This window comes from Castanea sativa, chromosome 1, assembly GCF_040712315.1.
Source record: "Castanea sativa cultivar Marrone di Chiusa Pesio chromosome 1, ASM4071231v1".
Classification (NCBI taxonomy): domain Eukaryota; kingdom Viridiplantae; phylum Streptophyta; class Magnoliopsida; order Fagales; family Fagaceae; genus Castanea; species Castanea sativa.
This window is the reverse complement of record NC_134013.1, coordinates 63,774,846-63,887,967: the sequence shown is the minus strand read 5'-3', so window position 1 is coordinate 63,887,967 and position 113,122 is coordinate 63,774,846. Positions and strand designations below refer to the sequence as shown.

The window sequence follows — 113,122 nt, the reverse complement described above, 5'->3', positions numbered from 1 at the left end:
TTGGTATACTAAAAGACATGAAGAAGAGAGAGAGGTGGTGTGTAAACTCAGGCAATTAATGGAAGAGTTGGATGATTGTAGATAAATTTCATAAGAGGTGCCACTTAGCAAAAGTTTAGACCCTCACACAATGAGGTCTCTGCTTTTATATATATATATATATATAGATTGATTGATTAATCATTATAGCAAAGTATTGATAATGTACATTAAGTAAAAACAAAAAGGCAAAAATCAAAACGTCATTTTGGAGGCTAACTGTGATTAATGCATCTACACAATCATAAAGGCGGAAACTTTTTATATAACTAACATAAAAACTTGAGGTACAAAAAAAAAAATACTAACAGAGGAGGGAGACTTTGTTTATGAGATGTTTGTATGTAAATTAATCACCATAAAATAATATGGATTCCCACAGAATAAAATAAAATAATAATGATTATAGTAAATAAAATATATGAATTTGTGTAATTTAGGCAACAAAAATGCTAGAAGATTATCTATCTCGAACTCATTAGTTATTAGTATCCCTTTTTTTAAAAAAAAAAAAAAAAAAAAAAGCTGAAACATTTGGTATACTAAAAGACATGAAGAAGAGAGAGAGGTGTAGTGTAAACTCAGACAATTAATGGGAGAGTTGGATGATTGTAGAGAAACTTCATAGGAGATGCCACTTGGCAAAAGCTTAGACCCTCACATATTGAGATCTCTGCTTTTATATATATATTGATGTGACATAGTTGACATCAGTATCTGTAGTCCTAATTTTTTTAATTGCCTTTCAAATATTTTTAGGCACTTGTAATTTGATTTGGTTCTAAATTTTTTAATTTAAATTTTGTCCCTCTAAAAAAAAAAAAAAAAAAGGGTTGTTTTCTTTAGTTTTTATGTATTCAATTGAGTAGCAAACTCAATAGCGAATACTTGGTATCTTTTTGATGCCTTACTTGTAGTTTCCAGAAATAACTATTCCTTATTCAGTTTTTTTTTTTTTTTTTTTTTAAATCTTTGTGGACTAAAATGCCTTAGAATGGCCTCAAAAAAGGTGTTTCTGTCATAATTCCTACTTATTAACAACAATAAAAAAATAGTGAATGTTGATTATTTAATTCACATCAAAAAAAAAATTATCAAAAAAAAATATTGCATGCTATAGTCATAATTATTTAATTTAACAAATTAATCATGGACCAATATTGCAAGTCCATTTTTAAATAGGGATAAATTTGTATATTTAAAAATATTTAATCATTTCCTCTCCTCTCCATCCTAATTTTTAAAACATCCAAATAAGGGGAATGACTAATTACTCCATTCCCCCTTACTAATTATAAAAACATCCAAACAAGGTGGAGGGTAATCATTCTTCTCTACTCTCCTCCCCACTACTCCCCTCTACTCTCCTCCCTCTCTAAACTCCCAAACAGGCCATAAATTTCTCCCCCTCCTTCCTTAAAAAACTTCCAAATAAAGGATTTAAATTACTCTCCCTCCCTCTACTCTACTCTCCCTCCTTTTTTTTACATCCAAACAGGTCATAAAAGCCTATACCTTTCCTCGTATTATCCACTTTAGAAGTTTTTTTATTATATATTATTATCTTATTTCTATACTGTTACTTAAGGAGCTTTCTCTATTTGAATTCCTCATTTTTTTTGTTTAAAAATGCCCCTATACCCCTATATTTAAGTAGAGATAAAATTAAAGGACAATTTGGTAAAAATGCAACTCTAACTCCCACTAAAATATTGCCTAAAAAATAGGACCACTTTCTTGTAAATTTTCAAATTACTTTAGTCACTAATAAATTAGATTTTCAAAATAGAGATTATATATATAAAATAATAAAACATAGTTTTTTTTTCTACAAAATAGGACCACTAAAAAAAACCTCATTGCACACACACGTGTGATGAAGCTAGTAATTTTTTAAGTTCTTGAGATCCTATTTTGACAATGTAAAATAATTTTATGATAAAATTGTGTGATATGTAGAGGAGATGATGATGATTTGATAGTTAAGTAAAGGGAACTGTATCCTAAATGTATTTATTATTGGAAACATCAAAAAGGGCACATTGAACTATAAGGTTTTTGGTAAAAAAAAAAAAAATCCTATGTAATGGCTCATATAAGTTTAATTTTATTATTTAAGGGTTTTTTTGGGGGGGGGGGGGGTGTGGAAGTAATAAATTATACTAGTACATTCTAAAAATATTACAAAAAAGGCAAGTCACATCACAATGAATTGAATTATCTTTTTAGTATGACATGGTTTTAAAATTTAAATACAACTTAGTAGATACTCACTTCTATAATTTCTCCACCAAAAAAAAAAAAAAAAAAAAAAAACCTCATATATGTTGATGCAATTAATCATATGGTGAGGCAATCCATTAAACACATACAAACAAAGGGAAAAGTTGGAGTGGTACTAGTGTGATGCTAACCTTTTTTTTTTTTTTTTTAGAAAGAAGTGTGATGCTAACCTAAATCACTATGTTGCTTTACTTAGAAAAGGATTATGAGGATCGCGGGGACCTGAGGACCAGAGATTGGAAGCACCACTGTAGCCTTCAATTGTTTCTCACGAAGAAGTATCTATAGCTCGAGGAGTGAGGTTGCCCGAGGAGAGAATGAGAAGTGACAGAGCATCTTTGGGGAGTATAAGAGGTGAAAGTGGGCGTCTTAGGCCCCGTTTGGGAGTTCATAAGAGAATGGAATGGAATGATCATAAGGGAATGGAATGGAATGATCATAAGGAAACGGAATGGAATGGAATGATATGGAATGTATTTAAGTAAGAGAAATGAATGGAATGGAATTAAGTAACCTTTATTGGATGTTTTAAAATAAAGGAATGAAAAGAAATAAAATATAAGTAATCTTGTTTGGGAGTAACATTGAGGGAATGGAATTGAATCATTTTATGATAATATTACTACTAGACCTTTATTTTAAAATAAAGGGTTAAATATATAAGGGTATTTTTAGTAAAAAATTCATTAAATCTAATTTCATTCCCTCCCGTTCCTCCCAATTTCCGGAAGAACGAAAATTTGAGGTTTTAGGGGAATAGAGAGGAATGAGTGTTTCCTCCTACCCATTCCATTCCCTCCCACTTAAACTCTCAAACAATGGAAGAATATTCTAAAATTATTCTTTTCATTCCATTTCATTCCCTTTTCCCAAACGAGGTCTTAGGGGTTAAACAAGTATTTGTGGGAGGTTTCTTGTAAAGTGTCACATGTTCCTCCACATTAAATGACTAGTAACGGTTTTATCAACTACATTAATGAGGAAGTGACCTAAATAGTAGATCCCTAACTTAGCAGCTTCTTCCACCACTTTCACAAGAAGTCTAAAAGGATAAGTGTCCTAAGGAGATTTAGGAGGATTGAAAATTGAGGGGTAGGATGCAAGAAGCCATGGAGTATATAAAGGAAAGTGACTCTTAGATAAAGGAGATCCAGAAGGAATCAAGGAAGAAAGATCAGAGCTAGAACAATATCTAAAAGAAAAAGAGTGAACAATATATCTATCAACCAAGAACATTGTCCTCAGGCAAGCTTGTAAAAATTTATCTATACATTTAAATCTTAAACCTTTGATTCCTCCTTCTCTATCTGTGTCCTCGAGTAAAGCCCAAACTTATTCGTCCCACTCTCTTTACAAATATCTATTATTTAGTCCGGATTTGGGTCTCACTATTCTAAGTGGGCTTAGGCAACTAAGATTTCGTGCTCTTACAAGGATCATAACCAATAACCGATTATGATTCTCGCTATACTTATGCTTGGTGGAAGTGGAACTTCCCTTGTACAGAATGATTATTATTATTTTTTGACAAAAAAAAAAAAGCGTTATTTGGGGTCTATTAATGCTGGACGTTCCCTTGTTTTCTGTCATTTTCATCATTGCAATAATGCTACTTGAATGGCAAGGTCCATCATGAATACCGCAGATTATTCTCAACTTAGAGTGCTAATTGCAAAGTTTTGAAGTTTAGGGTGTACATTGCAAGTACCTAGGGTGGATAAATGCGATTAGCCTCATTGGTTTTTATTGTTTTTTAACTTCAAAAATTCAACCAAAGACTTTTTTTTTTTTTTTTTGTGGGCTATTGATTTTGAGAATTGAGTGATGAAAACTGAGTTTTGAGTTAGAAAAGGATTACGAGGATCATAACCAATAACTGATTATGATTCTCGCTATACTTATGCTTGGTGGAAGTGGAACTTCCCTTGTATAGAATGATTATTATTATTTTTTGACAAAAAAAGGGCATTATTTGGGGTCTATTAATGCTAGGCGTTCTCTTATTTTCTACCATTTTCATCATTGCAATAATGCTGCTTGAATGGCAAGGACCATCATGAATACCGTAGATTGTTCCCAACTTTGAGTTCTAATTACAAAGTTTTGAAGTTTAGGGTGTACATTGTAAGTACCTAGGGTGGATAAATGCGATTAACCTCACTGGTTTTTGTTGTTTTTTAACTTCAAAAATTCAGCCAAACACACTTTTTTGTGGGCCACTGATTTTGAGAATTAAGTAATGAAAACTGAGTTTTGAGTTAGAAAATTATTATGATGATCATAACCAATAACTGATTATGATTTTTGCTATTCTTATGCTCGGTGGAAGTGAAAATTCCCTTGTACAGAATGATTATTATTATTTTTTGACAAAAAAAAAGGCGTTATTTGAGGTCTATTAATGCTAAGTGTTCCCTTAGTTTTCTGCCATTTTCGTTATTGCAATAATGCTACTTGAATGGCAAGGACCATCATGAATATCGCAGATTATTCTCAACTTAGAGTGCTAATTGCAAAGTTTTGAAGTTTAGAGTGTACATTACAAGTACCTAAGGTGGTAAATGTGATTAACCTTACTGGTTTTTATTGTTTTTTAACTTCAACAATTCAGCCAAACACACTTTTTTTTTGTGGGCCACTGATTTTGAGAATTGAGTGATGAAAACTGAGTTTTGAGTTAGAATTATGCTTAAACCAAACACCCTCTAATTAAGTTTTCGTTCTTTTTGTTGCTATTGGATTAAGCTAATTATTGACTCTCATTTGCCGAAACGTCGATCACAAATGAAGGATGGCTTGGCCCAGTTCCCAAGGTTAGAGTATTCTCTATTATAAGCCTTATTCTAATCAAAATTGAACTAGTGGATTCTCTTTCGCCTATTGGTCGGCTTTAAGCAATTTAAAAATAAAAAAAAATTAGAACCATCAAATTGTAATCTTGGAAGAACTATTTATCCCACAAAATGGAAAAAAAAAGGGGGGGGGGGGGGTGGAATCTTGGGACTTATCAATAAACAAAAATGTCACAATAAGGTAACTCTATAATGCACAAAGAGATAATGTTCATTGCTTACCCTTCAAAAGAGGGGAATGGTATACATTCTGCAAGAGATAACCCATCCTTATATTCTTCAAAGAAGAAAGGTTAGAAAACATTTTAAGCACCAAGGATACACTTCCTATTTATATAATGTTGGTCCTTCCTTGAGCAATTTGTCATCAGAAGAAGACTCCAAATAGGAGATCACAAGATCAGCTGCTTTGCACCCAGAGGCTATTGCTTTGCCAACAGACAGTCCTCCCTTATGGTTACCTAGTCCATACCAGAAAAGAAAAATTAAAATTATCGATGGCATTAGCTGAGCAGAACATAATACGGTGGACAGAAGCCATTCTTGTTGGTCTCTGTCCATATAAGTTGTACACAAATAAATGTCAAGAATTCAAGATAAAAATCCACTTGGAGGATTCCTTAGCACTTAGCAGCAGCATAACATTTCTCAGTCAAAATCATTATTTTCCATAATTTTATCATTTTCACAAATGTAGGATAAGAAGCTTCATTATATTCAGAGGCATTTACCCAAAATCTACAAGGTGAATGTTGCAATTGAAAATAGTATTTCTGTGCCCAACACCATCTAATTCAGTTGGATAAGGCCACGAGGAGATAAGTTCAGTTCTACTTCAGGGCTGTATGTAATCCTATCATTTCATGGACAAAACTTAGGACAAGGAATTCAAGGAAAAGAGTAAGAAGAATGGTAACAATACAGATCCCCCAGTTTTCGCTGCAATGCCATTAACTAGCATGCTAAGACAGCATAAATGGTGATGTTCACAACTTATAGTGATATAATGGTAGGATGTGTTGTTATTTTCTTACATGAATGTCTTAAAAAGCCTAATAGAAACCTGATCATGTTTAACAACTCTTGAAGTTAAGCCATATTAAGATCTTACAAGTTTATTAAATTTGAAAAGTTGGCCATCATATTAAGATCTTACAAGTTTATTAAATTTGAGAGTTAGTCTATCATATCTTTTTCTCTTCTTAAAAGTTGAAGCTCTGAGAGAAAAGTTGGCTAAAGTTCTCTTTCTCAGCACTGTTTGGTTGCTGAGAAAGAAAGAAGAGAAAAAGATATGATAGACTAACTCTCAAATTTGAAAATGAGGGGTTTCAACTACCTCTAACCCCTCATTTTTAATTCTCCTAAATTGGAGAGATTTGGAAAGAGAGTAGAGTAGATAAATTATTGACCAAATGAATTCTTTAATTTACCTTTTTTTAAATTAACAAAATTACAAACCAATTAAATATCCTTTGCTTGTTTCCTGAGAAAATTAAAAATAAAATGTTGACTGAAATTTTTCACCGCCTCAAATAAGCTCAATGCAACAATGGCGCTCACTTGAACTGAGAGTTCACATTTATCGCAGTGAATAACGAAAGCAAATACAACAGTTTATTCTATGAATTATCTAAAAGAGAGTCTCTCATTTTCGAAGCAACCAAATAGAGACAAAAATAGAAAGAAAAGAGAATGAAAACCCTAGCTCTAGAGCTCTGAGTACAGAGAAAAACAGAGATCTCCGTGAAACGCACCTATCGCGAGAAAGAACAACAGGACGCTCTGATAACCGCACGATCCATGATTGGAGATCGATGGAAGATACGGTGGAGATCAGCTGGAGAGGCGCGAACTGAGGCGGTGAACTGCGTCGTCGCGACGGCGGCGGCTCGGATAATGTAGATCCGCTAACTCCGCTGACGCCGACGTTATCATCGTCGGTGCTGCGTCGCCGGCTCCGCTCTCTATCATATCTTTTTCTCTTCTTTCTTTCTCGGCAACCAAACAGTGCTGAGAAAGAGAACTTTAGCATTTCGTTTTCTTTCTTTTTTTCTTTTTTTGAATTTCAAAAAATCTGCTAAATTTTATGGATTTGCTTCAACTTTGGCTTGCTATGTTCGTTTTGTTCCGGGAATTAACATGTTAATTATTGAGTTTCAGTACAGTAGGCTAATTTGGTTGATGATTTTTGGTAATATGTTAGTAATTAAAAAAAATCATAATTTACAAAATTGATAAATTAATCGTAGACCAATATTGCAATTCATTTTCAAATAAAGGTAAATTTGTCTATTTAATCATTTTCTCTCATCTCCATTCCAATTTTAAAAACATCCAAACAATGGGAAGAGTTAATTACTCCCTTCCCCTTTACTAATTTTAAAAACATCCAAATAAAGTGGAGGATAATCATTTCAATCTACTCTCTTCCCCTCTACTCTTCTCCCTCTCTAACGGTTCGTTTGTTTTGATGGAAAATTTTGTGTAAAGATAATTTTCCATGTTTTCTAGTGTTTGGTAGCATAAAAAAAGATGAGTCAAAAGAAAACTATCTCTAGTCAACATTAAAAGTATGACTTATTTTTAAAAATTGTTTTTCATTAAATTTTTTTGAAAAACAAGTATATCTCACAGCAAACTAAACAAGAGAAGTTATGAGGTTATTTTTTAACTCATTTAAAGTTGTTACCAATTATTAAAAAATAAGATAGTTTTATAGAAAATATCATAGTTTTAAAAGCCGGACCAAACCGGCCGATCCGACCGATTCAACCGAAAATTGGTCATAATCTGGTCCGGTTATGACAAATAACCGAAAAAAACTTAAAAACCGAAAATATTCAAAACCGTCCGGTTCAACCGGAAAACTGGAAACCGGTGTGATTGAACCGGTTTTGCAAAATTGCTGAAACAGATCCGCAATGGAGCTTTTTTTTGCAGTAAAAATCTTCTTTTTTCTCATATCTGCTAATGGTGATGACAGATTTTCGCAATAAAGTATTTTTTTCTTAAGATTGGCTATGCTTGAAAGATAGAAAATGACTGAATATTCATGCTTGGCGTTGAAATTAGCATCTTGGAATAGTATCTACAGTCTACAGATCTTCAGTGAGAAAGAGAGGAATGAGAGGAATTGATGAGGTATTGCAGAGATAAACAATAGATCTAACTTCCTTTTTTTTTTTAGAATCAAAAAGAGTAATATATACTCACTTTCCTTGTAACTGTGAAGAAATATTTGAAACAAATGCAAAGTGGAATAGATCTAACTTCCTAACAGATAGGGAGATGTGGATTCTACGGAGGACATAATCACTGAAGACTGGAAAAATAAGGTCTCTTGATGGTAAGCAAAGTGGGGAGCGGAGACTTGCATTAGGGAAAAAAGAAAAAGAAAAAGTAAACGTGTGGCTAGGAGTTGGAGTGGGAAAGTGGATTGGTAAGAGTAATAAGTCAGTGACTTGTCTAGTCACCTGACTTTGTGTTTTTTTTTTTAATTTAAATTTTCTTCAATAAATTAATAGTTAAAGTATACTATTATTTATATAAACTAAAAGATGAAACTTAAATAGTTAAATTGTTTATTCTTTGTCAACTATTACTCACAAGAAAAGAAAATTCCAATCAGTCCAGTGATTTCAATTTTCTTAGAGACAAATGAGGCTTGTGTCTTAAAACTTAGTAGTTATTTTTTTGAAATTTTAAAATTTATTTGCTATTTAGATGTAATGAACTTATTTGTTATTTGTCATTTGGATGTAAATGTAATAACTAATGAACTTATTTATTTGGTTTTGTTGAAAATTTATTATGTCAAGGATGATTGTTTTATAATGTTATTATGTTACATTCTTTAAAAAAAAATGTTATATATATTTGTATTTTTTTTAAAGGAAATATATTTATTACTATTGGTTGGTTAGTTTTAGTATATTAAAAAAATTATTAATTATTTATATAATTTAAATAAATAATAATTAAATTATTTATGACGTTATCGATTCAACCATCGGTTGGACCTCAGTCCGACCTAAAAATTGATAATTAGCCCCTCGACCGGTTCTTTCACCGTACCGGTTTTTAGAACCATGAAAAATATTTCTCAAAAAATAAGGACTCGATTTTTAGAAAACGTCAAACAAACATAGCGTAACTTCCAAACAGGCAGTTAAGGATTTGATTTTCCAATGACTAAAAAACTTACGAAGACAACAAAATTTGCCCTTCTTAACCATCAGTCCATCACTCCTCTCTGTCATAGCTCGCTCAGTGTCAGTGAGTGAGCCAACAAATAGTTTTCCTCTCTCTAGGGTTTTTCTCTCAGAGCTTCAATCAACACCAATTCAGTCTCTCAAACCACAGGTAGGTTTCTTTTACTACAATTTACAAATCCGCCATCTTTTCTCAGAAAGAACAAAAAAATGTTTCATTTCATATGCAAAACGCTGATACAAAATAGAATTGTAAAATCAAAAACCAGTTATGCTTGTTATATCCATACAATGCCATTTCTCAATTCTGTTTCAAACCCAACAGAGAAACAACCTTTGACAGTCTCTTACCTCATCAACTCATGTGGGTTGTCCTTAGAACAAGCTATTTCGGCTTCTAAAGTTATCAACATTAAATGCACAGACCGGCCAGACTTACTTCTTAAGCTTTTGAGCACTCATGGCTTTACAAAAGCTCACATTGCAAGCTTGATTTCTAAACACCCACCTCTGATTTTAGCTCATCCAGAGAAAACTATAAGACCCAAGATTGAGTATTTTGAGTCCTTGGGTATTACAGGAACTGACCTACCTATGATTCTCTCTTCAAACAAATACATTTTATTGTGTAGTCTAAAGGAACATATAATACCCTCCGTTAATTTTCTTAGGGGGGTTGTTCATACCAATGAGAACCTTATTTTTGCATTGAAGCAATATTATGCGTTTCAAGTCAATATTAAGAATGTTATGGAGCCAAATGTATCCACTCTGAGGGCTCATGGAGTGCCAGAAAAACATGTTGCAAATCTCTTGATGATGCATCCTAGGTCACTTAAGTTGAGGGCTGATTTGTTCAAAGAGGTTGTTTGTGCAATTAAAGAAATGGGTTTTGACCCAATGAGAAGCTCGTTTGTTTTGGCTGTCCGTTCAATGTCAGTAATAAGCAAAGTTACTTGGGAAAAGAAAAAGGAGGTTCTTAGGAGCTTTGGTTGGTCTGAAAATGACTTTCTTTTGGCATTTAGATTACAGCCAAGGCTAATGATTTGTTCAGAGAAGAAAATTCGGAATGTGCTGGTTTTCTTGACAACTAAGGCAGGTCTGATGCCATCGGATGTTTCTAGAGGCCCATATTTATTTCTGATGAGTGTGGAGAAGAGAATGAGTCCCAGATGTGCAGTTCTGCAAGTTTTGATGTCTAAAGGTCTGGTCAGCAAAGATATAGATTTAGTTCGGAATTTGAATTATGGGAAGAATTACTTTGAGAAGAAGTTTCTGACTCCATTTATGGAAGAAGTCCCTGCAGTGATTGAGGCATACCAGGGTAAGATGGGATTTCAGGGATTCAGTGATTGATTGAGAGGCTTGAATCTGAGGGAAGAAGCCCTGAGCTATGTAAACATGCTGGCAACAGGTGTGGGCTCACAAATTCACAATATAGCGGTTAAGCAGGTTGGAGTGGAACCACAGTCTCCTTGTGTTTTCTATTTTGGATTTCAACAATATGGTGAGACCAGATTGGTTTAGCTTGCCATGAAATAAGGCTTGTCACATGGTGACAGTGATGATGGTGATAAATTTTGAAGAAAGCTAATGTTGGTGTATGGTTAGTGGCTGAGAACGACAATACATGTTAGGCCTTCCATAGGTGAAGACTATAACTTTCTTGATTGCTTTTGAATGAGCTGATGATTTACCAGTTATATGGTATATTATAGTTTCCTTTGTACTATTTTTCTTTCATGCATTAGCGTTTTTTTTTATCAAGCTTCAGGATAGTGTTTAGAGTCTTTAGATGATAGTGTGGCTTTTTTATTCATCATTTGTTTAGGAATTGGGGACCGTGCTACAGTATAATATGTATATAGTTTTTTCTTGAGAACAATCACTCCATTGGTTAAATATTTCTTCCTCATATATCTTAATTTCAGCTTGTCTCAGTTAACTGAGATTGCAAGGAACTTAATCTGCAAAGATTATATGCTGTCTCTGTCATCTTTGTGGGAAACCTTGCCCTGTTGTGTTTCTACTCTTGTACTTATAAACTAATACATTTACAAACATATATATATATATATATATATATATATATATATATATATATAAATTATTAAAACTAAAGCTTGCAGCATCTGATGGTCCAAAGAACACCACCCCCCCACCCACAACCCAAAAAAAGGACAGAAAAATAATTGGTTAATTACTTAATTTGATATAAGAGCTTACTTATCATAAAAAAAATGATATAAGAGCTTACAGATACATTGTAGTGTTTAGATAATATCATAATTACTAGTTACAATGGTGTTCCCATTACTGACTTTGACTAGGAGAACAAAAATTTGTGTTCTTTACTGACATGATGCACAATCTATTGATCTTTATGCTTGATTTTGGAACTTACATGTGTTCAGCATATGATTTTTGGTTTAACTGGTACTATTGATAATTAGTTGCCTCATTTCTTGGATGGATTTCTTTTAACTCACTCTCTGTTCATGTAGCCTCTCATTTCTGATAATATTTTTTCCTTTTATTATGTAAAGAGCAAGTAAATACTAATAAAGTTTGAGATCTTTTTGTGCTTCCTTTAAATCTTGGTTTTTCATTTGTTTTCTTGGGAGTGAAACACACAATTGTGTAGTACATAGACATTAATGAGCTCTAGCTCAATTGGCACCTTCTAGGCTTCTCCTTTTATAGGGGATAGACAGAGAGCGAGGTCATGGATTCAAACCCATCAGCAATCGGGTGTGTGTGGAACTTACCAGTAAAAAAAATGTGTCCTACATAGATGTGTATGCACAAAAAAAGGGGTAATTTTTAAGTTGCAACAACGTTATACTTTTATTATATATAGTTTCTGCTTGCCATCTTATCCAAAAAGAAAGCGGGTATTAAGCGTGCATTTGGTATTACTGATTTCTCCAACATATTCTGCGTTTAGCTTATTTTTTAGCATTAAGTGGGTCCCTTTTCACTGTTCATGGTGCCCATTCATTGTGTAAATAAAGCCAGCTTATTTTGCCCAATATGAACCGTTTAGCAACGGTAATATTTTAAATTTTCCCCTTTCTTTTCAGCCCAACAATGCGTATCTTGCAAGATCTCAGCTCTTCAATTTCCACAGCCCGACTCTCTCCTCATCAATGCCACAACTTCTTCATCTTCAATGCTCTTCAACTTTACATCTACCCACCAACAATCCAAATATCTGCTTCACATTTGTCTACCACTCTTTTCGTCCTTTATTTGGATAAATCCCTACTAGTGATATTAGAGGCTTTGAGAGATCGAGAAAGACAATGAAATTGATGCTGCCACTGTGAGGGAGATCAGCTGATGTGTCAGTGAGTTGTATTTAACTTTTTTATATTTATTAATGTGTTTTCCCTTTTGTTGGTTGTGGCTGAATTTTATGGGTTTGTTTGATGATAATGATGGGTATACTTTGATGTTTAAAGATTAGAGATAAATTTTTTGGGTATTCTTTGATGATTATGATGGGTATACTTTAACAATTATGAGTGTCAAATATTGTGATTTATTAGTTTGTTAAAGATTACAAATCTCAAATATTGACTTTATTTTCCTTTAGAATCTTTTGTTTTAAATAGATTCTTGCTTATTCTTGACAGGGAAGACCAACAATATTCTTTGATTTGTTAGTTGTTACACCTACAAATGAAAAATTCAATGAAAATTTGTTCATTCTTTTTTCATTAATTTATGTCCTCTAGATGCCTTCAGTTTTATACATGGTTTCTTGCTTCTATATAATTTGGCTCATTAATTTGAGAAGCCAAAGGCAGATATTGGCTTTGATGGGTGGTTGTGGGGTGCTAACATGATAGATGCTAGAAGTATATCAAGCTCTGTTATTATTTGGTTAGTTGATTCGCTTGAACTTGAGGTGGTTAGAGATGTTTCCCAATCTGTCAATCAAATTCTTTTGCTGAAATGCTGGACTCAATTGCATTTAGTTGGGTATGAGTACCATCTCTTTATGAAAGATCATATTATAAGCACATCTGCAACACAACTATTTTTAGATGATTTGAGTTTTTGGTTGTTGGTTAAAATGAAATCTATTCATGGCCTTGTTTGGCTTGAAGAATTTGAGTTTGGTATCTACATTTACTTAGGGTCTGCAAAAATTGCATTTGGATTGACTGATATTGATAATTTGGGATTTGAAGATTCATTTTGCAGCATGCAGCTAAAGGCTTAATCATCAGTCATCACAGGAAGGAAAGATTCTCCAATAGATAATAGCTAGGAAGGGGCTTTTTGCAAATAGAGAATTGTAGTTGGATTTAGAGAAATATGGAGGAACAAATTATGAGGTGTAGTATGTGATTTTGATACTTTGGAGAAAATTATGAGGTGCAGTTTGTGTGTGTGTGTGTGCGCGCGCGCGCGTGTGCAGTCTGTGTTTTCTTCTTTAATACGTTTACTTCCACAAGAAAAAAAGAAAAGAAAAAAAAGTTGATGTGCCATGTTCTTTCCTTGCAGTTTTGCTGGTCTTGTGAAGGTCCCATAGATTTTTCATCCTTTAAACTCAGTTTACAAGGAAGCCCACAGTACACGCAAAACCAGTAACAGCTCCACAGTTTAGCTCTACAGGTCATACTGCAACATTAACATCTCCACAGTAGCAGAAGCAGCTCCACAGTCCTCACAACAGCAGTAACAGGTTCACTCATTAGCAGGAACAGCTCCATAGTAAGTAACTCTTTGATGATGATCTTAAGAATTACACAATTATAACTTTGTTAAATTGTTACTTTTGTTTGTTTCATGTCTTTATGTACACAATGTTTATTTTTTCTTGAGAGACTTATGTAAACAATGTTACTTGGGCTGTTATTTAAATGAATGTGCAATAATGAAAATTTACACACAACGATAAAATTCTAATTAGGAAGGTTTAATGAAACATGGCTTGGAAGGTGTTTGTGTTTTATACTAGTAATTTTTTTAGCATATGAACTATATGAAATGATGCTTATGAGTATCGAATTTATTTGTAGCCAAAATGGTTGAGGGGAAATCGAAGGATGCTGAACGGAAAGATGATCAAACAGAGTGGAAAGATCGAATTAAAAGTCTTTTGTGATTTGTGTGCTGCTCAAGTCCTAGCAAGCAAATAGGAGTGGAGGAGTTTTGAAAAATGAAGGGTATGACAGAGTGATAAAGCAGTTGAAACTGATTAACAAAGTAGTGAGTCAGCAGCAAGTTAAAAACAAATGGTATCATCTATGAGGTGTATGGAAGGTATGGAAACAGCTTTTTGAGACTGGGTTGGGTTATGATCCTGACATTGGAAAAATTGATGCAACTGATGAATGGTGGGAAAGAAAGCTCAAGGTTAGTTTACTTTAGAGAATGTTGACAACCTTAATTTTCTACAACTAAGAAATAGTACCATAACTATTGTTTGTAAACATGTAGGAATGTCCAAAAGCAAAAACGTTTCGTACAAAAGGATTGCCAAATGCAAGGGCTATGGAAATCATGTTTGAAAGCACTGTTGCATTAGGAAAACATGCATGGACCCCAAATAGTCAAATACCAAAGGAAAGCATTGAAGGTTCCAGAGACTCTTCTGATAGCAAAGAATTTGTAGACCTCCAATGTCAGTCCCCTGTGGTCGTTGACCCAATGGATGTTGAATGCCCATTAGTGTCAAGAGCAAGATCGAAAATCAATAAGGGAAAGGCTTGGCAAAAAATGTCCAACTCTTCAAAAGAATTCGCAAGAGGTGTGGTAAAAAGCATTCAGTTGTGAAAGAAATGTCCGACTCTTTGAAGAGCATGACAGATGTCATCATTGAAAGTAAAAGTGTAAGTTGTCCTGCATCATATACTTCCGCAGCAGCTATGGAGGTTCAAGTAGTTATGGAAATGGTGTTGAGTCTTCCTGGGGTGCAATCGTGCCATCGCCTCCATATGTTCAGCTCCTTATTTTTCATGGAAAATCAAAGTGCGATGTGCATGTTTGCAGCAAATAAGCATGATAAAATGTTCCAATTGCTTTGGCTAGAGAAAAAGTACGAAAAAAGGCCTGATCTTTGGTGAATTGTGCTTGTATTGAAGGGGTTGATTGGAATGGTCACGTGTGTTATGTAATTGGGATGTTTGTCTTTTATTAGTATTGCTTAAAAACATGTTGTGGGGTTAAGAACTTATGTTTTATTTAATTCTGGAATGGATTAAGAACATATGTTTTAGTATTACTTATGTTTTATGTTTTATGTGAACAACCCGACTGTTAGATATTTGGATTTTTATTGTGTTTTAGGTGATTGTTACTTGATGATTATAGGAATTCAAAATTGGAATCACATATATGCTTAAATTGGAATCACATATATGCTTATTGGAATTAGATATTCAAAATTGCTTCTTGTTACCTGATGATTGTTACTTGATGCTTATGGGATTAGATATTTGGAATCACATGCATGATTATAGGAATTCAAAACTGGAATCACATATATGCATGTGTATTGAAATTTATTCAGGTCTCTAATTAACATATATGCTTATGCTACGGCAGAACAAATAGGATGGTAGCTAGATACTGTTTTGGGACAGATTTGAATAAACAGTGTAGAAAATATTGATAATAATATGTAGATAATATGAACTGATTTGTATTGAATAAACAATATAGTTTGGTGTAGAAAATATGAACTGACAGTGTAGAAAATATTTTGAGCCAATTCTGTGTTACTGACTTTTAACAATAATATAAACTTTTGTTGCTTGAGTAATTTTTATATGTACAGTTTGGTTTATATTACCACATATATGCAAGGAAATGAGTTTTGAAATAAGTGATGAGCTTGTACACACAGCATATTTGGCTGGGTATGCAAGTTTCATAGCTTACATGCAGACATATATGAACAAAGTACTAATGCATACAAATGTACAAATAGGGTATGAATGGATGCAATATATTTTACATGGGAATGAGCGGAAATGTCACAATATATTTAGAGTATCACACCATGTTTTTGGAGAATTTTGTAATATATTGAGCATTCAATATGGATATGGGGGTAGCAAAGGAGTTCGCTTGGGAGAGTTTGTGGCAATTACGTTGGTGGTATTTGGTCATGGCATGTGTAATAGAATGCTTCAGGATAAATTTCAGCGTTCGGGGTGAGACAATAAGTCGACACATGAAAATGGTAGTTACATTGTTAGGCAATGTAATGTCACAAAACATTATCAAGCATGCTGATCTTGCATTTCTTAATGTGCCACAACATATTCTCAATTCTAATAGATATTGGCTACATTTCAAGGTACTTTGTTATTTTGGTATTTTGATTTAATTTTATTCAATTTATCTTTATGATGAAAACATGTTGCAAATTTCACATGGTATTTTTATGGCAATGGTTAGGATTGCATTGGTTTGATTAATGGGGTTTATGTCTCCATGGTTTTACCAGTTCATAAGCAACATACATACAAAGAAAGGAAATGGGAGCCAACAATCAATTGCATTTATGCTTGTGATTTTGACATGAAATTCACATTTGCATGTGTTGGATGGGAAGAGTAAGCACATGACACCAGAATATTTTTAAGTTGCCTCAATAATGAGAGTGACAACTTCCCAAAACCTCCACTTGGTTTGTATTGTTGAATTTTAATTAATGTATTAAAATATGTGTTATGTACTGAAAATGCTAATGTAATAAACATTCTCATTTGTAGGAAAATATTATCTTGTTAATTCAAGGTACCTTATGAAGAAAGGGTTCCTTGCACCATTTAAGGGGAAGAGGTACCACCTTCTCTATTTTGAACAAGGTCAAGCATCACAAAATCTAAAGAAGAAATTTAATTATCTCCATTCATCACTTCGTTTTGTCATAGAGCAAACTTTTGGTGTTTGGAAGAATAGATGGAGAATTTTGAGAGATATGCCCAGCTATGATTTGCGCATCGCATTATTATTGCTACAATGGTTCTTTGTAATTTTATTAGAGCACATGAAGACAATGATATTGGACAAGAGTTTTCTAGATGAGACACATGTGAAAGTAGTGAGGGAGGTTATTATAATGAAATGGCACATGTGATCTCTTATTTAGATGAACCTGAGATGAAAGTGGTTCGGAACAATATCACAGCATCGATACATGAGATTCTTCCATCGTAAGACTTCCTTTGTTACTAATGTTATAATTACCATTCATATTATGGTATTTTTTTTTTTTTTTTGGTCCAAATCTAAAAACTTCTTGTTATAATTACCATTAACATTATGGTATTTTTTTGGTAACTCTAATTGATGGCTTTCATGAAATATGTATTTTAATTATGATATAACAGACTTGATAGTATAATTCCCTCTGCACACTGAGTTTATTGACATTATAAACGCTGCCATTAAAAAATTGCAATCCCCTGAGTTTGAGATCTTATGTGTGGCATTTTGGATGATCTGGAATTGCCGTAACAAAGTTGTTTTTGAAAATTCTAATCCTAAACCAGATGGCCTGTGGTCTAGAGCTTCTATTTATACGCTGGATTTTATGGAGGCAAACAAGAAACATTTGGTCTCTTCAGCAGCACCGGTTTGTAGGTGGTCTCCTCCTTCCATTGATTCAGTGTTCAAGCTGAATATTGCTATTTCTCAGTCTAAGTCCTCTTCTTCTGTTGGTGTGGGGCTGCTTATTCGGAATTCAAAGGGGGAGGTGATGGCAGCAGCATGTGAACAAGCAAGGAAAGAGCTGAATGCTCTCTGGACAGCAGCTTCTGTGGTACGGATTGCACTTCTTTTTTGCCAAAATATCAGCTTCACCAAGATCACTGCTGAAAGCAACTTTGCTGAATTGGTGGATCTTCTTAACTCAGATAGGACTTGCTCCCTTGAAGTAGCTTGGATTTTGGAGGATATTAAGCTAATTTGTGAACATTTTGTTGATATATCCTTTGTTTCTGTTCCTTTAAAATGTAATCGTGCTGCTCTAGCTCTTGCTAGTGTTGCAAAAGAAAATGAGAAGACCATTGTTTGGATAGAAGAATGCCTCTCATTTCTCTTTCCCATTATACAACATGATATTGAATAAAATCTACTATCGTCTATTCTCAAAAAAAAAAAGAAAAAAACATAGTATAATTAAAAAAAAAAAAAAAAAGACTTGATAGTAAATTTCAACTAAGACAAAAAAAATTAGTTACTATTATTGTTGTTGTTAAATATTTGTCTTTCATACTTGGAAGTCACTTTGCATATTCAAACATTAAAATAGAATTAAAATTACACATTTTTTTCTACAATACTTTCAGCACTTTTAGTTTTTTTATTTTTTTCTACAGTACTTTCAGCAAAAAAAAACAATTATCTAGCTTTTAGGTTATTTTGTTACAATATTTTTAGCAAAAAGTTTTCAGTTTCAGTAAAATAAGCGAATCACGTTAGACCCTAAGACTATATTAAACTGTTAACAAGTTATTTCAATTCTTTGTACTGTGACAGCCTTTTGTACTGTCTTTAAAATGTACAGTACAGTTTTTAATTTCCTCCGAAACCTTATGGTTGAAAAAAAAAAAAAAAAACTTATAATAAAAAATTTTGCCCTTATTTTTTGGGGACATGATCTCCAACACATATCACACAATTCTACTGTAAAATTGGCGCACGGACACGTCTTTAGTGCCTCAGAAGATTAATAATAAGAAAAAACAAATCTGCTAAAATGAATAATATAAGGCAAAATGTGGTTTTTTAAGGTATATCATGACTCTTGTTTATAGAAGCTTTTTGTAATGTAGTAAGTATGGTTACCAAAGGTTTTGTTAATTCAATAATTTGACATCACAAGTTAGGCGTCTAAACAAAATGTCTTCATAACACATTGTGAAGAGGATTTACCTAGAATTTGTCAAGGCCAATGGTATTGTTTTAAACGAAAAAGGAACCTTCAGTCGAGAGGTAGATTTAGCAAATTGTTTTCACAATAGGTATGAAATTCTCATTATATTTTTTCAGTACTTGTTAAAGCGATATATTTATTGTCTATTTGGTATTCAGAACTTTTTGATAGTTTTTTTTTTTATTTATTTTTTTGCTAAACGTGAACCAAAAAAAGAGTCGAGAAAAGTTAATAGATAACCTAAAAGTATTGATTTAAAAAATATTTTATGAAAAAAAAAAAATGATTTTTTGACAATTTTTTATACTTTCCTTAAAATTGATATTAAAAATTTCTTAAAATGATCCATTAATAAATAAATACCTTTAGGCATCCATCAATTGAACCTAAAAAATAATATTATATTTTTAAATAATAAACCAAATAAATAGACCGAAAACTCATCCAATCAAATGTGCTTACTTCCATGAGATGGGACTGATTAAATGAGTTGGACCAGATATTGTTCCAGATCCAACTCAGCTGGGCCAGTGGTCAGCACTCCTCCATCTTAGCTCGCTCACAACATTGACTCAGTGAACCAACAAATCTCTAGGGTTTTTCTCTCAGAGCTTCAACTCCAATTCAGCCTCTCAAACCACAGGTAAGTAGTTTCTTTCTATTACCATTTATAAACCCACCAATCTTTCCTTAGAAAAATGTTTCATTTCACATGCAAAACACTGATGCAAAATAGAATCTTTAGTTCAAAAACCAGTTATGTTCGTTATATCCAGACAATGCCATTTCTCAGTTCTGTCTCAAACTCCACAGAGAAACAATCTTTGACAGTCTCTTACCTCATGAACTCATGTGGGTTGTCCTTAGAAAAAGCTACTTCAGCTTCTAAGGCTGTCAATATTAAGTGCACTGATAAACCAGACTTACTTCTAAACCTTTTGAACACTTATGGTTTTACAAAATCTGACATTGCAAGCTTGATCTCTAAACACCCACCTCTGATTTTAGCTCATCCAGAGAAAACTATAAGACCCAAGATTGACTATTTTGCGTCCTTGGGTCTTAGAGGACCTGACTTACCTAGGATTATCTGTTCAAACAAATTCATTTTATTGTCTAGTTTGAAGAAACAGATAATACCCACCATTAATTTTCTTAGGGGGGTTATTCATACCAATGAGAATCTTATCTATGCATTGAAGCAATCGTCCAATGTGATTCGATGCAACATTAAAAAGGTTTTGGTGCCAAATATATCCACTCTGAGGGCTCATGGAGTACCAGAAAAACATGTTGCAGGGCTCTTGATGATGCAACCTAAGTCGCTTATGTTGAGGATTGATTTGTTCAAAGAGGTTGTATTTGCAATTAAAGAAATGAGTTTTGACCCGATGAGGCGCTCATTTATTTTGGCTGTCCGTTCAATGTCACTAATAAGCAAAGTGAATTGGGAAAGGAAAAAGGAGGTTCTTAGGAGCTTTGGTTGGTCTGAAAATGACTTTCTTACGGCATTTAGAGTACAGCCAATGCTAATGATTTGTTCAGAGAAGAAGATTCGGGATGTACTTGATTTCTTGACGACTAAGGGGGGTCTCATGTCATTGGATGTTGCTAGATGCCCAAATTTATATCTGGTAAGTGTGGAGAAGAGAATGATTCCCAGATGTGCTGTTCTTCAAGTTTTGATGTCTAAAGGTCTGGTTAGCAAAGATATAGATTTAGTTTGGCAATTGAATCACAGGAAGGAGGACTTTGAGAAGAAGTTCCTGACTCCATTTATGGAAGAAGTCCCTGCAGTGATTGAGGCATACCAGGGTAAGATAGGATTTCAGGGATTCAGTGATTGATTGTGAGGCTTGAATCTGAGGGAAGAAGACTTGAACTTTGTAAATATGCTGGCAACTGGTTTGAGCTCACAATATAGTGGTTAAGCAAGTTGGAGTGGAACCACAGTCTCCTTGTGTTTTCTATTTTGGATCTGAACAATATGGGGAGACCAGAGTGGTTTAGCTTGCCATGAAATGAGATTTGTCACTTGGTGACTGAAGTGATGGTGTTACATTTTTGAAGAAAGCCAATATTAGTGTGTATGGTTATAGGAGGAGAATGACAATACATGTTAGGCTTTTCATAGTTGAGGAGTATAACTTTCTTGATTGCTTTTGAATGAGCTGATGATTTAGCCGTTATTTTGTATATATAGTTTCCTTTGTACTATTTTTTCTTTCAGGCTTCTGCTTTTTTCCCCCCAGCTCAAGGATAGTGTTTAGATGATTGTGTGGCTTATTTATGTATCGTTTGTTTATAAATGGTGGACTGTGCTGCAGTATAATATGTATATAGTTAATTCTAGAGAACAAGTACTTCATGCAAAAATTGTTTGATGGGGAACCAACACTGAGTAATAGCCTAAAAATGTATATATGGTGTATTCTCAATCACTTTGCTTATTTGCTCTATGAGGAATCTGTAGTGAAGGTTTTTATTTGGTGCACATTACCCTGTTTTCTTTCTCCATCAGTTAAACATCTCATTCTTGTATTTCTTAATTTCAGCTTGTCTCAGTTAACTGAGATTGCTAGGGAACTTAAACTGCAAAGATTATATGCTGTCTCTGTCGTCTTCGTTGGAAACCTTGTCCTCTTGTACTTGTAAACTAGTACATTGACAAACACACACATATATAGAACTAAAGCTTGCAGCATTTAATGGTCCAAAGAAACCCCCACCCCCAAATTTGTGATTATGCAAACTAAAGCTTGAGGCATCTGACGGTCCAAAGAAAAAAGAAAGCTTGAATTCCATTCAAGCGGAGGGAATTAATATAATATAGAAAAAGAGATTGCCCTCTACTCTACTCCCAAACCGGACATAAGTGGTAAGTCCCAACGTAAAATGAGCAAATAGTAAAATGGTAGAAGTAGAAATTGCATGAAATTTGGTATGCAAGGTAAACGATTTAGAAAGTAAAACGCATCACCTCCGTTTGACTGTGCCAATTTTCATCCAAATTTCTTTGTTTAGGTCTATGTTTAAAGTGATTTTGTCATTTATGTAATATTTTCTTTTTGGGATACGACTTGTGTCCAGTGCTTTTTTGCACTGGACAAATTGCAATGCAAATAGGTATCTAAAACTAGACACTTGTCCAAATCGTATCGTGTTTAGTGCAAAATGGCACTAGACACAAGCTTTGCTCTTTTTTTGTGGTATTTTCTATTTTCAGAATTGAGAAGGATGTTTCCTAGGGTTAATAGTGTATCAATTTCTGTAATTTTTAAAAGTTTTTATATTTTGGAAATTTCTCCTTTCCTAGTATAATTCTGTCCTTAGGGCCTGTGTAGATTTTTCTTATAAGTTGGAGGTTGTAACAATGTCGAGTATCAAGTTTATTATTATCAATAAAATTTTTAAAGAGTTTTTCTCTTTCTTTGCCTTTGGATTGAGGGCTTTCTTAGGGCATGCTTATGCTATTTTTGAGATAGATGTATTTTACTTATAGTTATTCCACTGCATTATATGTCGTTTATCAAATTAATGTGTCAAAATTACTTTAAACTTTATAGGTTTTTCATTTAAATGAATGCTAATCACAAATTGGTACCATTCTAATTGATGACCCTAGCACCAAGCAAAATTTTATTTTTATAACAATTTCATTAATAAGTAAAAAGTAGTACGACAATCGCACTTGCAAGCTTCTAGAACCACAGGAGATAAATTGCAATTATTACAAGAGAAACTAGCTTTAAAAAAAAAAAAAAAATTTATCAGCAGAATAAGTTGCTGAAGAGATCTTCCAACTTAGCAAAACTCACAACTAGCAAAATACAAATTTAAATAAAAAACATTACTAATGACAATAGAAATAGATCAGTCAAATGGTTCATTCCCTTCTATTATGAAATTTCACTAATTTTTAGACCTAGCCAAGTTTAAAGCCCACAGAATTGCAATTGCTTCGGCTTGAGCAGAGTGCATAAGACACAGTGGAAGGGGATGCACTCACTGGCCCAATTCACTTGTGCATGTATTCTTTAATTGAAGGAATGATCAATGAACTATTGGCTATAACCTGGATCCCTCCAGTGAATTCACTTGGTGCCCATCAAAGTTCATAACCTCAGGAAGAATAACATAGCAGTTTAATATGGTAACAATTGGGATTTAGATGATTTTACAGACTAATTTGTCATATAAAGTTGATGTAAATGGGTCTCCAGTTGATGCTTGGGTTTGATAAATGCAAGTATATTGGCCAATAGTGATTGTTCATTAATGGCACTCAAACCGTGGTCCATGCTGCTCAAAACAACATCCTTGTCTTTTGTACTTTTAGCTATTCTTCATCTCCTCATTAGTTTTCGTTTTTGCTTTTCCCTATAAAGCTAATGTTTTCTTATATACGCATTAGGTGTTCAATTTTCAGTGAAAGCAGCAATATCTTGCCTGAAAATAAGAGTTTACTACTTTACTTTCATCATTATGTTTGTCCTTGTTTGTGCTGTGCACGTGATAGGACAGGATCTCGGTTACTTGACTAGCATATGATTAGCCATTCAGATTAATGTTGATCATTTGTCAAAAGAGGTGTTAATCAATATGGCAATTATGCTCATAAACAAACAAATAAAAAGGAATATAAATCATGTCAAATATTTATGAATTCATATTCTATTTTCTAGGAGGAGCCGTTACTGGGTTATATTGGTTTGCCCTTAAGACTTACAGAGGCCATCGAAGAGAAATAATGTTACATACACGATTTTTTTTTACCATATATTTATAATAAAAATAAATAAACTGGTTTACTCACAGTAAATCATTGCAATTTACAACAAATGAAAAAATATTATAAAAAATTTTGCGTATGTAGTTATCATTTTAGAACTTGATTTTAATGAACTTTTTATGAGAAATTGAAAAAACTGTTAAAAAAGTTAGCTACTCTTTTATTTTCCTATAAAAAGTTTACTCTAATGGTTTATTAACATATGCATTACATTAATAAAACCCTCTTATTATAAGAGAAATGCTTATAGTAATATATTGGATGATTCAAATATAATAAGGTGCGTATGTGGGAGCGAAACCAAATATTTGTGTGTGTTTGTTTCTCAAATATATATATACATCGCATTTCTTTGTAAGTTGTGTTGAGTGGAGTTAGAATATTATATAAAGAAATTAAAGGGAAAAAAATCTGCACTCACGAAACGAAAGAGAACTAAACCATTTTTTCCCTTCATAATTCTTACCCAATCTTGATTTACTGAAACAAAAGGATCACCCAAAAAGACAATAGATAGGCACATTAGAAACATTGTGGACCCTGGCAAATCAGATAAAATCAAAAGGTAGATTGAAGATATTTGGCAATGTTTCATTATAAAGATTGGATTGACTGAGTCAGATATGCTAAATCAAAAACGAGAAAGAAAAGGAAAATTCGAAGGTCACCCAGGCCCCAGCAATAGTAGGGTAGCCCACCCCCCAAACCAACATGCCCCTTTGTCTGGGAAACAGCCTCATGAGTCATCATCTTCCCCACTTCTATTATATATATGTGCCTTCTAATAAGGAGCGTGAAGTAAAAAACCCACCACACAATAATGCGCACACAACTTGAACTTGGAGGCAAGAAACAAAGGGCTATTCTAATCTGATGCATATATATATTGCTGGCTTTGTGGATGGTGCGCGTGGTTATGGTTTTTCTCTAATTTCACCGTGGTAATGGGATGCTTTTTATTTTTTAATCCTTTGGTTTTAAACTTTTTATAATTTATAGTAGTTTTTCAGACTTTCATGGGATTCTAAAGTTAGGCTCTAGGTGCTTTCGTACAACGTGGTTTCACATTCAAACACAGGCTGGCTAACGGTAACGAGCAGCGGGCCCCTCCATTAATTAGAGTTTTGGACTTTAAAGCCCTCATTCAGTAAATCCCCTAGTTCCAATGACATATATGCTTCCCATTTTCCAATTCAACATTCTTTTTTCCTTATATTAATCAAATGGAAAAGACACAATTATTTTATATATATATATTATAGAGTTTTAATCTATATTGTTTGCTTTTAGTGATTGTTTTATTTATCATCAGATCAAGAAATCATCAATTTTTAGTATAAAATGTGATTGAACTTCGAATCTTTTATTCAACCAGTTAAGTTAACTGGAACCCACCAATTATTATTATATAAGTCTAGTTAATTAATGCCTATAGAATTTTTGTTAATCAATCATTTTAGAAAAGTCTTTATATCATTTTTACGTGAAATATAAAAAGTTGTCAAAAAATTAATTTTTTTTTGGGTAACAATTTTCTTAAAATACTTGAAATTGATTAGTCAAGATGCTTATAACTTAATTGGTTGGTTCTTCTTGGTGTCTAATATAGAAAATTTTAGGGTTCAAATCCCCTCTCCCTTAACTATCAAATTTAAATAAAAAAAAATAGCGATTCAATAAAAAATCAAAATACCAAGGATATAAAAGTATATTGAATAAATGAATAGTTTTAAAATCACCTCAAAGATATGATATTTTTTGTCCACTTTTAATTTTAAAAAATAACCCTACTGCCTAATTTAAAGGAATTTAATAAATATTTAATCCATAAAATAGTCAAGATCTGAGAATGAGAGTGTCTGATTCATAGTAGTTATGAAGAGACTAATTTTATTTTATATTAAAGTTGCAATTTTATATATAATTCGATGAGTGGGCTACAATTATTATTATTTTTTAGAAGAACAATTAGTTTAATTAGTAAAATATTTTGTTATTGAATAAAAAATTCTAGAATTCAAGTCCATCTATATCGAAAATCAATTAGTTTCTTGACCTTATATCCAACAATACACTGTCATATCTATAAATAAATAAATAAACTAAACGATGAGAGCGCTATTGTTGGATTGCCTACTAATAGGGATGGCAAAATTGGACACGACCCATGAACCCAACACTACACGACACAAAATTAACAGGTTATGAGTTGAGATTTAATAGATTTGTGTCATATTCAATTTGACACGACTAATCTGTTTAATAAACGAGTTGGGTTGGTGTTCAGCCTATGGAACCCATTTGACCTGTTTAATCAAATGACATTTTATTGATATAATATTCAAACCCTAGGTATATAAACTTATCAATTGTTGTGGTTTACTTTTTTTGACATATTGTGATTGATTATTTGTGATATTAAGATATGTTTTAGCTTTGAATGATTATTTATGATGTAGTAACTCGCTAGTTCTTAATTTTATATTAAAAATATTTATTTGTTTGTTTTTCATAATTTTTTTTCATTTTGATAAAATTTGATAAACAGATCGACATGACTGATCTGTTTAGTAAATAGGTCGTGTTAGGGTTGAAAAATCTTGACCCATTTAATAAACATATCGAGTTAATGTTAACCCATATAGTTAGATACTCATGAATTGACATGACACGAACCCGACCTACAAACATAAATTGCAAACCCTACCTACTACAGTGAATTAAATACTCCTCATTCTCTCTTTAAAATTTTGCAAAATACAATGTTGAAACGAAAATGATGCTACTTCCACATTCCTGTACTCAAGCTCCGTTAATTGCGAAAGCTACTACTTGTCTTTACTGCTTCTGAGAAACATCAAGCATCTTTGCATGCTTATCTACATTCTTCATTTATTTATTTATTGAGAAACTTCTTCATTAATTTAGGCAGCTTGCAATTACATTCATAAACATACTATATGGTTTCATTAAAAAAAAAATACCACATGGACGTAAAATTACTCTTACCATTATTATTTTTGAATTTTTAATTTTTTTTTATACAATATAGAATTTCTACTTTAGCATAATCTAAGTGTATATGTGTGTGAAACTCCCTCCTGGAGACTTGAACCCCAGCCCTTGCCCCCCACACTCCATAAGCATTTATACATGTTGAGTGACCATCGCATCAAGGGTGTGCGGTGGTTACTCTTACCATTATTGACCTAAAGAATGTTGTTCTCTTTTTTCTTAAACTATAAATTATGTATTTTTAATTATACTAGTAATATTTATTTTGCAATAAGTTATGTTTACAATGGTTAGATGACTAAATTTGTCATTTTTTAATTACTTAAAATTTTTTAAACAATTGATAATTTCTTATCATATATGAGTAATTTGAGCCCACACATAGGGATGGCAATGGGGCGGGGCAGGGCCGAAGGATGAGATTTTCGCCCACGTCCCGTATAGATTTTTCTTGCCCCATTCCCGCCCCACCCCCGCATGACGGGGAAAATTTCTTGCCCCATTTCCGCCCCTTAAGGCCCCGCGAAGCCCCGCCCTACACCATAAAACTTTATTTCTTGTTAATTTTCCCTATAACTATTATCATTTTTTCAAATAAAATGACATGTTTCAATATTAAAAATATACTTGAAATTATAAATAAATTTATACTATCAAATCAAACTAATTTTTAGCAAAAATTAAAAAATATTATCTAAATGTTTAACAAGACAATGTCATAACAAAAATCTCATAGTATGACACAAAAATCTCATATGAATCATGAATGAAAAGACAAAAAAAAGAGTTAAAATTGGTACCTTATTTCCAACTTTGCTTGAGAGAAAAGAGAGGTAGAACCACGTTAAGTAAAATAAAATAAGCTGATGATATTTTTGTTTAAATTGTAGGATTTTAGAGTATGAAAAAATTACAACTTAATCCTTATTAACGTGGGGGTGGGGCAGGGATGGGGGGGGTGGGTCTAAAAAGTGTAAACCCATCCCCGCCCCATCACCTTTGCGGGGCGGAGAAAACCCGCATGGAGCGAAGCGGAGAGGGGCGGGTCAAGCGGGGCGGGGAAAAATTACCATCCCTACCCACACATAATTTGATAATTTCAAGTTTTGTAACTAGTTTTATTCTCCAAAACCTCTAGATTTTTTAAGAACCTAATTTTGAATCCCCCAAACCTGTTAAACAAAAAAGTAGTAGCTCTTGGACAGCATGAAGTCAAGTTTTTCTATATCTTTTTTTATTTTTTATTTATCTTGGGTTTAGTGCCATGAGGTTTAAATAGAGATTGTGTCCTAATTCTTTATTTTGGTTCTTGATTTTTTTTTTTCAACTCTCACATGGCTTATAAAATATATAAGTGATATAGAGACAGTGTTCTCAAGTGAGATTGGAAAAGAAAAGGAAAAACCTAAAATTTAAGAACTTTTAAAAAAATAGTAAATTATTCTTTTAATAGTTTGTGTTTTTAAATTTAAAAATATTTAACTAAAAGATAGGAGTATTTTAAAGAGTTTTAAAATTGGACAAAACTTAGGTACAATACCTTATGTGCTGTTACTTAGGTTTTTCTTTTAAGATTGAGCCATATAGCTACTTAACTAAAAAATACACTTTAATCCTATGAAAAAAAATTCACATGATAGAATTTTAAAAAGAAAACCTAAGGAATAACACTTAAGTAGTATATTTAAGTCTTGCCCTTGCAAATTTGCGTGAAGATATTTCAGTGGTATAGATTTATAGATTAAAAAAATAATGAAAAATGGTATTAACGGTAAGATAATAGATGCAGGGTCATTTTAGTCATATCAAATTAATAAAATAATCTAACAGAGAGGAAAAAAAAAAAAAAAAAAACTGAAAAGGTCCAAACATGTGATGGCACCCCTGCAAATAGAGAAGAATCCTAGGGTTATTCACGAGAATAAGTCAATATTAAACAAACAAACAAACAATGCCAAAAAGAAACAAGAACAAAAAAAAAAAAAAGAAACAAGAACAAAAAAAAAATTGCCAGTATTTTAGTTACACACGGTCCACTCACACACGCACAGAGACAAAGTGCCTTCCCTTCCATTCTTGTATCATTCCTCACTCTTCCACTTGAGTCTTGAATTCTGAATAGTCATCTCCAAGGCAAAAACAGACCCCATTAATTGTCACGCACAGGGAGAGACCTCTCTGAGAGGCACTGAAATAATAAATGCTTTGACACTGTCTTGTACGGCTTTACTCCATCTACGGTCTACCTCTCCATTTATAGCCTCAATTTTCTTTCATTGCAGCAAACATTCATTGGTGAACAAGAAAACCCATTATTGCTATTGCGTTCATCTTCCCAATGTTTGTCTTTCAAGTTTTTTTTCCTATTAACTACCTGGAACTTATTGTACTTACATAAAAGAGACGTTCTTTCATGAACTTTGCTTTGTTCTCCATGCTTCCTTGTTTTGCTGCTACATGGGTTTTTGACCAGCTAGTTTGAGCATTACTATTTTCCGTGAAAGCAAACTTGCCCTTTTGATTTTTCCTCAGGAAGATATTTTCTTTCTCTGTTTTTCTGTCAGTGTCTTGGATTTCAGCTCCTTCTGCTTCAATGGTTTTCTCGAATTTGGTTAACCAGAGTCTTTGGAGAGCGTCTGAGGCCTAATTTGGGGTTTTAGTTTCTTGAATTTCCAGCTACCAAGTCACTGTAAAGTACGTTCCTTTTCAGGTGAATTCTCTAATGGAGCTCTCTTTTTTATGATTCTTCTTAACAATCTTTGGTGGGTCTGATTCTGTTTGCCTTAAAAACTGTGATTTCAGTGTCTACAGCTTCAAACACTTGTGGAATGGGATATTTGAATTTGTTGATTCTAGTGGTTCTTTTATGGGTTTTCTTCATTCCAAGCTCTTATGAGTTACATCCCTCCCAGACCCAAGTTTTATTGCAGATAAGGAAGCTTTTGGAGTACCCTTCCTCATTGCAAACTTGGGAAAATTACTATGGAGACCTCTGCAACTTGCCTAAATCAGCACATGTGAGTATCACATGCCAGGACAGTTTTATCACTGAGCTCAAAATTATGGGGGATAAGCTTGTCAAGGTCAGTGAGTTCCATGGATTTGCAATTCCCAATATGACACTATCTGAAAAGTTCTCTATTGATTCCTTTGTTACTACATTGACGAGGTTAACCAGTTTAAAAGTTCTTAGTTTAGTGTCTTTGGGGATTTGGGGACCACTTCCTGATAAGATTCATAGGCTATATTCGCTTGAACTTTTGGATTTGAGCTCAAATTTTATGTATGGTTCAATTCCACCTAAGATATCTAGACTAGTTAAGCTTCATACTTTGACACTGGATTCCAATTATTTCAATGACACTGTCCCTGATTGGTTGGACTCATTTTCAAACCTCACCATTTTGAGTTTGAAGAGTAATGGATTCAAGGGTCAGATTCCTTTTTCTGTAAGCAAAATCAAGACACTCACTGATCTTGTCCTGTCCCACAATGAGCTTTCTGGCAAATTACCTGATTTGAGTACTTTAACCAATCTACATTTATTGGATATAATAGAAAATCATTTGGATTCTGAACTACCAGTCATGCCCAAAGATTTAGTTACAGTGCTACTGAGCAATAATTCGCTCTCAGGAGAGATTCCTGAGCAATTTGGTGAGTTGCATAAACTTCAACACCTTGATCTATCTTTCAACCATCTGAGTGGAACACCTCCCTCTGCCTTGTTCTCTTTGCCAAACATCAGTTATTTAAATTTAGGGTCTAATATGCTCAGCGGGTCACTTCCAGATGAGTTAAGTTGTGGTGACAAACTTGGGTATGTTGATTTATCTAGTAACAAGTTGATAGGTCAACTTCCTTCTTGCTTGAACAGTACTTCAGATAAGAGATATGTTAAAATTGGTGGAAATTGTTTGTCCCATGATTCCCAAGATCAGCATGAAGGATCGCATTGTCTTATAAGCAGTAAACAATCCAGAGGAAGAGATATAGCAGTATTAGTTGCTGTCATTAGTGGAGCTGTTCTTGTTATGGTGCTTTTGGGATTGGGAGTTCTACTCTTGTGTAAAAGATGCCGTTCAAGAAGGACAAAGAAGCAGCCTGTATTGTCAAAGAACGTGCAAGATAATACACCAACTGGGATTTCCTCTGAGCTCCTTGCAAATGCCAGTAAGTTCCGCATTGATCAGTTTATTTTCTTATCATTTGTTCAAAATCCAAGACATGCTTGTCCAATTTACTCTGTCAATTTTGTAGTTTAGAATATACGAATAGAGACTAAATCATAATTGTGTAAACCATAGTCTGTGGTGCATATGAGAGCCTAAAGTGATAACCTTGCCTCTTTTTTTTTTTAGGGTTCATTTCTCAAGCAGCAAAGCTAGGGACACAAGGAGCACCTGTCTGTCGATTGTTTTCTTTTGAGGAGTTGAAGGAAGCCACAAACGACTTTGATTCATCAAGGTTTCTTGGTGAAGGCTCTATGGGGAAGGTAACTGTCAAAAGTTGAATATGCAACGAAAATATAGATGATTCACAGATTCTTCAAAAAAGGGGGAATTCATTTGGATCAACCTACTAATTTTGAGCATCACATACATATTTGTTAGGGGCATATTATACAAAATAGGAATTTTATTTCTAAGATGAAGGGGGAGCTAGAAATTTTTCAAAGCACCTAAGCTCTTCTAACTTCTACCTAGTATTTTGGTTATTATTATTATTATCATCAAAATCTTGAAATTGTGTTTCTCAAACAAAAAAAATCTTGAAATTGTTGTGAAATCAATGAAAAAAATGTATATGTGGCATTCAATTGGTGGAGCACATTATATATATCCATTGCCAGCTAGCTCTTTTAACTTCTGTTTTATTTATATATAAATTTTTAGATTTATAAAGGTCGATTGGAGAATGGGACCTACGTAGCCATACGCTCTCTATCTTTGGTGAAGAAGTGTTCGATTCCAAACCTTAAAGCTCGGCTTGATCTGCTTTCAAAGCTTCACCATCCGCATTTGGTAGGCTTCTTGGGTCATGGCATTGATGGTAGTGGACAAGATGATTCCAGTAGCAGCAAAGTTTTTCTTGTATATGAATATGTACCTAATGGGAATTATCGCACTCATCTGTCAGGTTAGTATAGCACCACAGTAGACTTTAATCTAGCTTCATATATGAAATATGTGTGCACCTGCACATCTGTCTTTGATGGTTTAGTGTGTATACCATACTCTTTTTCTTGAATTAAGATGGGCCCTCCTTGTCTGCACCGGGGTGGGGGGGTTGGTGCTTTTCTATATGTTTTACGTATCATAGCTTTACGTATTGGAGGCTGTCAACATGTAATCTAGCTACATATATAATTTGCAGAAAGTTGTCCAGAAAAGGTTTTTAAATGGTCAGATAGACTGGCAATTTTAATTGGAATTGCCAAGGCTGTGCATTTTCTACATACTGGTGTAATTCCTGGTTGCTTGAATAACCGACTAAAAACAAACAACATATTGCTTGATGAGCATCGGATTGCAAAGCTAAGTGACTATGGGATGTCAATCATCACAGAGGAAATCGAAAAGTTTGAGGTATAATGCCTGGCTTTTTCAGGTTGAGTGTGCAATGTTATCTTGGTTCACCAAGCAGTCTTTTCTAACACATTCTGTTTGTTCTGTAGGTGAAGGGAGAAGACCCGAAATCATGGTATGATACAACCTATTGCCTGATTTATTAAAATAGAATACCTTTCAATTTGATGCTTGATTTTATCTACTGGAGTCGCATCTTAAATATTGTTATGTTGGATTTAAAAAATAATAATTGCATTATTACTGATAGTACATTTCTGATGAAGATTTTCTTCAACTAAAAAGCATGAGGATCCAATCTTGGGATATGCATTAATGATGAGCCCCCTTTTCACTGCTTAAATGACACTGAGGTTGAGTATCCAATTCTTGGTATTTACAGCAGTACTTCCATCTTGATCTCAGCACTACCTTCATACTGGTATTACTCCGCCACATGCAACATCACCATCATTGGTGCCATTTACAGTGCATGCCACTATCAGAAACACCTTTTCATCCCCCTTTGCTGTTATTTGGTCTTCTCACCTCTACTATCGTCAACACTGCCATAATTAACATGCTGTCCGCCTCAGCAGCAGTAATACTGCCACTATTGCTACAATTATTGCTTCACTTATGCAATGACCACCACCGTCATACTGTTACTGCAGCTACCTAGTGCCCACTAATATCCTCTTTAATGCACTTTAATAGTTATTTAGAAATAGCTGACTCTATTACTTCCTTTTTTGCAGCCATCGAACAAACACAGAGGATGATGTTTACAACTTTGGATTCATATTGCTCGAATCACTTGTTGGGCCTATAGCAACTGGAAAAGGAGAAGCATTTCTCCTAAATGAAATGGTATGCAAAAGCTTTTGTGGAGGTGAATTCCACAAATTCAGATGAATGATAATTTTGAGACAACTATATAAAATTTCCAAATCTTTTGATTTATACATTTGTTTCAGTCTGAAAAATAAATAAACATAAAATCTATAATTTTCTAGATGAGTACTTTATTTTTCCATATAAATTTATATTTAGGTTATATATATTATCTCAATGTCAATTTTGTCTTCATTGATAATGAAATGAGATCTCAAATTCTTTATTAACAAAGATTAGTTGAACTGCTATAAATTTTGGTCTAGAAAACATGAGGATTGAAACTGGTCATGTTTTTAAAATGTCATAAGATCAAAATGAATTGCCTAAATATTCTGAATATTTTCCTTTTCTTTTCCTCAATATTTTTGTTTTAGATACCATCATTATTGATTTTGTTTGAGATGGTATGTTTCTAAGACCTGGAGTCATGAACCACAGGCATCCTTTGGCAGTCAAGATGGTCGAAGACGAATTGTGGACCCAATAGTGTTGACCACTTGCTCGCAAGAGTCGTTATCAGTAGTGGTAAAGATCACAAACAAATGTATAGCTCCTGAATTGTCATCTCGTCCCTCTTTTGAAGATGTCCTTTGGAACTTACAATATGCAGCTCAAATCCAAGCCACTGCTGATTCTGATCAGAGATCAGATTCTACAACATAGTTGTAAGTTTATGGATAGCGCAACACCTGAGATTCATTCTAAAGAAGCCTCCTGGAATTTGTAGCCACACAAGGTATGCCTGCATTTGGGCTGCCTTCCCTCATAGCAATGTGAAATGTAAAAAGTTGTAAATTTTCATTTTTGTTTGCTTGTCCTTTTATACTGCTGAATTTTGGTAGAATAAAAGTTGTTTAGTTACGTTTTCTGTTTAAGACATAATAGTGGTAGGCCTTTGCGCACAGTGCCTTTTTTGAATGGTATATTCAGACCTCAACACTCCCCCAAAAAAAGAAATATTGAATGATGTCGGACTACAACCAAAATTATTTTGAAATTTATTATTATTATTATTATTATTATTATTATTTATTTATTTATTTTTATCCCATAGGAAGTTGGATTATTTTAAAACCTTCATTTTTATTGTGTTTATATACTGTTGGTTTGAAAGATTGACTCAAGTTAATTTTAATCAATTACCCAAGTTGATTAAATTATCAAACTATGCAAGGGTCTAATTAAATTGTGTTGGGTACAACCAGGGGTGGCCCAAGTTCTAGGAAAAATTTAGGCCTATGGCCCCCAAATTTTTTTTTTTTAATTTACCCTATATTAAAAGGCCTATTTCTTAAAAAAAAAAAATGTTAACGAATGTTATAAGGATTTTGGTTTAGAAACAATTTTTTAGAAATATTTTATAAGAAAATGATAAACAATTAATTTTTTTGATAGTTTTTTATATTTTTCATAAACGTTGTGTTAAAACTTGCCTAATATAGTTTATTAACAATTGCTTTAAGGTACCCGTTAACATGACCTATAAAAAAAATCCTATTAACGAGTGTCCTAAGGGCACAGGTTAAAAACTAATAAATATTTAATTATGAGTTGTAATGCACACTTTTCAAAAAATAAAATACACATGTTAATGATTCATTGACTTATATAAACACAAATTCATTGTGGTCATGTGTATTCCTTGACTTTATTTTTAAAAAAATATATAGAAACATTATAGAATAAAGCATTTAATGCATCTTAACTACTACCCTTAGGAGCTAGGGCATTCATTAAAGATATTACAAATTTTTGTGTTACAAATCACAATAAATTCAAACATTTATTTATTAAATGGTTAAAGTTCACTAATTATATCCATAATTTGCTACATTAAATTATGTCTTTTATGCAGCAATGACCAGAGTATAAAAAGGAGGGAGTAATAAAGAAACATACAGTGTTTTTTGTGCTACTCCGGCGAAACTCTTTTCTCTCGCGGCTTTATATTCTTTTTGGCTGCTGCTTGCGTTATCTATCTGTGGTGCGTTAAGCTAAGTATATATATAATATACTATCGTTTCAATTTAAAAAAAAAAAGTGTATATATAAAATATAAAGGGTGCAGTGTGCTTAATGCTTTTGGAGATGGTCAAGAATTGCCACACAAGACAAGACAGCTTCAATCTAAAGCTAATCACAAAAGTCGGCCCACACACAAACACAAAAGCTTGGCTCCTCCTATTAATCCAACACACCTCAAACGACAACAAGAATATTAATTTAATAAAGAGCAAATTGCTTTAATGGTTTGTTTTGATTTGAGATAGTATGTGTGGAATGTCGGTCCTGCCTGCATTGAGAAGAACACTGATAATTGATTGGGATTTGTGGGTAAAGTAACACAGCCATTTTAGAAGGAAATTGATTAGGCGCATTTGTGGATTGAATCCTGTTGCAGTTTTTGGGTGATTAATCAAAATCTTTTTTGTTATTTACTCCTGATAATCGGATTAACCCAATTATGAAGTTTCAGGAAGGAAAATCAAAGTGCTAAACTGGGTTACATGGTTGTTTGTTACTATGCTTTTACTCAAAGTAAAGAATTTTAAAAGAGAGATTAGATGTGGTTGAACACGTTGCAAGTTAAAGGAGGGCTGTCCAATCTTACCTGTAAAACCAATCCTCATGATATAACACAAGTAATTTCTATATTTTTTGTTTTTGATAATTTTTTTTTGTTTTTTTTTTTTAATTCGATAACTAGAAATGGATGTATTTAAAACCTAAACGTCCCTTTAAAAAACACGAGAAAATATTAATTAAGTTATAAGACTTTTGACTATAATGACAATTGATAGTTACAATAATGGAAAAGAGAAATTCGAATTTTGTTCTTTTCATAAATGATCAACTAACAATATTGGATAAAGAACTATCATTATGAGCGGATACTATAGATTGAAACTCTCTTAAAAAAAAAATTGGATAATCCCGTCCAAATTGTATAAAAACTTTTTTCAAGCTATATTTTCTAAAACTTATCCAAAATTGCTCCAAGTATATCATTTATCTCCAATAAAAATAGAATTATGTCGAAAATGAAGGTCCAGCATTGATCATCTGGAAGTGGACATTTCAACCTACCCCCTCCTCTTGTAAGTTACATTATATGCGTAAAGTTTAAGCTCGTATTTGATACATCAGGTAAGTTTAATAATTAAGCACAAAGCCTCTGATGACGAATATGTGAAAATTGTTGATTTGATGTGCCCTAGTTCAGTTAACTCTTGCATTGCTTGAAAATTAATTTATGTTAAATCAACAAAGGCTATCATTCATGCATATACTGGGTAATATTGGCTGATGTTGCCTATTTAGTAATGATCATTAAACATTCAACACCAAGACTTTTTTTTGTGTGTGGATTCAATACCAAGACTTGATCACAAAATTTCGACTAGCCTTAATTGAATTAAAAGTAAAAAAATTAAATTAAATTAAAAATGAATTACACAAATCATTAATTTCTAGAAAATGACATGATTAAAATCTAGCTTATCTTTTTTCTCTGTATACAACAAGAAACTGATCATCATCTTTCTCATCCATGTTTCGTCTCTGCACTAACACTTAATAAGCATAATAATATTATATAAGTCTCATAAATTGATATGTTAACTTTTAATTCACAATAAAAATGATAATTTTAAAAATTTATCAATTATATTATTGATTTGACACTAATTACATTGTCAAGTTAATTCGTAAATCTTTTATAATAAAATTAATATAAGAGCGCGTTTGGCTCTAACTTAAAAAATTAACTTATTTTACTATTTAACTTATTTTTATTACTATTTATGAGTTTATTATATTTTTTTATACTACCTATAGATCCCACCACACCGTACTATTTCAAGTAAATTCTATAGTTTATTTCAGCAAAAAATTGACATGAGTCGTAATGTATAGTTTACATGGGTGAGTCATGGGCCAACTCAGCCCAGTTTATAGTCCTTGAATTGAATGGGAATGAATTAATGGATTAGAATCGGAAAGGCCCAAAAGAGAACAAAAAGCAACCATAATTCTTGCTTGGGATGGTGTGTCGGTTGTACCATCCCCAGGCATTTTGTCGGTGAACACAGCCAGCCAAGCAAGAAAGCGACGCGCAATAACCCCTTTAGTTTAATCCCCACGCGCCCTCAAATGGCCAGTCATTTATGAGTGTTTGAGCAATTGAGCGATGACACTTTTGTTATTAGGAGCTCCTTCACGGCATTTTTTTTTTTGTGTGAAAGGCGATTCATTAAACAAAACTAAAAGGAAACACAAGATTCAGGACATATTCTATGAAAATACATCTCATTGAGGTCATCGTTATACACATCAATCATGTCTACAAGCAGACTATCAAATAAGGAAGAATAAGAAATTTAACTAAAGTTTATCCTAGCAAGACTATCAGTACAATGATTAGCTTGGCGGAGATATCAACAATCTGTATATGAGGTATGTGAGATATCAACAATCTACAATCATCCAAAATAGGGGAGATAAACTTGTTAGCATAGGATGGATTATTAAGGACATTCACAATGGATTCAACATCTAGCTCGATTATAAGGGAAGATAGATTAAGACTTCTACACATTCATGTCCCTTTTTGTCAAATAGAAAATAATTCACATTTTGCCCAATTAACAATCTCTTCTAAAAAAAAATCCATTTATATCTTTACACGGATATTTTTTGTTTTGAATTTATATTTTTTTTATGTATTTTGAGGATGAAAGAAGTGAGTAGATATTAAGTTTTTTTTTTTGCTAGAAAACAATAGAAACAATTAAAAAACTAAGAGAATTTGATATTTTTATTAAATGTAGTGTAAAATATATAATATGACGTGGAGTGCTTTGAAGAGTGAATATGTAAAATAAAAAAAAGTAAATTCTTATGTTGAAATAGACAGAAATTTTTGAATGAGCTTATGTGAATGCTCTTATAAGAAATGTTGTCAAAAGCCCATGCTTTAAGCCTTCCTCGTTAGCTTATTATTATTATTTTTTTAGTGTATGATGGTTATGATATCTAGGATAAACCCATACACTTCAACCACCGTAATTAAGGGCATGTTGGTACACTGAATTAATAATATATTAGGAATAGTAAACTTTATTACTGAGAATAAAAGATATTGCAATGAAATAATTATTACTATCTATAAGTCTGAATGTTTCATATGGAAAGCTTGTAAAAGATGATGTATAAGGAACACTTATATTTTTGTATATATATTAATTTTAAAACGTATTATATGCACTAAGAAATAGTTATTACATTAATTTTAAAGAGGACTAGTTATTTTTCAATTTAAAGAATAGTTATTCCTTTGTAATAACTAATTCATGTAATAAAGATGCAACCAAATGACTAGATTGCTATTACACATGAATAATTATTCTATTACAGTAACTATTACACCGTACCAAACATACTCTAAATAATTTAGAAAGAATGAAAGAAACCAGTAACTCGTATGCATTTACATTACATGCACTAGTAAGAATTGAGAAATCTTTTCTAAAAAAAAATAATTGAGAAATCTTATTAAATTAATGTACATTAAAAAAAAGTGTGACTTTGACTTTGATTTTGGTATTTTCATAAAAAAGTCCAGGATTCAAACTCAATTATCAAATTATATGAAAAAAAAAATTATGGATTAGGTTAAGCTTATATAATTTTGAATAAATTTTGTTATGATTCTTATCAGTTCGTTAAAATAGAAAAATTCAGCTCGCAATTTATTTTACAAAAAAAGAAAAAAAAATCATTAAAATAATGCAGTAGGTGATATGAATGTGATATATTCAACATGTTATTGGGAAAAAATGTTTTCATAATTAATTGTGTGTTTGGATACCGCTTATTTTGTTGAAAATTAAAAACAATAAAAAAATATTTTGGTTACTGTTCATTAATAAAATCATTGTTTTTATATCTGTTTGCATTGTTTATGTCCCATAAACAGTGCAAGAAGCGCTGCACTTAAAAACAAAAAAAAAAAGGCTAAAAATGTGGGACATGAGATGTGGACGTGCAAAACAAACGGAACCTAAGAAAGGACATTCTTCTAGTAACCCTTCATTTTCTACCTAATTGTATTTTATTTAATTACTTGTCCAAATCCCAAAAAAAAAGAAAGAAATGAAAATCAATTCTACATTTCCACACTTTCTTTTGCTTGTGTGTCCAAAATGCGTGTTGGAAGAGACACTTCCAAGTTTGGTAGAGTGCACCAACTCAGTTGTTGATTCGATATCTCGGTGATCAGCAAACTACTACTTTCCAAATGTTCCAGGGCAAAAGCCAAAGGCGCGAGTCTAACTGACACTTCTCTCGGACACTGTTCATCAAACTCTAGAACCCGCGCGTGTGAAATGTTCTCTCCTTAATTTCATAAATAGCTGTGCTTAACTGTTAAGCATATTTTTAACGTTATTATTCTCAAAACCTATTAAATTCAATGTAAAATCATTTCCGCCAAGGCGTCCCTATCTCAGCCAACGTCATGAGTGTTCATCAAAAAAAGAAAAAAAAGAAATGAAAAGAAATGAAAAACGTCATAAGTAACGACATCGACCAAACTTTAAATTAATAAAATCCAATAAACACGACGCCGTTTCCTATTGTCTGAATATTTAAAAAACATAAAAATTTTAGTGGGACGGATTTCAACCCTCACAATCACATATTTTAACTGTTGAATTAATTGAAATTCATTTATTTGAATAAATAAAAATTTTAAAATCACATAAAATACCAAAATTTTTACTATAACTACCTACTTAGGAAGCACAACACTTTAATTGATAGGATTACAACATGATGATATAAGCAACATGTTGTAATCCTGTTTGTATCTATACTCATATTTGTGTAATCCTATTTGTATCCATACTCGTATTTGTGTTTGTGCTTCCTACTTGTCCACATGACAAGCCATGAGTAGTGGAAAAAAAAAATACATTTATGTGAAAATAACAAACAATTACTCGCATTGTTGTGACATTTTTTTTTTTTTGGGTAAACCATTGTTGTGACATTTTCGTGGTACTAAAACTTGTCTTTTGATTTTTTTCCCCTTAAAAAATAATTAATTCATTGAAATTCTCTTTTGTTCAGTTCCACTTTTTTGAAAAAAATAATAATTATGTTTTTTTTTTTAATCTTTTCCATTTTTAATCAGACACATTCTGGCTAGTCGGTACCATTCACTCACAGCTCTTGAGCCTCCTCACTCTCTCTCTCTCTCTCTCTGTCTCTCTCTCTCTCTCTCTCACAGCTAAATATCTCTCTCTCTTTCAAAAATGGTAAACCATCGGATTCAAAACGAACCGTTTTCGCTGTCTCTGACATTGCTCCGATACTTTAGCTACTAGCTTTACTGGTAACTTTCCTAAATTGTCTTTTTATTTCATCGACATTTTTTAATTTTTAATTTTTTTTAAGCTTGCATTGTAGTTAGTCTGCTTAGTCTGAGCTATTTTATGCTCAAAGTTTAATTATTTTTTGTTAATTTTTGTTTATATTAATCTGGATCTGATGCTTGTAAAGCAATTTGTGAAAATTGCTCAGCAGCTGATTATTACTATTTACTGCTACATTTCCATGTTGCTCAAATTCCAATGCTGCTGTTATTGCTAAGCTTTGTGCTTATGAATCTCTAATCTTTTAGCTCATTTTTTGCTGATTTTTGTTTTTTTCTCAGAGTTTAGAAGAGATTATTCTAAATGTTTGTTTTAATAATTTTATTTTAAAGTACTTATTTATGATTTTTTTTTTCATACTTGAACAATTGGAAGAACAACTTTGAAAAGAGCTTGCTTTCGTTCATATTTTACTCTTTATTTGATAATTCATTGTTTGTAATTGTATTTTTCTCTACTGTGTAACAAACTTCTGGGTTTTTTTGTTTTTGTATGTTGAAGTGTGGGACATTTGGTGCTTGTGACTATACATATCTGATCAGATTGAAGTGGGAACTATAACTAGGAATTGTTCAACTTTTTTCTGAAAACATGGTTCTAGGCTTGAGAGCAAAGAACCGGGGCGGCACCTCAGTTCAAATCAATTATATGATCCATGTTCAGGAGATTAAGCCTTGGCCCCCGTCACAGTCGCTTAAATCACTCCGTTCCGTCCTGATTCAATGGGAAAATGGTGATCGGAATTCTGGTTCTACCAAACCTGTTGTACCATCACTTGGGTCGGTTGTTGGTGAGGGAAAGATTGAATTCAATGAGTCTTTTAGGCTGCCTGTGACTTTGTTTAGGGACATGTCGGTCAAAGGTGGGGATGGTGATACATTTCAGAAGAATTTCTTAGAGTTTAACTTGTATGAGCCCAGGAGGGATAAGACTGTGAAGGGCCAGTTGTTGGCGACTGCCATAATAGATTTGGCAGAGTATGGTCTTGTGAAAGAGACCTTAACCGTCAGTGCTCCAGTGAACTGCAAGAGGAACTATAGGAACACGGATCAACCGCTTTTGTTTATCAAAATTCAACCTGTTGATAAGAAACGCACTAGTTCCTTGTCGAGGGACAACCAATTGAGTGGGACGTCGCTGGATAATAATGGTGGTGAATCTGTTTCTGGCTTGATGAATGAAGAGTATGCTGAGGAAGCTGAGAGTGCATCTTTTACTGATGATGATATTTCGTCTCACTCATCTCAGACGGTTTCTTCTGCTCTAGACTCTAATGGGGGCTTACATCCTCAAAATGAAGAGGTACCCTTTGTTTATTTTTTTCGATAGTCTTTTCCTTGCTACTTTCCAATTTTGATTCTACTATGAATGAACTAATGTGCTTGCATCTACATTGTGATTACAAAAGAGGTTCATATTCTTTGGCTTCATATGCAGATATTATGTATAAATATACATACATTCATACATACATACATACATACATACACACACACACATACATATACACACACACACATACATACATACATACATATATATATATATATACACACATATTAAATAGGATCTTTAAACATGTGAGGAAGGGAAGGAGGGAGAGAGAGAGCATCTGATTTGTAAATTGTTTGATTAATTGTGCATGAATTGTTAGATGAATAAAGGACATAAAGTTTAGACAAAATGCTATAGCAAAATTTTTTCATGTTGTCTAAATTCAATTTGCCTTTGCTTCTCTGGTTATATTGGTGAGCCTAACATGAGTACATGCATGTGCCTATAAAATAATCATTATGCTATTGGTTAAGGGTTTTGTACAATATATTTATATTCTCTTTGTTGTTATAAATTACTTACGCGCCTGTAATTTGTCATATAATAATTGGAATTGTATTACAGAATGGACCAGACATGGTGACACATAGCACTGGAGGGGGTAACAAGGAACATGCCCTGGCTTCAAAACTGAAGCTTGAAAAATCGAATATGATGCCACATGTAGGATCACATGAAAATCTAAAAAGGAGTTCATCTTGCACATCATCAATAGACTTATCCTCTGATCTGGGAAGCCCAGTAAATGGTCCTGCTCCTATATTGAACTCACTTAACTCTAGTTCAATGCCAATACAACAAAATGTTGCTTCTCAGGGTGCTCAGTCTTCCTCGTCATCTTTGGCGTATGAAAATATGGAGGAAGATTCTGATGCCAGCATTAGAAGCAATAACCATGGGCATTTAACTCAGGAAGTTCATGAAAAGGTTGCTACTAGCATGAGTGCAGTTTCAGGCAATGGTCAAAAGAGCATCAAGGAATGTATATCTAACAATTTTTCTATCAAGGTATCATCTCCAGACAATAATTCCTGGGTAGTTGAGAAGCTAGACTCCACTAGGTTTGGTGGTTCTCAAGTTAATGGGAAAAATGATGGGAAAGGTCAGGAAATTGGCAGGGATCACAAGGAGGAGGCTGAAACAGGCGATGATACCTACGATAGTGCTACAGAGGATGAAAAGGAACCACGTGAAAATGGAGATGGAATAAACAACTTGGATGAGAAGAGGCATTCTACAGAAGATAAACCATTACATATTGAATATGCTACCAGAGTGCAAGTTGCTTTAGAAGGCGATACATTTTCTTTAAGCAGGGGAAATCTTGGAATGCAGAGCAACGTCCTTAAAAGTGACAGATTAAAGAATGTCAAGTCTGTCAGGTCAACAACAGAAATAGCGAGGACCAATGGATCAGTAAGTAGTAATCAGCAAACCGAAGTAAAGGAAGTAAGTGTCCCTGGAGATGCACTGCACATTGCACGAAACCTCAGAAGCAATGATAAAAAAGAATCTAAAGTTTATCCAAAGGATACCAGAAGTGCCCTTTTAGACAGCAAAATCCAGCAATTGGATCACAGAATAAAGAAGCTTGAGGGAGAATTAAGGGAAGTGGCTTCTATTGAGGCTGCTCTTTATTCAATAGTTGCTGAACATGGAAGTTCCATGAGTAAGGTCCACGCTCCAGCTCGGCGCCTTTCAAGGCTGTATCTTCATGCTAGTAGGGAAAATTCTCTATCAAAGAGGGCATCTGCAGCCAGAAGTTCTGTTTCAGGACTAGTTTTGGTAGCAAAAGCATGTGGAAATGATGTTCCGAGGTATATCTAAACCACATTATTTTCTGGTTTTCTTTAATCATTAGTTGATTGTGGATATTAGAACCACCTACTTATGAAGGGAACTTGCTCATTGTCAGCATCTTGAAATATCATACGCCTTGGGGGTGAACTTGCTATCTATGGTCTTTTACCAGAGACATAAAATTGAAGTTGATTTAAATCATTCTACATAGACACAATAAAAATATGCCAATAACCAAAAGATGACAAATCAGAAGAATATGATATTTTCTTGAGAGACTCAACTTGTGCATCATCTTCTGCATAAGATTTATTTTGGCCAAAATATGCTATTGGTCCCTAGACTTTAGCTTATGAGTGATTTTAGTCCCTAAAGTATAGATTCCCTAACAAACTTTAAGTGATTGTTTTTAGTTCCTAAAATACTTAAAGTGATCGATTTTAGTTGCTAACAAACTTAAAGTGATCGCTTTTAGTTCCTATGGAGTGATGTTGTATTAGTTTTTTGTTTGGCCGTGTCATCTAAGGGGCTAAAAGTGATCACTTAAACTTTAGGGACTAAAATTGCTCATGGACTAAACTTTAGGGACCAACAGTGTATTTAAGCCTTCTATTCTATCTATTATGAGTTTAAGTTTTATATGGTTTTCATAAAAACTCATTTGTTTTTCCTATTTTTTGACTACAGGTTGACATTTTGGTTGTCCAATTCTGTTGTGTTGAGAACAATTATAAGCCAAGCCGCTGGGGAACTAAAACTACCACTCTCTGCTGGAGCTTATATTGAAAGGAATGGTGGGGTAAAGGGAAATAACAAGGTATCATCCACGCTAAAATGGAAAGCATCTTCTCCTGGCAGAGAAGAAAATGGGAAAACTTTGTATGGGAGTTTCGGCAAATGGGAGGACCCACATACATTCACATCTGCACTAGAAAAAATAGAGGGATGGATCTTCTCCCGAATCGTTGAGTCTATCTGGTGGCAGGTAACTTCTCAAATCCTTTTCTCCCTTTTATCTTCAATTTTTAAATTCTTCTATAACTGTATGATAGCAAACACTATGTTTTAAATAAGGCATCAACTTTCCTCTGTATCTCACCTGATTAATTTACTGTTTTATTTCCAGACTCTGACTCCACATATGCAGTCTGCTGCTGCAACAGCAATTCATAAAGGTATGGGTTCCAGCTCAAATAAAAAATTTGGAAAGTTATCTAGTTCAGGTGATCAAGAGCAAGGGGACATTTCATTAGACCTTTGGAAGCAGGCTTTCGGGGATGCCTGTGAAAGACTTTGTCCTGTCCGAGCTGGAGGGCATGAGTGTGGCTGCTTGCCTCTGATGTCTAGATTGGTAAATTTTTACAATAGACTTTAAAAAAAAAAAAAGGAAAATATCAGGGAAAACATTCAGATCCACTAATTTGTTTACCATAAAAGTTACTCCTATATGGTATCAAATTGACCTGATCATAATAGACTAACAAAAGCTTTAAGATCGAGATTTCATTCATCACATTTTTTGCTCAACTTTAATATTTTTGTGGTCCTTAATAAGTAACAAATATTTTAATTAAATGATGCTTTAGGCACAACCAGACAACATGTTTTCCCGCATGTGAACTTTAGTCTAAGTATTATTCCTTTAAAATGAGATTTATTTTCAATATATGTTGATGCTATTAATCCCAATGCACCAAATGAATTATGAAAAATTAGTGAACAAAAAGTGACCACCAAAGTAGCAATGGTAACTATCATCTGCTCCGTTATAAATTTGTCTTGACTATATTGTAAGTTAAGTCAATTGATCAGATCGTAAAATATCCATGTATAGTTTCCTAATACATGTAAACAATTTCAATTTTTAAATCTCTTATATGCTAAGTTGTGAAAGTACAATGTATGTACTACTTTTAGATGCATTCCTCTCTCTTTCAAGCACATGTTGGTATATTGCTGTACATTAATGACAAAGGTTGGTAAAAAAATTAACATCTTTTAGTAAATTTGAAAATTCATAATTAATTGTTAATACATGGATCTATCCCTACTAATTTCTCATTATGTTTCTTCATAAAATGAAAATTTATCAACCCCCTACCCCCTACCCCCTCCCCATTTTTCTCTTTAAAAATCTGACATTAAAATGCATCTTTTTGTGGGTGTAGATAATGGAGCAATGCGTGGCAAGATTAGATGTGGCTATGCTCAATGCTATTCTTCGTGAATCTGCAGATGAGATCCCAACAGATCCTGTATCTGACCCCATCAGTGATTTGAAGGTTCTTCCTATTCCAGCTGGGAAATCAAGCTTTGGGGCTGGTGCACAACTGAAAAATGCGGTAAACCATGCAAATTGTACTTTCTGAGGCTAGCTAAAAGCAGATCATTACTCATAATTGTAGATATTCTCAATCCTCTCAATTAAGTGTGTCAACTGAGTACTGTTTCCTGGAATTGTAGAATTACTCCTTCATGCTTCTTCTCTTTAAGTATGCCCTAATATGTTAATAAATATATCCTGTAAATGTGCTACATCTGGCTGGCCTTGAATGCCAACATTTGTCATTAATGTACATCCTGTAAAGGTGCTACATCTTTTAGACACTGCATTTACCCATGCATTGCATACTTTTAAATATTGATCACATCATACCAAATCAGATGTATGCAGTTTGAGATCCATAAAATTTGGATTCCAATTTTATAATTGACCTGTGACATTCCTCAATAGTGCTTAATTCCTTAGAATGTACCCCAAAGCTCATTGGATCGGGGAGTTTCTAATGCAATGTTTTGAGCAAATATAAATTGGACATCCTAATTTACTGTTTTCAATGTTTGTGTTCTGTACATAACAGATTGGAAACTGGTCTAGATATCTGAGTGACTTATTTGGTTTGGACGATGATGACTCACTTGAAGATGTAAATAACCATGATGACAATGATGAAGAAGAAGGTACATACTTCAAGCCTTTCCAAATCCTTAATGCATTGAGCGATCTCATGATGCTGCCAAAGGACATGCTTTTGAATGAATCCATCAGGAAAGAGGTATAATGCTGGAACTTAAACCACACTTTTTAGTCTCTGGTCTGGATGGTTAATATTTGTAGCTGTTATTTATGGTGCTTTATTTCCACTTTTGAAGGTGTGCCCTACATTTGGTGCGCCATTGATCAAGAGAGTTCTCGACAATTTTGTACCAGATGAATTTTGCCCAGACCCAATTCCAGATGCTGTGCTTGAAGTGCTGGACTCTGAGGTCAGTCTATTGAATCTGTTCCTCACCCCCCCCCCCCCCCCTGGCGCCGGCCCCTGTCCATTCAGCTATCCATCCAGAAGTACTTCAGAAGAATAGCTCCATCTGTGCATGATATTGATAATTTTTAATGCATTCTTACTAGTTTTACCTTGGGAATTAGGAGGTTTGGCAGACTCCGGACCAAAATTATCTACCATGGTGTTATTCTGTATTCTTGCATTTCTATTGCATAAGGATTAGCCTGATTTTCCTGTGTTCTTGCTCTTGTTTTGTTTTATATAGGATCATCTGGAGGAAGGGGAGAAGTCGCTGATGAACTTCCCATGCATTGCAGCTCCTATAGTCTATTCACCACCTTTGGCAGCTTCTGTTGCAAAGATTATTGGCGAGTTTGGAAGCCAACCGCACCTGAGAAGAAGTGGCTCCTCAGTGCTTAGGAAATCGAACACCAGTGATGATGAGCTTGATGAATTGAATTCACCCTTTGCTTCCATGTTCATTGATGGTTCCCATTCTTCACAAGTTCTATCAAAACCCAGCTGGATATCAAAGGAAAAGGGCCATCAAACTGTGAGATATGAACTCCTTCGTGACGTATGGATGAATAGCGATTAACTCAATATATGTATTACAGGTATATATATAGAATTTATCTCTTTGGAGTTGTATGTTTGTACTCCGGTTTTGGTTTCACTGTCTTAGGTGTCAATGTTTGTAAAAAAAAAAAAAAAGGGTGGGGGGGCAATTGCAGTAGCATATATGATATAACAACTCAAACCTATAAATTTGGGCGAGGTAGAATTTCATAAAATATTGGTTCCACTGGCCATTGATGCCAGTGATGAAATCTCATGAGAGATTGGTTTTGGGATTTAGATACATCATTGTGTTGCTGATTTCTTTTTTATACTATGAAAATGGCTTTTGTACAAGGGCCTCACTTTTAAAAGTAAAAAGGATCCCCAATTCGGCCTTGTTAACTACGAGGAGTGACAAAATTGTTCCAGTATTGTAGTTATGAAGAAGGAAAAAGAAGGCTCAAAACCAGTCCATATTTGAGTAGGACTCAATTGATGTCATTGTCTACAAGACCAACTCATAGAGAAGGATTGAAGAAGATTTCCCTTATTCTACTCTAATGGAAGAAGTAATTTTCCCGATGGGAACCATTGCTGAATTTACATTTTGATTGGATGGAGAAGACATTTTGGTAACGCAAGATTATTGGCCTTGCATCAAGGTGGCTTCTATACAATGCACATTATTGCCAGCTAAAACCCAAAACCCCAAATACTTCCTAAGTTCATATTCACCAGAGTTTTTGGGTTTATTATAAATAATTCGAATTATTACAAAATAAAATTTAATTTAGTTGTGTCAAGAGATTGGTAGCACAGCGAAATTACATTGTCTCACTTATGAGGAGAATGCTTCGACTCCCCATCCTCAATTGTTTTAACTTTAAATTATTAAAAAAATGATTATATATAAGAAAAATATTACATTTGTTAGTTCAAATATGCCTAATAGAGTCTTAGGTAAGGTTTCCAAAATATTTACAAATTGTTATGATAATGACTAATAAATACAATGGGTGGATAATAATGTGATGATAAATGAATGTTTGAAATACTTCTTTAATGATTGAAGACACATTAGTTTGTAAGTTTAATGTAGTAAAATTTGTAGTTTTCTAATATCACCCTATCTTTAATAAAGGAAAAGGTTAACTTAAAAAAAAAACCCTAATTCCTTCAAACCCCATCCGTCCACTTCTATTAAAAGCACTAAAAGAATTACCCATATTATGATGGAAGGAAATTTTTCTTAGGCACCCATTACACCCAAGCAACCCTGTTTTGCCAACTCTACTATTATCTCTCTTCCATACTATCTCCTCTCTCTACTGTTCCACTCTCTCTAATGTAAAGAAAAATCAGAGCCCAACATGTAATAGGCGCTAGTGAAAAAATTTCCCTTGCCAGATAGATTGTTCAATTAGCTAGTAGTTTTCTATAGATGATGGAGCATTAGATTGTCAAGAGTCATGGCTAATAAGTCAATGGTTTAAAATGAGAAATTTAGAAGTCAATATTTAATTTATCATATCGGACAAACTCCTTTTTTTTTAATAAAAAAAAGTTTTTCCTTCTATTATTTTTCCCCCTCTATGAAATGGTTAGAAATCTTCTAAGCTACTGTAAAAACCCCTCCCGTCCTCCTCCAACCCTAGGTACTAATACTGAATACTTAGGGAGGTGCATCAGACCAATTTGATTATTGGCAGGGGTGGCTCCACATTGTGTTCAGGGTGGAAATAGGACCACCTTAACTTGGAAAAAAAATATTATATATAAAATTTAAAAAATTTATGATTTTTTTATTCTTAAAAAAAAATTGTGATCACCCTAATTTTTTTTGGGCCCAACATAATTAAACTCTGAACAAAGTTGATTACAAACTTGATTGTAGTCTTGTCGACTAAAGTTATAACTCCACTCAATATTTTTTTTTATTGGATGTAAATTTTTACAAATCCACTATTGGACTGCATTTTTTTTTAATATCCTTCATACTTGCAAAATTTCAAGAAAATCAAAGATCAATAGTCATGTCATTAATCAAATACTTAAATTTCGAGTTTGTCGTAATCTAAAATCATACATAAAAAATAACTTTATGGATTGAATAATAAATAACATCTAATTGATATAAAATTTGACATGCGTTTTAAGAACATAGAAAACATGCAATTTAATGATTAGATTTTCAAAATATGTAACCGTGTTAATTTGTTTAGTGAGACTTGTAGCCTTAGGCTACAACTAAAGTATAGAGCCAAACTTTGTCCTTAAATTTTAGTTTCCTTAACAATATATTGGGACTTTATAAAAAAAAAAAGAAAAAATCGCAAGAAAAATTTTATTTAACTAAAATTTTGAAAGAGATATAGCTTACAATATTAATAATGAGACTATCATGCAACGATTTTAAAATAAGAAAATTCATATAAAAAATTGTAAGACTTTATGTATTTGTGTATTTTTTTGTCAATACATGAAGTTCTCTTTTTATTAGATTTTTTGTAATTTAAGTTTATTAATACCCATCCTGAAAAAATTTCCTAGAATCGCCAATGGTTATTGGCAAAGGTTTTGAAAAAAAGAAAAAAAGAAGAAAAAAAGAGAAATCAACTCCCAAGCTCCCTCATCAACCAAACATCCACTCTAATAATTTTCTCCTCATTTTTCATCCTAACCAAACACACGATCTTTAGGGTACATGAATAAATGGCGACTTTGCAATCCCAACTACCATTTTTTTTTTTACAAGACTCAATGACTGTCTTTAAATATTTATTGGCGATAGATGACATACATTTAATTTCATATTGTAAGTACATATTTTATTATTTTGTATATGATCTTTGTTTGGTTATTATTTCATTGATCGTCTTAGCAAGTGAGACTATTATACTGAGTAATATGTTTTTTTTAATAAACAGAGTGAGCATGCCGCATTCGATAATTTGACGCGATTTCTTTCTTTCTTTTTTAATAAAGAATTTATTATAATGATAAAAGCTGTCTATTTTCTGATAATGACCATTGCAAAATCATTACTTAAAAAGGGTTTGTTCAAACTTCAAAGAAAAGGCTGATTTCATTTACAAACCAATATTGTCGCTATTGCAACTACTTTGGCAAAAATATTAGATTCTATTACAAATAGATTGTTAAATTCCTACACCCCTCGGCGTGACCTTGATCCTTAGTGTGTTTACCTAAAATAACTAATCCTACCATAGTTTAATTACATTGCATGGTCCTTATGAAATGAATGTATACATTTGCAATACTTTATTGTAACCAGTTATTGAAGAGCTGAAGGGCAGGAAAGCCAACTGATTAATAGATTATAAATTTATAAATTATATCACTTGCTTTCCATCAAAGTCAAGGATAAATTCTAGGAAAACAAGAAAATAAGTGGACAAATGTCACAAATGAAGCAATATTTCTTACAAGCAACAAATAATTGAAGTAACAATCCGTTCAAAAAAAAATTGAAGTAACAATCATTTGAAAAAGTTATTAAGGACTTGTCACCCAATAAGTTCTAAATTAATTGTTAGACATCAAATATAAAGAAAGATGTCATCAATGAACTTTATCATTTTCTATGAATTTTTTTTTTTTTTTTGAGAAACCAAATCATTTTGTATGAATAGAATTGAATACAAGTGAGTTTTCTAAAATGGTATCTAGAATCATAAATGCTTTGAGCATAGTTTCACCAGCTAGTGGGAATGACCATGCACCGGGGCTGCAGTTTGATCCGGCAACAACCAAAGAGACTTTGTTATATTTTTTGAAAGATCGAGCACGTTGAATATACATAATTTTATTCATTCTTGTGTACATTTTTGAAAATATGTATGTTAAATGAACAAAATTCAATACATTCTTTGAAATTTTGTGGAAGTTAAATATACAAAATTGAGTATATTTTTAAAATTGTTTGAAAATGTTCAACTGAATATGTAAAATTGTGTACATTGTTTAAAAAATTCTTCAAAAATTGTATACGTATAATACACAAATTTCTAAATTCTTTGAAAATTTTTTATGTTAATTGTATGAAGTCACCTTCATTTTTTTTTAAAATGTACGTTGAATGCACAAAATTGTGTGCACTTTTTAAAAAGATTGTATGTTGAATATACAAAATTGTCTATGTTCATTGAAAATTGTGTTATTTGAATATAAATAATTTGGTATATGCTTTGAATAATTGTGTACGTTGAATGTATAAAATTGTGTACAAATTTTGAAAAAAGTGTACATTAAATGTTCATAATGTGTATATTTTTTGAAAAATTGTGAACATTCTTTGAAAATCGTGAACATTTAGCATACAAATTTTTTCGAATAATGTACTCAAATCTATAAATTCAAGGCACATAATTCTACTCTATCTAAAATCATACTTTTCATTACTTCTTTAATTGACATGTCCTGTTTTATTATTTCTACTCATATGATTTCAGGTCTTCCTTTACATATTTTCATTCCCTCAACTTGGATTAACTCACACTTTTTTACGGATTCAGATCCTCTAGAGTTCCTAGGGTACTCTACCAAGTAGAGTTCATTAAATCCTAACCACTCCTTAATGATTTAATGGTCTAGATTTTGCCATGTCAGCATTTCATTAACAATCATCTTAATTGTTTTGTTTACAACATTATTTTATTATTTCAAGAATATTATTAATGAAATGTACTAGAATCTAAACCATTAAATCATTAAAGAGTGGTTAGGATTTAATGAACTCAAGAGCTGCAAGAATCTGAGGATCTAATCCCTTTTTTACTGGTGCATTAGTTGCTCTCTATTGCATATGACTAAACTATCTTAAATGACTCTTCATTTTCTTTTCATAGATAGGAGCTACCTTCATCTTTAAGAAAATTTCTCCACTTTGAATCATCTCTTTCCGTTTATTTTCATTTATCCATCTAACTATTTTCATTTCAGTTAAACTCAATTTATGAATACGTTATTTTTTAAGAGCCCAACATTCAATACCATAAAACATAGATAGTTGTATAACAGTCTTAAGAATTTTTCCCTTTAACTTAAAGAGTATGATTACACAATACTCATAATGCAATTTTCCACTTCATTTACCTTGCTCTTATTTTATGATTCACATCCTCTTCAATCTCTCAATCTTTATGAGTTAGATATCGAAATCGGTTGCTCTTTAATATCTCTTGACTAATAAGTCTAATTCCCCCTTCATTTTTTGTTTCTACTTTTACTAAACCTTTTAAGTATCTGACTAATTTTAAGTCAGCTGAGAAGGTCAATTTGGCATATAAATCGACTTAGTATACAATACATAGCCGTTAAGATTTTTGGCTTACACACAGATGCACTAACACATTTTTAGTCTTTGTAAATTGTAAGCATTCTCTATCTTTATGCCAACAAACTGCAAGATATTTATCATCAGTTCAGATGTAAAGTTCGGGCAAGAGAAGGAAAAACCACGAATTTAAACTCATGCAATGGATTAAAAAGAAAGAATGATATATTACAGTCAGAATTTAAGATAACAATAAGCAAAGTTTAACAAAGCAGATAACGAAAAAAAATATTTTTAATTAAGTATAAAATAACGGTCATACATGCCAATATTCTTCTTTGCTCTTCATCTCTCACCGGAACTACATCACACTTACAAACATTGCATGAACATTAGGTAGGTAAAACAAGACTCAAAACGTCAAAAATTCAAAACTGAATCGGAATATTTGCATCCGAAAGTGCTTCAATACTCTCTGTGGTTCTCTCACATTCATATATACTTATATAACGAAATGGATAGGAGGGCAGCCAAAGACCCTGATGAAAACAAATCAAGCGGTCAACTTCGGTGAAGAACTAACAGCATTGATATGCTGGAGCTGTAATGCAGCCAACAGCCCTTGCCAGGTTTCTCCAGGTGCAGCTGCCACACGAAAATCAAGAAGTTTCTTCTGCTTCCTATAGTAATCTTCCAATGGCTTGCTCTGAATGGCACAAAAAATAATTATCCAATCAGTGACCGTGACCTTCTTTCACTTCTTTCTAGGCATGAGATGGAGAATTATAAACAGAATCAAGTTCAAATCATCAAACTATACCATATTGGTATATACAGTACCCAGTCCCAAATTTTTTTGGGGTTGACTATATAGTATATACCTTAATGGCAAAAATTATGATTCCCAAAAAAAGAAAAAGAAAAAGAAAAAAGGTAATACCTCCTCTGAATATAGATGGAACTTTTCCTTCCAGGTAGCTCCTGAATCAGCAGAAGAGGAATCTAGTTGTTTGTCCTGTGACTGCAGATTTAGATTACACCCAGGATAATTGCTCATGCTTAGATGATCACGATGATGAGAAAAGTTTCCAGCTCGTAGATTTTGTTTCAACAAGCTGTCTTCTGTGCATTTGAAATTCACCACTAAATCGATATCAGCGATTTGGTCAAGAATCTCCTGAAAAAGAAATAAATTGCAGCATTCAAAAAAACACGTAAGAAATCAATCATTTGAGAGTTGAAAGAGTAATAACTAGAATGCAAACAGTTCACAAGTAACCCAAATCAATGAAAACTAAACTTACAGCTTGCATCCTTGTTCGAGGAATCCCATCCAAAATGAACCCCGTTTCGCCTCTGCAGTAACCTTCTTCGAGCCTTTTCGACAACAGGGCAAAAATTATCTCCTCCGGAACAAGCTTCCCTTCATTCACTGCATTTGCAATCTGAAATTGCAAAAATACAGAGAACAAAATCACTACCATATCATGCCCAATCAATTTCAATCACACCAAATTTCTCATCTTGACGCACCCAAAACTTACATGAACCATATAAATTCAAAACTCAAATACAAACAAAGGCTCAAGCAGACGTTTTGAAGTTTGAATCTTTCATGTATTTTCATCACTAATCGGAACAAAAATCAAATTCTCAGCTCAAAAAACAAAACTGGTTAAACTTAAATCCCATTAACATGCCCATTCGACTTAGCAAAAAAGCAATGTTTTATAAAGTAACCATTACCAACGGTAACCTCAAATTAAACTCAAACAACATTAGATTTCCCGAAAAACAAAAAGAAAAGCCAAACCACACATTTTATAGTAAATACAAAAAAACACATTATTCAGCTCCCATCCAAACACAACCTTAAACACCCATTTCCAAAAAACTTGGAAAAACCAGAGCTGACCTGTTTGTAGAGAGAAGAGCGAGGGTGGAGCTCTTGGCGGACCAAGGTGCCCATGGAAATGTGAGGAACTTCGAGAAGCTTCGAGAGCCTCTCGCCGTATACGTGTCGCTTGATTCCACGGTCTCCCATGAGGACCCACTGCACCCCTCTCTCGGGGACCCACCCCCAACCTTCGGACTCAGCCATCCCAAGTTGACGTGGCGCTCCCTCGTCCTCGGAGTCCTCCTCTTCGCTGTAGTCGTACTGGACCTGAGCCGCCGATCCGTAGGCTCGCGTCGAGAGGAGCCCGATGCGCCGCGGCGCCAGGGAGCGCAGCTGGCTGAGTACGGACATGGCGGCGGCGTGGAAAGTGCAAGGGTTTTAGTATTTTTTTTAAGAGAGAGAAGAAAATAAGCAGAGTCTGATGAAAGAGAGGTTGCTTTGGAAATGAAAGTGAGGTTTTAGGGAGAGAGAGTGTGTGGAGAAATGGGGGATTTGGAAATTGCCATTGGGTTACTGCGAAACTACGTTTATACCACTGTCGTACTTTGTGAGAGAGTTTTTTTGGTGAGAGAAACGTGGGTGGGCCTGGGCTGCGGGAAGTCCTAAATTGTTTACATTGTAGTTTACGATGAGTCAAAATTCAAATATGTCGTTTATGCAATCTCTTTTAGTACTATTGGGCTTTTGAATTTGATTGCTTAACAAGTTTCTAAGAAGTAGCCCATTGGGCCTTTAGATGCTTTAGGCTCAAAGTTTAGTAAATATTTGGTGATTGGCGCTAGTTCAATTCTTTTATAATTTAATAGTATTTTGGGGTAAAAACATTTGAATTTTAAACATTTTTATTAAAAATACCCAAAAAAAAAAATGTTGGTTGAACTATAAATCTTTTGGTATTTTCCCGTGCCAATTTAGTTTTTAATAATTAACAAACTGTTTGAATGAAGTGGGAGAAGAAGGGAGTAGAAGGAAAGGGAGGGGAATGGTGCAAAGAACAATGTTTGGATGTTTTTAAAGTAGGATGGGGAGGGGTTTGGAGTGGGATGGTATTTCAATAAGGTATATGGTAGTGATTTTACTAGAATTAATGATTAGTGAGAGTCTTTGAAAATCAATAGAAATTACTCTAATCGACCTAATATATAGTGCAATAATTACATGATAAGAAAAACCTCTGTTATTAACACCTCTAAATATATCTCACAGCCAAACTGAAAACTACCTTCACTACGCTATTAACACCTTAGTTAAGTTACTCTCATACTGAGAGAGAAGGTAACAAAGTTGCTCATGACCTGGCTCAGCATGCTGTTAATGTCTCAGATTTTTTAGTGTGGATGGACAATGTTCCACAACCTTTTTTTTTTCCCCCCTGTACTTTAGGCTGACATAGCTAGATTAACTTAATAATAAGTCCACTTCTTTTTTCTTCTAAAAAAAACCTCTATTACTAGGTTTGTATTAATTAATTTATTTGATACTTTACATTTTAAATTGTATACTTTAGAGTGATTTTAAAATTAGACACTATAGTTTTGTTTGTTTCGCATCGAATTATGAATTTTTAAAATCCTTCCAATTTAAACCTCCTAATCAAACCCTAAAAAAAATTTAAAAGCTCTCGGTTTGAAACTATAAAATTTAATTTATAATAGTCTTCAAATATGGAATTTAATTTAGAACCTTTTTAACTATAGGGTTTGTATACCTATTTTAAAGGGTTTAAATTTTAGTTTACCCCCAAAAAAAATTTAACAAAGGGCGAATTCAATAACAATAATATTGTGTCACTTAATAAACATCACTTGAAAATGGTTACCAAATATTTTGTCTATAATGTTACATCACTCAACAATTTTTTTTATTGGATTGTATTTGAAAAATTCACTATTGTATTACATTTTCTCTTTATATTCTCTAACCTTTATTTTTTCAAAATTTCAAAATAATTTGAAATAAATAGCTATATTGTTAATTAAATGATTAAATTTGAAACTTTTGTGTATTTTAGAGTTATTCATTAAACATAAGTTTATTGATTGTGTAGTAAAATTTCATTTAATTAACATGAAACCTTGCATGCATTATAAATAATAGACGAAACTACATTATTAGTCTCTGAAATTTACCCTCTGTGTGCAATTGGTCCCTCAAGTTTTAGGTGAGCGCAATTGGTCCCTTAAGTTTTCAAAATAAGCAATATAAGTTATTTGGTTAACTTCCGTTAGTAATATTACTTACATGGCTAACGGAATAACGGCTAGACATTATTTTTAAATGATGTGACATTTCTTTTTACTAAAAAATTACAAAATTAAATTTACACATAAGAAAGAAACTAGACCATTCCAATTTCCAATTAAAATCTTTATCCTCGGCCGGTAAAAAAAATCCCCATTTGCACAGTGCATGAGTGCTTCACCAACTCCAATGAGGCATTCTCGCAAACATGTGGAGAGCCATTCACTATGCCCCGTTTTACAAGTGGAGCAGTAAATCATGTTTTATTTTTACTGTAGGTTTAAATTCGCAAACATCCCAAGATAATTTGTGTCGGGGATATTGCCGACGTTACGTTGCTGCAGCTCTAGTCACCGGAAGCTTGGGGTTGGGTAGTAGATCTGTGGGGTTCTTGAAATCTTGGAGAATTTGTATGTTTGTTTGGTTTTTTTTTTCCTGTTTGGTTGTTGGGAAAGTGAGGGGAAATAAATAATTAAGAATTTGGGTTTGGGTATTTGGCTGCTGGGAAATAAGTTTTGTTTTAAGCTTTATTTGATGAATAATCTTTTTCTTAATTTTTTGTAATTATCTAATGCAGCTCAAGATGTTAAGAATCATGTGAATTGAGTTGTTTTATTATGTTGACATTGCCACTTTTTGTGTGCGAATTCGAACCCAATGTCAACCCACCATGCGTGAAGTGCAGGAAGGCCTTGAACAAATTGCAAAGAGATTTTTTTTTTTTGGTACCGGGTGAGGATAAAGATTTGAATTAGAATGGGTTTAGTTTCTTTCTTATGAGTAAATTTAATTTTGTAATTTTTTAATAATAAAAAAATGCCACATCATTTTAAAAAACATGACTAGTTATTATTTTGTTAGCTACGTAAGCAACATTACTAACGAAAGTTAACCAAAGGACTTATATTGCTCATTTTGAAAACTTAAGGGACTAATTGTGCTCAATTGAAACTTGAGGGACTAATTGTGCACATAAAGTAAACTTCAGAGACTAATAATGTAATTTCACCTAAATAATAAAGATGTGTATTTTAATGATGGAGATTTTTAAAATATTAATCTAATATTTTTTTTTTGAATGATATATTTGTAAAGAGTTTCATTAGATATAATAACTTAAGTCTGTCTCAATTAATTTTGATCTGTCATAATTGAATTCAATGTCAACCTCCAGAACTCCTTTTAAACATGAAAACTGGCACCAGCACAGAGGCATCATTTAATAAGTGGGCAAGCTTACTTAGAAGCACATTCACTTTACACAACTTTGGTCCATGGTATGGATACTTTAGCGTTAGTACATGTCAAGTTGAAAGAATGGAATGTTTAATTTTCTTTGCGTTAAGTTATAGCAAATCTATCAAATGGTTCTTTAGATATAAAATGGAATACTAGATAGAGATTTTTAAAAACTAAAATCATAATTAGAGTGTTTGTGTGAAGAGAATTATAGAATTTTTTTTTCCAAAATAAGTCATGTCCAAGTTACACTTAATTTTGTGGTAATGGAAAATTCTTAGGCACTCCCGAAACATGGAGAAATGGTGCTCCCTCCTCTCACATTCATGGTAGACCCCACTATGAATTTAATGAGTGGACCTCACCATAAATGTGAGAGGAGGGAATACCATTCTCCGTACTTCAGGAGTACCTAAGAATTACTCTTGTGGTAATAGTATAGATTCAATTGATACTTATAATCTCATAGTTGGATTTATACTTCAAATCTAGGTAACATTTAATATTAATTGAAGGATAAAATTTAGTTACAAACTTAGTTTGTAGCCAATAGCTACAACTCCAATAATTATTGTTGAGTTAAGATAGTTTGACTCCGGTTAATTAATTTAATTTATCTAAGTTGATTAATTAGATTCAATTATATGCAAATGGTGAAGGCACCAACAAATCACCAAATAAACTAAATGCAGCGAAAATTAAATTGATAGGTGATTTGTTGATAAATGGGAAAAATCTCTCACAAGGCAAAAACCCTACCAGGTGATTTTAAGGTCATCACTCCCAAGAATCTACTAATCAACAATCAAGCAGTTACAAGTATAAGGAATCTTACCATTATCTTGGCCTATCCCAAAATACCAACCTAAAGTTGAACATTCACTTCAATGCCCAATTGAACTTAATCTTGTAATAGCATTCTTTCCCTTGATGTACAAATCTCCAATCTATGACTAACTCTTTGCACGGATCCCAGTACATGATTAACTCCAGCAACTTGAATGATGTTGTTGGCTGCAAAGTTCTTCACTTCATTAACAATGAAGATCAGGAAGCACTTAATTACAAAACTCTATGGCGTATAAATGCAATAGCTTTTCACAGAGAAAATAAATCTCTTGGTCTTTGTATCCGTGTGTGACAGCTCTTAAAATAAGCCTTATATGTTTAGGGTTGTGAGGAAAAAAAAAAAAACCCTAAATAAACACATAAGCTTGGGTTGAATTTCAGATCTGGAAATTCTGAAATCGTAATTCACGATAGATTGAACTAGTGTCGAGCCATCTATCGAGTTTCATATTAAGTCTCGATACCAGTCATTTGTCGAGCTATCTATTGAGACTTAATGAATAGCTTTTCTTTACTTGTTTCTTGAATCAATCCTCATGGCTTTTAATACGAACACTTGATATACTTGAACAACATATTCCTTGATGTATTAGATCTACTCAATTACAAGTAAAGTGCATTTTGTCAAAGGATTAACCAATTACAAGTAATGGTGTTGTTGGCTGCAAAGTTTTTCACTTCATTAACAATGAAGATCAGGAAGCACTTGGTTACAAAACCCTATGGCGTACAAATGCAGTAGCTTTTCATAGAGAAAATAAATCTCTTGGTCTCTGTATCTATGTGTGACGGCTCTTAAAATAAGCCTTATATGTTTAGGGTTGTGAGAAAAAAAAACCCTAAATAAACACATAAGGTTGGGCCGAATTTCAGATCTTGAAATTCTAAAATTGTAATTCACGATAGATTGAACTGGTGTCGAGCCATCTATCGAGTTTCATATTAAGTTTCGATACTAGTCATCAGTCGAGCTATCTATTGAGACTTAATAAATAACTTTTCTTCACTTGTTTTTTGGACCAATCTTCATGGCTTTTAATACGAACACTTGATATGCTTGAACAACATATTCCTTGATGTATTAGATCTACCCAATTACAAGTAAAGTGCATTTTGTTAAAGGATTAACCAATTACATAAAATATGACCCTAACAAATATCTTTTTTATTGGATGTGAATTTTGACAAATTCACCATTGGATTACATTTTCTTCTTATATTCTTCATGCTTGACGATATCACGGAAGCTTGAAGAAAGCATACACGATGCTCTCTTGATGGAAGAGAAACTAAACTGTTAGTTTCTGGGTAGCAAACCTCGAATCCATGAAGGGTTCCTTGAATCCACAAGGTGATAAATTGAAATCCACCAGAGAAAGAATTCGACAAAATTCTGTATTTTATTAAATTAAACTGAACTTCCTTTGGAGACTACAATGCTTTTAAATAGTAATAATAAAACCTAGGATAACTAGAAACCCTAAGGCGGCTATGAAAGCATATAAAACCCCTAATTTGACTAAGCAACATTAAAAACATCTAAAAAGAAGGAAATAAATAACCTAAACCTAAAATAACAAAAATTACATAAAAATATTAAAATTAAATAATTACAAAAATTAAATATTAAAATGTGTCTTACATCAGAGCCCTCCACTTGAAACAAACTCATCCTCGAGTTAATGGTCGAAATCTGAATCTTCCACTCTAAATAAACAAATACTTTTAATGCTTTAATAACTTGATCCAGTTTTGAAACTTGAATTCTTTATAAAGTGTAGGATAAAGTTTCTTCTCATTTACCTTCGATTTATTTGCAACATCAATCAACAAAGGGTTGATAATAAAATTAAAATTTTTTGCTTCAAGAAAATCATCATATTGTGTAGTCATCTTCAACAAATCAACCGGAACCTAGGGGTTATGGATGATGGACTTATCATCATATTTAACCTCAATTGGATCTTGATAAATATTCTCAATAATTACCATCTCTTGATTTCTGTTATAATCCACAATCAACTAACCTTCTTGTCATTGACATCTTCATCAAACTTTTGACAAGTGGTATCTTTAGTCTTAAATTCAATAACTTGTTGTAAGTCTTAATCTTTTTTAACCACTTCAAAATTTTCTTTAGAAATAGGCTACTTCTTCTTAACCCTTAAACCCTTTCCTTTGCTTAACACATGGATTTGGCTGTGATAATTTTGGTTTTGTGGTTAACCTTTCATGTTTTGAACATATTGCTTTTCATATGAATATACAGATTTATAATCAACACTTGTATAAATGTATAATCTAGTATATCATAATAGTCATTTGGAAACCAAAAATCAATTAATACATTTTTCATTCTTTGTCAAGAGCAGATTGGATGCTTATCTTGTTGCTTTCTATCGATTTGGATATGTTCCCACCATTCCTCTACTTCATTATCCAATTTATTAGATACGAGTTGCATTTTTTCTTCCAAACCAAGAAGCCAGTCAATAAAATCCAACTTACACATATCTCCATCAAAGAATGGAATTTTCTTGTAGTTAGGAGTGTGTCTTTGAATATATTGATCATTGTTGTTGTGAGATGATTTTCTAGCAAGAAGAGTAGCAATCATTTGCTCGATTGTGCATATAATTTGCTGACTCTTTTCACAAATTGGTGGAACTCAGCCCTAGCGTGAACTGCTTCAACTTCGTGGCTGTAGTTGTGGTGGTTACTGTCTTGTTGGTTAGCCATCGGACTAGGGTATGTCAAGGCTCTGATACCAACTGATGTTGCAGAAGCCTGAAGAAAGCACACATGATGCTTTCTTGATGTAACAGAAACTAAATTGTTAGTTTTTAAGTAGCAAACCTCGAATCCATAAAGGCTTCCTTGAATCCACAAGGTGATAAACTAGAATCCACCAAAGAAAGAATTCGACAAAAGTTTGTATTTTATTAATAATAATATATAAACTAAATTGTCTTTGGAGGCTTCAATGCGTTTAAATAGTAATAACAAAACCTAGGGCAACTAAAAATCCTAATTTCACTACGAAAACATATAAAACTCTAATTTGATTAAACAAAATTAAAAGCACCTAAAAAGAAGGAAATAAATCATCTAAACATAAAATAACAAAAATTACATAAAAATACTAAAATTAAATAATTACAAAAATTAAATATTAAACCATGTCCTACATCACTTGAAATGAATTGGGCCTAAAATTAATTTTTGTTGTGTTGTTTTTCCTTTTCAATTTATTTATTTTTGGTCATTTCAAAAGAGGCAATTTATAAGGAGGCAAAAAAGAGGGATAGGAAACAGAACCTAAAATATGGCTTTGAACAAAGCAGATAGTGTTGCAATTGATATAGAAGGTTTGGCAGCTTTCATAAAAGCTAGGATGTACCAAGCTCTATTCATCTCAAGTAATTGTTGCATCTTCAAAACCCCAACCATACTCGGCAGGATTAATGAAAAGGCCTATGTCCCTGAAGCATTTTCTATTGGACCTTTCCACCATGGCCGTCCAGAGTTCAAAGAGGCGAAAAAAAAAAATCTAAGTATTTGTAAAGCCTTATTTCTCAATTACCCTGTCCAGATGATATGTTGAGAAATTTAACCAAATCCGTCATGGATGTGGAGAAAGAATGAGTGTTATGCTGGGTCAATTGGTTACAGTCTAGATGAGTTTGTAAGAATTATAGTGATTGATGGCTGCTTCATTATTGAACTGTTTCGCAAGATAGCTTATAAGGAGCTTAGAGAGAAAAATGACCTTATTTTCACCGAGTCTTGCATGTTGTCGTTTCTACTCCATGATTTGATATTGCTAGAAAACCAAGTACCTTGGATGGTAATGGACTGTTTATTCAACATGACCATGGATCCTACACACAACGAGCCCCTAATTGAACTGGTCAAAACATTTCTTCACCCCTTTTTCTGTACAGAGTTGCTTTATGGCTACCCTCCTATCACAAATAGGAAGCATATCGTCGATGTGTGTAGAAAATTGTTGGTTTCATCAATTACAGGGGAAAAAGGGCAATTAGATTGGACTTTACCTTCTGCTATGAGACTTGTAGAGGCTGGAGTGAAAATAAAAAATGGTGAGTCCAAAAGCTTCTTGGACATAAAATATGAAAATAGTGTCCTGGAAATTCCCCCATTAGGTATTGAGGAGACAACAGAAACCTTGTTTCAGAATATCATTAGCTTTGAACAATGCTGCCCAGATTGTGAATTGAGGTTCACTTCCTATACTATACTCCTAGACAACCTCATTAACACTTCCAAGGACATGGACATACTCTACAAGAATAAGGTCATTGATAGCTGGTTGAATCCATATGATGTGGTCCCATTCTTCAACAAGCTGTACTACAACACTTATCTCAAGAAGGAAATCTATTACCAGAAGCTTTGCAAGGATGTGAATGAATATTGTAATCGCGGGCCAGGTGGCCTAGATGCACTGGCGGAGCCAGAGGGGGGCGAGGGGGGGACCTGCCCCCCCTACTCCTAAATTTTTTTTGGTTGTATTAGTAGTTACACGGAGGGGAAAAAAAAAAAAAATTCTACTTGTTGAAAGTGATCAAATCATTGCTTTTGTCTTGTCCTACGTGCAACTTGCTCCTATTTCATTATTTTATTTTTATTTTATATCATTATTTACACTATTTTTACTATTTATGATACTTTTCATAGCATTTTATTTTTGAATGATGCTAGAGATATTACAAATTTTACTACTTATGTCTTACAAATTGACATGTCACCAATCACAAAAAATAATTTCAAACATTTATTCATTATATTTTTTAAGTAACACTAATCATTTTTTTACTCCATCAGTTTGTAAATTTTTTAGTCGCTATGAATTGGTTGTTTTTGTTTATTTATTTTAATAATATGAAATATATTCATATTTACTTACAATTGTTTATTTATTTTGTTATTATTGTTGATTAATGTTTTTTAGATAAATTTTACTTTTAATATCGTCTTTTAATTTTGCCCCCTCTAGACTAAAATCCTAGCTCCGCTACTGCCTAGATGGCATGCTATCCTTGTGCGTAATTATTTTAACACTCAATGGGCTATTCTTTCAACTACGGCCGCTGCCATCCTACTTTTCCTCTCCTTTCTACAAACTTGGTACACCATCTATTAAGAAACAAGAGTTTGGAAATATGAACTTCTTGTTTTATTGTACACTAACGAATAACCATAGTAGTAATGCGTGGGATGCTTTGTTTATTGTACCTTTTGCTAGTATTTCTAATGACTCTTATCACTTTTGCTTTTCCTCTTTGCAAAACGAAAAGTTTGACATAATAGAACTGAACTCCATTACTGCATTACAGTTTTATCTTAATGAGAAGGAGGGTGGGGGGTAGAGTAGAGTTGGCTCGAAATTAGTCTTTATTTCAGTTTTCACTTCTAGCTCCATGAGTGCAAGCATTTTTCCAGTATAGAACTATAAATATAAATGAATGATAAGTACTTGTTGGCATTTTATTACTGCCTCTGACTCAAAAGAAAATGACATGCTTGACATACTTGGATTTCCACTTCTAGTGAACGCCAATTATTGTTACACATTGCCGTACACAGCTTGTTACAAGGGTTATTCTCTAATATTACAAGATCCACTCTGTTTGATTTTTAATAGATGGTGTACCAAGTTTGTACAAAGGAGAGGATAAGTAGGATGGTAGCAGCCGTAGTTGAAAGAATTGCCCATGGGGTGTTAAAATAATTTCGCACAAGCATAGCACGCCATTTAGGCCGCCTGCGATTGCAATATTCATTCACTTCCTCACGAACTCCCTGGTAATAGATTTCCTTGACATGAGTATTGTAGTATAGCTTGTTGAAGAATGGGACGGCATCTGCTGGATTCAACCAGTTCTCAATGATCTTATTCTCGATTAGTACGTCCACATCCTTGGCATTGTTAATGAGGTTGTCTATGAGCACGGCATAGGAAGTGAACCTTGGTTCACAATTTGGGTAGCATTGTTCAAAGCAAATGAGATTCCGAAAGAAGGTCTCAGTTATCTCATGAATTTGTAATGGAGGGATTTCCAAGGCACCATCAGTAAACTTTATGTCCAATATGCCTTTGGACTCACGCCTTTTGATTTTGACTCCAGCCTCTACAAGGCTGGTAGCAGAAGGCAGGAGAGTCCAATATATTTTTCCTATTTTTTCCTTTTCAGTTGATGAAACCAACAATTTTCTAAACACATCGAGGATATGCTTCATGCCTTGAATAGGAGGATAACCTGAAGCCGGCTTTGTAAGAAAAAAGTCAGCAAAAAATTCTCTAGCAAGTTCAATTAAAGTCAGGGGCTTGTCGTGTGTAGGATCCTTGGTCAAGTTGAACAAACGCTCCAGCACCATCCAAGGTATTTGGTTCTCTAGCAATATCAAGTCATGATATAGAAATTGATGCATACTTGACATGTTGAAAATCGGGTCATCTACTCCTCTACTCCTCTAAGCTTTTCATCAGCATCCTTGCGGAACAGTTCAATAATGAAGCAACCATCAACTACCAAAATTTTAACAAATTCATCTGGGCTGTAATTAAGTGGTTTAGCATAACACTCACGAACCTCTCTCTCCACATCACTGATCGACATGATCATATTTCTCAACATTTCCTCTGGAAAGGGTGAGCGAGAAATAAGGCCTTGCAAATAGTTACTTTTAATTGCTTCCATAGCTTGGAGCTTTGGATGGCCATGGTGGAAAGGGCCAATAGAAAATGCATCAGGGACATAAGCCTTTTCATTAAGTCTGAGAAGTATTGTTGGGGCTCTAAAGATGCTACAATTAGGTGACACGAATAGATCTTGGGACATCTTAGCTTTTATGGAAGATGCCAAACCTTCAATATCAATTGCAGTACTATCTACTTTGTTCAGAGCCATATTTTAGGTTCTGTTTCCTGTTCTTTTTTGCTTCCTTGAACTGCTTCTTCTGGAATGATAAAAATAAATAAATAAATAAACAAGAAGAAGAAAATAATTAAAGGGAAACAGCACAACAAAAAGACTAATTTTAAGCTCAATTCTTTTCAAAAGGAATAGTAGAGAAAAGTTGATCGATAACTAATTTGAAGCTGTTTGATAATTATTATGTACTCCTGAGCACAGTAATATGATAGTTCATCTTCTCACATGAATAGTAAATCATATCATGAGTTTAATTAATAGATCCTGTATTGTGAGGGTTACTTGCACTTAATAATTACTTGAATTTTTAGTTTCAAGAAAAAGGTGTGTGGAGGGACAATGCTACATATGGGCCCAAAAGGGGCCATGACCCCCTAAGCCCAAGTTATATATATAAATTATACAAATAATATAAAAAACACACTTAAATTCATTATTTTTGTGAAAATAATACGTGACTTATTCATTCTCAAATCTAAAATAAAAGACCTATTTGGTATGACTAATAAAATATTGTGTAAGAATTTTAACTTTTGTTAACCTAGTTTCAACAATGCACTTTTTGGATTATGTATCAATTTTCATTTTTATTTTAAGAAGAATGTATCAATATGCTTAGTTATATGTTTTCATCATTTTCTTGAGTACTTTAGTATTTTTTTTCATCAAGCCGAAGTCACAAGGTGGAATGGGGTTCAAGGATTTATCTCGGTTCAACGATGCTCTACTTGCTAAACAAACATGGTGCCTCTTGCATGATAAATCTTTGCTTTTTTTTTTTTTTTTAAATCAAATTTTTAAGGCGAAGTTCTTCCCAAACTATTCATTATGGAAGCCACATGCCCAAGCTCGAGCGTCTTATGCATGGAAAAGCATTATTAGGGGGAGAGAAGTCATCAATTGGGGTGCAAGTTGGAGAATTGGGGATGGAAAATCTGTAGCTAGGGGCGGAGCCACGTTGCCCCTTGGGGGGGCCGTGGCCCCTGCAAAAAAAAAAAAAAAAAGTCCACTAGCTTATAAACAAATTTTAATTGGGCCCCCCAATGATGTACATCCGGCCTGTCCCATTTCCATTCAAAACTTCAATTCACTCCCAGGCACCACCTCCTAGTTTCAATTGTAGGCCTTTTTATCCTCTAATAAAATAAAAACATAGCCCATAGCCCACTTATATTTAAATACCCAAAGCACTACCCAACAAAACAACACTTTATCACCCATTTTCTAACTCAAAATCAGAAGCTTTAGAACCTTTTCTTTTGTTTCTCTTTTTACTCTCTTCTTGTCTACTATCCTGTGTACACGCCAGACGCCACCGCCCACTCCACTGGTTCCAGCAGCTCCCAAACAAAACAAAACAAAACCCTCAGCTCCGCTCAGCCCTCCTCTCAAACTCAATCCTCACGATCCCAAAAAAATAACTGACCATTATTTTCTTTCTTCTTGCTTTCTTAAAATAAATCATTCAATGCGGGCATAGCCAGAGGGTGAGTTTTCAGTTTCAGCTTCATCTCTTTTTAGTGTTTTTTTTTCTTAACTATCTACACTTAAATATTCACATGCTCTTTAATTTTTCATAGATTTTTAGAGAAGTACATGGTTGAAGGCAAAGGCATGAGGAGGTTGTTTGTGATGACTGATGAGTCTTGAAGGGAAGATAAAGTTTGCACTTTGTGAAGATAAAGTTTCTAAGGTAATTTTTTTAATTTATTTATTACCTATTTTTGCTTAATTAGATATCATGTGGCAATGGGTGTTGGTAAATTGTTTGGCTTATGTTGTGTACTTGTGTGTTTAATTTTTGCTTTTGTTAGTTTAATTTTTGCTTTTGTTTGAGGGGTTATTCTTAATTAAAAGAAATTAAAATACAGGAAAATTTTAATAATAAGAATGATGATGGGTTGACTGCTTAAATTATAGTGAAATTTTGTTTTTTCTTGAGTATGAATAACATCCATATAACTAAGTAAAAATTTCTAATAGAAATTTTATTTTTTAAAGTTCTTTTCAGGTTAATTTTTGAGTCATTCTTAAAGCTAAAAGAATTATGAGCAAACAAAAAACAATTAATTCATTCTTTAAGAAAAAAGATGTTAGCAATTTAGAAATTAGGACACCTGTGGCTGTAAAAACAAATGTTGATACTTCAATGCCTGTTGATACTTCAATGCTTGATGAACACCCCTCCAAATGTTCAAGAATTCAATCTGAAGAGATAGGTCGTGATCCAGGATCACGTAAACAAATATATGAATTTCCTATCAACAAACAAGATGAAATCCGACGAGCTTATCTCAAAGAGGGTCCATATCAACCTAAAAATATAGACTATCCATACAACGATGATACTCATCTTCGTCGATTTCAAGTTTCATGGTTTGAATCACATAGAGATTGGTTGGAATACTCACCTTCAATGGATGCAATATATTGTTTACCTTGCTACCTTTTTGGTAAGAAATCAATAGGTCATCCCGGATCAAATACATTTATTTCAAAAGGTTTTAATAGGTTAGCCCTCCCATGTAAAAATTCCTAGCTATGCCCCTGTGTGTGAATATGTTTTCGTTATGTGAAATAAGTTTATACGAAATTATTTTGATCCTTGGAGAAGCTACACACATATTTTCATTATGGGTTTGTACAATAGTATTTTGTTCCTACGGTTAGCTCCCTAAAGGAAAGATTTTTGGTTTTGTACCCAGGTGTGTGTAACACTAATATAGAAAATGTTCTCTAAACTCTTGATAGTCAATCGCATGGGTTTGTTAATGTGGGATGCATAAGCGACAAGAAGTCAAATATGTCTACTTTTAGAAAATAAGAAACAAAACATGTTTACTTCTTAAATATAACCTTGAATCCACAAGTGTTCCTCGAATCCACGAGGAGAAAGGGTTTGGAATCCACCAAAAAATAGAGAGACAATTTTGAATTTTATTGATTGAATAATTGTTAAAAATGTTTACAAACTTGGAGGCCTATTTAAAGGCTTTGTAAAACTTGATAGACAAGAAAATATATTCTAAAACAGATCCTAATTAATACCTAATCACAATAGGAACCAAATTAGACCTAAAAAAAAGGAAATAAATATATTAAATTTAAAAGAACAAAAATTACATAAAAATACCAAAATTACAAAAAATTAAATTGTAAATTCTGTCCTACATAATTTTCCCCTTACTATTAATGAGAAAAATTATATTCTTGTTATTAACTTCCTTACTTTTGAAAGTGGAAATTGCTTATGACATTCTTATAAAGTAATGGCAATACAACTTCAAATGCAAGGCAAAATTGATTAGCATTAAATTATATACCAGATAATAGTGCAACTATTGCAGGCTTCACCACTCTTTTGAGTCTTTGACTGCCTTTAGTATCCTACAAAAAAAGAAAAGAAAAAAGAGAGAAGTTCACCTTAGACCCATCACAAAAGCTGAAGTTGAATTATGAGAAGATATTTCAGAAAAGTTCTACGTTTCTTACATTAAGAAACTCATACTTTGCCAAAGGTTTTGTAGTTGAATTGGCACATTCTCATGTACTAAGTGCTTGGGGGGTTTAGAAGGAAAATGGTTTGAGCTGCGGGGTTAGCAACATGTTGTAATTATTTTCAAAAAATAAAAACTCATACTTTTGTCAACAACACAAAAACAAACAAACAGAAAAAAGGGTGACACTTACTGAGCAGGGCAATTCTTTCTTGAGCAATTTCTTAAGAAGAAGTTGGGTCTTAATTACCAGTGGCAAATGCCAGTGTTTATATAGTGCAAAAAGCACCAAAAGCAAAAAGATATCTTCCATGAAACTTATTCTTTGATTCGTAGATATAAATGACACTTCAGAGAAATATTCAATAGATCAAAATGCGCTATTCAACTAGAAAAGGTAGTGCTAGAAAATACTACGTATATAAGATCGGGTTCAAAGTGAACAGTATAACTCTTTTGATGTGGTGCAACATTTCGAAAATTTGACAGATATTTTGATAAATTTGATAGATATTATATTTTGAGTCTGTGAATATGATGTAAAATTGTTAAGGACATTCAATTAATATGAAATGAGGACTACATTTTGAAGTACAAAACTACAAATCCATGTCATTTAGGCTGCGTTTGTTTTGATTGAAAACACTTTCAGGAAATTATTTTACGCCCTTAAGTGTGTTTGGCAACTACGGAAAATACAGTCAACGGAAAAACATTTACGTTTTGACCGGAAAATAAGCCATTTTGAACGGAAAATTATTTACACTTTGATTTTACCTTCAAACAATTTCTGGAAACCACACCTGAAGAGAGAGAGCTTGAGCACACTCCTCACACAGTCCAAAACCCATCTCCAAGCTCACCTTAGCCAAGTTCCGGCCAACCTAGATCATGCCGCCCCATGGTCCAAAACCCATCTCCAAACCATTTCCCACAGTCCAAAACCAATCTCCAAACCGTCTCCAAACCATCTCTAAACCATTACCTTCAAACCATTTCCAGAAAAAAAAAAAAGAAAAAAAGAAAAAAAAAAGAACCAAGATCGACTCCAATGCCACGCAATCTCGCCGTCGGGCCCATGCCTCTGATCGCTGATCAAGCAAAGATCAACTCCAACGCCGTGCAATCTTGAACCCAGTCGCCCCCGATTGTGCGATCTCGTCTCCACCACGCGATCTCGCCTTCGCCGTCGATCGTGCGATCTCACCTCCGCCGCGCGTCTTGCCTTTGTTGTCGATCGTGCGATCGAAGTCTTCGCCTTCGATCGCGTGATCTCGCCTCTCTCTCTTCCTTCTTCTCTCTCGGATTTGATGATTTTTTTTTTTGGGTTTTGTTTCTCTGCTGAGAAATGATTATATATTTGTATGAAAGCTGAGAAAATGTGAGCAAAAAGTAGAAAATGTGTTTTCTATAGTATTTTCAAAAACACAACCAAACACTAAAAAATATTTTTCAAAATATTTTTTAAAATACCACCAAATACCTAAAAATATTTTCACCTGAAAATATTTTACACTTGGAAAACATTTTACATCAAACCAAACATAGCCTTAACGGCAAGATTATCAAAATATCAATTGAATCTCTATTTTTTTTTTTTATAGAGAGTTTCAACCTATGGCGTCCGCTCCTGATGATTGCTCTTTATCATTAGACTAAGACACCAATCAGTTTTTGGTGTAGGGGGAAATTGAATCTCAGATCTCTTATACAACCATCAGAAACTTTACCAGTTGAGCAAATTAAAACCCATCAATTAAATCTCTATTATTATCACAAAATTAAGTGTTACTTGGACAAGACTTATATTGGCGTAATTTCTCTTTAATTTCTCTTTACACCAACACACCAAGCACGATTTTAATCTTTTTTAATCTCTATCTGGTTATATTTAAAGAACATGGATTGGCTTTTAACACACGCACAGAAAGTAAAACATTCCATTCTTTCAATTTGATATGTACCCATGCTGAAGTATCAACACGACAACACCATGACAAACGTTGTGTGACTTGTAAAGTGAATCTGCTTCTACGTAAGCTTGCCCATTTATTAAATGACGCCTCAGTATTAGTGCCAATATTTTGGGAAAGGATTCCCTGCATTTGAATCCTCAAAAATTCCAACACGTGACATTCATTTAATTTTTGAAAGATTCGATTAATTGTCGGTAGATCATTTAAGAAAATTTTTAATTATATTTTTATGAAAAATATAAAAAATTATTAAAAAAAATTAGTTAATTTTTTTTTCCCATAAAATTTCCTTAAAATAATTACTAACAAATGCATTTATTAACTTTTGCCATTGTTTTTTTTTTTGGTGAGACCGAAGATAGAATATATATTGCTAATTGAAAAGAGTGTTACAAGCAAAATACACACAGAAGATCCAAAGACAAATATCTCACAACATATTGTGATGCAACTTTTGCCAATGTTGAATACCAATTGTCTTGCATCGTAATAAAATTGGAGGAAAGTGAAAAATTCAATTGGAGGAGATCTTAATTCTTCATGTCCCCTATTTTTAAAGTTTAAAAGGAATTCTATAATTTGACTTTGAAAAAAGACAGATCAAATATATTGAGAAAAGATTAAGTTATATTTGACATAACTCTTTATAAACATTATACCATTCAATAATATTTTATTAGATTAATATATTAGAAACCTCACTATTAGATTACACATTTTTAGTATTTATTATGAATATCAAATTTCATGTAGAATCAAATGGAATTTTACTATTCAATCAATTAACTCATGTTGTGTGAATGACTTTAACATATACAAAATTTTAAAACTTAAACATTTGTTAAATGAGATAGCTATTGATAGATAGTTATTTTGAAATTTCGCAACATAAGAGGTACAAATAATAAATCTAATCTAATATTAGATTTGTAAAAATACACATTTGTGGGTGTCAGAAACACAAAGCAAACTTAAGTGGCTATAAATTTATGATCAACACAACTAATTTCTTAAGATGAAGAAATGAAATTCCATAATGAGAAGACTAGACAGATGATTGGAGGTGAAAACAACAAAACCAAATTCTTTGATTGATGAAAAACGGTTTCTTGAGGTATAAACAAAAGTTTAAAAATGGAAAATAAAAGTTCTTGCTTTTCTCTCTTTTCCTCTCTCTTGTTCTTCCTCTCTTTTTTCTGGACCCCCACTCTTGTTGGCCTCCTCCCCCCTTTATACTCATTTCCCCTCCTCTTCTAATTGTACATCTCTTAACTGGATTTGGGAGATACTTGTCCCATTAACATCTCCTCCTTCCATTTCTTGATCATGAATATATACTTTTGGGGTGTTCTCACTGTTTAGCTTAATCATTTAGCATTTAATGTAGTTGACATTAAGTAGGATTACTCATTAATGTGAAGGTGAATTTTACGTTAGGCTCTGCGTCTTCTTCTTCGTGTTTCTCTAGAAGATAACCAAAGTTGTATCCTTATTGAGATAGCTGGTATATTCTCGATGGGGTAGTGCTACCTTAGGAAGACGGGCTCCACAGATTACCTTGATAACAAAACTAGATAGTCTCTCCTCTTTTGGGCTCTGGTTATACTGTACTTACATATGGGCCATGTTTGTTCCATGAATGGGGCTTTTAGGAATACTCTCTTCGGATCACATTCCGCGGGGAAGACTTACTCCACTCTCCCACAACATCCATTAAAAATTTATTAGGTAATGTAACATTAATAAAAATTTCGTTAGGAATAACTTGAAAAAAAAAAAAAACCGAAAACAATTATACATATGATATTTAACCTTTTTCAAGTGATGTTTACCTAGTGACATAGTATTAATGTTATTGAAACCCCCCTTTGTTATTTTTTATTTTTTATTTTTGGGGTAAACTAAATGTCAAACCTCTTATAATAAGAATGTTTTCAAATAAAACCATAAATGTCAAACCTCTTATAATAGGAATGATTTCAAATAAAACCATATAGTTGCAAAGGTTGTAAATTAAATTCCATATTTTAATCTTATAAAAAAAAATTCTATATTTTAAGACTATTACAAATTAAACCTTATAATTATGCTAATTTCACACTAAAATTTGGGCTTTATAGGGATTGATTTTATTTATTTTTGTATTAATTTGTTTTTTATTTTTAAGTTTGATTGGGAGGTTTAATTTGGTACGATTTTAAGAGCCCAAAATTCTATTTGAAATCAACAACATTTTTTTTTGAGAGAGGAAATCAACAGCATTGTGGGGTATAATTTTAAAACCACTCTAAAGTATATGGTTTAAAATGTAACTTGCCCCTTTTTTTTTTGGTCAAATAAATAAATACAAGTGTGTTCCAGTTAGCTCAACTGGTAAAGTTTCTGATGGTTGTATAAGAGATCTGGGATTCAATCCCCGTCTACACCAAAAATTGATTGGTGTTTTGGTTTGATGATAAATAGCTATCATCGAGAGCAGACACCATAAGTTGAAACCCTCTCTCAAAAAAAAAAAAAAAATACAAACCTATTATCAAAGTTGTTAATAATATAATGGGTAAATTCCACAAACCACCCCTGACGTTTGTGATAATATCCAACTAAACCCATAACATTTTAAAACCTACCAATTTCATCCTAAAAAGACAATTTTGTCCTTGAAGGCATTTTAATTCCTAACCCTGTTAACTCACCTCTCATCCCTTTCTCTAACTCACTAACTACACCGTCTCTCGCTCTCTCTTCTGTTTCTCAGTAAACAAACAACAACAAAAATGCTTGAATGAAACCAACAATCAAAGCTCACTTTCTTTGAATGAGGAGGAAAACACAACAAATTTAAACCCAAACCATAGAACATGCAATCAAGAATCAAGAACTGTGACAGAAAATCAACCAATCAACCATCCAACATCAAACCTCAAACATACCCAAATCAAAAATATTTCAAAACAAAACTTAGACCCATAACAAAGGCCATCGTGTGACCCAGCAACCGCCATCCACCACGGCACCACCTATCACTGCCCACTCATCTTCCTCAAACCCAAACAATTCCAACTATCCAACATCATATGATTCATACCCAAACCCAAACAAACCCAAATCAAAATTAAAAAAATTAAACTCATGCCCACGGCAATGAGCCCCACTAAACTATGAACTCGCAATCGCCGGCCACCACCAACCACCACCACAGAAAACCCACCATCGCCAATCGAAACCTAACCATCCCTAACCCACACTACGACACTGCCACAAACACCACGAGAGAGAAAACCCAAACCCTTCAATGTTGATCCATACCAAGACCCACAAATCACCTCTTACCCACACCATGGCGCCGCCGCAAGGACCATGAGAGAGAGAGAGAAGGGAAAGACTCCAACGTCGATCCACACCAAAATCCACACGCCGTCTAGGGCCCTCTGGCTTATAGATCGAAGAGTGGGTTTGGGGTTTTGAGGGAATGAGAATCAGCTAGGGAAGAGAGTGATTTTCTGTGAGTGGGTTTGGGGTTTGTGGTTTTGTGGTGGTGTTGGCTGAGGTTCACCGTGGAGGAACATGAAGGCTCTACTCCGTTTAGATCGGTGAGATTGAAGAGGGAAGAGAGTGATTTTCAGTGAGGGAAAAGAGTGATTTTCATGGTTGGTTTTTGGTTTCTGGAGAAAGCTCCAGATCGGAAAGACAGAGAGAAGGGAGAGCTCGGCGTGGGTGAGATGAAGAAAAGAAAAGAAAATCTGTTTAATAACAGTGCACAGACAGTGTTAATGACCTTTAGGGACAAAATAGTCTTTACGGACTAAATGGGTCAATTTTGAAATGTCTTAGACCTAGTTTGGTATTAACCCAAACCTCATGGGTGGTTTGTAAAATTTACCCTAATATAATAGAGGTAGTTTCAGTGTGGCTATGAAAATGAAATATTTCAATATATATAAGGTCAATTAGTTTTTTTTTTGTTAATTATTGAAAGCTCTTACTGATCATAAATTTTGGTAAAATCCCCACCCTGTACCGACCACTGCCATTGACAGTGACAGAACTACAACAGACCAAGGGGACCATGGCCCCCTGGCCTTTTGATTTTTTCTTACTAAAATATGCTAATATAAATTATACGTAAGATTTAGTTCAAAATTTTCATTTTTGGCCCCCCTAAAATTGAACAATTCAGTGTCCCAAAAACCAAAAAAAAAAGAAAAAAAAAGAAAAAAAAAAAGGAGAAGAAGTTAAAGTGGTCATCTAGAGTCTAGACTATCTAGTTCATATATGTGGCCTGTTGTCCCTTTCCGAAACCAAAAAAAAAAAAAAAATCTAACAAAAACAGTAATGAAGTCTCTAGGATCACATCCATAGACACAACATTCCAAGATTTTCCGAGTACCACAAGTTTTGCCTTATGTACAAACATATCCCAATGTCACACTTCGCAAGAAGTGAAAAAGATAACTTCCATTTAGCCACAAAATAATTAAAAAAAAAGAAAAAAAGAAAAGAAAGAAAGATCACTTCTTAGGGTGAACGCAAGCTAAAAAGGAAATTTAACTCCTTCTTGGATGTCAAAGGTGGGCTGTGAATAATGTTGTGTAGGCCCTACTTCAATACCCAGAGGGGACCGTGAATAGTATTTCGGCCTGCAACATATCCTCCCAAGATCAACTTTTTCCTGTCACGCACCAAATGAAATCAGGCAGCAATAATGAACATAGTTTTCACACAACCAATATTTTTTAAGAGCAGTGATCAGATACAAGAAGAAAGAAATTAGGAAGCTTTGCGCACACAGACATGCATGCACATATGTGTGTGAGAGAGAGAGAGAGAGAGAGAAATTTAAACAATGTAATTTGTCCTTTATTACCTCAGTATTATCATGATCATAGCGGACAGTGAAGATGCACCTGCAGCCCCGAATGTCATGTTGCCTCTTTTGAATTCCCACAACATAGGCATCATGGTAAACTGCACGATCTTCCCTTTCCTGTTAATAAGCCAGGTGCAGACACCAAGATGCACCAAATTAGTGCTAATTTGAATTTCAAATTTTGAAGAGTTATTGATGTAATTTTGTCTTGATTGATGTTTTTGTGGGAATATGTTTTATGTTTGAATTACTTTTCTTATTGATGTGCTCTTTGAAGCCTATTTTAAAAAGGCTCCAATTAACATGCAAGACACCAAGGTGGACTTTGACGAATGGAATTTTGAATTGGAAAATTTTCAATTGCTGGGTGCTAATTCCTAGCATCTTAGGTGCTGAATTAAGTTGGTTGGTGCTGATTCCATGCAAACCCCTAAGTGCTGATCTTTGGTTTATCATTTTCCACTATGCTCAATTTTCCCCTTTATCCTCCATTTGATATTGTCTGGCATCAATTAGCAAAAATAGATATTGTCTGGCATCACTGTTGACTGTTGAGGTAAAAAGAAAGAGACAACTATAATGTTGAGGAAAGTTTTCGAAAATATCTAACCAGGCCACTCCATTATTATCTTCCTGAATTAAGACAGACTGATAACATTACAGTTTTCTTCTCAAAAAAAAGAAAAAAAAGAAAAAGAACAAAGAAAGATAATATGACAGTTTATTATTCAAGACTTTTTCATATCTAAGAAGTCATTATCTCAAAGGCATAATGTTTGTATGAGGACCCATGATTGTAACACAGCTTATTGATCATATCCAAAAATAAATAAAACCAAGGAAAACATTACCTGGAAGCACAGGACAGGATCTCCAAGCTTCACCTTATGACACTCAGAGTGTTCTAAAGGAATAGACCGCTCACGCACTCCCCTTTTTACATTCACCCATTCATCCTCCTCATTACCAAAGCCAGAAAATCGTACACGAACTGCCTGTGATATATAATAGCACCTTTACATATATTAGCCAATATCATGCATTATGATTTTTATTTGGACACTGGACAGTATCACATTTACCATATAATTGGATGCAAGGGGTTAACATAGATACTGATTTTGTGAGGGCATGATAAGTGCACCTTGTTGCATTGAGTATGTATACCATAAATGCGTTGCAAAATAAAGCTCCTTTTTTTTGTTATTTTGCTAGCCTGATTGTTTCTTTTGCTAATAGTATTCCTTATCCGGATAAATTGAATGTATGAGAACAGTAATTAACCAGGAAAAAAAAATACCTAATGATTTTATGATCTGAACCAATATGGTTCTATATTTTTATAGGAAATGTACCAAATATTAGTGACCCTGACAATTTGATTCCTAATTCCCACAGGTAACTCATTGTTCTTGACCACTGAAAGTGGCAGGTTATCGATATCAGCTAGTAAGCTATAAAGTTATATATGCAACTCTTTCCCTTCCCTCATGAAGAGAGAAGCTAGTTATGCCCCCCCCCAAAAAAAAAAAAAGCACAAGAACCAATGCTTAAACCAAATAGAATAAATTCAACTCTAAATTAGCCTCGCTCATATTATCCTAAATTTAAATCACATTAAACATCAGCAAGGGCATCCAAGCAGCTGCTGTTCATGAAGCATTTTTATGTGACAAACATTACAAAGCAGCCAGTTTCATTTAGCATGTAGACATGGAAGAGTTGTAAATTTTTTTTTCTTTCCAAAGATATTAATAACTGAAAGGGACTTATGTTAAGAAAATTGTTATTGTCCCAAAAGTATATAAATCTGATAATGAATCTTACAAGTTCACCGGTACTAAGAAACTTGTAATTGAGGAACGAAGCAACATCATACCTGGAAAGCCATTAAAATATTAGCTATGGTTAACAAATCAATTCCAAAGGAGACTACAATATTCACAACCAAAATCATATATTTTGAAATTTATTTTCACCCTGGTGGTAAAGATACCTGTGAGTTTCTAAATTATCTTGAGATTGCATTATAACATCATGGAAACTGGTATTCTGAGAACCACTACTACAAGAATCCTTATGCTTTCATCAAGTTTTTAAACCTTTCGTCGTATCAAAGCAACAATTTGTGCTCTATTCTGAATTAATTAGAATTCAACAAGCGATCCTAAATTTGTACTACCAGTGTGGACAAGAACTACCTTTAGATCTTTTGGCCTATTAAGGCCAGTAGGCCACACAATATCATAAACAAAGAATGATAAGTGATGATGTAGGAAGAATGAATTGATGCTTCAAAGTTTGGGGTTAAGGGAAGTACAGGGTGATGCTGGTAATAATTTAGAAAGGTAATAACATTATTATAATAAAGCATGCATTGAAAAAAAAAGGTACATCATAACTTGGATAGAATCATACCTGTCATTGAAACGAATATTGATATAAACAAAAGTTCCGTCACTTTACAAGATTTTCTAAATCCTAACATACCATCACTTATCGACAAATGTAATGTTTTACTAAAACCATTTCTTTCTTAATGTAATCTTAATTTCACAGTTTCCTTTTACTTTTATAATATAATTTTTTTTTAGAAGTTCTGAATTAATAGCAATGTGCAAACCCAGTTTTCCAGTATCAAGTTCTATATTTGACCCTTACAAATATATCTGTACACATCAATCCAAAATCATTAATGTCAAAAGATGAAGAAATAGTTTGGCATGAAGTTTGAAATATTTAAACACATATTTAATAAATAAAAAATAGAACTTACTTTATTGAGACAGCAACAGATTGTAAAAAGGAATGTAGATTTATAATGTCATTAATACAATAGTCTATTCCGGTTACCATTCCATCTTTACGTACCAACTACACATAGTTATGTGCACTTTCAGGGTGTCTGTAAGAGGCAAAGTTGGAACAGCAGGGGTCACTGTTTTAGCATGACTCCATAAGAATGGTTATAGGTGTTAAATATCAAGTATAACTACTCACAGACCACAAATTTCAAAGCATAGGGCAAACTAAAGCAATGAGTGTCTTATAAATAGCAAATGGTCTTCAATGCCCTCAATTAGTTGACAAAATCCCCACAGAAATACAATGACCAACCTGCCTAAATTTAATGATTTCAAGTTGTGCAAATTATTGGGAAAAGAAATCAAGGAAATTGAAAATTTTAAACCAAGCTGGTAAACTTTATCAACATATTTAAATATTACTAATTTGGGCTGTATTCTGATAAATGAATAAGATACACAAATTTAAAGGAACACATATGTGCTCCAAAGTAAAGCCTATTCCAAAGCATAAGGCACACTAAAGCAATGAGTTAATGCCATTCATTTATGTGCTAAATTAGTTCTTGTATAATACAAGGAATATAATAATAACAAATCCTATTTATGTTGACATACAGATGCTGTAGAATTTATGCACTGTGTATAATGCATAGTACATCTTTCCAATACATAACAAGCATATATTGCATGTCTTGATTAAAGATATGTTCTCACCATGCATTATCTTTCATTGATTTAGCTTCATATGTCAACCCTGAAAGATCTGAAATCTTTTTACCTGCATTGACCTTGTTATTATAAGCTTCTCTAGAAAATTATAATTGCATTTTAATTTATTTCTTTATTGGTAAGTTACATGCACATAGTGAGTCTTGAACCTACAGCCTCACCTTCCACCTAATACTTGCAAGGAAATGAGGTGCTAATTGAGCTAGATGTCAATGGCAATTAAGTTGCATTAAATTACATGTAATATTCCGATTTTACCATTATAAATAAGATAGTTTGTTGAGAATTCATTTTAAAGCATAGTATACCTCCATGGTCTGAAATGAGGATAATGAATGACATTAATACAACCATTAAAGTGGCCAAAAATCTGTAGCCCTATGTATTGCCAAAAATAATCTCAGATGGTCATTGAGTGAATAACAGTAGCAGAAATAATAAATACGAAATACTAGACAAGACATAGAGAAGTAAGAAGCATACCTAAAACAATGAAAATAGTTTTTTATTAAGAAAAAAAGAAAAAGAAAAAGATATAGTACTCACATAGGTATGATACAAATAAAATATATTGGAAATTGAACTAATTAAATCAATTTGCAAAAATGCAACATTACTTATTCAACTGCTGAACCAACATAGTCAGTGGGCTACAAGATTTGTACTTAAAATATCTAAAGTGCACTTAATTTGGCTCATTTACTAATTTTCTGAAAGTGGGTAAAAGTACCCTTATACCTAGAAAAAGTAAGGCTTTAAAAATTGTACATAAGCAAGTAAGCTAATAAAACTCAAAAAAAGAAAAGAAAGCTAAAAAGCTTAGAACAGAGCCCACAGTAAACTTCTGAGCACCATTTTATAAGCTGAGCAATAGTTCTTAAGTAGGGGCCAACATGCTGATAAGGTGCCCACTCTAGGTTGTTGAAGCAAAAGGCAATTGTGTGCAACTATGCATTAGTACAAATTTCTTAATTTACAATCTATTGATTAAGGAATGGGCACTATTGAAACTAACCAAACCTACCTTTATATGCCAAGCCTGGACCATCATACTATCAAGGATTTTGTTGAGATTTAAGCAGATGAATCCACATTAGGAGATTCATTAGATTGAAATATTTTGTGATGCGATTTTCTTGTCTTCTTCTCTTCGTAGTGAATTTGATGATATGTCAACATAAAGAATCTCTTAACTAAAATTGTTGGTCCCTAAAGTTTAGCCCAAGACCAATTTAGTCCCCAAAGTTTAAAATGATCACTTAGAGACCACAGAGTATTAATTTTTACTCAACAGGGAGAGATTTTATTATTATTATTATTGATATTGCAGTAAAAAAACCAAAATATAAATTTGTGATAAATTAAATAACTTTTTTAAAATTATTTACCTATTTGCAATCACTATTTGAAGCATTGAATAAAAAACCCATGGCACAAGTATTGAACAGAATATTAATCATGAGTATCTTGTCAACAGTTTGCACCCATGCTGAAAAAAAATTGACCTTTAGGATTAAAAAAGCTTTCAGGAGCTTTGCTTGAAATAGGTACATCTGAAAGATCATCAAATAATTTCAGGGCACCAGATGAGGGAGTGACTTTATATTGCAACTGTTCTTGTGTATTTTGGAAACAATTTTGCACCTATGACACAATGAGAAGTAGAGTTATAAAAGTTTCAAATACAAAGAAATCATAGTGGTTGAATGAGAAACCTGCTCCCATGTTATGGCAGATTTTCCAGCACGACTAGCTGAGCAACTGCAATGATAAAGCAAGCCAAGAAAAAGATACGATACGAGGATTAATTACACGCAATTATAAGGAAGCACATTATCTTCTTATCACTTTAAGAAACCATTTCATTGAAGTATGCTATAGTTAAGATATGAGTGAAATGGAAGTTCACCTAAAGCTGGTTGCAATATCTTGGAAAAATGCCTGACCAAGTGATTGTTCCCCTCTCTCCTTAAATATCTTCTCCATGTCTTTAATCTATGAACAAACAAAAAAGTAATAATCATCATAGAAGCTAGACAAAAAGAGAGCAATATGATGGAAAATTGGTAATATGAAATGTAAATTGCAAATTAAATGAAAATAATCTATTCCAATTAGTGTGGTTCAACTAATCTCAAGATTTGATCTAAGGCTGCAAAAACAAAGGAAGATTCTTATTAGCCCAAATGTAAAAGAATTTTGCACACACTGCCAATTGTGATGCTTTAGCTTTAGCAAGCTTTGATCAACCAAAAATATATCCACATCAGATCCTCTTTGTTTTAAAAGGTATCAGTTGGAAAACTCATCTCATCACCACCAGAAGCAACATAATAAATATATGAAGGCAGGTCACACAGTTCAATCATATATTGACAAGTAAAATGAACATGTCATAATTATGCTAGAATATAAGATTTCACAATCTGTCATTTATTTTCCAGAAAGCATTTCTGCAAATCTCAGACAACGCTCTGACACAGAATCGTGTATTATTCAAAATTATATAATTATTTCCACCACAAAGTGTTCAGGCATTACTAAATCATCAATTTTGGAGGAAAGATCAACTCTTCCCACTTTGTTAAAATAATTAGCTAATCATCAAAACTTTGATGCAAGTGAAAGTGGAAAGTAAAGCTTAATATAACAATTAATGTCCCCTCTGACAGGATTGTCAGGCTAATCAATACAAATAATTGTACCCAGTGTTGTTAAAATAGAGCTTAGGTGAGCTTAAGCTCAACCCCAAGGTCCGAAGGCTTCACTTAGTCGAAGTGAAGCTCATTTAATGAAGTGCACCTCAATGACCTCATGCATGCTTTTCTGGCACTTTTTGAAGAAGCAAATAGCCTGCTTATGCGTGCTTTTTATTTTTGTTAAAAAAATATATGCAATGAATCATCAAAAGTAACTCCTTGATCTTGAAGGAAATGATATGGAAATTGATTTATTAATCAAACATTGTTCTTAAGGTGTTGTATTACACAAACAACTTTTTGTTTATAACAACATATAGAAAGACATGAACAATGATAACTTACTATTCTTGTGGTTTTTGGTCTTTGCCTTTTGGATTTATTTTCAAAGAATTATATACTTCAATTGATCATAGCTACCCCAATTATGTATTTTATAAGGTACAAGAGAATTATACAAAATGTTTTGTTTAAACTTTCTATGAGTAGATTGTTATCATATTGTTGTCCATAAATTATTGTTATCACTTTCACTATATAAAATTTTAAGAAATAAAAATAACTTATATAAAATTTAAGAACTTACAAATTGTGCAATTGCACCATCGATTTTGAGTCTATTAACCTTTTTTATTTTATTTTATATAAGATGCTATTTATCTTTCTATTAGAAATTATTATATAATATATCTGAAGATGTTTGCTTTACTTTAATCAGTCGCCGTCTTACACTTTGTACTTTGTGCCCAGGCTCTAGGAGGCTTGTGTTCTTAAGTGCACTTGATGGTATTACCAACACCGAATGTACCATGTGGTAACTCATATCCTTAAAAGAGCTACGAATCCTCTTTAGAGGTGCACTTTTCCACTGATGTTCAATGTGGAAATAAAGTTCATATTGTGTTTCACTTGTACCATACAAGCCCTGTAACAAAAACTTAGTACGTTCTAACTATTGAGTCTTATTTGGTAATCTTTCTCTGTTTCTTTTATGCAAATTTCCCCTTTCTCCTTTGGGGTTGCAAATACAATAAATGCTAAAACACCCTCACAGACAAAATAACAACTTCAACCTTGATATGGTACAACACTATCAGCCATCGAATCTAGACGGCGAAATCATAGGGTAAGGTAGTGCATACTGTACACAAAGCAAAAAACTCTACTTCAAACTACATCCCCTATGATTCTTCTTCCATTGTAGATTGCCCCCTATCCAAGCTTGATAAAGCCTCCCAAGCCTAGCACTGAAGGCCTCAATCAAAACCCATCTTCACATAATCATATTATGAAATATCTAACCACTAGCTAGCCAACCAGCCACCCAAAAAAAAAAAAAAAAAAGTCTTCTATTACTTTATTTTAGAATATACTTAATTGAATTGGAGAACCAAGTAAAACCCACAAATGTCAAATTAGAAAGAACCCCATTAGAGAAAAAGTACATGCAGTCAACCATCTGAAGCAGATAATACAAGGAAGTTAAGTAAAGCAGTTAAATTTAAGCTGGGAAATGAAGGACCCATGAGTGGATTCACAAAGAGGATGATGAGTGTACCTCAGTTAGAGTGAATTCAGAGAGAGAATCCTTTGGACCAAACCCCTCCATTGCTGAGAGTGACTGATTGTGAAAGTGACGAAGTAAACAGAGAGAGAGGCACAGGAAATGCCAGTGTCTGTGACTCTGTCTGTGGGGGGATTTGTCACTTACACGTGTCTTCACAGGGGAGCCTCGGAAGTCTGAACTCTGCACTGACCTTTCAAAAAAGAGGAATACTTTAAAAGGTTCTAACTTCTAAGCGCACCGTTTCAAGGTAAAACAGAAAACCAAAAATGAGCTAAAAGAATGTTGCGTTTGGATATCTTATTTTTTGTCAATTTATTTTATTATTTAATTTATTTTTATTATTATTTATGGGTCTTATTATATTTTTTTGTACTATTTATAGGACACACCGTACTATTTTAGTTAAGTATTTTCAACAAAAAAATTTTAATTTTAGCAAAAAATTTTCAATTAAGTAAAATAAGTGGAAAAAAAAAAAAAACCGAAGTATAGGACATAGGAGGACAATAGCCCCATAGAGGATGACAGAAGAAGCCCATTTTGCAAGAACCTGGGCTGTTGCAAACGGACTACGGGTGGCAGTCTAATACTTGAAAGCTAGAGAAGCCCAAGTGGATGTACGCATTGACGTTCCACTCTGCCGAGGAAGACGATTTGATGGCATCTATAACATTGACCTAAAAGATAAAAACCCCATTTATGATAATATTTGATGCTTGGAGTTGGAGCAAAGTTGTCAATATAAGGCCATTTCGGTTTAGTAGAGGAAGCGAAATATTTCAGTAGGACAATGCTCATGAGGTTGTTTCCTCTATTATTTTGAGTTTTGTTGGGTTAAGAAGATGTGAAAGTGACTCTCTCTATAAGAATGGTGCATTTTGAGGCATGAAGTGAGAGAGAAGTTGGGTTTTAATAAGATGACATTTTCATTTTTTTTTTTTAATTTTTCATATTAAAAAGTAATAAGAATGAGAAATGTTAAACATTTTATAATTATGGCACTGTGCTATTTTTCTACAAGACCTCCCCTATAGTATTGTCAAATTAGTAAAGTTAATTGCACTTGTATTAGTTGCTAGGGGTGTGCATGGGTCGGATTGAGGGGATTTTTTGACTCAATTCACCATGGTGGGTCAAAAAAAATTCAACCCAACCCAACCCATCATATAAGTCCAACCCAACCCAACTCAACCCACATGGGTCGGGTTGAACCCATGGGTTGGATAATTTTTTATTATTATTATTAAATTTAGTATAAAAAAATATAAATATATTAAAAAAACCCAAAGATTAGTATTAATGTAATTTCTTAAAGGCAAACAACATTAATGACTAAACAATAGTAATTTATTAGAGTTTGTATAAACTAATTGACTTTTATATAAGATAGGAAGAGTTGGTTATTTTTAAAAAATTATTAATTATATAATATATTTTATATATATATATATATATATATATATTAAATATATGGGTGGGTCGGGTAGGGTTTGGTGGGTTTGAAATTTTATGACCCAAACCCAAGCCGACCCGCTATCAAAATTTTTTTTATAACCCAACCCAACCCACCAAGGTCTAAAAACCGACCCAACCCGACGGGTTGGGTTGGGTCGAGTCGGTTTTGGCAGGTTGGCTGCACACCCCTATTAGCTGCCATATGTTGCAGCCGACTTTATGGTGTTGTCTTTAATTTATATAACTGGGAGATTTGAAATTTGGATTATTAAGAGTGATAATTTGTTGCAAGTACTCTATGTTTTGTGTTGAATAAATATATTGCTTCCCTAGGTTGAATTAATCTTTGCAATCAAATGATCCAATAGGTATTGAATTGCAGCTTGAACTTTTAGTTATTCATTTAATGTATCTTATATGATAAACATCTACATGACTCAATGTTATTCCTAAACTTGGTTCTTAATTGCCAAGAGTTGTCCTCATTAACATGGTTGCAAAAAGGAGAGCATTTTCAATATCTATAAAGTTTTATTTAATTATCTTATACATTGCATGGGTTAACGACTAGTTCTTTTAATATTTTGCAAATTTAGTGGGTTAAAGTAGTAATGTAATCTAAAGATAAATTAATCAAAATACTTATCTAAAAGTGAAGTTATTAAGGTAAAGAGTCATACCTTGTAATTTCAATCCAACCTTATATGCGTAGCTCATTACGAAGGAGAGGATGTCATTGCTATTGAAATCCTCCTCCCATCCTCATTTATCTTTTAGGATAATTACACTTTACCCACCTGTGGTTTGCCTCTAATTTGACTTACCTACCCGTGGTTTCATTTTTGACACTTTACCCACTTGTGATTCCCTTTGTTACTACTCTGTTACCCACCTCTTGTGCAGACGTTACTCTGACACATAAACTCATCAAAAACAAGACCTAAAACAGATCAAACACACTCTCACTCCAAAAACACACTCTCATCCAACGTGCTTGCCAACTAAGATCACAGTGCAGTGTGCTTGAGATAATGGACTGAGAACCACCTGGGTTTTGATCGTGCAAGCAAATCGAGGAAGAAGGAGACACAATGTTCATCTGTTCAGCTGTTGCAAGTAGATCCTTTCAATTTTTGAAACCTAGGGTTTTAAAATTCTTTTTTCGAAATGCGTTTTTGCTTGCTATGTCTTCATCAACTGGCAATGGGTTTACAACTAGTGGTTTCTACCGTGGCTTAGATGGCCATTTATGTACCCATAAGAATTGTACCCTACGAACAAGTCAAAAAGCTGGTAACTATGGAAGAAGATTCCCCAGTTGTAGTCAATTTAATGTAAAGAAACAATCCCATTGGTGTATTTCATTTGAATTGAATTGAATTATTAGTTGTGATTAATTGTGAACTGTGAAATTAACTGCTGTAATTGTAATGATCAGGTTGGTCCCAAATGTGGCTTCTTTCAGTGGGTGGATAACGAAACTTGTAGGAGTAAAACTGCCCCACTTGTCCGTGAAAGGATAAGTATGCTTGAGAATGAACTGCAGCTTGCAAATTAGAGAGAAATGAGAAGTAGGGAAATGGAAGAAAGATCTAACCAGAGGGAAAGAGAAGCTCATGAGCTTTATGTTGAAGCTAGGGAGGTACTTAAGAGGATTAGAGAGAGTGAGAGATTGTATAAGCTGACACTAGTTTTATCATGGTTATTTTTCATTTTTGTGATGTTGTTGTGTTTTGCCTCAATGAACAACATTGTAAGGGTGAGGACCCTTAATCTGCCATGATGCTTGGGGGGTTGTTGGAAATGTGGTTGGGTAATTGAATTAAGTCCTTGATTATTGTATCCATCTCTTGAAATACAAAGTGTTGTTTTTGTGCAAATGTTCTGTAGTTTATTTATTTATTATTTTTACTTCCTACCCATAAATGGATCTATATATATTGATTTTGGTTCTATGCCTGGCCATAAGTAGACATATGGTTATGACATACACATGATTTGTTGTGTCAATACATACACTTGTGTAAATCCACCAAAAGCATAGGACAAGCAAAACTCATACTCATGTGTAAATCCACCAAAAGCAAAGACAAGCACAAGACATCAAAATACTTTATCATGTGTCAATGCACATGAACATTAATAAAATCTTGATAATGTCATAAGCTGCCAAAAGTGAAGACAATCATTGTGACTTTATGCCACATGCAGACAGATTTACAACCAAAACCCAACTACTAGTCCACCACACATCAGACATACACATCTTCCAATCAAAATTATCAATATTGTTTTTGACACTTGACCAATTTAAATACTAGTTACATTAAGTGTGGGAATTATAACAAAAAAAGTGGTTGAAACTTTAACATCTTCCATCTTCATTACTGCTTTTGGTGCCCTTGCCAGCAACCTTCTTGCCCTTTCCACCAACTGGTTGAAACTTTGTTGGCCTTGATACACCAAATTTTCTGCCTTTAAACCCCCTAGTAGCACCACCACCACTTCCTTGACTTGGTACACCACTAGTGCTCACAAATGCACTTGGCTGCATAACCAAAATCCAGCAGTTAGCAAGATGATCCAACAATAGCTAGTAAGAGGGAAAAAAAAAACAAAATAGAAGAAAGTAGAGGTGCTTGAGATGGTAAAGAATCCCATGTCTCTCTAGGGGTATGGAAGCTTGGTTGTGAGGATAAAGAGAACCAATTGGACCTAGATGCAGTTGGAGGCTGAGTTGCTGCCTCAAATCTATTGTTTGGTGCAGGTTGAGATGTAGTTTGACCAAAAGCTCTGTATGCAGGCTGAGATCTAGTACTTGGTGGCTGAGATGCAGTTTGAGGTGTTGTAGTATGCTTTGTTGTTGTAGATTTATCGCTTTGTGCCTACAAATAGGGTTGTACAAGTTACATACACATGAAATATATGAGGAAATGACTATAGTTCAAAGCATGGAAATACTTACAACTTTCGATTTAACAAGTCTATCTCATCTTTGCCATGGAGTTTCACCAGTGATGTCTGCCTTGCACCCTCTTTCATTATGTCATTCTTTTTGGCACTTCCCACATTTGATTGTCTTGTTCATCTTAGAAACTCTATAAGGGTTCCTTAGCTCTTCAGGATCTCTTTTTCTTTACTTTGGTGGTCTGCCAGGTGGTTTATACACATGAGGAGCAACAGGAGCAAGTTGGTTAGTCTCAACCTACTCATACTGGCCAAGCATTGGCTGTATTATCTCTTTGTAAGTTTCAACAAATGTCTCTTTCAAGTAACAAGAATGCACACAGTCCTCCACTTTCTCTAGGTTCTTAACAATAACAGAGATCCCATGTTTGCAAGGAAGTCTTGTCAAATCCCAAATCCTACAGCTACATGCTTTCCTAACCAAGTCAACCACATGTCTCTCACGACCGTTATCAACCTCATACATGAACCTACCTAATGGAGTAGCACTAAAAGGTAGAGATTCATGTTTTAACTTCTTTAATTTGTCTTGAATATTAGAACACACATTTCCAGTGTATTTTGCTATATCTTTCATCTTTTTGTATTGTTTGGTCATGAGCCTAACTCTGATCCACTCCAACATTGCTAAAATTGGCTTATCCCTAGCTTCTAAGATCATGGCATTAAGAGACTCACTCAAGTTATTAGCTAAACAGTCACACAAAACACTACTACTAAAGTGAGACTTAGACCATTGTGCAGGGTTGATGTCAGCAAGATACTCCCATGCATTGACATCGAAATCCTTTAGTTCTTGCATTCTTCTCTCAAACTCCCTGATTGTTGTGGCTCTAGCACATCTCCGCAGTGCATCCTTCAACTCCAAGCCCTTATGATCCATTTTAAAATTATTAGAGATATGCTTCACACAAGACCTATGCTCACAAGTTGGGAACAACATCTCAATTGCAGGAATAAGGCCCTAATTCATATACAAAACAGATCAAATAAATATATTAGTTAAACATGTTGAAATGAACTGAGGCATGTATTATTAAACTTTAAATATGTGGGTTAAATATGTTAGTACAATTGTAGGTCATACCTTTTGCCTATTAGTGATAAAGGCCAGATTAAGTTGCTTTGGATTCCCAATGTCATCTGAAAATTGCTGCAGAAACCATACCCATGAATCTTTGTTCTCTTGCTCAACAACAGCAAATGCAACTGGGAAAATGTTATCATTTGCATCTCTAGCTGTGACAGAAAGTATTTGCCCCCCCCCCCCCAAATCTCCCTTTCAAGTGGCACCCATCTAAACTAATAATTGGTCTACAATCTCCCAAAAAACCAACTTTTTGTGCATTATACCTGATATACATTCTCTTAAATTTGGTTGTGCATTTTCATTTTCCATTTCAGTTTGCAAAATAACCCTACTTCGTTTATCATTCAATCTTATCATCTCTACATAATCCCTAAGCTTCCCATATTGCAGCTGTTCATCCCCAGTAATCAAGTCAATAGCTTTCATTTTTGCCCTATACACCTGACTATAACTTATGTCAACTTCAAGTATTTGCTTCATATGATATTGAACATCAGCCACTTTCCAATTGGGATTTTTGTCAAACTTCTGTATAAACTTTTTTGCAACATAACTTGCAGTCACTTGGCTATGTTTAAAGGATTTAGGGTAGGTGCACTCTGGATTGAATGTTTTTATTTGGAATGTCAACTCCCCAGATAATTGAGATGCATAACACCTCCATCCACATTCATTTATGCAATAAACTGATATCTTCTTCTTCTTATTCAGCTTGAACTTGATATCTACTAGCTTGTTTATAGCATATTCCCTCAATGCCTCCCTAAATACCTTAGAGTTTGGAAACTTCATTCCTTTCTTTAACACTGGTTTTCTCATGTCAGTTTGGACATTAAACTCAGGTTCTTTTGTAGCAGTTGGTGCTGGCTTATCATCATCAGACCCTACTAAACTTTCCATATCATCTTCAAGAGGTGGGTCAATCCAGTCACCCTCTTTAAGAGGTGGGTCATTGTCAGCTGCAGTAGTTCTATGTGGGGCTGCATTGACATTATCTCCCTCGGAGGGCCTATGTGGGGCTGCTGTACTGCCACTAACTCCATCATGTGTAGATGGCCCATCATCTACATTTCCAAATACATCATCATCAAAATTTGGCCCTTCAAACCCTTCATCCAACCAATCAAAATCTTGTCCACACCTCCTTCAGCATCCACATTACCTCCCTCATGCATCTCATGCACATTATGCACATCATCATCATTTTGACCCACCTCATGCACATCATCATCATTTGCTACTTCCTCATTAGCAAATGGTTGTTCAACTGCAAGTGGCTCCTCACCACCCTCAACATATAGTTTTATCTTATTTGTAGGCCATGCAACATGAATCTCACACATATAAATTACATCATCATCTCCATTTATAACCTTAACCCTTGCTCCAAATTACCTCCAGGAATAAGATAATGAAATCTACTTGTACTAAATGCCCCCAAATCACAACAAATATCTTGTATTTCAAAATAACAAAGTTTATCTGGGTCAAGCTCATCAATAAAAGAAGTACTACCTCCTAAATATACCAAATCGGGGTTCCACACAAACTGGCCACCATGATGAATCTCAAAATTGAATGTCAAGTTAGCCATCTGCATGTAAAATACAACAGAATAAAGTATGAGATGGGCTTGCATGTGGAAAAGTATAATCGCATCACTGATTATTGCTTTATTAGGCAGTCAAATTTCTCTTTCAATTTCCCTAATTGTATACCAGCAAATGAGATGGGCTTGATGAATGTAATTAACTATATACCAGCAATTGGGTATGTATCATGTGGTCTTGTGGTCCACACAAAGCACAACACAGAAACATACAATATTATTAAAAGTTTTTGTTCTGTTTTTGGGAGACAAACCCATGGAAAGGGAAAGTAGAAAAGCAATAATCAATACTATTGCAAAATCATGAAAAGCAATAATCAATGAAGCCCCACATTAATGAAGGAAGCCTAATCCTATGGTCTAGCAACTCCACATTGAAGAATACAAGCAAAAACCCAATTTCGAAAAAAGAATTTTAAAATTTCAATTTCTCTAACTATATACTAGCAAATGAGATGGGCTTGATGAATGTAATTAACTATAGAAACCACTAGTTGTAGACCCATTGCCAGTTGATGAAGACATAGCAAGAAAAAACCCAATTCGAAAAAAGAATTTTAAAACCCTAGGTTTCAAAAATTAAAAGGATCTACTTGCAACAACTGAACAAATGAACACTATGTCTCCTTCTTTCTCAGTTTGCTTGCACAATCAAAACCTAAGTGGTTCTCAGTCCATTATCTCAAGCACATTGCATTGTGATCTTAGTTGGTGAGCACGTTGGATGAAAGTGTGTTTTTGGAGTGAGAGTGTATTTGATATGTTTTTTATGAGTTTATGTGTAAAAGTAACGTCTGCATTGGAGGTGGGTAACATAGTAGTAACGGAGGGAATCACAAGTAGGTAAAGTGTCAAAAATGAAACCACGGGTAGGTAAGTCAAATTAGAGGCAAATCATAGGTGGATAAAGTATAATTATCCCTATCTTTTAATAGAAATATATGAAAAATTATAGCTAATTTTTAGCTAGCTAATGCCCCCTTATATACTACATCAATATAAATGATTTCTGTATCATTTATCCTTTTAATAGACTTATACCATGCGTAGCTCATTAATATGAAGGATAAATTATGTATTGGGTCTCAATTCTTTATACCATATTTCAATTTAGTCCTTAACATTTCAATTGTGTTAATTTGATTCCTAACCTTTTAGTGTCGTGTCAATTTAGTCACTGTCATTATCTATTAGATGAAATTTATTGACGTGGCTAATGGTCAAACTAAAAAAATAGTTTTCGTTGATGTGGTAATAAACTAATTTTTTTATTTTGGCTGATTGCTACATCATCAATTTTCATCTAAGAGGTAACAGAAAAGACTAAATTGGCACGAAACTGAAAGGTCAGAGATTAAATTAACACAATTAAAAGATTAGGGGACTAAATTGAAATATGATGTAAAAGATAGGGATCATATACATAGTTTACCTTAATATAAATTACTACTATATTATTTTTTCCTCTTATTACAATTATACCAAAGCTTTTTTTAGGGGCACTTATACGGTTATGCCATACCTATACTTACCTAGTATATTGATTTAAGGTATATGTTAGTTTTTTACTAAAGATAGATACTTTATGTAAATGACTAATGCATATTTTTCCTTTTATTGCTCTTATACTATTGGTAGCTTATTAAACCAAAGTATATTTAGCATATATGCTCAAAAAATAAAAACCTTCTTTATTTTAAAAAAGATTTTTTTTTAATATCCTTTTGAAGAATTAGAATTAAATTAAGACATGTTTTTATTCTTTCATTTTTAGAAGAAAGAATAATTGCGAATTTGTGCTTAGGAATTAGAGGTTCTTATTTAATATGTTATCTATTTACATACAAAAAGGTTTTCCTTTAGTTTCTTTTTACTTTTTTGTATTTTTCTTATATTGACTTGTATAAATTTAGGTATGTTAATTCATAATTTTTATTTCAATTATTTAAAATTGATGAATTCTTTTGTTTTATAATTTTTTTAAACTATTAGTATGCCATAACGCAATGTTATCCCTAATTTATTTAACAAAAAAATTGATTTAGAATGTTAAAAGAATATTAAATTTGATAAATGTGATTTAAAAAAATTGGTTACAAATTACAAACTGACTGGATTGAAAAAAAGATATTTTGACTAACATAATAGCTAATTTGAAGTAAATTTTTTCGTCGCATATAAAAAAAAAACACATGTTAAATTATATTATAGAGATATTTTACGTAAAAATTATATATATGAATATATGATTAATATAGGTTTGGAAAAAAAAAATTTTATTAGTGGCCTGAGTTAAATTTTTCTATTTTTGTTAAATTTGTTAATTACAATGAGGAATGAGAGATTTTAACTCTAAATATCTCTGTTGGAAACACCTGGAAGTATTAGTTGTATTACAAGACTATTGATAATAACCTTTTCTACTTAAGCATTTTTTTTTTTACATTCTATTTGTTTTGACATTAATATTTTCTAGGAAATAAATCTTTTTTCAAAAAACATTTTGTAAAAAACTACCTCTTTTCCTTTGTTTGATAATGATCTTGAAAATGAGTTTGAAAACGTAAATCTTTATCCTTTTGTTTCACATGGCATGAAATATGGTTGTTTTTTAAAAGTTTTTTTTTTACAAAAAATAACTTCTAAAAAATAAGTTATGAGTTTTTCACTGACCAAAAATAATTTTTCTTTAACCCATTTTCTTTACTATTCAAAATTAAAAAAAAAAAAGTAAGAAAACTATCTTTACATAAAATTGTCCATCAAAACAAAGGTGGCAAGGATTATTTTTTTGTTTGTTGGGAATTTTAAAATGTCACTTGAATCTACGAAGCAAGGAATAAAGTCACATGAGAACCCTATTAATATTTACGTAGCTTCAGAGTTTTTATTAGAACATGTCGTTTCTATAAAAAAAATTTGATAAGCGCATCTCTAATGATTTTTTTTTTTTTAAAGTGTCATTTCAATCTATGAAGCGAAGAATAAAGCCTCATTGGGATTTGCCTTTATGTTTTTGATTATTTTACCACCATATAACATTAATTGGCATTTGTCACGGGTAAGATAGAGTGAACTTCTTCTAAAGAAATTCCTTAACCACCATAACTTGAACTTGAAAAACAAGAATGAGAACATGAAAATACTGATGAAATTACCAGTTAAATTAATATAGAATTCTTAAGTATGAATATTTCCAAAATTTGATTTACTGCTTATGCGAACCTTTTTTTTATTTTTATTTTTATCTTCAAGAATACTCCTGCTCAAATTAAGTAGCTTTATTTTCTCCAAAAAAAAAAAGTAGCTTTATATATTTCTTGTAGGGTCATTGGGACCAGGAATATATGTGGGGTGGCCCAAGAGTATTCTTCGGGCTAAAAGCCCAGTCCGAGGATACTGAATGGTCCGAGGATGTATGAATGTTAACTCATAAAGAAAAATACAAGATAAAGAAGAGATAATGTTTGAATAAGTATGTCCGAGGAAGATTGTGTCCTCAGATATGCGAAGCAGAGGTAGGAGAAGGGTTGATTAATATCCACAAGCTATGTTCTAGAAATTCCTATAGGTTAGGGTAGATACGGTACACGTGGAGGATAAGAAGAAGGGCAGTGGAATATCTAAGATAAAGTTGTTATCACCGCCTCACATTGAATGCTCTGCAACTGATATTCTAGCCGCATTAATGGGGAAGTGAGACCTGAGCATCATGGTGGAACTTGGCTCCTATCTCCACAGATTTCAAGGGAGGTGGATAGGACAAGTATCTAAAACGAGCAATCTAACCATGACGTGGACGATGAAGAGGAAAGGAAGGAGGGAGTATAAAAGAAAGAGGGGACCTTAAGAAAAAAGGGGAGGAAAAGAAAAGAAAAAGAGAGAAAAAAGGACACTGTAGACCTCACTATCCATAATTGTAATCTGTCTTGGGAAGTAGTAATATAAGTCATCCTCGGCTTATGTCTGAGGAGAAGATTTCTTTCGTATTCATATAAACAGTTCTTCATGAGTGCCATTGTGATCAAAGCCCATTATTCTTCGTTACCTAAACATCATTAGAACCTAGATTTCAAGCCCACTCTCTCTACAAATTTCATTGTAAAAAGGTCTCTCAGGCCCATCCCCTTCTAATTGTGGGTCCGGGCTCGAATTGTGTCCTTACATTTCTCTAAAAAAAGTAGCTTTATTTAATTTTATATATATTCTACATTTTATCTAAAAAAGAGAGTAAGCATATATATTATTAGTCATTTACTTAGAGCATGTATAGTCATTCTTTATTAATATTTATTCTTTAGAATGAGAAATAATTGTTTCTATTTAAAAGTGTTGTTATAGTTATTTCTTAATAAGTATAATAATTTTTAAAATTAAGATATTTTCAAATGCAAATAACAATTATAAAAATAAAAAAAGATGAAAAAACCCCTCTCCCAATTTAAAAAAAATTTTTTATTTTGTAAGAAATATAATTATATAAGTAAAATATTTCCTAAAAATAAATCTTAAGCTTTATTCTAATATTACAACTTACAACTAAACTTATAAATAAGTTTAATTATTCCATTATAATACATTTTATTCCCAATAATAAATATTACCATTATTGTTGTAATCTCCATTCAATGTATCAAGAGTGCCTTTATTTTTCTGACCTTACATACTATATTTTATTCTTAAAACTCTATATATTTAGTTATATTTATAAATAAGTTAACTCTATTTCATATTTTACATACAAGAAGTGCATCTTAGGGCGATCTTTAAATTGTGGCATTTTTTTTAGTGAAATGTTAGACTAAAGAATTTTTTAATTAATTATCATATTATACTTAAGGATTAATGTATTATCCAAAATTTGTTTTTCAATGGTTCTATTTCTTTATTCTCTTATTTGTTTGGAAGAAAGACAAAAAAGAAGAAGTTTATGTTCAAGTTTTCTTTTATTTATTTAATGCAAAAATAAAATCATATTAGTATCATGGTTTTAAGAATCGGTACAGTGAAAGAACCGGAAAAGGGATTGAATACCGGTTTTCTGGTTGGACCTGTGACGTCATGCATAATTTAATTAATAATTATAAAAATAATTGTGTGGCGTGCAAGTTTTAAGAAAATTAAATTAAGAAATACTAGTTTTAGTGGCAAATTTTCAAGTAATTCAACTAGTTCTATGTTTATATGCCATATGCCATATGCCATATGCCATATGCCATACTCTCTGTCTCACTTTTTCCTTCTTCTTTTTTGTATGATAGTTGCAAGAGGGGGTTTGCATTGTTGTGTTTTCTTTGTTTATCTTAAAAAACCTTATTTTGTGGGAGAGAATGTTCTTGTCTTTTGAATGTTTCCCACCTTGGATTCTCAACATTTGTTTCTCTCCCCACTTTTTCTAATGGTCTTCTTGTCTTTATCTAGCTGTGGCAGTCTTTTTCTTTTCTTTTTTTAAATTTTTATTTGTATTTGTATGTATAATTTAACTTTTGGTCCACTGCTTTATTGTTTAAAAGATGCAATATTCTTTGGTGTAAGTATGCATGTTTAGAATTGTACTTATAGAGACAAAAAATTAAGAAATAAAAAACAAAACCCCAAAAAGTTCACACCCACATGTTCACTTCACAGCTGGTACCCACGTTAATGAGCTTTCAAAACCGCTAATTAATCCCCACGAGCCTTTATTCTTTGCTTTGTAGATTCAGGTGGCACTTCAAAAAGAATCATTCTAAATGCGCTTATCAAATAGAAAAGGTAGTGTTCTAAACTTCTAATGAAATACACATTCTAGAGCTATGTACAAGTTACAATGTATGAAGTAAAGGCATTTGTTTGTCACGTACGTAAGAATTAAGAGTTAAAGCAATTGATTGGTGCTGGTTGTTTCTGATTCTTTTAGCACTCTATAAATAGTGGCATTTGTTACGGGTAGGGCAGTGAACTTCTTCTAAAAAAATTGCTCAAGAAAGTTGCCATGTTTAGTAAGAGTTTCCCTTTTTTATAATTATTATTTTTTAAACTAAAGCATAGGTTTCTTATGCAGAACTTATGTGTTCTGAAATATCTTCTCATAATTTAACTTCAGTTTTTGTGATGGGTCTACATGAACTTCTCTTGCAGGATACAGAAGGCAGTCGTAAGAGTGGTGATGCCTACAAGTAGTTTCGTTCTTATCTGGTATGTAATTTAGTGCTTTTTAAGTATTTTTGCCTTGGTTTGCTTGCGTTTGAATTTTGAAGTACTTTAGGCTAAGACCCTTGTAACTTAATTGACACTTTTTACTTTTTTAGTGCTTTCAACAAAAATGCCTAAGTTCAAATCTCCCCTTCACGTTATAATAATCAAATTATAAAAAAATAATGATAATAAAAAAATTTGTGCTTTCAAAGGCAAGGAAGATAATTATCAAAATGCAAATTCTTCCAAAAACACATTAACTGAAAGACAAACATTGGGTCATGGAATTAGGATGCTCTCAGTTTCAAATGATATAGAAACAATCAATTTTATAATTAAAATTTTATTTATGATATCTAACAATATATATATAGTCTAAGTACGAACACAACTACATGTACTGGTATAGGTATGAAATGATGACATGAGCAATTTCTGAAAAATTATAACATAAAACTGCTAGTACAATATCGATATGACATTGATACGACACAAATATGACACATGTACAATACCCTAAATAAAGTGTCCATACTTCCTAATATAGTATTATGTGGTATACACCAGGCTTTAGCAGCAACTGATGTCATAATATTATTGAAGTTTTTTTTTTGAACAAATAATATCTTTGAAAGTTTGAAGTTAATTCAATAAAATTTCTAAATTTTACTAAAAAAATAAAATAAAGCAAAGCGGCCTCTCCCAATCTCCCTAACAAATGTGAGACTCGTTGGGCAAGGATATTATGTGGTATTTGCTCTTAGTTATCTAACAACTGTCAACCCTTTAATCTCTCTGTCTCTCTGTCTCTCTCTTTATATATATATATATATATATATATATATTAAAAGTCAAAATTTAGAGAAAATTCAATTAGATTTTAATTGGATTCTCAATTTTGTGCCATGTGTCTTATTTAATTTTTGTACTAAGTGAATTATTGAGTGTAAAAATTGAAGAGTTCAAATCTAATTAGATTCTAAATTGGATTTTAATTGGAGTTTAATTTTGAGCCACGTGTTGTTCTAATTTTTTAATTTTTATGGCAAGTAAATTATTGGGTGCAAAAACTAAAGAGTCTAAATCCAACTAAAAACCGTTACATATTTTAAAAATTTATGGTTTAAAATAAGTGTCATATAATACCATGTATAATTTGAATCTCTTCTAAAAATTATATAATTTGAACTGTGTAATTATGATTATTTTTAATTATACTCGTGCATATGCATGAGATTACACACTAATTTATAAAGCTATTTGCCAACAAATTGGCCAGCATCTTTATATCTGATTTCACATAGTAGTTGTAAGTGCACAATTGCACCTGGACCCAAAAACACACGTGGGCTCAGGCCCAATGAGCTTTAAACAATGAAATTTGTAGAGTGTGGGCTCGCAATTTAGTTTAGTAATGTTTGAAACTTGATGAACAAGCTAAAATATTACAGTGTTTGCAAATAAAAGACAAACGGGGCAAAATAAACCTCCTCGGACGTAAGTCGAGGACAAATTATATATTATTTCTTTTTTTTCTCTCTCAAAGGTCACAGTTCTTAATATTTCTCCATTTTTCTTTACCTTCTTTCCACCTTAAATACTTCTTCCTCTTCCCTCTTTATCCACGTGTAACACAAATCACCCTATTAGACACCTGTCCCCTCCACCACCCTCTAGAAGTCTTTAAATTATAGCAAGAAGGCTGACCTCTACTATTCAGGGGTCACTTCACCATTAATGTGGCCAAGGAGGTAGGTGCAGGGTCTTTAATGTGGAGATAGCAGCCTTTTTTTAAGATATTTCTCTCACACCGTTGCGTCTAGAGGGTGCTTAATTAAATCCCCCTCTTAACCAACGGTTTTTCCGGAACTCTGCCTTGATCTTTTTGGCGAATCCCAGGGTCATCGTGGGTCTATCCGAGGAGATATTCGTCCTCGGACGAATCCTCGGACTCTCGACTCATGGGCCGACTTACAGTTCTAAGAGGCTTTTAGTCTAAACAAACTAGCGTCCATCAACAAAGCCCAAGGCCCAAACACTTACTTAGGTCCTTTTAGTCCCCACAGTAGTCATGATAATTGCCAGATTTTTATTATTATTATTTTTTATGAGAGATGATTTCCATTTTTTTTCCCCCTAATTTGCAAGATGCCAAGATGATTGCTAGTTTGAATAAAAACACAAAAGAATATTTCCATCAATGAAAACTAATTTTTTATTTTGGCTTTTAGCCTTGTCAGTAATTTCCATATAAAAAATAACGATAGATATTAAATTGACACAGTATTGAAAAATTAGAAACTAATTAATACAATTGAAAGGTTATGAATTAAATTGAAATATTGTATAAAGAATATGGACCAAATACGTTGTTTACCCTAGTATTATTATTATTTTTTTTCAAAATTTAGGGGTCAATAGCCCCAAGCCAATGGATGGCTCCATCCCTCTATATTATAAAATCTCTTTCCCGAATGTGGCTTCGCCACTGGTTGTAATAATTATGTAGAACTTAAATATCTTCTCGTAATTTAACTTCAGTTTTCGTGATGGGTCTAATGAACTTCTCTTGTTTGTAGGATACTAAAGGCAGTCATACATGGGGTGAACTGAAGCCTGCAACAATTACACTATTATCTGGTATATAAGTTAATGCTAACCAGTTTTGCCTTGCATTTGAATTTTGAAGTACTAGTGCTAACCTGTAATTTTCTCCGAGGGTGTTGTTCTCTCCCAACACATACTTTTTTTATTTTTTCTTTTCCTGTATTTTGATTTTAGCTATAAATCTTCTGAAGTTTATATCAAAAAAAAAAAAAAAACCATTATTTTTTAAGATTTTCAATGCAATTTTCACTTTCAAAAGCAAGGGAGTTACAGACCCTATGCTATGCAACTGGCTACCAAGAATTTAGAAAACATTCTATGTCTCAGTGTTGCACTTTTTTTTTTTCTCGTCTACATTTTCTCATATAATATTTGATCAATTAATTAAATTCATGATGGAATCTACCATTCAAGTAATTAATAATTCTTAGACAACTTCAAACTTTTATCAGTCAAGTTCTGTTTACTATTCCATTTGAAAAGAATTGGACCTAAAATTACCCCCCCCCCCCCCCCTTTTTTTTATTTTCAGAAAAAGCAATTTAAGCAGGCAAAAAAGAAACAGGAAGCAGAACCTACAATATGGCTGAGAACAAAGCAGATAGTGCTGCAATTGATATAGAAGGTTTGGTATATCATTCCATAAAAGCTCAGATGTCCCAAGATCTCATGTCACCTAATTGTTGCATCTTCAAAACCCCAAACATACTCAGCAGGATTAATAGAAAGGCTTATGTGCCTGATGCATTTTCCATTGGGCCTTACCACCATGGCCGTCCAGAGTTCAAAGAGGCGGAAAAAATTAAATGTAATTATTTGCAAGGCCTTATTTCTCGATCACCCTCTCCAGACGCAATGTTGAAAAATTTAACTAAGTCGGTCATGGATATGGAGGGAGAGGCTCGGCAGTGTTATGCTGAGCCAGTTGAGTACAACCCAAATGAATTTGTAAAAATTTTGGTGATTGATGGTTGCTTCATTATTGAACTGTTCCGCAAAATGGCTTACAAGAAGCAGGAGAATGACCGGATTTCCACCATGGCATGTATGCATCAATTTCTACACCATGACTTGATATTGCTAGAAAACCAAGTACCTTGGAGGGTGCTGGAGTGTTTGTTCAACATGACCAAGGATCCTACAGAGAAGATGACGCTAATTGAACTGGCCAAATCATTTCTTGGCCATTTCGTTAGAGAGTGGCCTTCTCGTTACCCTCCGGTCCCTCCTATCCAAGACATTAGGCATATCCTGGATGTGTTAAGAAGATTGTTGGTTTCATCAATTGGAGAGGATGGAGACGACTTACATGAAGCATGCACTCTCCTGCCATCTGCTACGAGCCTCGTAGAGGCTGGAGTGAAAATCAGAAGGGGTGAGTCCGGAGGCATCTTGGACATAGAATTTAATAATGGTGTCCTGAAAATCCCTCCATTAGACATTCAAGAGAACAGAAACCTTATTTCGAAATATCATCAGCTTTGAACAATGCTACCCAAATTGTGAGCCTCGGTTCACTTCCTATGCTGTACTCCTAGACAACCTCATTAACACTCGCAAGGACGTAGACATACTCCGTAAGAATAAGATCATTAATAACTGGTTGAATCCAGAGGATGTGATCCCGTTCTTCAACAAGCTGTACTACAATGCTTTTGTCAAGGATATCTATTACACGAGCCTTTACAGGAAAGTGAATATATATTACAATCGCAGGTGGCCTAGATGGCGTGCTATGCTTGTGCGCAATTATTTCAACAATCCATGGGCTATTCTTTCAACAACGGCAGCTGCCATCCTACTTATTCTCTCCTTCATACAAACTTGGTACACCATCTACAAGAAATAAGAGTATGGAAAAGTGAAATTCTTGTATTATTGTATATATGGTAGCGTATATTCGTGGGATATTTTATTTATTTTGCTTATTCCTGTTTGCTATTTCTAAGGACTCTTATCAATTTTACTTTCCTCTTTATAAGTTGCAGTCCAATTCATGCTAAACGCCATCCAGAAAAAAAGGTAAAGTTTGAAATAACAGAACTGAACACCATTAATTTAATGGCTCATTTACTAATTTGCCGAAAGTGGGTAAAAGTACCTTATATATGCCTTGAAAAAGTATGACTTTAAAAACTATACTTAGAGCATCAACGTTAGATGTTCTGAAAAATATTCTATTTTCATATATCAAACAATTACTTTATCTATTTTAAGATACCATGTTACAATATCTCATATATCATATCTCTTATTTTAAGACATCACCCAATAAAATAAGTTAAAAAATTCCCTATCTTTTAAATAAATAAAAAAACAAACAAAAAACACAACTCCAAGCAGCAGCATCCCATACACCGACCCACTAACGCCGCCAACCCACCCACCCACCAACGACCCATCCATCGGAACCCACCCATAGGCCAACCCACCCACCACTGATCCACCCATCATCATCTAAACCCACCCATCAAATCACAGCAAAAAAAAAAAAAAAAAAAAAAAAACCACTGCAAAAGAGAGATCGGTGGCACAATGAGGGAGCAGCTTGGTGAGGCTGAGAAGAAGAGAGGAAGAGAGGAGAAGCAACGAGAGTGAGAGAAGAAAGGAGGAGAGGTTGAGAGAGAATGGGAGAGGAAGAGATCTAACGAGTGATGAGAGAGGAAAGAGAAGAGAATAAAAAACACAATAAAAATTTTACTAGTCCATACGCTTTCAAATTTGAGATTGCACTATTCATCCATACCAAATAATTTGACATTTAGAACATCTTATGTAAGAGATTTTTTGGTGTTTGGTGTGCCAAATGCCAAATATTTGGCATTTGACACATCTGATGTTAGTGCTTTTAAGCAAGTGAGCTAATTAAGCTTAAAAAAATGAAAAGAAAGTAGAATCTTAGAACAGAGCCAACAGTATACTTTTTAGCACTCTTTCATAAGCTGAATAATAGTTCTTAACTTGAGGCCAACATGCTGATAAGGTGCCACTAGGGAAGCTAAAGTACTTTAGGTTGTTAAAGCATCGGGCAATTGTGTGCAACCATGCATTAACACAAATTTCTTAATTTCCAATCTATTGATTAAGGAATGGGCACTACTGAAAAATTGAACCTTAACCAAACCTACCTTAATATGCCAAGCCTTGACCATCGTACTATCAAGAATTTTGTTGAGTTTTAAGCACATGAATCCACATTATGAGATTCATTAGATTGAAATATTTTGTGTTGTGATTTTCTTGTCTTCTTCTCTTCGTAATGAATTTGGTGATATGTCAACATAAAGAATAACTTAATAATACTGTTGGTTCCTAAAGTTTAGCCCATGACTAATTTACTCCCCCAAGTTTAAAATGATCACTTAGTTCCATAGATGACACGACCAAACTAAAAATTGATGCATCATCACTCCTTATAGACTAAAACAATCACTTAAAGTTTGTTAGGAATTTAAATTGCCCACTTTAAGTTTATTAGGGGCTACAAGCGATCACTGAACTAAGATCTCTTATGAGCAAGAGTTTAGGGACCTTGGTCCAACAATGTATTTTTACCACAAAGTATTCGTTTTTACTCAAAAGGGATAGATATTTTTTGTTGATATTGCAGTGAACAAACCAAAATATAAATTTGTGAAAAATTAAACAATTTTTTAAATAAATAATTTACCTATATGAAATCACTATTTGAAGCAGTGAATTTAAAACCCAGGGAACAAGTATTGAACAGAATATTAATCACAACTATGTTTTCAACAGTTTGCACCCATGCTGAAAAAAATAGAAGACCTTTAGGATTTAAAGAGCTTTGAGGGGCTTTGCTTGAAATAGGTGCATCTGAAAGATCATCAAATAATTTCAGGGCACCAGATCAGGGAGCAATTATATCTTGCAACTGTTCTTGTCCATTTTGGAACCAGCTTTGCACCTATAACACAACGAGAACAAGATAGAATTATAAAAGTTTCAAATACAAAGAAAATCATAGTGTTTGAATGAAAACCTGCTCCCATGTTATGGCAGATTTTCCAGCACGACTAGCTGAGCGACTGCAATGACAAACCAAGACAAGAAAAAGACACGAATGAAATGGAAGTTGACCTAAAACTGGTTGTAATACCTTGAGATTGCATTATAACATCATGGAAACTGGTATTCTGAGAACCACTACTACAAGAATCCTTATACTTTCATCAAGTTTTTAAACCTTTCGTTGTATCAAAGCAACAATTGTGCTCTATTCTGAATTAATTAGAATTCACCAAGCGATCCTAAAAAAGTACTACCAGTGTGGACAAGAACTACCTTTAGATCTTTTGGCCTATTAAGGCCAGTAGGCCACACAATATCATAAACAAAGAATGATAAGTGATGATGTAGGAAGAATGAATTGACGCTTCAAAGTTTGGGGTTAAGGGAAGTACAGGGTGACGCTGGTAATAATTTAGAAAGGTAATAACATTATTATAATAAAGCATGCATTGAAAAAAAAAAGGTAAATCATAACTTGGATAGAATCATACCTGTCATTGACATGAATATTGATATAAGCAAAAGTTCTGTCACTTTACAAGATTTTCCAAATCCTAACAAACCTTCAGTTATCGACAAATGTAATGTTTTACCAAAACCATTTCTTTCTTAATGTAATCTTAATTTCACAGTTTCCTTTTACTTTTATAATATAATTTTTTTTTACAAGTTCTGAATTAATAGCAATGTGCAAACCCAGTTTTCCAGCATCAAGTTCTATATTTGACCCTTACAAATATATCTGTACACATCAACCCAAAATCATTAATGTCAAAAGATGAAGAAATAGTATTGGCATGAAGTTCGAAATATTTAAACACATATTTAATAAATAAAAAATAGAACTTACTTTATTGAGACAGCAACAGATTGTAAAAAGGAATGTAGATTTATAATGGAATTAATACAATAGTCTATTCCGGTTATCATTCCATCTTTACGTACCAACTATACATAGTTATGTGCACTTTCAGGGTGTCTGTAAGAGGCAAAGTTGGAACAGCAGGGGTCACTGTTTTAGTATGACTCCATAAGAATGATTGTAGGCGTTAAATACCATGTATAACTACTCACAGACTACAAATTTCAAAGCATAAGGCAAACTAAAGCAATGAGTGTCTTATAAATAGCAAGTGGTCTTCAATGCCCTCAATTTTTAGTTGACAAAATCCCCACAGAAATACAATGACCAACATGCCTCAATTTAATGATTTCAAGTTGTGCAAATTATTGGGAAAAGAAATCAAGGAAATTGAAAATTTTGAACCAAGCTGGTAAACTTTTTCAACATATTTAAATATTACTAATTTGGGCTGTATTCTGATAAAGGAATAAGATACACAAATTTAAAGGAACACATAAGTGCTCCAAGGTAAAGCCTATTCCAAAGCATAAGGCACACTAAAGCAATGAGTTAATGTCATTCATTTATGTGCTAAATTAGTTCTTGTATAATACAAGGAATATAATAATAACAAATCCTATTTATGTTGACATATAGGTGCTGTAGAATTTATGCACTATGTATAACACATAGTACATATTTCCAATACCTAATAAGCATATATTGCATGTCTTGATTAAAAGATACGTTCCCACCATGCATTATCTTTCATTGATTTAGCTTCATATGTCAACCCTGAAATATCTGAAATCTTTTTACCTGCATTGAACTTGTTATTATAAGCTTCTCTAGAAAATTATAATTGCATTTTAATTTATTTCTTTATTGGTAAGTTACATGCACATAGTGAGTCTTGAACCGACAGCCTCACCTTCCACCTAATACTCGCAAGGAAATGAGGTGCTAATTGAGCTAGATGTCAATGGCAATTATAGTTGCATTAAATTACATGTAATATTCCGATTTTACCATTACAAATAAGATAGTTTGTTGAGAATTCATTTTAAAGCATAGCATACCTCCATGGTCTGAAATGAGGATAATGTATGGCATTAATACAACAATTAAAGTGGCCAAAAATCTGTAGCCCTATGTATTGCCAAAAATAACCCATCTTCGATGGTCATTGAGTGATTAACAGTAGCAGAAATAATAAATACGAAATACTAGACAAGACATAGAGAAGTAAGAAGCATACCTAAAACAATGAAAATAGTTTTTTATTAAGACAAAAAGAAAAAGAAAAAGATATAGTACTCACATAGGTATGATACAAATAAAATATATTGGAAATTGAACTAATTAAATCAATTTGCAAAAATGCAACATTACTTATGCAACTGCAGAACCAACATAGTCAGTGGGCTACAAGATTTGTACTTAAAATACCTAAATTGCACTTAATTTGGCTCATTTACTAATTTTCTGAAAGTGGGTAAAAGTACCCTTATACCTAGAAAAAGTAAGGCTTAAAAATTGTACATAAGCAAGTAAGCTAATAAAGCTTAAAAAAAGAAAAGAAAGCAAAAAAGCTTAGAACAGAGCCCACAGTAAACTTCTGAGCACCATTTCATAAGCTGAGCAATAGTTCTTAAGTAGGGGCCAACATGCTGATAAGGTGCCCACTCTAGGTTGTTGAAGCAACAGGCAATTGTGTGCAACCATGCATTATTGCAAATTTCGTAATTTACAATCTATTGATTAAGGAATGGGCACTATTGAACCTAATTAAACCTACCTTTATATGCGAAGCCTGGACCATCATACTATTAAGGATTTTGTTGAGATTTAAGCAGATGAATCCACATTAGGAGATTCATTAGATTGAAATATTTTGTGTTGCAATTTTCTTGTCTTCTTCTCTTCGTAGTGAATTTGATGATATGTCAGCATAAATAATGTCTTAACTAATATTGTTGGTCCCTAAAGTTTAACCCAAGACCAATTTAGTCCCCAAAGTTTAAAATGATCACTTAGTCCCAAAGATGACATGGCCAAACTAAAAATTGACACATCATCACTCCTTAGAATTAAAGAAATCACTTTAAGTTTGTTAGAGACTAAAATTGATCACTTTAAACTTTAGGGACTAAGATCTCTCATGAGCAAAAGTTTAGAGACCACAGAGTATTAATTTTTACTCAACAGGGAGAGATTTTTTAGTTTATTGATATTGCAGTAAACAAACCAAAATATAAATTTGTGATAAATTAAATAACCTTTTTAAAATTATTTATCTATTTGCAATCACTATTTGAAGCATTGAATAAAAAACCCATGGAACAAGTATTGAACAGAATATTAATCATGAGTATCTTGTCAACAGTTTGCACCCATGCTGAAAAAAAAAAAAACCTTTAGGATTTAAAAAGCTTTCAGGAGCTTTGCTTGAAATAGGTACATCTGAAAGATCATCAAATAATTTCAGGAGGGAGTAACTTTATCTTGCAACTGTTCTTGTCTATTTTGGAACCAATTTTGCACCTATGACACAATGAGAACAAGGTGGAGTTATAAAAGTTTCAAATACAAAGAATTCGTAGTGTTTGAATGAAAAACCTGCTCCCATGTTATGGCAGATTTTCCAGCATGACTAGCTGAGCAACTGCAATGATAAAGCGAGCCAAGAAAAAGATACGATACGAGGATTAATTACATGCTATTATAAGGAAGCGCATTATCTTCTTATCACTTTAAGAAACTGTTTCATTGAAGTATGCAATAGTTAAGATATGAGTGAAATGGAAGTTCGCCTAAAACTGGTTGCAATATCTTGGAAAAATGCCTGACCAAGTGATTGTTCCCCTCTCTCCTTAAATATCTTCTCCATGTCTTTAATCTATGAATAAACAAAAAAGTAATAATCATCATAGAGGCTAGACAAAAAGAGAGCAGTATGATGGAAAATTGGTAATATGAAATGTAAATTGCAAATTAAATGAAAATAATCTATTCCAATTAGTGGGGTTCAACCAAAAATATCCCCACATCAGATCCTCTTTGTTTTAAAAGGTATCAGTTGGAAAGCTCATCTCATCACCACCAGAAGCAACATAATAAATATATGAAGGCGGGTCACACAGTTCAATCATATATTGACAAGTAAAATGAACATGTCATAATTATGCTAGAATATAAGATTTCACAATCTGTCATTTATTTTCCAGAAAGCATTTCTGCAAATCTCAGACAATGCTCTGACACAGAATCGTGTATTATTCAAAATTATATAATTATTTTCACCACAAAGTGTTCAGGCATTACTAAATCATCAATTTTGGAGGAAAGATCAACTCTTCCCACTTTGTTAAAATAATTAGCTAATCATCAAAACTTTGATGCAAGTGAAAGTGGAAAGTAAAGCTTAATATAACAATTAATGTCCCCTCTGACAGGATTGTCAGACTAATCAATACAAATAAATGTACCAGTGTTGTTAAAATAGCGTTTAGGTGAGCTTAAAGCTCAACCCCAAGGTCCGAAGGCTTCACTTAGTCGAAGTGAACCTCATTTAATGAAGTGCACCTCAATGACCTCATGCACGCTTTTCTGGCACTTTTTGAAGAAGCAAATAGCATGCCTATGTGCGCTTTTTATTTTTGCTAAAAAAAATATAATGAATCATCAAAAGTAACTCCTTGATCTTGAAGGAAATGATATGGAAATTGATTTATTAATCAAACATTGTTCTTAAGGTGTTGTCTTACACAAACAACTTTTTGTTTATAACAACATATTGAAAGACATGAACAAGGATAACTTACTATTCTTGTGGTTTTTGGTCTTTGCCTTTTGGATTTATTTTCAAAGAATTATGTACTTCATTTGATCATAGCTACCCCAATTATGTATTTTATAAGGTACAAGAGAATTATACAAAATGTTTTGTTTAAACTTTCTATGAGTAGATTGTTATCATTTTGTTGTCCATAAATTATTGTTATCACTTTTACTATATACAAATTTAAGAAATAGAAATAACTTATATAAAATTTAAGAACTTACAAATTGTGCAATTGCACCATCCATTTTAGCTAATAAGAAAAAGACATCATTATTTTGAGTCTATTAACTTTTTTTTTATAATATGCAAAGTATCTTTCTATTAGAAATTATTATATAATATATCTGAAGATGTTCGCTTTACTTTAATTAGTTGCATTCTTACACTTTGCACTTTGTGACCAGGCTCCAGGAGGCTTGTGTTCTTAAGTGCACTTGATGGTATTACCAACACCAGATGTACCACGTGGTAACTCATATCCTTAAAAGAGGTACGAATCCTCTTTAGAGGTGCACTTTTCCACTGATGTTCAATGTGGAAATAAAGTTCATATTGTGTTTCACTTGTACCATACAAGCCCTGTAACAAAAATTTAGTAAATACTAACTATTGAGTCTTATTTGGTAATCTTTCTCTGTTTCTTTTATGCAAATTTCCTCTTTCTCCTTTGGGGTTGCAAATACAATAAATGCTAAAACACCCTCATAGACAAAATAACAACTTCAACCTTGATATGGTACAACACTATCAGCCATCGAATCTAGACGGCGAAATCATAGGGTAAGGTAGTGCATACTGTACACAAAGCAAAAAACTCTACTTCAAACTACATCCCCTATGATTCTTCTTCCATTGTAGATTGCCCCCTATCCAAGCTTGATAAAGCCTCCCAAGCCTAGCACTGAAGGCCTCAATCAAAACCCATCTTCATATAATCATATTATGAAATATCTAACCACTAGCTAGCCAGCCAGCCACCCAAAATAAAAAAAAGCCTTCTATTACTTTATTTTAGAATATACTTAATTGAATTGGAGAACCAAGTAAAACCCACAAATGTCAAATTAGAAAGAACCCCATTAGAGAAAAAGTACATGCAGTCAACCATCTGAACCAGATAATACAAGGAAGCTAAGTAAAGCAGTTAAATTTAAGCTGAGAAATGAAGGACCCATGAGTGGATTCACAGAGAGGACGATGAGTGTACCTCAGTTAGAGTGAATTCAGAGAGAGAATACTTTGGACCAAAGCCCTCCATTGCTGAGAGTGGCTGATTGTGAAAGTGACGGAGTAAACAGAGAGAGAGAGACACACCCAGGAAATGCCATTGTCTGTGACTCTGTGTCCGTGGGGGGATTTGTCACGTACACGTGTCTTCTCAGGGGAGCCTCGGAAGTCTGAACTCTGCACTGACCTTTCAAAAAAGAGGAATCCTTTAAAAGGTTTTAAGCGCACCGTTTCACAGTAAAACAGAGAACGAAAAAGAGCTAAAAGAAGTATAGGACATAGGAGGACAAGAGGCCCATAGAGGATGAAAGAAGAAGCCCATTTTGCAAGAACCTGGGCTGCTGTGTTTGCAACCCAAGGACTATGTTTGGCAGTGTAATACTTGAAAGCTAGTTAAACCCAAGTGGATGTACGCATTGATGTTCCAGTCTGCTTGTGAGGAAGAGGATTTGATGGCACCTATAACATTGAAAAAAAAAAAATCCCCATTTATGATAATATTTTATGCTTGGAGTTGGAGCAAAGTTGTCACTTGTGAATATAAGACCATTTCGGTTTAATAAAGGAAGCGGAATATTTCAGTATCAACTAATACTAATTTAACGTTTCAGATTATCGTTATATATTTAAATCAAAACATTTGTCTATTGACTTCTAATATCAACGCATTAGTTTTTGAAAGTCACATTTTTTTTCATATATATATATATATATACACAAACAAGTTTAGCTCCTACTCCCACTTAAAAAATTATAACTATATATTTCAAAAATATAACCGTTAAATTACGTTTTTTTTAATAATACTTTTAACACATATATCAAACTTCATGTCAATCAGATATTATTTATTATTTAATGCATTTTAGAATACTAATACTTGAAAGAGCAAATTACAACTTATTCATCTGTGTTTTGACCAAAATTTAAGTTACTTACTCGTGGTTTTAAATTTGACACTTTATCCACCTAAGGTTAACTCAGTTAAAATTCCATAACCCACCTTTGTTAAAAACAAGACTAAAAATGTAATTTTACTCCACTGTTTTGTCTCTTTCCTCCAAAAAAAAAATATAAATACAAGAGAAAATAAAATCAAAAGGTGGTTGGTAACAAATTTTATTCAAAATCTTAGCTATTTATTTGTAAGAGATGGGTCTTTTAACTAACAATTAAGGAGAAATGAGGCTCTTGTAAAGAGAATGAAATTTGGGACTGAGTCAAATTGTAAATAAGGGATATCTCACTGTTTATTACACTTCTCACGGAATATTCGAGGAGAGTTTTTGTTAAGCAAAAAATACATGTTAAACCTTTCTTGAGTATTACAATGATCTCTCTCTCTCCTTAAAAACTAATCCCAAACATGTGGGATTTTTTCTTATTTATAGTTCTAGTACCATCATCTCAACTGTCTACTTGTAAAGTGGATGATCTTTCAAGCGAGATATTTGTCTCATTCATTTCCTCAATTCTTTTTGAGGTTGTGATGAGTATGTAATAAGTTGTTGGGACACTGTTTAGAGAGGTTATTCAACTATTAATGTGGTATGATTAGTTGGTATAATGCATTTGATATGGAGAGGACGGTGGCTTCACGAGGAAGTTTCTTCCAAACCTAGCTAGAACTAATTACTATTCCTTTTATCAGTTGGGCATGGCCTAACGGTCCCCAACCTCTTCTTAAGATTTTGAACCTCTTTCCTTCATCGGCTTCGTCACTACAAAAAAAATTCACTTTTTTCGAGGGTGTCCTAAAAAGGTCCAAACAGACGCTGAAAATAGACATGGGCGAATACGTATGGCTAGCTTTATTTCAAGGTTCATTAAAACCCTTGAAAGAAGCCAATACAACCGTTTTAAAAAAATGTGGACCAGTTTTAGCATCATTCCCGCGAGAGTTTTGGCTCCAAAATATTACATTTTTCAGCACCACTTTCACGCGACCCTCAAAATAAAGATATTCCAAAATTTTTCAATCAACGTAGTAAAGGCCATAATTTGAAAAATAAAAGGAGAAAACCATTTCATTCAGTCAGATCTAAAACTCGTGGATTCGTAGCTCTCCAACTCTCTCTCAGAATACTCAAAGGTGCGGTGGTCGACGACTTAGCTCCGGCAACTATCTGAGGCACGGTGGGCGGCGATATCATCTCCGATGACGAGCTGAGGGCACGGTGGTCGGAAATATCATCTCCTCCACTTCTTGGTTCGATTATAGGTCTCTCTCTATCTAACTCTCTGTTTGTTTCCCGAGAAAAAAAAATTGAAGTTGTCCCAATTTCTCTCGTTTTCTCTCTATCATTCTCTTCACTGGTAGAGAGACTTGCGTAGTCCTAGTGTTTTAGGGGCTTCGAGAGAAAGCAATAGTATAAATTAGGGGCTAGGGTTTGGATACTTTGGAATTGGAATCACGTCAAACTGACTTTGATTCAAAATAGATCCCTGGCTTAAAAAAGCAGAAGGTGTGGATTACATTATTTCTCATTTTCTTCATTTTGCTATGCATTTCCTGGTTCATTTTTGTTTTAGGTATAATCTGAAGCTTTAGCCTGATTCAATTTTGTATATAAAATCTTTTTTTGATTGTAAGTTTGAATTTTTTTTAGTGAAATTGATGCATTGGAATTGAATAAGAATGAAATAGTTTTCATTTGGCAATGGTGGCAAT

At 33.3% G+C, this 113,122-nt stretch overlaps 8 protein-coding genes, 2 long non-coding RNA genes and 3 pseudogenes across 22 annotated transcripts in view; 8 read left to right on the top strand and 5 right to left on the bottom strand.

Annotated features, from left to right (window-relative positions):
• The first annotated feature begins 9,332 nt into the window (after window positions 1-9,332).
• Window positions 9,333-15,731, top strand: LOC142622803 (uncharacterized). 12 transcript variants are annotated; one of them, XM_075796346.1, is made up of 6 exons: window positions 9,333-11,033; window positions 12,469-12,735; window positions 13,605-13,731; window positions 13,901-14,110; window positions 14,419-14,755; window positions 14,840-15,731. In XM_075796346.1, the coding sequence occupies exon 1, from the start codon at window positions 9,596-9,598 to the stop codon at window positions 10,739-10,741; it is 1,146 nt and encodes a 381-aa protein (XP_075652461.1). In that variant the 5' UTR covers window positions 9,333-9,595; the 3' UTR covers window positions 10,742-11,033; window positions 12,469-12,735; window positions 13,605-13,731; window positions 13,901-14,110; window positions 14,419-14,755; window positions 14,840-15,731. The 12 variants fall into 12 exon arrangements, 11 of the variants coding, with proteins under 11 accessions (XP_075652461.1, XP_075652460.1, XP_075652457.1 ...); XM_075796345.1 differs by having other exon boundaries at window positions 13,598-13,731; XM_075796342.1 differs by having other exon boundaries at window positions 13,585-13,731.
• Window positions 15,732-17,849: 2,118 nt separating this feature from the next.
• On the top strand, window positions 17,850-18,482 carry LOC142632039 (uncharacterized). Its single transcript, XM_075806466.1, has one exon. It carries the CDS (start codon window positions 17,850-17,852, stop codon window positions 18,480-18,482), a length of 633 nt encoding a protein of 210 aa, XP_075662581.1.
• A 1,586-nt stretch (window positions 18,483-20,068) lies between these two features.
• LOC142632029 (uncharacterized) lies at window positions 20,069-21,136 on the top strand. Its single transcript, XM_075806456.1, has one exon. The coding sequence runs from the start codon at window positions 20,069-20,071 to the stop codon at window positions 21,134-21,136; it is 1,068 nt and encodes a 355-aa protein (XP_075662571.1).
• Window positions 21,137-29,508: 8,372 nt separating this feature from the next.
• LOC142622398 (putative inactive leucine-rich repeat receptor-like protein kinase At3g03770) lies at window positions 29,509-34,483 on the top strand. Of its 2 annotated transcripts, none has more exons than XM_075795854.1 (8): window positions 29,509-29,806; window positions 29,899-31,269; window positions 31,458-31,591; window positions 31,992-32,235; window positions 32,473-32,684; window positions 32,774-32,799; window positions 33,422-33,533; window positions 33,999-34,483. In XM_075795854.1, the coding sequence occupies exons 2-8, from the start codon at window positions 29,925-29,927 to the stop codon at window positions 34,221-34,223; spliced, it is 2,298 nt and encodes a 765-aa protein (XP_075651969.1). In that variant the 5' UTR covers window positions 29,509-29,806; window positions 29,899-29,924; the 3' UTR covers window positions 34,224-34,483. The 2 variants fall into 2 exon arrangements, with proteins under 2 accessions (XP_075651969.1, XP_075651968.1); XM_075795853.1 differs by having other exon boundaries at window positions 29,658-29,790.
• Window positions 34,484-40,759: 6,276 nt separating this feature from the next.
• Window positions 40,760-48,378, top strand: LOC142620045 (uncharacterized). Its single transcript, XM_075793487.1, has 9 exons — window positions 40,760-40,956; window positions 41,498-42,298; window positions 42,896-44,148; window positions 44,819-45,116; window positions 45,258-45,482; window positions 46,300-46,473; window positions 46,993-47,187; window positions 47,285-47,398; window positions 47,681-48,378. Exons 2-9 carry the CDS (start codon window positions 41,588-41,590, stop codon window positions 48,011-48,013), a joined length of 3,303 nt encoding a protein of 1,100 aa, XP_075649602.1. The 5' UTR covers window positions 40,760-40,956; window positions 41,498-41,587; the 3' UTR covers window positions 48,014-48,378.
• A 5,170-nt stretch (window positions 48,379-53,548) lies between these two features.
• Window positions 53,549-55,674, bottom strand: LOC142641232 (putative adenylate kinase 7, mitochondrial). The gene is made up of 4 exons (XM_075815632.1): window positions 55,188-55,674; window positions 54,577-54,717; window positions 54,213-54,449; window positions 53,549-53,978 (listed from the first exon to the last, which is right to left on the bottom strand). Exons 1-4 carry the CDS (start codon window positions 55,518-55,520, stop codon window positions 53,826-53,828), a joined length of 864 nt encoding a protein of 287 aa, XP_075671747.1. The 5' UTR covers window positions 55,521-55,674; the 3' UTR covers window positions 53,549-53,825.
• Window positions 55,675-62,823: 7,149 nt separating this feature from the next.
• On the top strand, window positions 62,824-64,665 carry LOC142639606 (UPF0481 protein At3g47200-like; annotated as a pseudogene).
• Window positions 64,666-65,159: 494 nt separating this feature from the next.
• Window positions 65,160-66,433, bottom strand: LOC142641642 (UPF0481 protein At3g47200-like; annotated as a pseudogene).
• Window positions 66,434-76,264: 9,831 nt separating this feature from the next.
• LOC142622103 (protein SAWADEE HOMEODOMAIN HOMOLOG 1-like) lies at window positions 76,265-84,732 on the bottom strand. Its single transcript, XM_075795532.1, has 9 exons — window positions 84,591-84,732; window positions 82,243-82,328; window positions 82,049-82,094; window positions 81,839-81,977; window positions 80,319-80,382; window positions 78,625-78,676; window positions 77,649-77,792; window positions 76,795-76,914; window positions 76,265-76,599 (listed from the first exon to the last, which is right to left on the bottom strand). The coding sequence occupies exons 1-9, from the start codon at window positions 84,639-84,641 to the stop codon at window positions 76,462-76,464; spliced, it is 840 nt and encodes a 279-aa protein (XP_075651647.1). The 5' UTR covers window positions 84,642-84,732; the 3' UTR covers window positions 76,265-76,461.
• Window positions 84,733-88,370: 3,638 nt separating this feature from the next.
• LOC142632382 (uncharacterized) lies at window positions 88,371-89,187 on the bottom strand. The gene is made up of 3 exons (XR_012843795.1): window positions 89,020-89,187; window positions 88,770-88,939; window positions 88,371-88,602 (listed from the first exon to the last, which is right to left on the bottom strand). It is a non-coding gene; the product is annotated as an uncharacterized LOC142632382 (long non-coding RNA).
• A 72-nt stretch (window positions 89,188-89,259) lies between these two features.
• Window positions 89,260-91,454, bottom strand: LOC142632019 (uncharacterized). The gene is made up of 4 exons (XM_075806445.1): window positions 91,274-91,454; window positions 90,375-91,220; window positions 90,109-90,230; window positions 89,260-89,985 (listed from the first exon to the last, which is right to left on the bottom strand). The coding sequence occupies exons 1-4, from the start codon at window positions 91,452-91,454 to the stop codon at window positions 89,260-89,262; spliced, it is 1,875 nt and encodes a 624-aa protein (XP_075662560.1).
• Window positions 91,455-101,086: 9,632 nt separating this feature from the next.
• On the top strand, window positions 101,087-102,353 carry LOC142622102 (UPF0481 protein At3g47200-like; annotated as a pseudogene).
• A 10,026-nt stretch (window positions 102,354-112,379) lies between these two features.
• Window positions 112,380-113,122, top strand: part of LOC142622706 (uncharacterized) — a 4,513-nt gene continuing 3,770 nt past the window's right edge. The window contains exon 1 of the long non-coding RNA XR_012841948.1: window positions 112,380-112,672. This is a non-coding gene — a long non-coding RNA (uncharacterized LOC142622706). The remainder of the gene's footprint in view (window positions 112,673-113,122) is intronic.

Bases quoted from the DNA above. Each gene is read 5' to 3' on its own strand.
- LOC142622398 (XM_075795853.1), top strand. The intron at 31,592-31,991 runs GTAACTGTCAAA...ATAAATTTTTAG, and splicing joins GTGAAGGCTCTATGGGGAAG to ATTTATAAAGGTCGATTGGA. The intron at 33,534-33,998 runs GTATGCAAAAGC...CATGAACCACAG, and splicing joins CATTTCTCCTAAATGAAATG to GCATCCTTTGGCAGTCAAGA.
- LOC142641232 (XM_075815632.1), bottom strand. From the start codon at position 55,520: ATGTCCGTACTCAGCCAGCTGCGCTCCCTGGCGCCGCGGCGCATCGGG. The intron at 54,450-54,576 runs GTAAGTTTAGTT...TTTCTTTTTCAG, and splicing joins CTCGAACAAGGATGCAAGCT to GAGATTCTTGACCAAATCGC. The intron at 53,979-54,212 runs GTATTACCTTTT...TGTGCCATTCAG, and splicing joins TCCATCTATATTCAGAGGAG to AGCAAGCCATTGGAAGATTA.
- LOC142622803 (XM_075796350.1), top strand. From the start codon at position 9,596: ATGTTTCATTTCATATGCAAAACGCTGATACAAAATAGAATTGTAAAA.
- LOC142632039 (XM_075806466.1), top strand. From the start codon at position 17,850: ATGATCTGGAATTGCCGTAACAAAGTTGTTTTTGAAAATTCTAATCCT.
- LOC142632029 (XM_075806456.1), top strand. From the start codon at position 20,069: ATGCCATTTCTCAGTTCTGTCTCAAACTCCACAGAGAAACAATCTTTG.
- LOC142620045 (XM_075793487.1), top strand. From the start codon at position 41,588: ATGGTTCTAGGCTTGAGAGCAAAGAACCGGGGCGGCACCTCAGTTCAA. The intron at 42,299-42,895 runs GTACCCTTTGTT...ATTGTATTACAG, and splicing joins TACATCCTCAAAATGAAGAG to AATGGACCAGACATGGTGAC. The intron at 44,149-44,818 runs GTATATCTAAAC...TTTTGACTACAG, and splicing joins TGTGGAAATGATGTTCCGAG to GTTGACATTTTGGTTGTCCA.
- LOC142622103 (XM_075795532.1), bottom strand. From the start codon at position 84,641: ATGGAGGGGTTTGGTCCAAAGGATTCTCTCTCTGAATTCACTCTAACT. The intron at 80,383-81,838 runs GTCAATTTTTTT...AGGTCAATGCAG, and splicing joins AAGCTTTTTTAATCCTAAAG to GTAAAAAGATTTCAGATCTT. The intron at 76,600-76,794 runs GTAATAAAGGAC...GGTGCGTGACAG, and splicing joins ATGATCATGATAATACTGAG to GAAAAAGTTGATCTTGGGAG.
- LOC142632019 (XM_075806445.1), bottom strand. From the start codon at position 91,454: ATGTGTGAGATTCATGTTGCATGGCCTACAAATAAGATAAAACTATAT. The intron at 91,221-91,273 runs GTAATGTGGATG...GGTTGGATGAAG, and splicing joins GCATGAGATGCATGAGGGAG to GGTTTGAAGGGCCAAATTTT. The intron at 90,231-90,374 runs GTATAATGCACA...ACATTTTCCCAG, and splicing joins TTTAAGAGAATGTATATCAG to TTGCATTTGCTGTTGTTGAG.